This window comes from Trichosurus vulpecula, chromosome 6 (assembly GCF_011100635.1).
Source record: "Trichosurus vulpecula isolate mTriVul1 chromosome 6, mTriVul1.pri, whole genome shotgun sequence".
NCBI lineage: Eukaryota > Metazoa > Chordata > Mammalia > Diprotodontia > Phalangeridae > Trichosurus > Trichosurus vulpecula.
In genome coordinates this window covers 154,796,787-154,940,965 of record NC_050578.1, presented here as the reverse complement: position 1 = coordinate 154,940,965, position 144,179 = coordinate 154,796,787, and the positions used below count along the sequence as shown (strand labels likewise).

The window sequence follows — 144,179 nt, the reverse complement described above, 5'->3', positions numbered from 1 at the left end:
GGGTTAAGAGTGCAACCTGAGGAAGAATGAAGGTTATTCTGGGCATCCTGGTTAAAACCAAGGTTCTAGGAGGAACCAGATAATCAAGAGGGAAAGGCTACAGAGGCAGAAGGTACTTTCAATATGTCAAGTCCAGAGGTGGGGTGAACTCTAGTGTGGAGGGGTTTCTGTGGAATGGTAGAGAAAGTCTGAAGAGTCAGGCATGCAGCCTGGGGAGGAATGAAGGGATGATGGTGAGAGAATGAAATGGTGTCCCTTTTGACCAGGGCCCCTGTTCTCAAGGATCTTTTGAATGATGGGAGGTGGGGGGGGGGGGGGCAGGAGGACAGCTACAGTGCTCTTCCTAGTATTAGGGAAGAAAGAAGATTGGGATAGATATCATCAGCTCTATTTGTATATGAGAAACTGGCAGCAAAAAGTTTGATATATGAGTTTCTGGTTGTAATAGTCTAGGCTCTTATAATCTATGTCTGATGTTAGAACACAAGGAGATTCTTATGACATTCAACAGTTAACAAAAGGAGGTTTTCTTAGCCACAGCATTGAAATGATGCTCAGACAACACTTAATTTGGGTGGATGTGGAACCCCTCACATCTATACAGAAATGGGTCTGGTCAGCGGGGATGACTGTGGTTACTCCAAGCCTTGGGGCATCACCTAAAGGATGGTGGCTCCATTAGGCTGTGTAACCAGGAAGCCAAGTCAACAGGACTTGAGGCCACCAAAGTCAACAGGTCTTAGCCCTCTGGACCAATTAAGGCTTGAAGACAGCTTCCGGCGGAGCCAAGATGATGGCTGGAAAACAGGGACTCACTTAAGCTCTCCCCCAAATCCCTCCAAACACTTGTAAGAAATGTCTCTGAGCAAATTCTAGAGCTAAAGAACCCATGAAATAACAGAGGGAAGCAGGTCTCCAGCCCAGGACTGCCTGGATGGTCTCTGGGAAGGGTCTATCACACCGTACTGGGAGTGGAGTGCAGCCCAGCATGGACCATGACAGGAATGACCAGGCCAGGAATAGATCAGGTGGAGCAGGCCTGAGGGCCATGAATCAATAAGCTGCAACAATTACTAGACTTCTCAACCCACAAACGCCAAAGACAACTTAGCAGGTCAGTGGGAAAACTTCTGGATCTGGGTGAGAAAACTGTGAGGTCAGGCCCCAGCCCAAGGGTGGCAGAGGTGGTGTGGCAGCAATAGCAGGAAGCTCCAGCAGCTCCTTCCAGAGCTCCAGCTGCAGCTGCTTCCAGCCCCAGGTCCACCTGGTGGGAGGATTATTAATTAAGGGGCAGATCAGAGCAGGAGTGCAGCTTTGCTGGTGCAGAGACAGGGTTCTCTTGCTTTGCCCTGCTTGGATCTGGGTCACAGTCCTGGTTGGCAGTTCTTGGGGGAGGAGGAGCACTGGTGTGGCAGAGCTTGCTGGGTAGAAGTAGCTCTTAAAACAGCAGGGCAAGACCCCTGAAGCTTGGGACAAAGCACTCTCCATTCTGAAGGCAGTCATACCCTGACAAAAAGCTCAAGGGTCAAGTAGTTGGCTGGAAACATGAACAAGTAGTGCAAAAGGACTCAGACTATAGAATCTTTTTTGGTAACAAAGAAAATCAAAACATACAGCCAGAAGAAGTCAACAAAGTCAAAGAGTCTACATCAAAAGCCTCCAAGAAAAACATGAATTGGTCTCAGACCATGGAAGAGCTCAAAAAAGGATTTGTAAAAGCAAGTAAGAAAAGTAAAGGAAAAATGGGGAAGAGAAACGAGAGTGATCTGAGAAAACCATGAAAAACAAGTCAATGACTAGCTAAAGGAGACACACACACACACACAAAAAAAAAAAACACTGAAAAAAAAAACACCTTGAAAAATAGACTAATTCAAATGGCAAAAGAGCTCCAAAAAGCCAATGGGGAGAAGAATGCCTTGAAAAGTTGGAGGGAAATATGGTTAGTCTTTTACAACATGATTATTATGGAAGTGTTTTGCATAATGATACATGTGTGGCCTATGCTGAATTGCTTGCCTTCCTAAGGAAGGTGGGTCAAGAGGGAAGAAGGGAGAGAATTTGGAACTCAAAGTTTTAAAAACAAATGCTCAAAAAAAAAGTTGTTTTTACATGCAATTGGGAAATAAGATATACAAGCAATGGAGTATAGAAATCTATCTTGCCCTATAAGAAAGTAAGGGGAAAGAGGATGGTGGGGAGTGGGGTGACAGAAGGGAGGGCAGACTGGGGAAAGGGGCAATCAGAATATATGCCATCTTGGGGTAGGGGGAGGGTAGAAATGGGGAGAGAGTCTGTAACTCAAAATCTTGTGGAAATCATTGTTGAAAACTAAAAATATTAAATAATAAGACAGCTTCCTTGACTTTTAGAATTAGTCTAGCCAATAGAGGAAATCCCAGTAGATGTTGATCCTATCACATTAGTCTTTGACTGGATTCTAGAAGTCTACTGCCTATAACTATGAGACTATGATGCTGATGCTTGAGGCTCAGGTCGTTGACTGATTCCTGTGGGTGTCTAAGGCTCTGGTCTTGGGCTTGGTTGGTCCAATCCAACAACAAAAGTTTTGCCTGATCCCAGCTCTAGGCTGTAGTTTTGTTGTAGTGAGAAGAGACAGAGTATCAATAGTCTCCAAATTGTCCTTGTGTGTAAATCTGGTCATGTCACTCCTCTACTCAAAATCTTCAAGGGCTTACTACTTTCACCAAATTCAAACTCCTTTGCCCTATGGTAAATTCAAGGCCCTCTATAATCTGGTCCTGCCTCTCTTTTATAAGTTTATCTCATCTAGCCTCCATATAATCTCTGATCCAGTCAACCTGTACTATTCTCTATCCTATGCTTTCTGTGATGAGTGCCCTCTCCCTCTTCATCCATCATTCTTATAATATCACTATACATATAGCTAAACATACCTCCTGCAAGAAAACTATAGCAGAACCTAAAACACACTTAGAAAGGGGCGCAGATCTGTTTGTTAGTTTTTTGGGAGTACATAGAGGTTTTGCATAAAATGTATTCCTTAGAAAAATGTATACCTTTAATTTTAACATATTTTTGGAAAACTATTTTCAACTTATACAAGTTTTAACTACAGAGACTTTTCAAGAAATATAATCATTATAAATATGACAATTTTCTCTGTACAGAGAGAACTCTGTCTGGCACTTATAGAAGGATTTTAGTTAACCATAATATTTAGAGGCATAATGTTCAATTCCCCAAGCTAAAAATGTGGTCCAAGATGGACTCAAGACAAAGCCATAAATAGTTATGTGTTAAAGGCATTGGCTTTCAAAGATGTCTGGTGCCCCAAAATGATGACAACTTGTAATATAACATTTTATTCATAGTATACTCTAAAATATTTTTTACTCTAAAATGTCTAAAAATCAATGCTCTTTTTACTTCATAGTTCATTATAAGAATAAATTGTAGCTTTTATAGAATTAAAATACATAAGAAATATAAAGCCAATTTATCTAAGCATATTAAAGTTTAAATAAGGGTAGAAAAATATACTTAAACTCTTGGGGAGAAAAAAATTCCATATCCATATAATGGGACTTGGATATTATTTTAACAAGTGACATAAATTTTCTAAAAATATTTTCATAGACATGTAAGTTGATTTTCATTCAGGTATCTCTTTAAAAAATAAGCAAAATAAACATTAGGCTTTGTATATATCATTGATACATATAGTGTTAGGCTGTATTCGTTTTAGAAAAATAGAAGTATGACCTAATAATATTGTAATCATATTTTTTCAAAAACTTTTTTTTCTTACCTGTCTGAGATCTTCTGTACTTCTTTGATGTGGGCAAATAGATAACAGACTCTTAAGTATTTCAGAATCCTTGGTCTGCAATATGAAGAAAATGTAAGTTATTTGTCTGCACGAACTGTATCTAATTTCTCCTCATGAACACTAGCTTTGCTCTAAAACAGAAACAAATTATAGCCACCAATAAAGTCAATGCTCTGATTACATATTACTACTTTTATTTTGCTTTGCAAACATTTTTTTTGGAAACACCTTAAGATACCTATTTTTCCCTAGATGAAACCTGGTTGTCTTGATAGATACTGGGAATTTACTAGATCATAATGAAATCAATGAATCAACATCTGAATTGGATTAAAGTGATTTGATAGTATTATTCAGGCATTCTCCACATGTGCTAAAGAAGAATTCACTTCTGTTCAATTCAGTTCTGTCATCTACATCAGAGGTATCAAACATACAGCCCAGGAGACTGCGAGTGGTGGAGGGAAGATACAGTGCTCTTTCAAATATTAGGGAAGAAGAAAGATTGGGACTTCTATCAGCAGCTCTATTTGTAGATGAGGAATGCTGCCCATAACACTCTCAAGAGCAAACCAGATAAACATTTATTTGAGAAGTATTTAACAAAATAAGCAAAAATACAATTACATATAGATAACATTAATGTGTGGTCTTCTAAATCAATATGTGGCCCATAAGAATCTTACATATGGTTTAGTTTGAGTTTGATACCACTGATCTACCCTGTGGACTAGTAGAGCCCGAAAACTGGGCCCAGAAACAAATTGTGGTAATGAATAAAAATTAAAAATGAAATTGCACCACATCAAAAACACAGCAATGTGAAGTTTCATCTGATGTCAACACATTCACTAAAAAATACAAAAAAAATGAAAGAACTTTCATCCTATTTAATATTAGGCAGATTCAGTTGTGATTGTTTGAATTATATTTTATTCTGTTACATGCTGATATAATTATGTCAAAATGATCCAAAATATAAGGAACTTATATAAAAATATTTTCAACAAAAATAACTATACTAAACTGTCCTGTGATTTAAAAAATTCCCTCCACCAAAAAAAGTTAAAGACTTTGTTACTCCTAAAATCAGATAAGCATTAATTACAATGCAAGCATGAAAAAATACAAACCAGGTTCATTTTAGCTTCAGTGAAGATGTTTAACAACATTCTATTCCTAATTCTATTTTGCATCTTCAAATGGAAGAACACCCATTGTACTGCTGGGCTGTTTCCAATATATCTGAAGAAGAAAAGTAAAATTAGTGAATATAAATGTAACAATGAATACTAAGATGACACAATTTTTATACCATCTACAAATATTGGTTATGTTTTAAAATTTTTTACTGACATTTTTTGTTGTAATATCATCTAACTCTTTCAATACAACCCTCCCCACATGATGCAAAATTTTTATACAACTGACTTGATAAGGTATTCAAAGAATTTAACTATATCCATTACTGTAAATGAAGACAGAAGACATAAAGAAGTTATAACTAAATGGAAGGTTGGCTCACGGTTTCTCTTAAAGGAATAAAGGGATTGATATCATTATTCAATAAGAATCATTTTTTCCCATGGAAAATTGCTCACCTCACCTTCCAGTACTCATAATAAACACAGACAAGGGACCACTATAAAGAAACAATTTATGTACCAATATCCACTGCAAAAGATGAAGTAAAAAAATTATATGAAGAACTTGACAATATCTGCCGTAAGTTAATATAAAACTCAGTATTTGCTTCAAATCCTGAAATGTTACAAAGTTTTGTAAATGAAAACAATAATGACTCAAAAGCACCCAGACTTATTCACATAGGAAAAACCAAGTGGATAAAGAATGTCTATGATCCAAAGAATAATGTGTAGCTGCATGGATGACTTATAGAGGTTGATGGTCCGTTGGTAAGTAGGTAGTAGATAGATAGAGACAGACAGAAAGGTAGATGATAGGTATATAGAAAGCTAGCTAGCTAGATAAGATAGGCAAATGTAGGTGTATAAACATAGATATCTTGAAAAGATACTTTAGATGGCCAAACCCGGCCCAAATTTAATGGAACAAAGAGTGAGATTGACTGCAAGTGGGAAATTGCATAGTGGATTTAATGATCCCCAAGCTTCTTCCTGAAACAAAACTCTAACTTATTAACACCAACATAATTTCAATGATGCTATATGACTTCGAATAATGGATATCACAAACCCTAAGGAAGAAAAATTTAGGTTTTCCAAGGAGAAATAGAGAGATTCATGGTGAATATGAGTAGGTTGCAGCACATTACCAACATAAAACTATACAAAATAAGTGGTATAAAAGTTATCATCAAAAAGATGACCAGAAAAGGAGATAGGGTCATATAGTGACATCAAGGGATAACAAGTAGACAATCCATGCTACATTGGTACCCAGTTTAATTCAAATAAATAAGCATTCATTGACCCGACTATCTCAGAATTTCTCAATAATATCACCTGCCAGAATTTTCCCTTTATGCCAAGTCTACATAGTATTTTGTAATCTTTCAAAACTCCATATTCAACTCCTGTTTGTATGGTCTTAGCCTTATTCAAACATCACACAGCAGACTGGTTTTATTGTCCTTGAGGAGGTCTATACAGAAGCAATTACCTAAGAAATTCAAATAAAAGGGAAAAAAGGTTTGCCTAAATTTTCCATCCTAGGTGATCATACAAAGTTTCTACTTTCCTTTGACTGAGGCTCCCAAGATAAGTGCACTTCTTGATATTCTTGATATTCTGTATAGGACTAATGACTACAACTGCTGAAATTATAATAATACCAATGACCACAAGATACAGAAAAATACAAAGAAGTTCAGGTGGAGACATAAAAGTAAACAGGATATTGGTTACTCTTGTTAAAGTTAACATACAGGGCAGCTAGGTGGTGCAGTGAGTAGAGCACTGGCCCTGGAGTCAGGAGGACCTGAGTTCATATCCAGCCTCAGACACTTGATACATTAGCTGTGTGACCTTGGGCAAGTCACTTAATCCCAATTGCTCTGCCTTCCCCCTCCAAAAAACAGCAAAAAAAAAGAAAATAAAGTTAACACATACATTTTTAAAAACTGAAAATAATGAGTTTGATGTTTCTTTTATTTTTATTTGAATGTTTTGTGGATTCTAGGTTTAGAATGACAAATAAATGTAATGTTAGTGGTCCTTTTTCAGCTCAGCCATAACAATCAATAAACATTTACTTACAAACCTACTATGTGCAAAGCTACTCATCTCAGATTGATTGGCATAATAATAGAATTAGTAACAATAATAGCTCTTATGTAGAGTCTTCAAATTCATAAAGAGCTTTCCTCACGACAACCCTGTGAGGTAGGTAGAGAGTTATTACCCTCACTTTAATGAACACACCTATAATATGAACCTATTAAAGACTCAACATACTTCATTCTTTTCTTTCAAGTTCTACTACAAGTCTTCACTGCGGTATTGAAATGACCCTGGGTTCTCCAAGGCTATCAAAGCACGGCAAAAACTTGAGAGACAGGTTCTATCAAGCTGGAAAAGTTGCAAGCATTGTGCTGGAGATAATCTAATGCAAGTCTACTGAAAGACATCACCAGAAGGTTGGGTGTACGTGATGAATTCCTTCTCCTTGAAGATGTGTGCATTCTTTTACAAGACCAAGAGAAAAATGTTCCCAAGTATATTTAAGCTTTCTTAAGGCCAAAGAGAGGAAGCTGGGGAGTAATGGATAGGACAGCCTTGGAGTGGAGAACACATGGGTTCAGGTTGGTTGGCTACTTCTTTCCTCTTTCCTTTTCTCTTCCCCCACCTCTGTGATATAGTGAAAAAGTCCTGGACTTGGAGTCAACTGAAGTCTATGTATGAAGTCTTCACCTGGCTCTTACTAGTTGTGTAGAATAAGGCAAGTCACTTAATCCATCTCCTCAATCCCATTTTTCTCATCTATAAGATAGGGTTAATAATACCTGCAGTGCCTACCTGACAGGGTTGGGAAAGATGATAATATATGCGAAGTGCTTTGCAAAACTTAAAGTTCCATAAAAATTTCAGTTTACATTACTATTCTTATTATAAGGGAACTAGGTGGTAGAATGGTCTTTCTGAGTTCAAATCTGTCTTCAGACACTTCTAGCAATGTGACCCTGGGCAAGTCACTTAATTACTCTATAAGTCAATTTTCTCATCTGTAAACTAGAGATAATATTCATAAAGTGTTTTGCAAACAATTAAAGTGGTACATAAACGCTAGCTATTATTGTTCTTTATAAGTCCTGTAAATTTTGCTTGGCAGGAAAAAGGAAAACTAAATTAAGTTAGGAAAGTAGTGCGGGGCCCAGTCTGGAAAAAAGGGGTGGCCTTGGAGATGAAAATCCCTGGTGACAAGACCTGTTTCTAACATTGTACATACTAGTTGTGTGAAGAGGGACAGTTGTTTAATCTCTCAGTGATTTCAGACAACTCTTCATAAATTACAGGTACTCCAGATAGTTTCCTCACTGATAAAATCACAAGTCTAGATGAAATAATAATAATGTTGCTTTTTATTTCTTTTGGCCCTCGCTTGATTTTTCTTTCCCCTGTAGATCAACTGGCCCTGGATTTTTTTCTGTCTTGACCCCTGCTCTGTGACCACCATGGAATAAGAATTTCTTTCCATGGTACTGGATTGTTTGCTGAGGCAATTAGGTAAACCTCTACAAGTTACAACGGACATAGGAAACAGTTGTTAGAATCTTATGTTTTTTGAATTGTGCAGTATTCTTCAGTCTGATTCGAGAGATTTCTAGGCATGCTAAAATAACAATAACAACAAAAAAAGCCAGAACAGTTTTAAGCAGATTGGGAATGAGGGAGGGGGGCGTAAAAAGAGAGGGCTTTTTCTCTGGGTGTGTGATTGCCCAGGCTCCACAGCTGGCGAGAGTGAGAAGGAATCAGTGACCAGTGACAATGATAAATTGGCCAGAGGCATATGCTTTCTGTCCGAGAACAGTTGCTAACGGGGGGGGGGGAGAAGTACCGAAGTACCGAAATCCAACTGGTTAATTGCAAGGCAATCACTGCCTTGTCAACCCTTTGTCCTGTCCAAGGGTCCCTATCGCCTTCCTAGCACGTGGAAGAACAGCCCTGGGGACAGCGAGCCGGCACTGACACTACTACGCTCGTGCCCCTGGGGCTCAGTCCAAAAGAGTTGAGAGGTTTGGAAAGGTGCAGCCTCTCCAGTCCCTGCATGGTTGTGTGGAAGGCGAAGCTCTTCTCGCAGGCCCTAGGGCTGGTAACCAGGAGTGCGAGCTGTTACCTTTTCAAGCTCAGGGTCAGACCGCAGATGTGCGCTAGGATCCTGGCCACCTTACGGAACCGGTCCGCAGCCCCTCGGGCCTGCGCTAGGACCCCAGTGGGGGAGGACGAGTGAATTAGAGCTCTGGGTTTGGGGTCTGAAGAAAGCTGTCTGAGGAGCCAGAGGTCAGATGGCAGGGACCACGCAGGCTCCAGAGCCGAGAAGAGCGAAGAAAAGGACGACATGGTCAAGTTCTCGCCAGCGAGCCAGCAGAGCCCTGGCACCAACTGCCGGTGAGGATGCCAGGAGCCCGCCGAGAGCGCGTTTCTGAGGTAACCACCGCTCCTCGCTCCGGCCGGAGGGGCTCAAGAAGGCAACTGCAGGAAGCCAGCCTTGAACAGCCTACCCTGCGAGACCCCAACGGTAAAGCAGGGGAGCAGTGCCCGGGGCCATCGGCTGGTGCCTGGTGGCTGGTGGCTGGTGGCGGAGCGCGCAGCGAGCTCACTGTCCAGTAGAAAGCTCTAGAGCGGGCTCCGGGCACCTGCTGGAGCTCGGGGGAATCCTGGACCTTGGCTTGGGAAACTTGGGGGCGTGGTTTATGGATTTCCTAATTGTCAACAAATAATATTTGGAAAAATATAAACGCACCCGAAACGCCGGAAAAACTTGAGGATATATCAGGAACTTAAGGTATGGGAGCTCTCAGGAATTGGAGTCCTAAGGATGGAAAGTCCCTGCTTCTCAATCTCTGTTTCCATGGCTTAATCACCTTCCATATCTCGCCACCAAAGTCTTTCTCAGAACTCCATCCCAGACCTTCTTCCCTTACACTCTTTCATTTGGTGACCTCGGCTGTTCCCATAAGTTCAATTACCATCTCTTTGCAAACGACTCGCAGACCTACTGTATTCATCTCCAGCCCTAGTCTTTCTCCTGAGCTCCTGCCACCAATTGCCAACTGGACATTTTGAACTGGCTGACAGCACCATGTCGAAAGCAATTTATCTTCCCTCCCCTCCCCCCACCCCCACCATCCACGCAGCCTCTGAATAAGGACTAACTGTTGAGAGCGCCACCACCCTATCAGCTACCGAGATTCACAACTGTAGAATCATTTTGAACTTCTTGTTCTCCTTCATTACATCTATATGTGTGTCCGGTTTTAAAGTAATTTCTTTACTTCTTCCACATTTGTCCCCTTCTCTCAATTCAGATGGCCGGGACTGAACTTGCAACCGCCTCCTAATTTGTCTCTGCCTCAAATCACTCTTCTCCAAACATCTACCGAAAAGATTTTCATTTGAAGCAAGGGTCTGGCCATTTCACTCCCCTGCTCAATAAACTCCAAGGCCTCCCTCTTACGTCTAGAATCAAATTAAAAACTCCTCTATTTGACATCTAAAGTCTTTCATAACCTCACTCATTTTTTCCAGCCCTATTATACAGCCTTAGTCTCCCTTTTATAGTCAGTGTTCTGTCACTCCATATCCTACACCCCACCCCTGCTCTGGGCCTTCTCACACACTTCCTCCCCACACACTTCCTCCCCACTTTTGCCTTTTTGCAACTCTTAGTTTTCTTTAAGACTTAGTTCAAATGCCACCATCTACAAGGAGCCTTTCCCAACCTCCTCCAGCTGCTTGTGCCCTCTCCCTGAAAATTACCTTCGATCTATTCTTTTTTAAATAAACCTGTGTATATACATCTTGTGAAGGTGGGTGGATGGGGCTTATCCAACCTTACCTGGGTTCATTGTGGAAGCTAAAAAATATTCAGCCTGTCTATCAAACCAAAGAATTCTCTATCCACAGACCAGGCACAAACCATAAATCCAATGGTAAAATCATTCCTATTGGCTAACACATAACAGTGGTAAACCAAGAAATGAAATCATTTTCAGGAACTTCTGCCTGCAATCTCCTCTAAAACCATGCCATTGGGAAAGGGGACAAATCCCCAGAAAACCCACACTTTGAGTTGAAAAGGGGATTGGGGAAGCTATTTTCTTGTTTAAAGGCTAGAACATTTTTACTGACTCTCGCCAAAGCTCCTTCATAAGCAAAGACTTTTTTGCTACCTGACCCCACCATACATCTGCAGAGAAGCAGACTTCTCTGAGGGGAGCAAGTGTCATCTGCTGAAGCTCCCACCTTTGCATCTTCCCAGACACTACTCTTCTCCCTTGGGGAAGTGTTAATTTATCTTTTAGCTTAAGATGGATGGGGTGCTTTAGATCAGTCATCACATCTTCAGCTCTTTGGGTCTTACACACAGCCAGCCTCTCATGCCAAAGATTACCATAAATAGTTATAAAGAAGGACATTGCTGACTTGCTCTCTTCAACTGAAAATGCTAGCCATAACTCCTGCCTGGGTCAGGACCACTCAATGGCATTCACCTCCTCCCTGTCCCAGATTACAGGCTGTCATGGGACACACCACAGCCTACCCCTCCTCGACTCTCATACCCAGTCAGTTCAGATGTTCTGCTGTGTCTTTCTGAGGCGATACACTACCCACTTTTCATTTATCCTTTCTTTTCCCATCATGCTCCCTTCAGCTAATGCCCAGGTCATGAAAATTGCTTTGAAATTTTGATAAGCCTCCAAAAGTCATTATAAACTTTGGAGAGGGAACAAGGACATCGGGAAGTACACATAACTAGCATTTTTGTAGCACCAGGAATTGGGCTAAGCATTATACAAATAGTATTTTATCCTCACAGCAACTCTGGGTAGGTAGGCGCTATTATCATAATCCCCATTTTACAGCTGAGGAATCTGTGGCAAATAGAGGTTAAGTCACTTGCCCAGGATCCCACAGCTAGTAAGTACCTGAGGACAGATTTGAACTCGGATTTTCTTGATTCCAGACCTAGCACTCTAACCACTGAGCCACCTAGCTACCTAATAACTGCTTTTGTAGGTAGTCTCACAGCAAAACTCTTTGTCCATAATATTAAATAATATTAATTTAATTAAATTAATTAAATTAATTAAATAATATTAAAATTAGTTAAATTTATTTCAATCAAATTTTTCATTGGCTTTATAAATCCAATGGTAAAATCATTCCTATTGGCTAACACATAACAGTGGGAAATCAAGAAATGAAATCATTTTCAGGAACTTCTTTTTAAAAAGTAGACGTTTTCTTTCTGTTCTGCTAAAACATTACTATATTATGTAGAACATGTGCAGTACACACACACACAAATATACACATACATACATATATACATACACATATGTACGTAGATATGTTATTTTCTCCAGCTGCTTTACATTTTATTTATTGACATGACAATAAATTACCACCATCACCACCCAAAGTACACAGATGATGCTTTATGAGAATTAGCATGGAAGAAGAGTTAACCCAGACAGGGCACTGAACTTGGAGTCAAGAGCCCTAAGTTCAAATCCTAATGCTGACACTCCCTAGTTGTCTGACAATAGTTAAGTCACTTAAGGACTCTGAAGCTCAGTTTTCTCATCTGTAAAATGGGCATAACGTACCTATATTACCTACTTCACAGGGTCGTTGTGAGGCTCAAATGAGATTTGTAGATAAAATGCTTTGTAAACTTAAGAGGTATATGGATGTCAGTTATGATTATAAACATTTTAAAAACATGATATTTAATAAATGCTTAGAAATTGTACATTCAATTTATGGCATATGTGGTTTTATTAATTCATTTCTAGCATTCTAAACAAATTTAGATGCAGTATTTTGTGGTTTGTTTTTCCTTCGGAACTCAGTGTAAGAAAATCTTTCTCTAGGTTCACAGACTCAGGCCATGTTAGAACTGGACAGGACCTCAGAATCCAACATCCTCATTTTACATCTGATGAAACTCACTCTATTGTCATTTCCCAAAAGCATTCCCAAAGCATTTGCTAAGAAATTATTTCATTTGGTCTAATATTAAATTTTAAGACACTCAAAATGCTTTCAGATGCTTTCAGGCATGATATGAGCTTTCAAAATTGAAACTTCCTTTAGCTCTATGGCTGTTTTAGAAAAAAGTAATGATGAAAGCAGACTTTTCTTCGAGAGACAAAAATGCAAAGTTGTCTCAATACTTAAGTGAAAATATGGCCTTCTTTACAAATGGCAGGTATATTCAACAACGTTTTCTTAATAAATTAAATATTGAAAGAATTCATTCGTATCCAAATATATTACAGTAGAACTTTTTTTGCCATGGCTATAATAATATAACCATTAATATTGTATGTATATATGTATTTATGCATATGCATGTTCTATTTTCCTCCAGTTTGTGGATACTTTCAAAATATTTAATAGTGTTAGTCTCCAGGGAAAAATTATTGGTGACTTTAGGATTAGAAAATGATAGAGAGAACCCAAGTATCTGTTCTGGTAAGAAGGAAAAACAAAGAGGTCATTTAGAGAAGAAACAAAGGTGTGGTGATGGGTTCTATCCTGTGTCTTCTCTCTACTTTCTCTCTAGGTGATCTCATCAACTTTCACGAATTTAATTATCATCCTTAGGCATATGACTTATAGATCAATATAACCTCAGTCCTTTGTCATCAGCCTAGCTGCCTAGTGGACATTTCAGATCGGCTATCTCAGACGTTTCAAACATGTCCAATATGGAATTCATTCCACTCCTCCCACCCCCTTCCAAACTTGCCACTTCTATCAAAGTTGCCACCATGCTTCCTGTATGATAACAAGCCCTACATTAAACTTAGTGAGAAAGAAAATGAACTCCAGAGAGAAAAAACATTGAGGCCCTGATATTCCACAGCTGTGAGGTAGCTTGGGCACATCTATTCCTTGCACATGAGTCTCACTAACAATGCATTTTAAATTCATTCCCAATCCTCCCCCCTCACCACACAGGTACTGTATGTGATTTAGGGGAAAGTGTGCCTCAGATTTAGGGAGAAAATGCTTTATAACTCCTACTCTATGATATTTGATCAAAATGCCTTTGCTAAAGAACTGAGTCTCCTGGCTGATTGCTAAGGGAAACACATAAGTGGGTACTCAAGTGTTTTGAGGACAGCCACCTGAAGAATTACTCTTAGAACCCTGAAATTAGTAGCAGCCACCCCCTTTACCAGTACCAGCATAAGTTTGGAAAGTGATCCCAAAGGGAATATTACATTTATTATATAGGACAGTTCGATGGTGGAATACATGGTATTGGGAAGCAAATGTTTACAAAAACAAGAGGCATCAGTAAAACATTCAAAAATAAAACAATACTTTTATGACTAGAAACTAAAACTTTAGAATTTAAGCTATGTATCTCTGGTGTCACACTGTAATGTGGTAGTGAGATGACATAGATAATTCAAACCATGGTTGTTTACTTTACAGTTAACCATTAGTCACAAAGTCACAGCTTTTTCCTTCATTGAGAATTTTGCTAGAGAGCATCAAAATTTACCAACCACTTCTCTCTACTATAGTCACTTTGATAGAGATACAAAGCAAACAACCACAGCTAGGTGCTGGGCAACTGGAAGATGCAACGGATAGAGTGTCAGGGCCGAAATCAGGAAGACTTAGGTTCAAATGTGACCTAGGCCACTTACTGTGCGACCCTGGGCAAGTCACTTGTCCTCTATTTTCCTCAGGTTTCTCATCTGTAAAATGGGGATAGTAATACCTTCCAGGGTTGTGAGGATCAAATAAGATATTTGTATAACACCTGGCACATAGTAGGCACTATATAAATGTTAGCTATTATTCTTAGCTATAAGAAGAATAAAGAGGACCAGGGAGATAAGGGGGAAAATTAAATTATATAGAAGTACTCTTTTTTTTCATTTACATTTTCTGAATATCCTCCTAAAACACACAGTAGAATGTTGGCTTCTTTGAGAACTTGTCTTACATGTTCACAAAGTTCTGCTATATATGTATGAAGTCATCAGGTCTGGATTTTGAATAAAAACATCTGGATTCAAAATACTCTTTTATGTACTACTTGTGGGAGTTTTTGGCTAATTACTTTACCTCTCTGGGACACAGTCTTTATCTTCAGGATAAGGGGATGGGACTAGATGACTTGTGAGACTCCTTCCAGCTGTCTACCTGCTATGTGATAATCCCATATCCCCCTCCATGCACACACACCTTTTACTGAGTTTATAAAATTGCTGAAGATATCATTTTTGTTTCTTATTATTTTCCATCAAAGTGTTGTGAAAAGAGTACTAGGTGGGCAGACAGAACTGAGTCTGGATCCTCCCTCTGGCTGCATGCCCCTGAGTAAGCACAGTTCCTGGTATTTAGTGAACATTTAATAAAAGCTTAGTGACTTGCCTTAAATCTTTCTGAGCCTCGGTTTCCTGATCTGTGAAATGAAAATAATTTGAATGACCTACTTCACATAGTTGTTGCAAGGAAAAGACTTTGTAAATTGCTACATAAATGTGAGCTATTATCATTACTTCTAATAATAATACTTTCTGTTTCAAACAAAATCATGGAAGACATATTTTTGCTATGTTTATTTAATCTAAGAATTTCTAGTTAAAAAGAATGGTCGAATTATTCATTCAGCACTCCTCCCTAAATCCCTGGAAGTCTGCTGTTGAAAGTTACAAAACATTCCTTCCCTTCCTGCCTTTCTGAATAGGTTAAGTACACTGGATTTGCAATAATTTGGGGAGTGGGGCTACAAAATCTTTACCATGTCCACCTTCCATGGCGATGGTAAGAATTTCCCCTCTATCACAGCATTCATTTTAATCTTATTGACGGCTGTCAGGAATGTGCTGTATTACATGAGAAACTCTTCTAGTCGATCCCAAATAACTGACAGTGCTCCAGAATACAGAATAAGGCATTTATACATGAAGTCAATCTAATGATGCTCCATTAGTTATCAGTTGAACATCAATACTAATGGAATATATTTTTTTTAAAAAAAGAGTGAAGGGAGTCTGTCGTAAACATGTCCTCTTAACACTGATGAATTGCCTTTTCCCAGAATGTGCCCAAGATTTGTAAAACTTAGAATTCTAAATAAGATATATTCTACTACTAAGATGCCACTCACTTAGCACTTACATACTGCTATTTAACTTTTAATTTACTAATATCTCTATCTATATTTGCCTCCTACATCAACCTCTCTATCTCCATCTCTATCCAGCTAATTAGCTATATCTTTATCAATCTATCTATATCTAGATTTACATCTATGTCTTGTCTCTCAACTAGAATGTCAGATCCTTGGGGAGGCAGCAGTGGTGGGGAGCCGTGTGTTATACATTATATGTAGAGAAGCACTGCTGTATAATGCAAACTGTATAGGACTTTGAGTCAAGAGTGGCCTGGGAAGTAAAGCCACCTCTAACTCTTGGTGGTGTAACCTTGGACAAGCCACTTGAACTCTTCTGAGCCTCAGCTTCTCCATCCATAAAGTAGGGATAATAATAATACTATCAGATATTACTCTAAGGGAGATATTGAATTCTCAGTCTCAGGGAGTGATCTGTCTTTTCCTTATAATCCTAAATCACTGGCTATAGCTTAAATTATAGGTGGAAGAAAGCACTTTTAAGTTTTCTCCCCACATAACTATCTCAAGATGTTTTCAAATTCTTTTGTTCTTAGAAACCCTATTAGTAAGCTCAAACCTACCAGATTAAAACTTTGCAAAGAGAAAGAGGGAAAACTTTCAAAGGGCAAAATAATACTCCAGAATGGCATAATTTTATGGGAAAAATAAACTATTTAATAATCAGTAAGCATTTATTAAGTGCCAGCTGTGAGCCAGTCACATAATTGAAAATACAAAGCTCAGAAAAAGTTTCTCATTTTCCGGTGTCCTAAAGTTAGCAAGCCTTTGTGTGACTACCTACAATGTGTATAGCCTTATTAAACTAGTCTTGGATAGGACATGAAAAAGAGGAACTTATAAAAAAAACCAGAAAGCAGAGTGTATGTGCCCACAATATAACTTAATACTCACCAAGGAACAGGCAAATTAATGTGAATGAATACATTTCAAACTGATTCAGGAGTTCTGAGAGTGACCAAAAATCAAGGCATGATTTGAGTTGGCTACAGCTAAAGATAGGCTTGAGTTTAGAGGAAGCTTTCTGGAAAAAGCAATAATTGAACCAAACATAGAAGGTGGTGATAAATGTTATTTTGTGTGGAGAAAATGCTAGGTGCTGGGCACCTAGATAGGAGACTGGCTCTCAGGGAGAGTAGATGGGTTATCGGAAAACAAAAACTATTTGAGTGCAGAAAAAAATGAACTTCCCTCAAAGGCAATTATTATTGTGTTGTTGCTGTTTTTCAGTTGTGTTCAACTTTTTCTAACCCCATTTGGGGTTTTCTTGGCAAAGATACTGGAGTGGTCTACCATTTCCTTCTCCAACTCATTTTACAGTTGAGGAAACTGAGGCAGATAGGGTTAAGTGACTTGCGCAGGGACACACAGCTAGTAAGTGTCTAAGGTTGGATTCAAATTCAAGAAGAGGAGTCTTCCTAGCACTAGTCTAGCACTCTATCCACTGTGCCACCTTGTTGCCCAATTATTGTATAAATAATTATCATTCATTAAAATCTGGATTAATGAGAGACTACTTTCTGATCCAAACATCAAAGGGGGAGATGTGAAAATTAGTTAAGTGTTATAAGATTTATAATATCATCGATTTAGAGATAGAAATTACCTTAGATTAATATGGGATATGAAGAATAGAACAGTTGATTAAGTGGCCAAAAGACCACAGTTTTCATCACTTATGTAGCTTCCCAAGATTTCAGGAATGATACTATTTTTCCCAGATCTAATTCTAATTCCTTAGAGACAGTGTAACATAAAGGTTAGGTGATGGACTTGGAGTCAGGAAGACCTATGTTCAAAACTTCTTTCTGACGATTACTAGCTGTATGACTACAAGTAAGAAGTTTAAATTCTCTGAACCCTAATTTCTTCATCTATAAAATGGGAATCATAGATTTAGCCCTAGAAGGATCTGAGAAGTCATCCATTCCAACATCTTCATTTTACAAATGAAGAAACTGAAGCCCAGAGATGTTAAGTGACTTGCTCAATGTCCCATAAATAGTAAATGGCAAAGATGGAATTTGAGGCTAGGTCCCCTTCCTCTAAATCCTAAATCCTTTTGACAGAACCATGTTGCCTCTAATAATACTTGAGGTACCCACTTGAAAATGGCTCTGAGGCTCAAATGAGATAAAATATGTAAAGTAATACAAACATTAAATTACTAAACAGATGTTAGTTATTGCTGTTTTTCTCTGAGTTCCTATATAGAGCTTTGGCTCAATGAAAGCCAACCTCCTCAGATTGTAAAACTCAATTGGTTTGTTTTGGGTTTTTTTGCAGTATTTCCTTCATCCTAAGAAGTGTGGCATGCTATATGCTCATTTTCTACATTAAATTAACATTAATTTTGTTTGATAATTTACGGTCAGCATTCAGTTAATGGCTATTGAATGAATAAATGAATGTCTAAGTGAATGATTTTCATTACAACACTTGGATAATTAGAAGTTCTGCTATAAACCCACTTTGGGATTAGAGGGGTGCTTTTCCCCAAAACTATATTTTCATCATGACAAAATCCACTTGATTTTTTTAAAAAACTGCTCATCTCTGAAGTGGGACCATCAGCATCAAAAAATGGAAAGTTAGGGCTTCCTCAACTCTTATACAATATACTAGTTAGTTATTAGAATAACAGGAAGATTTTAGACCTGATGAAACTCTGATAAAACTTGTAGTAGGAAGTAGTAGTAGTAGGAATGGGGGAAATGGATGAGGAAGAGTATTGGAGTTTTCTGGCACTTTTATGTGCGGGCAGGATAGGAAGAGGGGGAGCTCAGGAGAACTCCAGTCTACAATTTTGTGATAAGGCCTTTCAAAAAACTAATTAAAGGCACAAGCAGACTTTAGTGATGATCACTAGTGAAAGGTCAAGAAATATGATTTACTTTCAATCAAATATTTTTAAATAAAAAAATCAAATGAATTTTGTTTGAATATACTTAAATATTGTATTATTGCTATGTGCTGTTTAGGAATCTCAAAAGGAAACATAAGAATAATGTTATTATTTTTAAAAATACATTTTATCATCAGTACTTTTTATATCACCATCGTTTCCAAATGTATTTCCTCCCCCATTGAGTGCTTTGTCATAACAAAGAAAAAAATTAAGTGAAACCCCAACCTACACAGCATCTAAGTGGCACAGTGGATAAAGCGTGGGGCCTGAAGTCAGGAGGACCTGAGTTCAAATCTGGCCTCAGACACTTACTATCTGTGTGACCCAGAGCAAGTCACTTCACCCTGTTTGCCTCAGTTTCCTCATCTGTAAAATGAGCTGGAGAAGAAAATGGCACAACACTCCGGTGTCTTTGCCAAGGAAACCCCATCCATATAAGGTCACAAAGAGTCAGACATAACTGAACAACAACAATGACCTGTATATCTGACATTGTATGTAATATTCCACATCCATTAACCCCCAACTCTCCACCAAAAGGTGGAAGCTGAGTTGCATCACCTGTTCTCTGGGATCAAGAACGGTCTTTATAATAACTATGTCCTATTCTGTAACTTATCATCTTAGAGAGGTATGTAGAGCACTAAGAAGTCACTTGGCCAGAATTGAACAATTAATATGTGTCAGATACAGGATCTGAACTGAAATCTTTTTGACTCCGAGACTAGTTCTTTAGCCTCTACAAGATAATAGGACTATGCCATGTTGCTTCTCAAATTTCATTACTTTTTAATATGAAAAAGAAGCCCCTATAGGAAGTTAAATGATATACTCTAGGAAACCAGATATTTAATGAATGCCAAATATATTTTTCAATAGAATTAGAAAGTTAACTGTTCCAACTTTTTTTCTTATTATCGAAAAAAGAAAGATATTATGGAAGAGAAACATCATTTTAGATTTCTCATATTGGATGTAGATTTTAAAAATGTCTACCTTACCCAGATTTTAGTGAGCAAGTTTTTTTTCCTTCAAAAAATCCTTTGAGTATTTATTTATTTATTTATTTTAAATCTGTTCTGTCTCTATAAATCCATTGTCTTTAAAACAACATTAGAATATTCCGGGCAGGAGATGTAATGTTCCCCATATGGCTGAGTCAGAGGAAGAGTTTCTTAATGAGGACTCTGGCACTGGCTACGAACCACTGAAACCTCCTCATCATGACACTCTCTGCAGTATTGGTGATAGCCCAAAGTCTGAGTGAGACAGCAGGCCTCTTAGCAAGTTCTCAGCTGGGACTCTGAGGCTGGCATTGAGGAAAGGGGGCCCACAATGAAGGAATCACACTTCATTTCCTTTTGGCATCTGCATATTCTAACACCTCTGAATCCTGGGACAGAAGCCCAAAAGGTGCAAGCAGAACAGGAATAAGTACACTGACTCCAGATAAAAAAACAACACAAGGAAAGACCCACAAGTAAATTCATTTGGCACTTGGAATGAGTTCAGAAAATAAAAATAACACCACTAAAGTAGAATCACCAAGGAAGTAAGTATAGTTCTAAATGGGAACAGATACTGCCTGGGATAAGTAAATAGGGAGTCCAGCCCTGCTCTTCGAAATAAAGTTAAGAAATATGACATCAGACTGGCACTGTTCAACCTGGCACATAGCAAGAAAAAAGTGCCAAGCTTGGCAGAACCCATTGCTGTATCACCACTATTAACAGGGTGGTTCACTTTAGTAACACATTTCATTACTGGAGGCAGAAATAATAACAGAGATAATTTAATAAGAGCGATAATATATATAATGATAAGAGGGATACCTTGTAAGTACACCTTCCTGTCTGCTTGGCTCAATTCAGAGTGCACCCCCCCCCAAAGGTGGTAAGAGCTGTTTTTCCTTTCCTTTATATTGTTATCATTTATTTTTCAAAAACCTCCCCCAAGGCCAATTTACACACAATGGCTACTCTATCCTTTTCAAATTTTAAACAAGAAAATGAAACAAAAACCTTTTTTAAAGTCTTTGAAATCATAATTTTTTATTTTTAAACAAAAAAATAAACCTGTGAGCTAAGTGGTATACAGAAATGAAAACAAATCTAAAGCCTTACTTTTCTTGTTCATGTTAATATAATGTATAACAGAGCTTCCTCATAATGCTATACTCAGATTTTTGTCCATGATGATGCCCTATAACTAGGCTTTCTAGTATCTAAATAACTAAAAACTCTTGCTGCCCCTTTCCACCTTAATCTTCTTATAATGAACACTGTAAAAAAGGGAAGGGGGGGGGAATGAATAATGTGATCCACAATGTTTAACAAGCCCACCAAATAAGTGTGAATAGGTTTGTTTGAAAGAAAGAAACATCTAGGAGGATATTCCCAGAGACAGCCTGGTACAGTGAGAAGGACATTGGATTTGGAGTCAACAAGATTCTGGGTTTAAATCCTGGATCCATTACTTAAGACCTCTATGGCCTTAAAAAAATCACTTAAGTTCTCTCAGCTTTAGTTTCATTATTTGAAAAATAAAGTTGTTTGTCTATGATTCTATGATTTGATAGCCCTTAAAGTCCTCTTCAGTTCTATATTTTACTTTTTTAAAAAAATATAAATTCTTCTTTGAAAATTTTAATTAGATGTACTATGACTAAATATTTTCATTAACTTATAAAATATCTATATCATATCTTTCTTGATATACTATAACTATTAACGGATGCATTTCTTCAGGAATGCATCATCCTATTATATCCTTTTTTGGATTTTTAATCACAGAATCTCGTGTTTTACTTATAGGATATATTTCTATACAAATGATTAAAGCCCTATTTTAGTATGATTATTGAATTGGTTTATCTTACTTAACTGATTTTGTTTTTCTTTGTTACAAAGGAAAGTTCACTGGGTAGAGAAAGAGGAGCAAGTTATACCTGGAAATTATTATGTAAAAACAAAAACCATCCACAAAATTTTATTTAAAAGCCTAATTCTAAAATATTTGTACCCCCAAATTTTAATGCAGGGCATAAGAAATCTTGGAAAAGGAAACTAGAAATTTTTCTGATTTGGGGGGAAAATATTGCCTTGTAGAATCTCCATCCATGTAAAGGAAGGTATTGATTTTTAAAATCTCTTTCAAACTGAGTCACCAACATAGCAATCATTTTGCTTGATTAGACACGAATTGCTTTCGACACAAGTTAAATGTATTCATTCAATTTTCATCATTTATTGAACTTTTATAATGTATAAGGCACTATGCTTAGTACTGGGGGAGAGAGGAAGAAAAGTTAGACACAAGAAGCTTATAATTGAGTAGGGGAGTTGATAGTTGACATAAATAGTTATAATGCAGAATAGATAGCTAACATAAATAGCCATAATATGGAATAGAATCTGATAAATGCATCACAGGAATATTAACAAAATACTGTGGGAATTTGAAAGAAAGAGAGATTGCTTATATGGAAGGCTTCAAAGAGGAGGTAACATGTGTGCTGGATTCTGAAGCATTTTCAGAGGTTGCCTGAATATATCCTATGTCAAATAAAAAGTTTTGCTTAACTAAATTGGAGTCTATTATATTCTTTAAAATGGCAATATTTTTAGGACATTCTTATTTTAAAGATATTCTTATTTTAAAGTAAACTAACAACAAAATCAATAAATTGAAAAAGATGTTTAGTGGCATTTTCGCATAATTTTTTCCCTAAGAGTAGACCTCCACTCTGACACAAATGTTTTCCTAAGTGAGAAATGCTGGCAGTGGTGAAGAACTGTCCACTCCTGAAGTTAACCTGGAGAATCAAGACTACAGGGTTAAGCTTCTACCCACCAAGACATCCCATTGAGCATAAAACATTGTGCACAAATTCTTTGCTCATCTTCAAACCTGTTTTTCTTTTTTCTTTTTCTTCTTGGTTTCTCAGCCATCCAGTCTTTCAACTGTATTTTCCCATTTGCCTTTAAGTTCTGTTGCCCATGCATTGACAAGCTAATCATCTTGTCCCTTCAGTCTCTATACCCTCCCTGACATCACTACTTCAATTTGCATAAGATTTAATGCTAGATACCCTAGTAATTCATTTTTACACCCTGCACAACCCACTTTTGCTTCTTACCACCTCACAAATTTAGACTTCACCACTACAAAGTTTCCTGCCCTGATCAGGCAGGATATTGACAGAGGGCTCCCAGTTTCAACCTCACCTTGGTCTACTCTCATGTAGAACCAGAAAAAACCAGCAGAAATATTAAGAAACTGAAAATAGATGACAGAGATCAGTGATTTTTGAACTTTCTTGATTGGCAGTAAAAATGAAAAAATGCAATCAAAATGCTAGAACTCTGAGAGGTCATCAGTTCAATTTCTCTGCCTCTAAGTTTGACTATATAATCATGCTGGAGAGGGCCTCTCTGTTCTTTCTTACAAAAAGGCATGCTAGTATTTTATACCACGATATAGAGTGCTGGACCTAGAGTCAGGCTGAAAATCTTTTTCCTTTACTACTTATGTAGTAGGCAAGTCACTTATCCTTTGTCTGCCTAAGTTTTTTCATCTGTAAAGTGACGATAATATTAACACCTACTTCAGAGGATTGTTGTGAGGGTCAAATGAGATGTTTATAAAATGCTCAGTGCCTGGCACATCGTAGACACTTAATAAATGTGTGTTTCCTTTATTTCCTTCTACTTCAAATGGCATGTCTATAGGGACAAAAATGGACCTAGAACAACTGATTGGTGTGTTTGGCTATAACTAAGTCCACTTTATTTGGGTATGCTATAGCTATGAAACAATTATATTGACTAACATTAGCTAATGATGAATATGTGTGCCTACCATGACTTTAGGAATTCAGGGACTCAGAGTTGGAAAGGATTTTAGGGATTAACTCCCCCCCCCAATTTTATAGATGAGGGAACTAAGGCCCAGAGAAGTCAAATAACTTGCTCATAGCAAGACTTTGCGTACTAATTTGTGCACAAAGCAAGTAGCGGAGGAAGGATTTGAACCCAAGTCCTTTAACTCCAAATAAAGGGTTCTTTTTATACTGCCGTATGACTTTTACTAAGAGCTTGTTCTTTTTTTTGGTGGTGGCATAGATAGGAAGACTAAACATTACAGTCGGGAAATACTTTCTGGCATCTAGGCTAACCAGCTCCTTACATCTTAATCTACTAAATCATAGATGGATTGTGAACTGTATTAGAAGAAGGAGTCCCCACACAGATGAAATCAGATACCTGTTATATATTCATTTATTTAAGCTAAATCCTTCTTAATACACTTTAAACACTCAGAATACTCATTCTGTCCTCTGTGGAAATTAGGAATCGTTGTCTGCAACCATCACCTGTACAATATCATTTCACCCACTTAAGAATTGCATTGGATTTTCAAACAGTACCATGAAGACTAATATTGATGTCTCTTTTTAATTTCAGAAGTGATTTTGAACAAGGAATTGGCTGTTCCTCTCCTCTGAGACAATCTATGTGCAAACCTGTGGGGAAAGGAAAGTGTTTGACAGCACTCCAGGAGAGGGAAAGGAAAGAGCAAGCCCTACTTGTGGGGAGCGTTGGGAGCAAGCAATGCTGCTTTTTCTCTTGCCAGTGATAGCAAAGTTCTTAATGGAAGATGATTTCAATCAATACAGCCAGACAGCATCTCTGTGTAATGGAATCAAACTGAAGAAGTGGTCTTCCTCTGAATATTGATATGAAAGGGGAGGGGGAACCTTCAGGACTGGAAAAGCCAAGGAGCTCCACATTTATACCTGCCGATGTTTATCAATATATTTCCCCATCAACAAACCGCAGATGAACAGCCAAGGGAAGCTTGCTGGATGCTAAAGTGTGATGGTAGGGCTACCACTGTTGCGGCTGATGCTGAAGTGAGGGTTCTGAGAAGTTGGAAATTGCTCCGAATCCTGGATCCTGGCTCTGGTTGAAATACCAGGAGAGATTAGGGTCTGTGGGAATTTGAGGAGCAAAAAAGTAGGCGATCCTGACAGACCAGCTGCAGCCCAGAACAAGGGATCCAGAAAGCCAAAGAAAAAAAGACAGAAAAAAAGCTTGAGCCAAGGCATCAATCTTAGTTGCGCTGGAGGAAATGTCATCTCTGGTGAAAGAGGACTTGGAGAAGAAACTGTTCAAACCACTCTCACAGCATCTCTATGAATTTATCGAAATCGAGTTCCCAGCCCAGGATAGGTACTACCTCTGTGTATCAGGTAATTTACTGATTGTGTTCTTCTTTGTGTTAATGAAGCCCTATTCCAGTGAACATTCAATGAGACAGTGTCAGAGGGAAATGTACTTAGTACTTGACAGAGTTACTGTGCTTGGATTTGCTGATGAGCAGAACTAAGCCTCTACTGAATGGCAAAATCCAAAAAACTCAGTGTAATCTTGTGCTGTGAAAAACCTTTTAGCTAATTGTTCAGAATGGATCTAAAAATGTGCTGGGTTACTTAGTATCCAAGGGGCTATCCTGTGCATTTTCTTTGCAGGTCATTGCATTAGCGTAGGAATTTTTTTTTATAAGCAAAGAATTGTCCTTATAGTTTTAAAATAATGGAGGGGCTGGGCTATTTTGTTCAATTACTACCCATTTAGGGAAGTGGATTGCTCCTTTTGCATAAGGAACAAGAAATAGGTCCTTAATTTTCAATTGGGAACTAATTTTTGCACTATTTTTTCGAGAATAGAGACTGAAACTGTGATTTCATTGGTAGAACTGCCAGGTGTGGAAGGAAACTTTTTACCTGAGTAAGACCTTGATTTCTCTACACCTAGAGTGTTAGTAGAGAGGTTCCTGGAGCATTAGAGCTTAAGTGACTTGCCCAGGGTCACAGAGCCAGTAAGTGTCAGAGGCAGAATCCAGATCTGCAGGACCTCAAGAGTGACTCACTTTTATCCACCGACATGTTACCTCTCATTATTTTTTTGAAAAAAACAACACTATTTAAAAAAACAACTCTCTTCTCTTAAAGCTCTCTGTTGTGATACTTCATCGATGGTAAGTAGGTTGTAAAAATGGAAAAGTAGTGACAATTAAACTTTCTCTTCAATATAGGATGGTTTGTAATTGCGTATTAACTGCTTTAGGGATTTTAACAATAAGAAGATAATATGATTATAAAAAAGGCAAATTAATAAAATAGGCAAATAATAAAAAGAAGGCTTCCAGCCAAGAGTCACTTAGTTCATGCTGGGCTTTGTTTCTCTAATATTTCTACCTTATGCATATTCAGTCAGTGAGTATTTATTAAACACCTACTATGTGCCAGGCACTGTGCTAAGCACTGGGGATACAAAGACAAAAGACGGTTCCTGCTCTCAAGGAGCTCACAGTGTAAGGAAAAGCTTACAATCTAATGGCCTGGACAGAAAAGGAACTTGAAAATGCAGAAAATTGTATGTTGGAAGAAGAGAGCCCCTACTTAATAATATTACATCTGTTAATACAATTTATATATACATATATATGTCTATGCATACATACACATATGCAATACACCAGGCACCAAATTCAAAACCCATTGACAAAAAAACTGATACTCAATCAGTATTGTATATAGATGTTATATCCCAAACTGCATATTTATGATATTTGCAAATAGGAGCAGCAATTAAAACTCTAAAGATCTATACCAACTAATCTGGCAACCAGATTTCCACCTACTTAATTATGGCTTGCTTAACCTGCAACATGTCTTTTGAATGTAGATATAAATCTTAGTCGTTACTGAATACAGCAAAAGTTCTCTATTTAACTTTTCAAGGGAGTAGGAGGAAAGAAAATAATGAAGGAAACTGATTTTCCTTTGGCTCGTCATCAACAATCTTCTCAAAGGCCAGCTTATTATAGTTTGTGCCTGACTAGAAGAACATCTACAGGTGTTAAGAGTTTTCAAATACTCTTCTGTCTCTGCTTCTCCTACCCCCAAATATCAGCATAGTGTAGCTGGGAAATGTCTGCGGCATTACCTGAGGCCTCCTGGGCCATGCTTTTATGGGGTCCAGAACCAGGCAAACTGAGTTAGTTAGAGACAAAGGTGGGTCTTGGGAGTAGAAAGAAATTGATTATCAGATTATCCAATACAGGGTACAGGAAAAGGGCCAAAAGCAAGAAGAGGACTGTCTGTGTCCTAAAACGATGCAGTTAGCAATAATGAGTCAAGGGGATCCAACAAGTAGACAGAATCAAAATTCTAGAGTAAGTGAAGACAACAAAATCGAGGTGCAAGTTAGCATAAGGAAAGGAGTCAGAGCAAAGAGTTCCTACAACTTGTCCTGATGAATAAACTGTCCCTCCCAGGAAGGTATTTAAGCTGGGGTATGTGCATTTAGCCCTCCCCCGCCTTCTGGATGAGCCATTGCTCTGGACAGCTGTTCATTGCTACCGGGAAGCAGTTATCCTTGGATAGCAATGATAACCCTACAGAATGACTGAAAAAGAATCATATATTTCCAAGGAAGGTACTAAGGACTCTTTATTAGTTTCACAGTAAACAATAAAAGAGCATTTACTAATGATTTTTGAGATATGAGTGCAAATTGTGGGAACCTAATAAAATAATCAGTTGCATTGAACCTTAGTTCAACCGTCATACCCAAACCACTACCCTGAAATCTTAAGACAGAGAGATACTTAGCACTCCATTATTGAAATCGAGTCATAATAGCAACAGTATCCATTTCTGTAGAGCTTTATAGAAAGTGTTTTAAATGGTTCATCGTATCCATGGCTCTTCGAGGTAGATAGTGTATATTACTCCCCATTTTACGGATAATAAAACTGAAGCCCAGAGGGGTAAACAGAGGGGATTGTACAATGGTAATGGCCCTCCCATTATATAGCACCACACACTAATACACTTTCATAATGTAAGGGAAGAATCATAAGAACTCATACATCCAATTAGCCAAATATGTTTTGTAATGAAATGCTAGCTGATGGAGTTAACATTTCTTCATTTCCTAGAATGGGATTGTCTATTCTTAGGGGTCATGTGACAGGCAGTGTGGCATAATGGATAGAGAATTGGTCTAGAGCCCGAACAAGAGGTAAGTTCAGGCTCTACCTCTGACACTAGCTATGAGACCCAGGGCCCATAATTCTCAGTGTTCTGGACAAATCTCTAAGACTGTGAGTTGAAGAGGAGGTATTGACCTACATTGTTAGAGGGCATTACTCATCTGAGAGATCTCTGTACCAATGAAATTGCAGTCCCAGCCCTGTTCCCTGTGTTGGATAATAGAACATTTAGAGTTAATTCTCAAATTCTTTTTCATCTCATGAGTCCCATGATGGCTCCAGTAACTCAAAAGGACTCCTTTTCCCTCTTTTCTACTCCCAAATCTCACTTAAAATGTAAGGAAAAAATGTATTTTCTGATTTCCAAGTCATCAAGCTGTTCAATTCAGCTCAACATTTAGTTGAATGGATTCAAACTACGGTGAAACTTTGTATTTACAGAGCTTCCATGGTATGTTCACAACTGTGCTAGGCACCATGAGAAGAGGTTAAAAAGGAGCGGGACCTGGTCTCTGCAATCAAGGCATTTAGGAACCAGCTGAAGAAACAAAACTAACACACATGAAATAATTCTATAAAAACCCCAGCCAGAATACAATCCTATGGAAGCTTTTCTGGCTGCTTTGTTGTGCTAGTACCTTTCCTTTGTTGGTTATCTCCTATTTATCTTGTATATAGTTTCTTTATACATAGTTTGTTTGCATGTTGTCTCCCCCCATTAGACTGCGAGGTCAGGTACAATTTTTGCCTCTTTTTATATATCTTCAGTACTTAGCAGAGTGCCTGGTACATAGCATGTACTTAATAGATGCACGTTGATTTGACTTGAGCCTCACCCTAACCCTATGACGTAGGTAATGAGTATATTCTTTTTCCCATTTTACAGAAGAAAGTAGCTTGTTCAAGGGCATGACACTAATTAATCCTACAAAGGCTGCCATGAAGTAATACTGTATTTCACCCCCAAATGAATTGTAGTGAAGGGGAAAAAAGCTACAACTAAATATATGCTGAGTGATGTAGCATAGACTATCATAGGAGAAGAATCAGCATGAGCTGGTGTCGGGCTCCCTTCAGAAATGATTGGGCTCTCACCTTGGTCTATCTAAGATGTGAGGAAGAGGGGGATGGGAGTTGAGGACACAGAGGAACAGACAAGGCAGAGAATCAAATGATAACAGATAGGGATGGGCTAGAGAGACAATGGTAATGGGATTTTCAGTGGGAAAGAGGGAGAGGAAAGCTTTTCTGATTTTAGATACAGAATGGATCCAAGCCCAGTTCCCTAGTCCTGCTGAATTCTCTTCCAACTTTACCACAACTCTCAATTTGAGAACATTTTTTTTCAGAAATGTAAGAAGGTGGGGAGTGGGGAAGCAGTGACCTAGGAATGAGGAGCTCAGTATTTATACAGCAAGCATTTCTATAGTACTTTAAGGTTCACATAACATTTACATATGATATCTCCCTTGAGCTTCACAGCAACCCTGTGCTACTATCATCATCCCCATTTCACAAACCAAGCAGAAAGAGGTTAAATTACTTCCCTAGAGCCAATAGCTAGTATGTTTCTAAGGCAGAATTTGAACTCCGGTCTTACTAACTCTAGGTCCAGTATTGTATCCACCACCAACTGGCTATATCAGCTTGTGAAACTCACTTAACCTCTTTAGGCCTCAGTTTTCCTCATCTAGAAAATGAAACCATTTCTTTCCAGTTTTAATATGCTATAACATAGCATACCTGCAATTAAAGTTCAACAAGACAGTAATTAGAATAAGGGAAATGTGTTGGTAAGATTGAAATAATTACATTTAGTGTGGTTTATATTTTGGACTAGACCTGTGATTTCATTGGCATAGGAAAAAAACTCCCCCTAGCAGTGCAGTCAGGTATCTGATCTGCCTCTTACAGAGAACTGCCTGTTGGCCATGAGAAATTTAGTAAGTTGCCCAAGGTCAAATAGCCAGTAAACGTCCAAGGTAAGACTCGGAGCCAAGCTCTGTATCCATTGTACCGGGCCAGTCCTCATTTAGTGTACTGTACATTAGTGAATTTCCTTTAGTATAAACCTATACAATTTCATAAGTTGTAAAATAAATTCTTTTACACTTTGAAGGGAAGTTAATTTCAAATAGAATGTCATTATATGTCTCCATATGATACTCTCTTGTTCCATAAGGTTCCCAGTCTCTGTACCTCTAAAACTCTTGTGATTTTCAAAATCCGTGAGAACAAATCAGCTCATTTGTTTGTTTCAGTTTCAAGGGCCTCAAAAGGAATGTACACTTTTCCCTTAACAAGCTGCTATCTTTTCCTTCTCTGAAATTTGCTTACTTTTTGTAATTTGTACATTCCTAAAAATAAATAATTTAGGAACAACTCTAGTCAGGTAGATAGATATACATATAAACTTGCTTATCTGTATGATGTTAGTCAGCAATACATCTTGTGTCCCCAGCCAGTAGATCAGAATCTAATTTAGTTATAAATAAGGAAACTTTGGAGGCAGCTAGGTGGTTCAGTGGATATCAATCTGGGCCTGGGGTTAGGAAGACCCGAATTCAAATCCAGCCTCATACACTTACTAGCTGTGTGACCCTGGGCAAATCACTTAACCTCTATTTGCCTTAATCCACTGGAGAAAGAAATGGCAAACCACACCAGTACCTCTGCCAAGAAAACCCCAGACAAGGTCACAAAGAGTTGGATATGACTCAATGCCAATGCCAATGCCAATACCAATGCCAACACCAACACCAACACCAACAACACCACATTGAAATTTTACCAGATAAGTGTCTGAGCCAGATATGCCCTGACACTCCCCATACTTCCTATACTTCTTCCACGTATTTCTTATCCTTTCTTTCTGCAATTTATCGGGATTCCCAGGAGAAAAGAAATACATTAGGAAGCAGCAACCTCTTTCCAACTACATGCAGACTACATACACTCTCAGCTTGTGGTTTCTCCTCAGAATTCACTCTCTGTATCCCTGAGATTACTTTCTACTAAGTACTTTGCTATCACTGACAATGAAAAGTTTCCTCTTTTGTGGAAAGGCCAGGTGCCTCAAATCTCTTGTGTACAGAGCACTATACTGAGGATAATCACTAAAGCAGTGATCTGAAATACCAGTTTAAAAAAATAATCTCTGAAGATATGAAATGGAGTCATTCAATTTAATCCAACATTTGAGATGAAACATGACCCAAAAGCCTTGAAATGAGAGAGGAAACCTGGATTCAAGTGCCACTGATTTTGTGACTCTCAGCAAGTCACTTAACCTGTCAATATTCTAGGCAATTTTCTAATTGCAGAAAAGGTTCCAAGTGCACTGAAAAAGGAAGTTTGCTCATGTAAGGGTTCCTTATGCCAACGAAATCATACGTCTGTTCTCTATATGTACTATATACAAAACATCACAATGGGTGCTGTGCTGGGAATACCAAGACAAAAAAATGAAATAGTTGAGGTTCTCAAGGAGTTTGTATTTTTACTGTTAAAATTTTTAACATACAAAAAATAAATAAAGCTTAATAAAATACAATCCAAAGGGGGATAGGAAATGGAGAGAGTGAGAAGGATTATAGTAGTAATATATAGCATAACACTGTACAACATAGCTTAGATATAGAATAACTCCTTACCTAGGAGGTTCCCTTTACCAATCAAATCACAGATCCAGTCCATATCCTTATAAAACACACACGCATAAAGCTATGCAACTTTTCTTGGACTGGAAGGGAACCTTAGAGACCATGCTGTAGTCCAATTCCCCTTTTTAATTGATGAGGAAACCAAGGTCCAGAAAAGTGAGGAAAACACTTTTTTAATAATATGTTGGAACAATTTTTTAAACCATTTAAATAGATTATTTTATTTTAGAAATACATTAACATTTTAAAAAAACATTTCATATTTCCAAATATTCTAAATTGAAAATTAGTGATACACACTAAGATCCTGAAGACAATACAGGCCAGTTCTGTGCATATTTACTATCTCTCCCTCTCTGTGTCTTGAATACAGAACACAGATATCAAACAAAAATACCATGACTTAGAGTGACAAATGATATTGTCAAATCATTTCTAATACTGTGGTGCCTATGTGTCAAGTAACAAGAATAACAGGAGACCACTAAATACATTTGAAAAGAGTCTAAGTAAATTTAGAAATGTAAATTTAGGTTATTGTTGGCTAAAAAGGAGCAGCCCAAGGTCAGTTTTTTAAATTGGGACTAGTTTTGACAATCCATAGAAGTTCCACCGACAAAAAGATAATACATAAAAACAGAGTTTCTCTTGACAACAGCAATCATGTTCCTCTTAGCCAAATTAAGGCCAAGAGAATAGGAAGATTAAAGATGAAATAGCAATAAAATACCATTAGCCATAGGAGGCAGCTACCTTGAGCTTTAGTACAATACTTTCCACTCAGGAAGAGCTTTCATTTTCATAACAGAAAATTTGAAAAAAATTAAAGATATAAAACACTTTTAATATTTAACTAGATTTTGCACATCACAACCCTATTTCCCTTTCAAAAGGTATCTGCTTGGACTCACACACACATGCACACTTACTAGACCAAATTGCATTTGTGGGATATTGTTAAAAGTCTCTGTGGCAGAGTTTACATGAAATGTTTTGTACTTGCATATCTGAGTCAAGCTAGGGTCTTAGTTTGAAATGGTAGATAGTTTGTATTAGAGTTTCTCCACAGCATAGCAGATAGTTAGTTTCCAAACAAGGAAGACTTGGGTTCAAGCCTTCTGTCTGGATCATACTGGCCTCACCATCCTGGACAAGTTGTTTAATACCTTGATGCTCTAGCTAACTCTCTAATAACACAAGTTTCAGAGAAAGTGACTGGCTGCATCAGTAGAAGGAGTTTCGTTACCTAGATGTTCTCTCCAGTTGTCAAATCACAGATCCAGTCTACAGCCTCATAAAATACACACACATATTTGACACATAAAATTATAGGTATTAACATTGATTTTGGCTAAGGTTCCATTTTAATACACTACTTTCTCCTTAACTCTTATAATTATAGATTTTAGAATTGATAGATTACATTGTGACAATTAACAACAAATTAATTACAAATACGCCAACTTCTCCCAAAGTCCAAAACACTTACTTGGATCTTGAGCATATGGGATGTACTTGAGAAACCACTGGTAATGATGAACTACCAATTCTAAAATCTAAGCCGAGTCAATAAGATCATAGATTTAGGCCTGGAAGAGAGCACAGAGGTCTTCAAATCCTGTCCCTGCCCCTCCCCACCCCCACCACCATTTTATAGATTAAAAAAACCTGAGGCCCAGAAAGTTAAGTGATTTGCCCAAGGTCATATAGATAGTAAGTAGCAAAGCAAATCTGAATCCATGTCCCTTGATTCCAAATCAAACATTTTTTCCACTTTACCATCCCCAATTTTATCCTAATTTTGGTGGATATAAAAAACTAAACTAGAGTGAATTACAATAGCAAATCCAGTAAAAGAGATACGTCATGAACTCATGGGTTCTCAGTTTTGGATCCCTGCATATAAAAAACACACTTTTCAGAAGCCTTATCAGGAGGCTCAAGTTGAATCCCCTAGGGCTACTGTTCCCAACAAAGTCATCCTTCTTCCCTTTCATCCTACGTAGGATCGCTATAAGTCCATCCTGATGATCCAATCTAGCATAGATGCAAGGTGGGCTCTTCCTTCTAGAAAAAAAAATTTTTAAATACTTTGCTTGGCAGAATCCCAGTGATCACATTTTCAATAAACCCCAACCCTTCCATCAATTTCCCCAATGCCTCATACTTAAGTGTCAGATGGTTTGGTTAGTTGGTTGGTAACCAAAGTAACCACAGCAACCGCTACAATATTAGTAGTCCAAATGCTAAATGTAAACTCGTCTGTTCTAGGTCAAGTTCACACAAAAGATTCTTGTTCAATGTCACACTGACCACTAAACATTAAATATCAGACATTCATTTTGATGGGAGCATTTCTATACGGCTTGCCACACACTGAGATACCTTCCTCTCCAAATGATCAACTCCCTTTTGTTCAACTGACCTAACTCCTTTCAATTCAGTATGCTAAAGGATAGGCATTTCTGAAGTAGAAAGTATATTACAATTAAAAATGAAGATAAATGGTGGGCATGAAATGAAGACTACAATGCTAAAAAAAAAAAAGAAGAAGAAAGAAAAGCCAAGCGAAACATTGCATCTCAATTAGCTTGATCCTAATAATTCCCTGGGAGAATATCCTTTTACTCACTGATAGTTATTATGGCATTCTACTTCTGATGCTACTAAAACCAATCCTATGATGTTTTATCTATCTAAACACATTTCTGTTTTAGGATAATGTGATAAATTTCCATTCCACTCTTGCATTAATACACATATTGCAATTTAATTTTGTTGGCAGCAGAATGCATGCATGGAGATTACAGGTTGGGCCTCCTCCAGCCAAAGTGGACTCTTTGGTTCTTGGCTTAGGGATATTCTTGGAGTCTCATAGGCTCCAAAGAGGCTTTTTTTTGCCATATTAAAGCATTTATGTTTCCTTTATGCCACAAAATTTTCCCAAAGTGTTTAACTCTTAACACTGAGTTTCTTCTCAGTTTGACATCAGTGGTACTGTTAAGCACTAAAACATTTATTCAGACACACATAGATGTAGCACAGTATAGTGAATGGAATTAGAAGAGACCCAAGTTCAAATTCTGCCTCCAATACTTACTAAGTTGCTATGTGATTATGAGTATCATTTAATCATCAAATCTCAGTTTCCTCATCTGTAAAATGTAGACAATAACATCTACAGTACCAAGTGGGATAATGTATGTCGAGCATTTGTAAACCTTAAAGCAATAGATAAATGTCAGCTGTAATTTTTGTGCTTAAGAACACTGTGCTAAGTACTAGCAAACTAGTTTTCTGAGCATGCGGTTATCCAAAGAGATTTGAAGAATAAAAATAGAAAGAACTGCCTTAGAAATGTTAGGATTTCAGAAAAGAAGTTTTCTACTTCTTTTAAAAAACTAATCTAAACCTTATTTTGGTTTTGTTCTTTATAGGGTAAAACAAATGAGATAACATACATAAAATAATTTGCAAACCTTAAAGCACTACACTGTTTTGAATAAAAAACTGTTTCTAGATAATTGTTTATAATAACAACATCCTATTCTTTGAGTATACAGTTACCCAAAGTTAATTGCGTATGTGCTTTGAACATGAACATTTTTCAGTGCTTCTGAACAATTTCATCTATACCTTTCTGCTTTATCACCATTGTGACCAATGCGAAAATATTTACAAAATGCCTAACTCTACGCGTGATGCAGTTTTTGTAAATATAATACTAACTGATCCACATTGGGAGTAAATCCAAAATCTTATTATCATAGTAAGTATGCTTAAATTAATTGGCTAACCAAAGTTGTTATATACTTTCATCTCAGAATATCACTGGCTGTGCCTTGTAATCACTTTTGGTTTTTAATCCAAATCAACAGTCATTTGTTAAGTGCCTACATACTGGGCACTGCTAATCTCAGAGGAAGAAATTTGATCTACTTTCTAAAATTAACACTGCTTCTGTACTTTGAACCCAATACCTTCTCATCTGCTCCAAGATGTGGCCCCTTTATTTATCCTCTTGGTCTTTAAGGTCTTTAGTTTTTTTTTTTTCTCTATAAACTCCTTCTCTTCTACCTTTATACATTCACAGCACATCCCATGCAAAAAGAAGAAGAATCCAAAGCCCTATATCTGACCCTTTTGTCTCCATTAACTCTCGCCTTTTGGAGTGCCTTCTACTAAAATCTGTACTACTATCTTCACTTCCTCTCCTCCATTTCTCTTATAATCTAGCTTTTGCCCTCAATACTGTATCAAAATGGCTTTCATGTAAGTGACCAGTGATTTCCTGCTGGGAAAATCCAAAGACTTTTTCTTAGTTTTCATCCCCTTCAAGCACTATAAGTCATTTCATACGGCTGACTTATTGAAACTCTGTGATCTCTTCATTTCCATGGCACGGAGCTTCTCTAGTTCTCCTAACTCATAGGTGATTCTTTTTGTGCTTTTTACTATTACCTCATCCTCTGCCTTGTTCCTAAGTCTTGGTATTGTCCAAGACTCTGTCCTTTGGCCTATGGTCTTCTTTTAGCCAGTAGGAACCTAGGGCTGATGGGCTTTATAAGAGGCCAGAAGGAAAGGCTCAAGGGACTTACCAGTAGTGGATGAGAGTATAACCTTAGTAATCTCAAGCTAGTCACAGCTGTAGTGGACCCCATGACAAAAATATCTGATGACAAAGTGGATCACACCAAAGTGGAAAATGAGTTGAATCACAGTCAGCACAATAGAGAAAATTGGAATCATTGGCCTGGTTGCATAACATAGAGCAAATCAAAATGTAGCTGGACAAAAGCAATTACCATTTGAAGATTCCAAACAAAAGACTTTTTGATAATCTACTATAGTTTTCAATACCCCTCTAATAACCCCCTCACCCTCTGATTCTTAAAGGATGTCTCATGGTATTTGGCTAGGATTTTTGTGGTATAAGAATATTAAAAACTGAACTCATTGCCTTTCTCCCCATATCATCTCTCTTTTTCAATGTGCCCAGGCTAAAAATTTGTGGTCATATCTACTACCTGTCCTTATTCTTCTATATCTAATTGTCATTAAGTCCTTTTCTCTTCCATTAAAAAGTCTTTTCATATTTTTCTCTTAATTTCCATTGCCCTTACGGGCACTTACCATTTCACATATCTAGATCACTCTCAAAAGTCTCCTAACTGGTCATTTTTCCAGTTCACCTCCTTTTTCGCTTACAGTTTGTCCTGCATGCCATTGTCAGACTATTTTCTCTAAAACAAGACTTTCATTCCACTATTCCACTGCTTCAGGACTCTGCAATGTCAACATTTTGTGTACCTGCTCAATTATTATAGAGTTTTTAGGAAGCTTCAATGGTCGAAGAATTTATGGTCTGAGGGCTAACCTGCTGATTAACCTCTAAGAATTTAAGTAATCTGGTCCTTAGACAACAGATACAATCCATTACTTGACCTAGCTTGGTAGAATTTGCCAGAGCTTGAATTTTATTGGTATAGCCTTTGAGAACTCAAGATCACCTAGTCAGAATGAATCATCAGAATAGGACCTTAGAAGAATAGAGAAAATCGGGAATTTCACCATGTCATTCAAGAACCCGAGCTCTCACTGCTTATCTCATGAAGTTTAAAATACTGAGAACGGTTCTCAAGTTCCTCCATAATCTGCCTCCCCAAACACAGAATGCCTACCTTCATCTTTTCTTCTTATACAAAAGATTCAATTCCTCCCTTGTCTTCAAAGATTTTCCCCAGCTACTTCAAACCCCAATGATCTCTCCTTCTTCTGAATTTCATTTAATTCTTCATTTAACAACCTGTAACATTCCATTAACCCCCTTTGTTTAAATACTATCTTGTACTGCTTTCTCTTTATGCTTACCCCGTAACTCTAAACATGTTAGAAGGCATCTAATGAGTGGCTAATAAATACACATTGATTAACCGACTGATAGTGCTAAGATGGTGCTAGGATTCTGGGCTCTGTTCTTTTTGTTGAATTGTTTCAGTTGTGTCTGACTCTTTGTGACCCCATTTGGGGCTTTCTTGGCAAAGATACTGGAGTGCTTTGCCATTTCCTTTTCCAGCTAACTTTACAGATGAACTAAGATAAAAAGGGCTAAGGTTAAGTGACTTGCCCAGGTCAGACAGATTAGTAAGTGTCCAAGCCCAGATTCAAACTCATCAAGATAAGTCTTCCTAATTCCAAGGCCAGTACTCTATCCACTGCACCACCTAGTGCTTGGACTATGTTCTTAGCACTGCTTAACACTGATACGTGATGATAAATGAGTTATTTTAACTTCAGGAAACATTGCCTTGTATTTTATTTCAAGGGCATGCTTAAATAATTCAACTGGAACTAAATAATATCAATTTTGTAACACTTAATGGATTTTTAAAAAGTCTTTAGATATCTGAACCCATCATGCCACAGCCATTTGAAGGGTATATGTGAAACCCAGCTTTGGTGTATTCTCAGATCACCAAAGATGGAGACACTCATGTGGAAAACAGAAGGGACCTACTTCTGGGAGAAGATATTCTGTGTTCCCCTACTGCATGGGTGGCAGCAGTTTCTTTCCAATCTTTGCATAGCCAGAACATGCAGCATATTTAAAACTGCCAAACTGGGACAGTCTTTCTCTCTCTCTGTGTCTCTCTCTGTCTGTCTGTTTGTCTGTCTCTCTCTTTCTCTCTCTCTCTCTCTCTCTCTCTCTCTCTCTCTCTCTCTCTCCCCCTCTCTCTCTCTATTCCTCTCTCATACATACTGGGGATGAGCAGTCTGCCCACCTACAGCACAACACAGGCATCATGAATTAGTGGTGTGCTAGATCCACCTCACAGCAGCTCAAAAAAGAGGATTAATAAGTCTTCAGCATGAGTATTTACATCTAGGGAACTAGCAACTACTAAAAATCAGAACTCAATTATTGTTTTGTTGATTTCTAGACTTCATGAAGTGATAAAGAAAATGTTAATAATGCCAATTAAACTTGAAATGTGTTGTATTTGTATTTTGAGGGAGAGCCAGTTGTGAAACATTTATCAGCATATCCCTGGGCATGGTCAAGGTGCTACCTCCTCTACATGTCAGCTTTTCCCAGAGCCTTTCTTTCCCTTCAGGGACCTGAAGACAGTCTGGAACTTTTTTCATCTCTCAAAGCCAGAAGACCAAGATTGCTCCTCCAAGCTCTCACCAACTCTGCTCCTCAGTCTGGCATGGAGCATTGAATAGTCAATCTCCACCAATAAGGAGAGTCTCATGCAAATGGACTTTAAGACATAAGTTATATGTGTTATTAAAAATGTTTATTTTGTCTAGGTATTTAATAGTTACTCATACTTTTCTGTTTTAATCTTGAGAAATCATACATAAATGGATAGGAGGGGCATGATGCCTGAGATTGTTATTATTTCAAGAGTAATACAACATACACATCAAATGTTTACCTCAATTCAGTTCTTTTGATAGTGTGACCACATTAAAAGTAAGCATTGGTTAATACCTGTGTGGATCATCTCAGAATATAAATGTAGATCCAGGGTGACATTGGCTTAGAAATCGAAGTTTCTCTTATTTTTTAATGTTATATCTTTCCAGATTTAAAAAATAATATAGTGCATTTAAGAAGATTGGTGGAGAAAGAGAGAGAGAGAGAGAGAGAGAGAGAGAGAGATATTGAGAGCTGGCTTCCCAGTTAAGAAGATCCAAATCTGTGTCCCAATTCACATACTAGCTGGTGCAGGCCTGTATAAGTCATTTAACTTTCCAGTGCCATGAGGCAAATCTCTGAGGCTGTAAGCTGCATAAAAAGTGATTATCTATATTGACAGAAAAAGTTTCTTACCAGGAGCTCAATACACCAATGAGAACAGGTTGGACTAAAAAAAAAAGTTACAATTTAGAGGGAGTCAGGTATGCCAAAAAGTTCACTGTATTAAGAGACAGATTCAAAATCTGACTCCAACACCTGCTGCCAATGAACTTGAACAAGTCACTTCTCTTTGGGCCTCAGTTTCCTCATCTGAAAATGAAGGGACTGGACTAGATGATCTCTATGGTCCTTTCCAGCTTGATGATTCTTCAGTTTCCCTACTTATAATAAATGATAATGTTGCTATATGAAGTGCAGCAAAAGCATTAAAGTGCAGAGAAGAAAACACTTTGGGTGCAATCAATGAAAAGTATTATATTGAATTATTTCATTGTCATGTGAAAGCCTATGAAAACTAAGTAGTTTTTTATCTTGCAGTGACTAAAAGAGAAGAAGTAAAAATAATTATCGTGAAACACTACAGAATAGGTCTAGATGAAAAATACGAAGTAACCAAAAAATGGTCTTTGAATGATCTGGAGATGATTGACGGAAAAGAAGCAGATACTGTAAGTGCTGTTTTATACTATAAATATTAAAATATCCTGCTAAACTTCTATATCCACATATATTTCTGATACTCAGTAATTGTTAAGATATTATATTTCATGAGTGATCTTTTGGTGAAAAGAGTGTTGGTATTTTTGTTCCATTTTTTGTGCATCAATATTTAAACCTTTTCTATTGGGCATAATAACTAGTCTAGGTTTCCCCAATCAGTCTCCCTGTCAATCTCGAAGTCTTATCTGGTTGACTTTTAAATTAGTTGAGTTTACTACCTCCTGCTCTAAGCTAATAGTTCTTATTGTTGTCCTCATTCCCACCCCTCACAACCACATGAACTCTCAATACCTCCATTCCCCTTCAGCAGGGATCACAATGAAATTAATAGAATCATAGAATTGGAAGGAACCTTAGAGGTCATGCAATCTAACTTCCCATTCAATACAGGACTCCTATATCTGTTCTATTCTTGGAAGATTATTATATAACCTCTATTTGAACACTTCTAATTACTTCCTTTAAAAAAAATCCTAATTGTCAGAAAGTTCTTCCTCAGTCTGAGTTTAAATATGCTTCCCTATACCTTCCAGCCATCAATGCTTCCCTCTAGAGCTACACAGAATAAATCCAATCTCTTCCAAATGATAACCTTTCACACATTGGTAGATGGCTATCATATTTCCTTTAAGTCATTTCTTTTTCCAGAATATCTACTTCCAGTTTCTTCAATAAGTCTCATAAGACATGGTTTCTAGATTCTTAACTACCTTAGTGACCCTCTCAAACTTTCCCCAGTTTGTCAACATAGAATATAGTGCCAAGAATTGATTACATAATGCTTCTATCAGAGGCTCCTTCCTGACAGAAAGGGCCTGGTTCTAAACTTTGAGGACTTCTCCTTTCCCTGGCTTGGCTGCTCCCATACAAATGGAACCTGGGAATGTTAGTATCTGACACTTTCCAAAAGGTATCCAACAGCTCACTCATTAATTGTACCAGTCTGGCTTATCTGCTTCTACATAGGGATGCCTGGGAACATCAGCCTATGGCACCCTGTAATGACAATGTGGCTAGCAGCTGCTGTGGGAGTGTAAGACCAATAACACCAGGACATAGAAGGACTGCCAGCACAGGTTCTTTGATGTGCTTTTCTAAGAAAAGAAACTTTAAGGGGTTAACAATGTAACTTTAATCAAACACACAGTTATCAACACACAAGGCTTCTAGCTGTCTGGCCAAAGAATTACATAGTTATCAGAGAGCGAGGCACCAACATCTGGATTTTCAAGTGGGGGAGGTGGGGGGGGTGTCCAGCGGGGGAACCTCCAGTGGCTACACACAGTTATCAACACACAAGGCTTCTAGCTGTCTGGCCAAAGAATTACATAGTTATCAGAGAGCGAGGCACCAACATCTGGATTTTCAAGTGGGGGAGGTGGGGGGGGAGTGTCCAGCGGGGGAACCTCCAGTGGCTACTCAGAGTCTCTTCTGGTCAAATCACATGACATACTCTTCCAGTGAGTGACAGCCCCAAACAAAATGCCAACCTCTGAGTTTATATACCCTGTTCAGGGTCAAAGGGCATCACAACCATGGGACTCAAACCTATGTGAACTAAAAGAAACAAAGGCCAGACTCATCAAAGGCACTTGATTACTTCAGTGCTGAAAAAGCGAAAACAATAAAACAAAGTCCCACCCTAATTACCATTACACCCCACCCCACCCCCAAGGGAGTCTGTAAGTTCCCTATCTAAGCTTTTGGATTCATAAGGCATCCGGACACAGAACAAGTTTTATTTACACTATTAAAAATACAAAGTCTACAGAACCAGTCAAAAATTTGTCTCCTCTTTCTAATGGGCCTCCACCTTCTCCTAGGGACCAATGCAGAATTCTCTATTTTGACCCCAAAGATATCATGAAATAAGTGATCATATGCTTTACTGAAAGAAAGATATACTTTACAGCATTCTTTTATTCTACCAGTGTAATAATCCTGTTTTTAAAGAAGGGAGAAATTTGGATAATTTGGCATTAATAGTCCTGTAATGAATCCATCCTGACCCCAAGTAATACTATCTCTCTTTTCTAAACGCTCAATAATACATTTTAGAGTTTGCAAGAGGAGGCTGATGTCAAAGTTACTGTTTCATAGTTTAAGAATGTACCCTTTTCTCCTTTAAAATTTGGGATACATTTCTCCAACTACAGTCTTTATCTCTCTTTCTCCACAATTCCTCAAACATTACTGACAATCATTGTTTAATCACTCCCTCAACTTCTTTCAGTAATCCAAGATGTAAATAGTTTTTGCTTAGATATTTAGAGTCATTTAAAGGAGCAACTTTCCCATCTACTTATCACGGATGTCAAACCTTTTAACAACATTTGCTCTATCTTTACCAGGCTAAAGATCATTTACCCTGTTTAAAAAAAAATAGAAGCAAAAAATTCAAAATTTCTTTTATTTCCATCATCTGTTAACATTATTTGCTCCTAATCTATCAGGTAATTCCTTCCTTTTTCATTTTCTTGCCCAAATGTGGGGTTATTTTAAAAATTCTCTTTGACATTATTGTGATTCACAAATCTCAAGTCATTCTGGATCTTCGACATTCTGACACTATTCTTAGAGGTTTGTGCCATTCTTTACATTCAATCTATGTTGGATACCCATATTTCCATCTCTTATATACGTCTTTTAAAAATATGAGATCATCAGAGAGTTCTCTGTACAGTCACATTATCTTCTTTAGAAAGGTCACTTTTTGGGAAGCACATCTACTCTCTGAACACTCAGAGGAAAAGATACTTGTGGCAGAAGATAGTCTTTCTGAGAACTTACTCTCTGGGGAAACGTATCTAGCATATCTAGCCTTCCAACACTCAGCAGACAAGACATTTGGGGCTGAAGACACTCTCTGAGAAAATTCCACTTACTACAGGCTTGCTTTCTGGGGACACACAAACAAAGAAAAAACATATAAAGGCAAAAAAATGAAGCATGCCTGATGAAAAGATCAGTGCTGAAGAGAAAATGTGACCTTCAAATACAAGACTCAAAAGCAGCTTTAAAAGGAGGGAAAAACAGTTAACACAACTGCATAGTACACAGAGGAAAAGATAATGGTGGCAGGAGACAGTCTTTCTGGGAACATTCTGGTTACTACTACAGGCTTACTCTCTGTGAAAACACAACTAGTCTCTGAACACTCAGAGGAAAAGATACTTGTGGCAGAAGATAGTCTCTCTGAGAATATTCCAGTTACTACAGGCTTACTCTCTGGGGAAGCACATCAGTGGATGAGATACTTACAGGTGGAGACACACTCTCTGAGAACATTCTACTTACTACAGGCTTTCTTTTTGGGGAAGCACATCTAAACTCTGAACACTCAGAGGAAAAGATACTTGTAGCAGAAGATAGTCTCTCTGAAAACATTCCAGTTACTACAGGCTTACTCTCTGGGGAAGCACATCTAGCCTCCAAACACTCAGTGGATGAGAAAGGTCACTTTTCTTCTATTATCAAAATTTCATTTTTAGAAAAAAAAAATTCATTTTTATAGTCTCCCTCTTTTCATAAACTGTATCCCATTTTAGATTCTCCAGTCAAAAGTTTATACCTATATTTTCTCTGAAAATTTTTGGGATATGTTTTTCTGAAGTCTAGGTTATATGAACTGTATCTCCATTCCCATTCTCAGTATTATGATGTGTTTAAAAAGCTCAAGAGATATAATTTCTAGGTAATTAGTCATCATATTAATAATACTAGCATTATTAGTTGGCATTCTTGAGTGCCAAAGACCATTATGGCCACAAGCTCACACTTTAAATGCCCTTAGAAAGATGAGTGTTTCAGAGGGTGGTAATCAACTCTGATTGGTTAACAAGTAATGAGAGAATGAATATTACAATGAGAACCAGGACTATTTTAATGAACCTTGATTATATCATTTACTTCTAAATTACCCCCAGCCTTGGGTAATCTATTCAAAGAATTTATCCCCACCCAAACCTGAAGAGAGTTCAATGGCTTCCCCGCATGGGTGGGGTCTGAACAAGATGGTTAAGAAAGTTAATCTAATCTCCTTCAATAATTCCTCCAATAAACTCCTTCAAAAATTACTCCTTCAGTAATGTCCTTCAAGAGACTGAAATGAGAACTAGAGAAAAAGGGGGAACTCTGGATCTCCCCAAATCATTGGTTATTAACAATCAATTCTCTCAGATCTTTATTTATGACACCTGGTGTTCTAGGAATTTTGTCTTCTCCCAGATCTTGTAATTTAGTTCTCAGAAATCAGCACATTTATTATTGTTTTCAACAAGAATCACGTAGTTCTAAATGGAAGAGTGTAGAACCAGAAAGAGGGTAAAGCTGAAATGCAACAGAATTAAAGCTAGATTTATGAAAAGGCAACCACAATGCCTGGCCCTTAAAAAGTGAATTGTCACAAATATGAAACATCATGGTGTAGTGGAGGACACTGGTCTGAAAATTAGGAGGTCATAGTTCTACTCCTAGATCTGTCACTAACTAGCTGTATCATATTAATCTGTACACTTTGCTCCTGTGGGTATCTGCTGCTTCCTCTGTTTTATGAGATAATTCAATGAAATCATCTCTATGTTCCTTTTTATCTTTAAAATTCTATGAAATTAAAATGTCCAAGATTCAGCAGATGGACTAAAAGATTATGTGGTATATTAATTTTAAGCATCCCAGAAGCATGAGGAATATTTTCCTTTATGGTGATGGGGGATAATGTTTAGTACGTACATATTAGTAGGAAAAATATTGATGGCTTGATGAAAGGAAGCATTTCTTTGTAATGAAATTTACTGTCTTTTAAAATGCAGTTATGCCTACTTAAGAAAGGGATATATTTTAGCTTCCCCCACCCATCTGCTGTTTTAAACATTGTGGTGATGAAAGACAGTACAATATTAGCGGGCTCAGCAACCTTCACTGATTTGTTTCTTACCTACCATGAGGTAGCCTAGATTTTTTTTTCTACATGCAAAAGAAATTACAAATGTACATCTTCAATCATCCTTTGCTCAAATAATTATATTATGCCAAAATTTAAAATTGGATAAATTGTTAAGGTCATATTTATGCTCTTGTATTCCCATGGATCCATGATCTCATTGATATTTCATTCAATGACTCAGATCAAAACTAATCCATTCTTGCCCATTCCATACAACACTTGTCTATGTCCTCCCTTAAAATCAGCACAAAGAATCCACCCAATGTACTAGTAGCCATCCTAATATTCTCTTGACTTTGTGTAAATACCAGCGGAGAATACAATTTGTCCATTGGTTGTCCTTTCCTCATGCTACATGATTGTTCTATATATATTCCTCATCATTTATTTCTCTGATAATATCCTTTGCAACACACTTGAGCTCTTATTTAAGTTTTGTTCCTTCCATTGGTTATCTTTTAGGCCTTTTTTTTGGAGGAGGGAGGTTGTTGTAGGAGCATTATTACACCTTCTCATAGGATTATTATGATATAAGGCAGTATACCATGGGGTCTAGACCAGACCACATGTACATATTTCTTAACCGGATGTGTATATTTCTTAAAATATCTTCAGTGTGTTTCTTAAGGCCTTTATGAAATCCACTAGATTCTGTCAAAGGAGTTTTGTGTTAACTTAGAAAAAAGCATTGTGTAGCAACTACAGATCCAATGTAGAGATGATGCAATTTATTCATTACTAGAAAAAGTTTTCATCCTGATCTGAACAATTAAGAATGAAAACTACAAAATAAAACACGACAGGTAGATGAACTGCTATGCCTGAATAAAGTGCACATAAGTTCATTTCATAACTATTTGGTCATTTAGATATAGCTGAGACATGAAAAAGTAGTGCTGACAAATTGGAAGGGAAATTAGTGTAAAATGTCATGGGAATGCAAATTCATTGAAGAATAAATTATTTTTTTCAACAGGGATAAAAGGGACTTATTTTTCTTCTAAAATAGGCACTTATTCATAAGATTGTCAATACTAAATTAATAATGATTTGATCAGATCCAACAATAATGGCAAATGGCAAATGAATTGGCTTACCTTTCATGCCAGGATTAGTCTTGTATCCTCAGTCAGTAGATTGGTGGCATGTAATACAGAAAGAGTAGAAAGCTTGATGCTCCATTTCTGAGCTTGGGATGGGGAAAGTACTGCACCATTCAGAGGATGAAGAAAAAACCCTCCTTTTGACCCTCCTTGGATTCTTTAGGGAAGTTCATATTATTATATTCCTTCCTATTTTCAAATAAATCCACATACACTGAGAAGGAAGGACAACTGGGTTTGGTAAATCCATAGTCCCAGATAGTGTTTTATTTGTACTATGGGTGAAAAGAACAAACGTGTACCACCAGAATTATTTTACTTTACAGGTCATTGGTAAAGGGTGGGGTGGGGCGGAGGAGAGAGGAAAAGAAGTATCAGATAGGAACATTAATTTTGAAGTGAAGTTGTTTAGAAGGATTATTTCTGGCTTTTAAAAGTATCCTTAATGTTGATATTTTAAATGACTAGTAAACACGACAGACCCTGCAATGGGAATCCATGACAATATGGCATCTATCTAAGTGATTATGACAAAAGTAATGACTTTTCCTCCCTCTCTCTTTTAGGATAACCCATTTTTTGATCTGCATTTCAAGAAAGTCTACCGTTTGGAAGCTTATAGTTGTGCTTCTAAATATGCCTTTGCCCGAACCGTAAACAAGTTAAATCATGCTTATCTTAAAAAGGATCTACAAATTGTAAACTTTGATGCTACCTACATAAATGATGATTCGATTTGGTCTTCCAACAACAAGGACTGTTTAGTCCTTATGAGAATATGCTTCTATGCTTTCAATCTCTTGTGTCTCTCTCTCTGTCCTCTGCCACTTTGATACCATATGTTGCTTTTATTTGCGATTCCTATTTTTAAAAATCCCCACGTTAAATATTGTTATTTAAGACTTGATTCCTCTCCCTTTATTCCTAACTATATTTTTATGAAAAGAAAATGAATTGATTAAATGAAGTAAGATCTCTATTTACTCTTAACCACTTGGCATTTTATGTTTCTCTGTCTGCCTGTTTACTCCTTAGTAACTTTTGAGGGAGTCAATTAACAATGATGAATAAAATTGTTTTCTGAACGAAGAATGAATTATCTAATTACTAAAGTGTACTGAGGGTATCAAGACATGTCTTCGGTTCAATCTGTTGTTTGGTGTGCTGATAAATAGAGGCTGATAAAAGTTTTCAAATGGGTGGATCTTATGTAATTTTAGAAATATTTAAACAAAATTTACATAGTTGTTGAAAATATGTACAACCAAGAGGGGGTGCTGGGAAGGTTTGGCTGTATGAGGGCTTTCATTCTCACTATAGTAATGTAGAAGCGAAGAGTCTTTCCAGACCATGCTTTTCTCTTCCCATTAGATAAAACTGAGGCATAACCTTCTCTTGGACTACCTATCTACCTCAAGTCCCTCACTTCAGAAACTTAGGCTTCCCCAATGTATCTATGTTCCATGCTATCCTTGAATCTGATTCAACAAAGTTTAGCCTAAGGGAATGATGCTGATTCACATGGATCATGTCTCTCTGCTATTTACAAGTTTATTAAAAGCTACTAATAACACCATAACCATAAAATTCTATCACAGTTGGCTCAGCCCAGCTAGAAAAGTCTAGCAATCTAGAGAGATGTCATTTTCTAACCTATTTTTATCCTATAGCAAAAGTCACTGGCATTTTCTACTGTTCTTTCCACTGCCCTCAATTAATACAGATGCATGCATTATAGAGAAGTTGATCATAATTTTATATTAAGGGTAAGGCACTGTCAAAGATAGGAGTTAAATCAGGTTTTAAAACAGACCAAGAAGAGAGAAACTTGGGAGTAAATGTCTGCCATTTCCAGATGGAAGTGGGGAGGGGGGCGGTAATTAAAGCACTTCATTTTAATTAGTCTTTCAGAGAGAAACAATTCAGTCACATTTCTTAACAAGTTTTGACTAAGCAGAAGAGATTTAGATACTTCAATAATGTATTCTTGTGCATCCATTTAAAATGCACGTGTTCTGCCCATGTGACTTTCTTTCTCCTCCTTCGAAATTTGCTTCTGTCCATCTCCTTTTCCCAGCATCAGTCTCATTTAATAGCTGAAGGAAATTTGGCCCACCTTTTACTCCTATCTTGTCCAGAAAGCACTATAGTCTAAGTCTCTCTAGGAGGGAGACGTATAATTCCCAGAGTTCATAGTTAAATTTCAGACCTTTTCTTACAGGAGGTCAGTCCAAATACTCCAAACACTGGTTACATTTATACATATGTATAATGTATGTGTAAACACAAGTGTATATACATATGTATACATACACCTGTATATACATAAATATGGAGGTTCTGGAGATATTTTTTTTGTACCGAGTGAAATCTAGTTCAGATTTAATCATGTTTTATGCTACACCAAACAAAACAAAGAATAGTTAAAACCAAAGTTGAATATCAATTTCCCAAAGAAGCAAAACCCATAAAACCATCAACTACTATAGATGAATAATCTAAAATAACAGCCACTTATTCTGAAATCTAGATTTTTTTCATCAGTTCCAATAATATTTTTAAAGGACATAGGAAATAGTTGAGATAATTCTACCATTAGTGTTTTTTCTTAGAACCTGACACCACAAAACTCTCCTTCCAGTGACGGGTTTGTTCCGTTTGTTTTTATGGTGGAAGGCAGGTAGGGGGGAGGCAGGGAAAGGGAAGGAAGCTGGTAGAACTGAATGTCAAAAACACATGGATCCAAAGTACAACTGGACACAGCTCTTGCCCTCCATAACAGTGTGCTGTAGTGAGAGGGGACATTTACAACCCTACAAAGGGTATATCTTTAGCCAAAACCTGAGAGAAGTATACCCCCCCACACACACGCACTTCCTTAAAACACCAATATACATATACATGTATATACTGAGATCAAAGGTATTAACTGATGTTAGCTGGAACTAGAAAGGAATCGCAGTTGTCAAGGTTGCTAAGGGCACATACGGTTGGGATAGTATCTCCTCTTCTGTTCTCTCCTGGCAAAGAAATAGATGCTATCTAGTCCCCAGACGTAAAGTCAGAGCTTAATGGTAGAACTGCATATAACCTCTTCACAATGCATGCTGCAATTTATATGCATGCATAACTATTTGTTGTTGTTCAGTTGTTTCAAATATCCAACTCTTCCTGACCCCATTTGGGGTTTTCTTGGCAAATTACTGGGGTGGTTTGCCATTTTCTTCTCCAGCTCATTTTACAGATGAGGAAACTGAGGCAAATAGGATTAAATGACTTGCCCACAGTCACACAGCTAGTAAATGCCTGAGGTCAAATTTAAACTTAGGAAAATGAGTCTTCCTGATTTGAGGCCCAGCACTCTATCCACTGTGCCACCTAACTGCCCATGCATATACTATATAATAACTTTATAAAGAGAAAATAGTGTAGAATTCCTCCAATGAGAGTGAAGTAGAAAGGGGAGGAGAGGAAACAAAGTCAGAATTTACATCAAGCAGCAATACTGTAAAGGGAGTTTTACTACAAACTATGCCTATTGTTAAATGTTTTCAAAGAGGGCAACAAGTAAAATATTTCTTCCAAAGAAAATAATAAAAACCTGTACAAGAACTAGAAAAATCACCTATCTCCTGTGCAAGGTCTTGCTCGGCCATCTCTAAGCAACAGAACTTGGTTCTGTGACTGTTTTATCTTTTCTGAATTATGGATTTGCCACTTGGTAAAGAAGTTCAGATTATGAGTGATAAAACTAACCACTTCCTACAGTTACGTGATTGCTTTATAAAGATACTCATTTATGTGATCTATGGTCCCACCAAAAGAAATACAGTCCAGGGAAATGCTGATTCATATTGGTGCTATCTTCTCCTCTGTTTCTCAGTCAGCCTGTAAGCCAACAAATATTTATTAAGTGTTTACTATGTGCCAGGCTTTGATAAGCATCGAAGATACAAAAAAAAAAGACACTAGTACTGAGGGGTGGAGGTGGAGAGAACTAGGAAAAGCCTCCTGAAGAAAGAGAGATTTGAGCTGAGTTTTATAGGAAGCCAGGGAAGCTAGGAAGAAAAGCATTCCAGGCATGGGGATTTTTCCCATGAAAAGACATGGAATTGGGAAATAAAGTGTCGTGTGTGAGGAATAATAGGTAAGCAAGTGTCACTGGTTTGTAGATTATATAGAGGGGAAGCAACTGTAAGAAGACTAAAAAGGTAGAGAGGGACTAGGTAATGAAAGGTTTTAAAGGTTAAACACAGCATTTTCTATTTATTCCTGGAGGTAACAGAAAGCCACTGGAGTTTATGAAATAGAGGGGATGACACCTTCAGGCCTGCTTTAGGAAAAATCACTTTGGTGGATAAGTTGGAGTTGGAAAAGGCATTACGCAGGGAGACCAATGAGAAGGCTATCGTAATAGACCAAGTGAGAGTTGACAATGACATGAACTGGGGTGGTGGTTATGTAAGTGGAGAGAGAGATCTTGAAAAGGCAGAAATGAGAAGGTAGACAACAGATTGGATACTGGGGTGAGTGAGAGTGATGAGTCAAAACTGTGAGCCTCTGTGACTGGAAAGATGGTAGTGGTACATACGCTCAACAGTAAAAGAGAAGTAATGAGTAGCATAGTCGATAGAGTACTGGGCCTGGAATCAGGAGGACCTGGGTGCAAATCTAGACCCTTTTTAGCTGTATGACTCTAAGCAAGTCACTTAACCACTGTCTATCTCATTTTTTTCCACTGTAAAATGGGGATAATAAAAGCTCCTACCTTGTTGTAAGGATCCAATACGATATTTCTAAAGGTCCTAGCAGTGTCAGGCATGTAGTAGTTGCCTAGTAAATGCTTGTTTCCTTCTTCCAGATCAAAAGAAGGTTTGGTAAAAAGGTGATGAGGTCTATTTTGGACACATTAAGTTTGAGGTGCCTGTGAGACATTCATTTCAAGACATCCAAGACAGTAAGTGATGCAAGACTAGAGCTTAGGAGAAAGGTTAGGACTAGATATACAGATCTGGCAATCCTCTACATAGAGAAAATTAAATCTATGGAAGTTAATGAGATCACCAAGTGAAATGGTATAGAGGGAAAAAGAAAAGACTCAAGACAGAGAGAGCCTCAGCAGACACCAGTGCTTAGCGGACATGACCTAGATGGAGATCCAGCAAAGGAGACCGAGAAAGAGTGATAGGACAGGTAGGAAGACAACTAGAAATAATAGTCTCACAAAAAATGTGGAGAGGAAAGAGTAGCTAGGAGGAGAGGTCAAGAAAGATAAGGAGTGAAAGACTTTAGTGATGGCAGTTAAGACGTCACTAGTCACTTTCAATCGAATGATGAGGTCCGAAGGCATATTGTTAAGGGTTTAGAACTGAGTGAATAAAAAGAGAGGAAGTGGAGGCAGTTAGCGTAGATAGCTTTCCGAAAGAGGTTAACTGAGGAGAGCAGATATTTAAGATGGTAACCAGCAAAGTTTGTTGGATTGTGAAGTTTTTTAAGGATGGAAGAGACAAGGATGTGTTTTTAGGCAGCAGGGAAGGAGCCAGTAGATAGGAAGAGGTTGACTATTTATTATTTTTTTTCAGGGGGGAAGGCAGGGCAATTGGGGTTAAGTGACTTGCCCAAGGTCACACAGCTAGTAAGTGTGTCAAGTATCTGAGGTCAGATTTGAACTCAGGTCCTTCTGACTCCATGGCCGGTGCTCTACTCACTGTGCCACTGAGCTGTCCCCCCAGAAGAGGTTAACTATTAAGAGAGACTGGGAGATAATAATGAGCATGATCAGCTAGAGAAAATGGGAAGGCGTGAGATAAGAATACACTTAGAGGAATTTATCTGGCCAAGAAAACCTGCCTCATTATAGAAGACAGGTACAGAAGATAGTAAGGGAAGGCATCTCAGTGATGAGAGATGAGGAGTAGAAGAAAAGAGGAAGCTCACGGTGAATAGCTTCATATTTTTATATGTGAAGTATAAGGAGAAATCCTTAGGTGAGAGTGTGGTGAGAGGGGATCCCATGGGAGATCTGAAGAGGGATGAAAAAGTTTGCAACAGCCACTGTGATGAGTGGGATAGCAAATCAATTAAGGAGGCATAAAAGGATTGTCTTGTGGCAGTGAGGGCCCAGTTGAAATTATATAATATAAATTTGCAGTGAATCCAGTCAGCATGGCTTTATGATTTCCTCCAACTCCATTCAGCAGTATAAGAATGAGAGCAAAGGCAGCAGATGGAAGCAGCAATCCATGGTTGAAGCATGGTATGGGAAGATCATCAACAGAATAAGTGGACAAGGGACTTAAGAGAAGAGGACAATGTAGAGTTGAACTATTTCAGCTAGTGGGTCAAGATGAGGAAGGGAGAAAAGTGTAGCCAGTACTGGGATGACGGCCTGTGGAAGAAACGACGGATAGAAGAATTAGAGGTTGTAGGAGGAAGACCATCCTTTCTCTTCCCTTCCCTCACTACGATCATTGTTTTAGCTCTTTTTCACGTCCAATTCTTAGCTAACCGAAAAACCCTGCTTTTCAACAAACTCTTTACTCCTCTTTCCCATTAGCCACTGAACTGAATTTAAAATTCCTAAAGATCACAGTTAAGCATGACTTGTAGTCATCATTAAGGAAGGAAGAGAGATGGATGTGTGTTTGATGCAGCAAGGAAGGAGCCAGTAGATAGAGAGAAACCTGGTTTCAGTTTTGGTTCCGAGTAGTTACACTCATACATGATTCCTCTCCAGCTTACTATTTCTTCCCCCCCTCCCATCCCATTTATCCTCTAAAGCAAACTAAAAATAAAATCTTATGTCCTTGTTTCTGTGGTCAAGGTACCTGTGGGTAAAACTAATGGGGGTTAATACAATTGGAATCACAGTAACTGAGAGGATTCCTAAAGTCCACTTATGAATGAACCAAAAGAAAATTAAAATTCTAACATGGGACTGGGGTCTGGAATTAAATGCGTTACAAGTTTCAAGGGGCAATTCAAATTATTTTGCCATAATGGAACTTTGCTTTATTGAGAATTTTTGATGTTTCAGTCCTTAACAGAGGATTTTATAAAAGAATCAGATCAGAAATGCATAACGCATAAGGTTAATAAAATGTTTTAAACTAAAAATTGTTTAATGAATAAAAAATACATTTAGTCAAGCAAAATGGTTCCCAATATTGTCCGAGCCTATAAGTCTGTGTCTCATTCTGCATCTTGAGCCCATTATCATGGAGTTGATCAGTATTTTTAAGTAATATGTACATGTATGGTACATTTTAACCTAGTCAAGGGAAAGTCATAGCCCGGAATAAAACACCTAGAGTCAAGAGCATGGGAAATCAGGAGCAACAAGGAATTTATAGCAAAGGATGCTACCTTGTCTGAGTTGCTAGAGGTCACTTGACAAGTCACTTTGAAAGGAAGCATGTTGGGGCAAAGAAGCAACTGAAAATGGTGAGTGTCAGATACTTGCTTCAATAGCTCTTCAGAGAATTTAATTAAAGATGAGAATTTGTTATTAAATAAACTATTAATATTATTATTAACAATAACTCTGCTATCATTTCCATAGCACTCTATTCCAAACTATTTTTCCTCACAACACTCTGGAAAAGTTTGTTGTTGGTGGTCAGTTGTTTCAGTCATGTCCAACTCTTTGTAAAGTTGGGACCAGTTGCCAAGAAGTTAGGTTTTTTTAATGTTAAAAAAAAAAACTCTTTCTTGGCAAAGATACCGAAATGGTTTGCCATGTCCTTCTCCAGCTCATTGTACAGATGAGGAAACGGAGGCAAACAAGGTTAAGTGACTTGCCCAGGGTCATACAGCTAGTAAGTGTCTAAGGCTGGATTTGAACTCAGTTCTTCCTAACTCCTGTGTTCTGTCTTCTGCACCACTGCTGAAAAAGTTATCATTCCCATTTTACAGATGAAGAAATGAAGGCAAAGAAACCTTGAATGAATTGGACAAGATTCAGACTCTAGCTCTGCTGCTTACTGCTTGTGTAACTTTGGACAAATCATAGCCTCTTTGAGAGGCAGTTTCTTTATCTGCAGATGATCTACAAGATCGCTTCCAGATCTAATCTTACAATCAGCATGAATAGCAATTATAGCGTGGTCCTGAAATATGTTCCTCTCTTCATCAACTACTGAGGTGGGTAGGTATTTTTATACAACTCCCCCAGAATACTTTGCTTTTCTAGTTAGTGATTCTCCTGTCTCCTCTCCAGCCAGACAGCCAAACTCGCAAAATTAGTAACATGAACTTTACCCACAGTTCTAAACCAATAAACTCTTAGGGTAATTATTGTTCACCTCTCCTAAATGAAATGTGCTTAGACTTTTTGGCAGCTATTCTCCTCTTACACATAGGCCTTTTTTGATCATTCCCAAGATTATGACTGCATTTTAGATAGATAGGTGAAGCTGCCAGAAGTCTGAATACCAACTTAAATTCAGTGTTAACTACTCTGTCGTTGTTCAGTTGCACAGTCATGTCACCAGGCTCTTCTGTCTTCCACTATCTCCCAAAGTCTGTCCAAGTTCATGTTTGTTGTTCCCATGATGCTATCTATCCATCTCATCCTCTACTGTCCCCTTTTCCTTTTGCCTTTTAATCTTTCCCAACATCAAGGTCTTTTCCAATAAGTCCTGTCTTTTCATTATGTGGCTGAAGTGATTTAAGCTTCAGCTTCAGTATTTGACTATCCAGAGAATAACCTGAATTAATTTCATTAAGTATTGACTGATTTGATCTATTTACTGTCCAAGAGACTCTCAAAAGTCTTCTCCAGTACCACAATTCAAAAGTGTCAATTCTACAGTGCTTTACTTATAGTCCAACTCTCACAATCATGCACCACTACTGGAAAAACTATAGCTTTGACTATATGGACCTTTTTCACCAAGGTGATGTTCTCTGCTTTTCAGTATACTGTCCAGATGTGCCATAGCTTTCCTTCCAAGGAGCAAGAAGCTTTTAATTTCATGGCTGCAGCTGCTGTCTGCAGTGATCTTTGAGTTGAAGAATATAAAATCTGACATTGCTTCCATTTCTTCTCCCTCTATTTGCCAGGAAATGATGGGACCAGTTGCCAAGAAGTTAGGTTTTTTTAATGTTAAGCTTCAAGCCAGCTTTTACACTTTCCTCTTTCACCGTCATCAAGAGGCTTCTTAATTCCTCTTCACTTTCTGCCATCAGAATGGTATCATCTGCATATTTGAGACTGTTGATATTTCTCCCAACAACCTTAATTCTGGCTTTTGATTCACTCAGCCTGGCATTTCACATGATATACTCTGCATATAAATTAAATAAATAAAGTGACTACATACAACCTTGTTATTCTCCTTTTCCAATCTTAAACCAATCAATTGCTCCATGTTTGGTTCTAACTGTTGCTTCTTGGCCTGCATACAAGTTCTTCAAGAGAAAAGTAAGATGATCTGATACTCTCATCTCTTTGAGGACTGGCCACATTTTGTTTGGCTCCACACAGTTAAATGCTGTAGTGTAGTCAATGAAGCAGAAGTAAATGTTTTTTTCCAGAACTCCCTTGCTTTCTCCATAATCCAGCAAATGTCTGCAATTTGGTCTCTAGTTCCTCAGCCTCTTTAAAAATCAGGCTGTTTTGGTAATTCTCAGTGTTAACTGCAATATACTCACTGTAGCTACTCATTTATGAAAAGTACTCTGAAAACTTTAAAGTGCTAAAAATACATCATTTATTATTATTATTAAATCTTTTTAAATTAAATATTATAAATCAATAGGCTTTTGGGCTTACATGTTTACCTTACAAGTTGAAACTTTACTAACCTACAGAGGCATATGAATAGATATTCTTCCCTCTGCTGTAAATCTCAGAGCACACTAATTTCCCTTGGTAGAAGTAGGAGTTTTACATCATAGAATTCTGGAATCACAAAATGTCTCTTACCTGGGAGAGACCTTAGAGATCAACTAGCCTAACCTCTTCTATCACTTAGTACACTAAAGCAACATATGCTTATAATTACCAGAAAGCTATTTTTTTTAACCTACTATCAGTCAATAAACATTCATTGAACATTTACTATGTGCTAGGCTCTGTGTTAAGCCCTGGGAATACAATGAAAAGCAAAAAACTGTCCCTGCTCTTAATGAGCTCACAATCTAGTGGGCGAGCAGCACTTTTTGTGATAGCAAAGAATTGGAAACAAAGCAGATGCCCATAGATAGGAAAATAGCTAAACAAATTGCAGTACATGAACTACATGCAAACACTATGCACATATAAGATAAATATTGTGTATATAAAGAGAACCTATCAATTTACTTTTTAATATATGCAAATGGTAATATTAGAAGCTGTCTAGGTCAAGTAAATGTGTAATTTCTAACTTCAAGGAATATTTTTAAACATAAAGTCTGGGGGAAAGGAGTTCATACCTATGTATTCGTTTGTATTTTCCATATTTTCCTTAAATTTTCAATGTGCATATCTAGGCTTGCCAAAGACAGGGGATAAAAATGTGATTTCTCCCCACCCCACATGCTAATTATTTCCCCAAAACTGAAGAGGAAGAAATGCTTTCAAATCACTCCTGTTGTATTTCTTATTGATTCAATATTATTACGATAAAGGTGTATTAGCAAGGCAATAAACACAATATAAATGATAATTGTCAAAATGCCTATGTGGTTCCATATTGTAAAATATGAGAGACTCTCCCACATAGAAGGTAGAAGTAAACCATTTATTCAGTCACCAGAAGACCAGATCCCAAAACCAATACGCCCAATCCCTTACAGCAGCAAAGAATTCAATATACAATACCACAGCAGAGAACCACTCCAATCCATAAGCATCCACTCCCACGCTGGGGCCTTCCCACAAACAAATTCACTCACAGCCACCACAGGTCCGCTCTTTCCTTCAGTTCTAACTGCTCTCTCTCTCTCCATTTCCTGTGACACACTCTCCTTTTCCTCTCAGCAAGCTCCTCCCACATATGACTTAGGCTTCCTGTGTTGTAAGTAGGTCACATGGCCTATTAATAGGTGGGAAAGATCTTCAAATCTAAATTGTCATTACAACAGGTCAAGCAAAGAGAGAATCATTAGACTCTGAATCCTTCGAGTCAGTTACGTGAAAAATTTTGACATGAAGCTCTCAGATCCTAGAGCAAAGCCAACATTCTGTTCCTATACGTCAATACTCTACAAAAGTACCACAATATCTAAACTCTTATTGTGACTTGCAGGTAACCCTGTGTTCTCCAAAACTATGTCAAAGGGACATAAACCCTGATAGATTCTACTAAATTAAAAAAAAGTTTCAAGTTTGATCTTAATGACAGACTATGCCTGCTGTCTATGGACCAGCTTAGTTGAGGAAGGTACTAATAAGTTCATCACTAGTGGATGATAACTAGATAAAGCATTCTTTGGCTATGACAACTTATGTCAGATGATACCTGAAAAAAGGGTCCCAGGGACATGTCTGATCTATTCAGGATTGTAAATGCAGTGGAAGAAAGCAACTGGAGAATAAAGAAGGTAAGAGGAATAAACAAAGAGTGATCAGATGAGAGAATAATCAGAAGGACATTATGCATCTTCTAGAATCTCCACTGTATTCCCTCCATAGATTTATGCAATTTACCAATGGCAACTTTTAATCATGAATATTATTAATAAGAATGTTAGCTCTATGAAGGCAATGACTGCTTTTCATTTTGGCATTGTGTCCTGGAGCCTGGCCTGTGATGGTTGTTTTTTTTTAAATCAATGCCTGCTTTCAATAAGAAAGTCCCCAAAATATTTATAGCAGTACTTTTTTATACTTTAGATTTTGTATTTAGAAAAGAATTGAAAAGAAAGCAAATACCCATAGATTGTAGAATGGCTAAACAAATTGTAGTACATTGATGTAATGGAATTCTTAAAAATAATATTTTTCCAATTACAATGTAATGAAATATTACTGCAATGTAAGAAATAATATGTGTTTACCTGTCAGATTTATGGCTAAGGGAAGACTTTATGACTAAACAGGAGAGAGCGCTATGAGATGTAAAATGGATGATTTTGATTATATTAAATTAAAAAGGGGTTGTACAAACAAAATCAATGCAGCCAAGATTAGAGGGAAAGCAGAAAGCTAAGGGAAAAAAATTTATAGCAAGTATCTCTGATAAAGGCCTCATTTCTCAAACATATAGAGAACTGAGTCAAATTTATAAGAATGCAAGTCATTCTCCAATTGATAAATGGCCAAAGGATATGAACAGGTAGTTTTCAGATGAAGAAATCAAAGCTATCTACATTCATATGAAAAAAAATGCTTTATTGATCAATATATATTGATATTGAAAATTTGTTAATATTTATATTTTTAAAATCATTATTGATTAGAGAAATGGAAAATAAAACAACTCTGAAGTACCATTTCACATCTATCAGATTGGCTAATATGACAGGAAAGAAAAATGATAAATGTTGTAGGGGATATGAGAAAATTGGGATAAAAATGCACTATTGGTAGAATTGTGAACTGATCTAGCCATTCTGGAGAGCAATGTGGAGCTATGCCCAAAGGGCTATAAATCTATGCATGCCTTTTGATCCAGCAATACCACTACTAGGTCTGTGTCCCAAAGAGATTTTTTTTTTTAAAAAATGGAAAGGACGTATGGCAGTTCTTTTTTGTGATAGCAAAGAATTGGGGAATGGTCAAACAGCTGTGTTATATGATTGTGATGGGATACTATTGTGCTACTGGAAATGATGAGCAGGATGATTTCAGAAAAATAGAGTTACATAAACTGATGAAAAGTGAAATCAATCAGAAACAGAGGGCACCACTGACAGGAGAACATTGTACACAGTAACTGCAATTGTATGATCAACTCAATAATTTAGCTATTCTCAGCAATATGATGATCCAATACAATTCCAAAGTACTCAGGATGAAAAATGCTATCCATTTCCAGAGGAAAAAAACTGATGGAGTAAGATCAAAGCATACTGTTTTTTACTTTTTTTCATGGTTTTTTTTTTGGTCTGTGTTTTCTTTCACAACATGACCAATACAGACATGTGTTTCTCATGATTATACATGTATAACCTATATCAAGTTGCTTGCCATCATGGAGAGAAAAATTTGGAACCCATAATTTTTAAAAAAGTGAATATTGAAAATTGATTTTACATGTAATCGGAAAAAATAAAATATTATTTTAAAATAAATAGTAAATCAACCAAAAACAAAAAGAAATTATGTGTGTGATAAATACAGAGAAGCATGGAAAGATCTATATGAACTAATACAGAGTAAAGTAAGAAAACCAAGAGAACAACATACACAATAACAATGTAAATCAAAAGAACACACAGTAAAAAAATAAAAAGTGAATATAACAAAATTATATAGATCAAGTGGGACTTGAATAAAGAAATATGAGAGGACACCCCTTTGCAGACATGGGAGGTCCACAGGTATTACACATTGCACATGTTTTGAAATTTTTTCAATGTATCTACCAGTTGTGCTGATTTTTTTCCTCTTTAAAAAAATACTATTAGTTATATGGAATAGTGCTCTAGGAGAAGGGAGAAGGGCACTGGGAATAACCATGATGATGTAAGAAACAGAGCACATCAATAAAAGCTTATTGTGTTGTAAATCATTTTGTAATAATAATAATAATATGCTGTAAATAACATATTATAAATAAATTATTGCCAGGAACAAAAGTGTTGACAATGTCATAGTTTAAACATTAATACTAAAGCAACCAGTCAGCAAGCCCCTTTAGGCCTTCATTTTGAGAACCACTATTCTAGAAGGGTCTTGGTTCAGAACCACGGACTGATCTGCTTAGAAATAATAGCTAATTTTAAAAAATCATGTTACCATTATGATGCCACTATCATACATATTCTTTAATATGCCCAGATAGTCTCATAAAGACAGACCATGCCTTACAAGGTTCATGAAATCATAGCATTTTGGAGTGGGTACCTTAGGGATTGTTGTTTTTCAGTTGTGTCTAACTCTTCAGGACCCCATTTGGGGTTTTCTTGGCAAAAATACTGAAGTGATTTGCCATTTCCTTCTCCAGTTCATTCTACAGATGAGGAAACTGAGGCAAATAGGGTTACGTGACTTGCCCAGGGTCACACAGATAGTAAATGTCTGAAGCAGGATTTGAACTCAGGAAGATGTCTTTCTATGGTGCCACCTAGTGCCCACTTTAGGAATAATCCAGTTCAAGTGGTATCTAAGGAGGAATCTCCTCTACAATACCCCACCAATACTGATCCAGCCTCTATTGGAAGACTCCTAGTGATGAGAATGCTATTCTAGCTTCTGGAGTCCTCTTATTTACAGATATGTCTGACTTTTTATGAATGGTTTTTATCTTACTGTTTAAGATATTTTATAGATGTTATCTAAAAAGTGTTCACAAAAATCACGTAGATGTTTGTTATCCCCATTTAATGAATAGAGAAGCTGACCTTCCGTGGAAAAATGCTCTTACATAATAGTTGCGATTCAGTTAAAAAAAAAAAAAGGTTTATGTAATGTTAGACAGAGAGGCAGTCTGGTAAAGTGGATAGAAAGCCAGCCTCAGAGGCAAGAAGTCATAGAGTCCATGACTGACACATGTAGGTTGGCGAGTCATTTAAACTCTTAGTGGCCTTATAGTGGTATAAGACTGTATGGTGAAGAAAAGGTGCTGATTTGTATTGGGAAAGGGTGTTACCTCAGCTTGAGTTCCCAACTTTGTTGTGGTTTTCACCTTTTCTTGTATCCCTAGCACTCACCACAGCCCCTGGAACATAGTAGGTCATTAATAAATGTGTGTTGGCTGTTGACTGAATGAATCAAATCAGAGCTGTGGTTCAGCCCATGTAGTGACCTTCCATTCACATTTGCAATAAAGTCTAAAAAAATTGCCATAAAATACATAAAAGTTTTTGTCCGTCCCCCTTCTCCCATCTCATGACATTCACAAATAAATAATTCTGGAAACACCACTGAGTTTTATTGTTTCAAGGAAGTTATGTGCTGTTGCCAATAACATCAGTGCTCTGACATCTGTGAAAATCTTCCTTCCTTAAACCGATACACAGATAAATGAAGAATATCAGGGTGCTAAGAATTTGAAGCATACAGAAGAAATGTAAAGAACACAATACCCAGGAAATATGATAAACTCATAATTTTTTGTACTCCTTAAGGGACTTCAGCCACCTTTCCCGAACAAGTTCCAAATGGAACTTGAATAAGGGACTCAAAGGGGGCATGAACAGATTTGTAGAGGTGGGCTTCTATTTCTACAGAGAAAGAGATAAAATATATCCCTTTTCTTCATTCCGAAAGGTCATTCCATAAGTACATAGGGCTTGGCATAATGTTAATCCTGAAGCCATCAAACAAGTCAAACAAATCTCCATGATGGCAGCGTGCTGGCAGACAGCAGACCACCAGAAAAATGAAAACATGCTGATGTCCCATAGATCAAACGCCTGACTGTCCTCTGAAGAAATACGACCTGCGTGTTCAAATGTTTGCCAGGACCCTCACGCCTCTGTTCCATTGTGTGAATTTTTGTAGATTGCGGATTGCTTGGAGAGGAACTTGCTCTCAGAAATGGTAGAAAAGGACATTGTTGATTTCAAGAATCTTTACTGTATTTAAACTTCTTGCACATTTTAAAGACAGGCTCTCTATTCTACTGAATATTACTGATAAGAGAAATTATTTAATTAATCCCAGCTACAAAAGTACAATTGAGGGGATTGATTGGAGGCAGATTTCTAACATCCCTTCCAGTTCTAAAATTCTATTTTATCTGTGGTATAATTTACACAGATTTATGTTCTTCATTTGTACAGGGGTGAAGGAGGTCTTTCCACAGTATTCCTGCCTATTCTTGCTTCTTAACTTTCCCTTCCTCCTTCATCATTAACAAGCAAACAAATACTGAGCACCTAACTTGGTATAATAAAGAATACTGAATTTGGAAGATGGAGGCTGGAAAGCAGGGACTTGCTTAAGCTCTCCCCCAGGTCCCTCTGAACACCTGTAAAAAATGGCTCTGAACAAATTCTAGAGCTGCAGAACCCACAAAATAGCAGAGGGAAGCAGGGCTCTAGCCCAGCAAAGCCTGGATGGTCGCTGGGAAGGGTCTATTGCAGGGAGCTGGGAGCCGAGCGGAGCAGAGCCCAGCATGTGTTGCACCAGGACCAACCAGACTGGGAACTGAGAGCTGGACGGAACAGGTGGTAGGGCCCTGAATCAGTGAGCTGTGGCAGTTACCAGACTTCTCAACCCACAAACACCAAAGACAACAGAGAAGGTTAGTGGAAAAACTGCTAGAGTGAAAGGAGTTTGCATGGGCCCTAGCCCCGGGGGCACAGAAGTGGTGCAGCTCTGGGGCTCCTTCCAGAGCTCTAGCTCCAGTTGCTTCCGGCCCCAGGCCCACTCTGGGGAAGGAATTAAGCAGAGAATCACATTTGTGGTCCTGGCTGGCGGTTCTTGGGGGAGGAGGAGCACTGGTGTGACAGCATTTGCTGTGTAGAAAAAGCTCTGAAAACAGCAGTAAGGCCCCTTAAGCTTGGGACAAAGTACGCTCCACTCTACAAGCAGTCATACCTTGACAAAAAGCTCAAGTGTGAAGTAGTTGGCTAGGAACATGGCCAGGCAGTGAAAACAGACTCAGATTCAGACTCTGGAATCTTTTTTTGGTGACAAAAATGATCAAAACATATAGCCAGAAGAAGTCAACAAAGTCAAAGAGCCTACATCAAAAGCCTCCAAGAAAAACATGAATCGGTCTCAGGCCATGTAAGAGCTCAAAAAGGATTTGAAAAAGCAAGTAAGAGAAGTAGAGGAAAAATTGGGAAGAGAAATGAGAGTGATGTAAGAAAACCAAGAAAAACAAGTCAATGACTTGCTAAAGAAGACCCACAACAATACTGAAGAAAATAACACCTTAAAAAATAGACTAACTTGAATGGCAAAAGAGTTCCAAAAAGCCAATGAGGAGAAGAATGCCTTGAAAGGCAGAATTAGCCAAATGGAAAAGGAGGTCCAAAAGACCAGTGAAGAAAATACTACCTTAAAAATTAGATTGGAGCAAGTAGAAGCTAGTGACTTTATGAGAAATCAAACAAAATAAAACAGAACCGGGGGCGGAGCCAAGATGGCGGCTGGCAAGCACGGACTAGAGTGAGCTCCGTACCCGAGTCCCTCCAAAAACCTATAAAAATGGCTCTGAACCAATTCTAGAACAGCAGAACCCACAGAACAGCAGAGGGAAGCAGGGCTCCAGCCCAGGACAGCCTGGATGGTCTCTGGGTGAGGTCTATTCCACACGGAGCTGGGAGCTGGGAACGGAGTGGAGCAGAGCCCAGCCTGAGCGGCGTGGACGATCCAGACCAGAAGCCGGGCGGAGGGGGCCCTAGCGCCCTAAATATGTGAGCTGCGGCAGTTACCAGACCCCTCGACCCACAAACACCAAAGACTGCGGAGAAGGTTAGTGGGAAAAGCTGCGGGAGTAGAAGGAGTTCGCGGTTCGGCTTCCAGCCCCTGGGGCAGCGGAGGTGGGCTACAGCTGTTGTTACTTCCGGCTCCAGGCCCACCTGGTGGGAGGAATTAAGTGGCGGATCAGAGCAGGAGTGCAACAGCCTGCCGAAGATCTGAGCCCAGTCTGGACTGGGGGTCCTTGGGGAAGGAGGAGTGCGGCTCTGACAGAGCTGGCACCTCCCCCCCAAACGTAGAACATAGAACTCGTAAGTCTACAAGCAGTCATACCCCAGTGAAAAACTCAAGGGTCAAGTTAGTTGGTTGGGAATATGGCCAGGCAGCGAAAACGCGCCCAGATTCAGTCTCAGACGTTGGATTCTTTCTTTGGTGACAAAGAAGACCAAAGCATACAGCCTAAAGAAGACAACAAAGTCATAGAGCCTACAACAAAAGCCTCCAAGAAAAACATGAACTGGCCCCAGGCCATAGAAGAACTCAAAAAGGATTTGGAAAAGCAAGTTAGAGAAGTAGAGGAAAAATTGGGAAGAGAAATGAGAAGGATGCAAGAAAACCATGAAAAACAAGTCAATGACTTGCTAAAGGAGACCCAAAAAAAATACTGAAAAATACACTGAAGAAAACAACACCTTAAAAAACAGACTAACTCAAATGGCAAAAGAGCTCCAAAAAGCCAATGAGGAGAAGAACGCCTTGAAAGGCAGAATTAGCCAAATGGAAAAGGAGGTCCAAAAGACCACTGAAGAAAATACTACTTTAAAAATTAGATTGGAGCAAGTGGAAGCTAGTGACTTGATGAGAAATCAGGATATTATAAAACAGAACCAAAGGAATGAAAAAATGGAAGACAATGTCAAATATCTCCTTGGAAAAACCACTGACCTGGAAAATAGATCCAGGAGAGATAATTTAAAAATTATTGGACTACCTGAAAGCCATGATCAAAAAAAGAGCCTAGATACCATCTTTCAAGACATTATCAAGGAGAACTGCCCTGATATTCTAGAGCCACAGGGCAAAATAGAAATTGAAAGAATCCACAGATCGCCACCTCAAATAGATCCCAAAAAGAAATCTCCTAGGAATATTGTCATCAAATTCCAGAGCTCCCAGATCAAGGAGAAAATACTGCAAGCAGCCAGAAAGAAACAATTTGAGTATTGTGGAAACCCAATCAGAATAACCCAAGATCTGGCAGCTTCTACATTAAGAGATCGAAGGGCTTGGAATGCGATATTCCGGAGGTCAATGGAGCTAGGATTAAAACCTAGAATCACCTACCCAGCAAAACTGAGTATCATGTTCCAAGGCAAAAGATGGAGTTTCAATAAAATAGAGGACTTTCAAGCTTTCTCAGTGAAAAGACCAGAACTGAATAGAAAATTTGACTTTCAAACACAAGAATCAAGAGAAGCATGAAAAGGTAATCAAGAAACGGAAATTGCAAGGAACTTACTAAAGTTGAACTGTTTTGTTTACATTCCTACATGGAAAGATGATGAGTATGATTCATGAGACCTCAGTATTAGGGTAGTTGAAGGGAATATGCATATATATATATATATGTGTGTGTGTGTGTGTGTGTGTGTATGTATATATATATGTTTATGTATATATATATAAGTGAATGTGTATGTATGTATATATCTATGTGTATATGTATGTATGTGTATATATATATGTGTTTTTATATATATATATATATATGTATATAAAAACACATATATATATATATATATATATGTAAAAGAGAGAGAGCAGACACAGGGTGAGTTGAAGATGAAGGGAAGATATCTAAAAGAAATAAAATGAAATTAGGGATGAGAGAGTAACATACTGAGAGAGGGAGATAGGGAGAGATAGAATGGGGTGGATTATCTCGCATAAAGGTGGCAAGAGGAAGCAGTTCTATGGGAGGAGGGGAGAGGACAGGTGTGGGGGGAATAAGTGAACCTTGATGTCATCAGATTTGGCCTGAGGGGGAATACCATACATACTCAGTTGGGTATCTTACCCCACAGGAAAGAAGAGGGAGGAAGATAAAAAAAAAAAAATAAAAGGCGGGGGGATGATGGAGGGGAGGGCAGATGGGGGTGGAGGTAATCAAAACAAACACTTTGGAAAGGGGACAGGGTCAAGGGAGAAAATTCAATAAAGCGGGATGGGTTGGGAAGGAGCAAAATGTAGTTAGCCTTTCACAACATGACTATTGTGGAAGGGTTATACATAATAATACATGTGTGGCCTAGGTTGAATTGCTCAACTTCTTAGGGAGGGTGGGTGGGAAGGGAAGAGGAAAGAGAATTTGGAACTCAAAGTTTTAAAATCAGATGTTCAAAAACAAAAAAAGTTTTTATATGCAACTAAAAAATAAGATACACAGGCAATGGGGTGTAGAAATTTATCTTGCCCTACAAGAAAGGAAGGGAAAAGGGGATGAGAGGGGAGGGGGGTGATAGAGGGGAGGGCTGACTGGGGAACAGGGCAACCAGAATATAAGCCATCTTGGAGTGGGGGGGAGGGTAGAAATGGGGAGAAAATTTGTAATTCAAAATGTTGTGAAAATCAATGCTGAAAACCAAATATGTTAAATAAATAAATTGCATTTAAAAAAAAAATAAAAAAAAAATAAAACAGAACCAAAGGAATGAAAAAATGGAAGACAATGTGAAATATCTCACTGGAAAAACCACTGACCTGGAAAATAGATCCAGGAGAGATCATTTAAAAATTATTGGACCACCTGAAATCCATGATTAAAAAAAGAGCCTAGATATCATCTTTCAAGAAATTATCAAGAAAAACTGCCCTGATATTCTAGAGTCAGAGGGTAAAATAGAAGCTGAAAGAATCCACCAATTGCCTCGTGAAAAAGATCCCCAAAAGAAAACTCCTAGGAATGTTGTCACTAAATTCCAGAGTTCCCACATCAAGGAGAAAATACTGCAAGCAGCCAGAAAAAAAACAATTTGAGTATTGTGGAAACACAATCAGGATAATACAAGATCTAGCAGCTTCTACATTAAGGGACTGAAGAGCTTGGAATATGATATTCCAGAGGTCAATGGAGCTAGGATTAAAACCAAGAATCACCTATCCAGCAAAACTGAGTATCATGCTCCAAGGCAAAATATGGATTTTCAATAAAATAGAGGACTTTCAAGGATTCTCAACGAAAAGACCAGAGATAAATAGAAAATTTGACTTTCAAACATAAGAATCAAGAGAAGCATGAAAAGGTAAAGAAGAAAGAGAAATCATAAGAGACTTACTAAAGTGGAACTGTTTTGTTTACATTCCTATATGGAAAGATGATGTGTATAATTCATGAGACCTTTCTCAGTATTAGGGTGGTTGAAAGGAATATACATGTATAGAAACAGAGGGCACAGGGTGAGTTGAATATGAAGGAATGATATCTAAAAAAAATAAAATTAAGGGATAAGAGAGGAATATATTGAGTGAGGGAGAAAGGGAGAGATAGAATGGGGTAAATTATCTCACATAAAAATGGCAAGAAAAAGCAGTGCATTGGAAGGAAGAGGGGACAGGTGAGGGGGAATGAGTGAATCTTGCTCTCATCAGATTTGACTTGAGGAGGGAATAACATACACACTCAATTGGGTATCTTACCACACATGAAAGTAAGGGGAAGGGGATAAGAAAGGGGGGATGATAGAAGGGAGGGTAGATAGGGGGATGAAGTAATCAAAAGCATACACTTTCAAAAAGGGATAGGGTCAAGGGAGAAAACTGAATAAAGGGGGACAGGATAGGAGGGAGGGAAATATAGTTAATCTTTCACAACATGACTATTTATGGGAGCATTTTGCATAATGATACATGTGTGACCTATGTTGAATTGCTTGCCTTCTTAGGAAGAGTGTGTGGGGAGGGAAGAGGGGAGAGAATTTGGAATTCAAAGTTTTAAAAGCAGATGCTTAAAAAAAAAGTTGTTTTTGTATGCAACTACTTGACAAAAAAAAATTGAGTTAGTCTGTTGAAGGGCAGAACTTATGATAAAGAACATAAAGAGAGCATTGCAGTCCAAGGGCTAGACTAAATGTCACTGATCCCTGAAATAAGGGGATTCTTTTAATTCTACCTGCAGAACAACCTCATGGAGAAACAATATTAAAGGCTGCCTAGGAGTTCTTCTGGATGTATGTGAATACAGCACACACAGATGAGAGAGAGAGAGAGAGAGAGAGAGAGAACAAGAATGCCCAGACTGAAATAAGACATACAGGAAATGGGGCACAGAAATCTATCTTGCCCTACAAGAAAGTATGGGGAAAAGGGATGGGGGGAGGGGGAGTTGGGTGACAGAAGAGAGGGCTGACTGGGGAATATATGCCATCTTGCGGTTGGGGGGAGGGTAGAAATTGGGAGAAAATTTGTAACTCAAAATCTTGTGGAAATCAATGCTGAAAACTAAAAAAATATTAAATAATAAAGTATGGAATAAAAAAAAGAAAAAAAGAATACTGAATTTGGAGTAAGACTATCTGGGTTCAAATTGTGACCTAGGTCTCAATCTTCTCATCTATAAAAGGAAATTGTTATCTAACTTATCCCCTTCCAGAGGCTGCTACAAGATAAGTACAGTACTTAATGTTTGCTGCATGAAGGAATACAAAACTGGGCACATTTTAAATCAGTCAGTTAACTAAATCCAATGATTCCATTTTATATAGAGCACTAGGGATATAAAAGAAGTATAAGATATAGAGAAGCAGTCTATACAAATCTATACAAAGTGCTTTGAAATCCCTAAAATCTATATAAATGCCAACCATTACAGTTTCTGCCCTTTAGATTTCTTTCTACTTATAGAAATAAGGTCACATAAAAAATAACAAAAAAAGTAACATTTTAATGTCAAACACCTGTCACCCAGAATTCTACTACTTGACAAAAATAAGTTGAGTTAGTCCGTTGAAGGGCAGAACTTATGATAAAGAACATAAAGAGATCATTGCAGTCCAAGGGCTAGACTAAATGTCGCTGATCCCTGAAATAAGGGGATTCTTTTAATTCTACCCACAGAACAACCTCATGGAGAAACAATATTAAAGGTTGCCTAGGAGTTCTTCTGGATGTATGTGAATACAGCACACATAGATGTGAGAGAGAGAGAGAGAGAGAGAGAGAGAGAGAGAGAGAGAGAGAGAGAGAAAGAACAAGAATGCCCAGACTGAAGCATTGGCAGTGAACCTCCAGGTAGAGCCCTTCCTAATTCAAAGGATCGGTGGTGACATCAAGAGATGGATAAGCAATGAGGTTGGACAGAGGTCCTCTCGAAAAGCCACTGACCATAGATAACAAAGATTTAGGCAACAAGGCAAAAATGAGGAACTAACTCCTTTGATCATCTGATAGGTAAAGCATAGGAGGGAATGACCTGAGGCGAATAGAGGCAGAATAGTCCAGCATGACAGTCAACCAAGGTCAGAGGTAGAATTTGAACCCAGGTCTTCCCGACTCTAAATCCACCATTCTACTCCCTATTTTTTGTGCCCTGAAAAGAACAAATCACTCAACAAAAGAAAAAAGAAACTGGCAAAATAAGTATCTCTGTTTAAATTTCAAACCTCAGGCAAATGACATCTCTAGGCTTCAGTTACTATATTCCTATACTGTAAACACCATGAGGGCAAGGGCGTCTTTTTTTTTTTAATCTTTGTAGACTCAGCGCCTCACCCAGTGCTTTGCACAAGGTACGTACAGTACTTAATGTTTTCTGTACGAAGGAAGGCAAAAGTGGGCACATTTTAAACGAGCCAGTAAATTAACAACATCCTGAATTTCTCATTGAATGAAACACTGTAGACATTTGGAATAATTAAATCTTTCAAGTGGTGCAAGTCTGATCAGAGCAAGCTTCCCCATACAGGGGGTTCATTGAACGTTCATTCAATTCACTCCTCTGGAAGACCTCAGATCAATCCATCAACAAGCATTACTAAATGCCCACTAGGTAGGGTGCCGGGCGATGGATGGGGAATCAAAGACAAAAAGGAAACAGTCCCAACCTTCAGGGAGCTTACATTCTGAGGCAGAGGTTTTTTGTTTTTTTTAATTTTCACCGGCAGATTTAGCCTTCCCTTCAAGTATTTAAAAATACCATTCTGAGGTGACTACGGGTTTCACTACACTGACAAAGGTGCCCGATCAAGGGCGAAGTGAGAAGCACCTACAAACAGGAGAGTTCCAGCCACCCCGGGTTTCCACTCTCTTGTCCGGGAAGGACAAAAATTCCAAGAGATAGAGGGCCTACCCAGACCTCGCCCCCTCCAGGGCCTCCCAGGCTCGTTCCTATTGGTTTTCTCTGACTCTGTGTCTGTCTGTGTTTCCAGGTCTCTCTGCCTCCCTGTCTCTGCCTGTCTCTCTGTCTCTGTCTCTCTCCCGCCCAGTCTCCTATCTCTGGTTCCTTCTTCCGGCTCGACTCCCGATCACGTGACCGGATGTAGGAAATGGGCGGGGCCGGAGCGTTTCCAGAGCTTCCTGGAGAGACCGAGGGAGGCAGATCGCTCCGGTAACTGCCGCGTCCTCGGCCCCACCCCAGTGCCCTCACGGAGGAGCCTGCCGGGAGCGCCTCGGGTAAGGGGGAGGCTGCGGCTGCAGCGTGAGCGCGGTGGCTCCGGGAAGGGCCGCGGGCGCCCCTCGGGGCCGCTCCTCTCTCCTCTGCGGGAGACGCGGCGGTCGCCTCCACGGCGTCGCCCCTGCCCCGTCACCCGCCCAGGCCCGGGGGGGGAGCGTTCAGGCCGCGCCTTCTCTTCTCCCGCCCCCGCCCGAGCAGCCCCTGCCCAGCTCGGGCCTGGGACCAGGGTTTAGCTTCCTCCGACTCCCAGGCCCAGGATGATGACCACTTTTGTTGTTCAGGCTCTTGGTGACCCCATTTGGGGTTTTCTTGGCAGACATACCCAGTGGTTTGCCATTTCCTTCTGCAGCTCATTTGACAGATGAGGAAACTGAGGCAAACAGGGGAAAGGGACTTGCCCAGGGTCACACAGCTGTCAAATGTCGGAGGCCGGATCTGAACTCAGGTCTTCCTGACTCCAGGCCCAGCCCTGCGCTTTATCCACTGCCACTCATGTGCCCCAACAACAGTCATAACAGTAACTTTTATATAGCCCTTGCTGTGTGCCAGGCACTGTGCTGAGCGTTTTACAGTTATTGTCCGATATGATTCGTAACAGCCCTGGAAGGTGGGGGACCTTATCCCCATTTTATGGGTGAGGAAACTGAGGCAGAGGTGAACCCCCACGCACAACTAGTAAGTGTCAAGAGGCCGTGCTTGAACTCGGGTCTTCCTGTCTCCAGCTCTGTCTCCACTGCCTCACGCACCCTTTTCTCGTACCTCCAGAGTCCCCCTTTTCCACTGAGCCAGGGAGGTCTTAACCTGCGGTCAGTGGACACCCTCCCCCTGAGGGATCTGTGGATCAATTTTAGGGGGACCTTGAACTTGGATGGGGGGGGGGATAAAAGCCCTGCGTCTGTATTTTCACTAACCTCCAACTGAAAATTAGCATTTCCTTCGATTATAAATTTTTAAAATAAATTCTGGGAAGGGATACATAGGCTTCAACAGATTGCCAAAGATGTTCACAAAAAAGGGTTCCTGTTCTAGAGCATATCTGGGTTTGCCCTTATGTGAATGCACCCTGCACAGAGGCCCTGTGAGCATCCAGTTCTCCACTCTGCAGGAGTGCCTTCAGCAAATAAGGAATATTGCAAGGTTCCCCCAAACGTCCCTCGGTGTGGTGGCCAGCACACTGGATAAGAGGCAAGAACGATGGGTTCTAACCTGGCGCTGCTGCTATCCCACAGCAAGGGTAACTGATCTTGGATGGGTCACTTGGCCTCTCACAGACCCCAGTTTCCTCATGTTTGAAACGAGGGGTTAGATTATCTATGGCTATAGCTAGAAACTTTTGTTTGCCAGAGTTGAATTATTCCAGGTGCCAACTGGTGTTTTTACCTATGGGGTAATTTGTACTTTTCCCATTTTTCCAGCTGGGTAGAGAAGAGTAGGAAAACACTTTATTTCCTGTTTCAGTTGCATATCTTCTATGAGGTCTGTTATGTTTTCTCATTTGTTTCATTACTAATTAGAATGACTAATTATTAGAAGTAGAAAGCACCTTAGAGTTCATCTAGTATAAACCACCTATTTTATGAAAGAGAAAACTAAAGCTCAGAGAGTTTGTAAGTTGCCTAAGGTCTTAAATTGAAGTAGTGGGCAGTCAGGTCTAGAATAGAGATCTCCTGATAATATTCCTGCTAATGTGCCATGTTGGCTATGGGGAAACCTTTTCGCCTCCTTACCATTATTCATTTTAAACCAACTCAGCAAGTATTTATTGATGGTCTTTTATATGCCCAGCGCTGTACAAGGCTCCATATAGGTACCTTTCTGACTCTGGGCAAGTCACTTCATTTCTCTGGGCCTGTTTCTTCACCTGTAAATGAAAAAGTTGGACTAAACTCTCTCTCAGATCCCTTCTAGCTATAAATCTGTGGTCCTAAATGCTAGACAGTTTCTGCCTTCAAAGAATCTTAGGGTATAATTAAGGAGTTAAGACAAATAAATACATAGAGAAAAATACTTACAGGATCCTTAGTTTCAATAGTGGTGGGCATTAGTTCTTCCAAAACAGACTACAACTTCTCTGTCATAGCAGTGGTGTTTGAGTACTGTAGATAAAAACTGTATGTGGTGGCTAAGCTGGTATTCACGGTCTCCATACTTAGCTAAGCCAGTCTTCAGATGACAGACATACAGAAGAATAAGTATAGCCAGGCTTACATTTGATGCCTTTCTAGGTTAGTAGGCCCTGCCAGAGTTTGCGTTCCACAAGCATAGAGAGCCTAGAGTCACTGACCCTCTGTGCCATGATGAGGTATCAGATTAAGATTTTAGCGTAAAGAACAATATGATTAAGTGTCAGATTGTATAGTACATTAAATGCTAGAGAGCTCAAAGGAAAAAATCTACATGGGCTGGAATAGTACTAACTGAGGTTGGGCAGGCCAGGAAGCACTGTAAAATGAGAGTTGGATTGGGTGACATCTAAGGTCCTTCTAGCTCTAAATCTTTGATTCATGATCCATTTGGACTTGGCTTCGGGGAAGAGCTATGACTCTAGTTGGATTTTGAAGAATGGTTAGAATTTGAATAGATGTTTGGAGTAGGGAATGAATGAATGAAGTACTTAATATGTGAAAAGCACTGTGCTAAAGCACTGGGTATACATATAGAAAAGTAAAACAGCCACTGCTTTCAATTCTATTCAGTTCCAATGGGAGAGAACATATGTAGAAGATTTTAGATGTTTCCATTAATAAAATAATATTTTCTGATGTTGAGCCATTTGACAATGTTGGGGACTTTGGTGGCAAGAACTTTTTTTTCTGCATCTTTAAAAGATGTGGCCTAGCCCACGTACAGGAGCAGTTGTTAATGTGCATCTCCACAAGGGTGGCTTTCCAGAATGATGGTTGTAGTCACTAGGCTGGAAGCATTGCTGTTCCCAAGCTCTTAGTTTCAGGGTCCTAGGTGTCTCCACCAGGATCTAAGAAGAGATGGTAGTCAGTGTAGTGGTGGTGGTTTAACTTGCCTGGCACATGCTTCTTATCTCTCCTTCAGTGCATTACATCATTATGTGGCTTGCCCTCTGAGTGACAGTTAGTGGGGATGACCCCTTCTCTACCAGAGTTGCTTCCCTTGGATGATAACAACTATGATCTGCTGTGAAAGCTGGGCTGGAAGTAGGGCTGGTGGCTTGGGGACTTTTCTGCTTTCAGGGATCCTGTGCTCATCTTTTGGTCAGCAGTTGTTCCTGGTGGTTATGGGGAATGTAGTCCCCTTCTTCATGATGTTTTATAAGAACAAATATGCAAAGGAATGAAAGTGGGAATAAGAATGAAGATACTTAGGACTGGCTAGAGTAGAGTTCCCATCACAAAATAGGTAGAGATAAATTTAAATGCATAGGTCATGTCAGATTGTAGGTGGTTTTAAACATCTAGATAAGAGTTCAGATTTGCTTCTGTAATGAATGGGAAACCATGGAAGGTTAAGCAAAGGAGTGATATGATGAAAGTTCTCAGGGAAGTGTCTTAGGAAAACCTTTATTAGTATTGCAGTGAGAATGGAAAGGGCAGGTCAAGATTGGGATAATCCAGTTTGCCTGGAGTTCACATAGTATGAAATTAGACTGGAAGATTAGTTCAGGGTAAGGTTTTGTTGTTGTTTGTTTTTTGTTTTTTAAAGACTTGGATGCTGCAACACTGCCACCACCAATTTTATTCTGTAGGCAGTAGGGAACCACTTAAGACTTTGAACAAGGGCATGACAGGAACAGACTTGTGTATTAAGATTACTTTGGAAGTTGTATGAAGTACAGATTGGAGACAGGAGGACCAATTGGGAAGATAGTAGGATAGTTTACACAAAAGGCAATGATGGCCTGGATTGTATGGACCATTTAGTCAAAGAGAACTTCAAGATTTTGAGGATAGTGATACCATCCACAGAGATAGGGACTTCTAAGATCTTGAAGATCTCTCCAACTCTTAACCAATTTTAAGGCTTTGAAATCCCCAATTAAGTGACAACTTCTCAGTCTCTGGTAAAGTTTGTGATTGGGATTGCTAGGTGAGATGGGTAATATTACCTCTCTGGAAACTGAAACGTGGATGGGCATAGCATACCAGGTCAATGGGAAAACCAGTGAATTCTGGCTCTTCTTCCCAATGATATCTGGAGGAGAGAAGAAATGGAGCCAGTAGTTTCCAAGGCCAGAGATCCCATTATCTTGTAATTAGGACAGTGAAGTCCAATGGGAATTAATAAAGGTTTGGTAGGGTTCTTGAGACCCTATTTTGAAAAGCAGTGCTCTAACTCTGTGACATTTAAAGATTTTTTAAAACACTTTAGTCATCTGCTTACATAGCTAGAAAAACTTGTTTTTTAAAAAAAATTATACAAAATGGCAACTTTAAAAAAAAATAAGTTTGATTAAGGATAGTATTTTAGAGTAGCTGTTGATAGTATGAAATACTACTATAAAATACTTTCTCTGTTTTGACTTTTAATTGCTGTTTGACATCTTGATGTCTATATAAAAACACTTTCCTAAAATTTTCCATTGGGTATTCATAGTTTTTCTTCTTCAACTAGAAAACTAAATGATAAATCAAAGATTAGTTTAAAATGATTTGTTGGCATGCTGTACAGTATTCATATTGTGAATTTTTCAGTGAGGAAAAAATGACTGCAATCAAGCATGCATTACAAAGAGATATTTTCACACCAAACGATGAACGTTTACTGAGCATTGTGAACGTCTGCAAAGCAGGGAAAAAGAAGAAAAACTGTTTTTTGTGTGCCACAGGTGGGTATTTCAATTTACAGAAAATACTCCTTTGATGTCACTTCTTTTCTGTAAGGGAAATTTATTCTTCATATTAAACCTCATTTTCACTGTAATTTTTAAAGTTGCAGCTGCAACCAATTAATTTTCCATTACTTTGCATAAAAGAAAAATGCTTTTTTCACAGGTTTAACTACAAAGGTATAGAAGTGTTCAGAAGGCAATGGTATAAGTTTAAATTCTTGATTACAAAGTAAAAATTTCAGAAAGTACCATCTTACCCTTCCATTTAAAAATGTGTACCATCTCCTTGACATATCGAGTCTACTTGGGGAATACATGTGTTAGAAAGATAACAGGTCAAAAAATATTTCTAATTAAAGTACTTATGTATTTTACCCAACAGTGACAACTGAACGCCCAGTACAGGTGAATGTGGTGAAAGTGAAGAAATCTGATAAGGGAGACTTCTACAAAAGACAAATTGCATGGGCCCTTCGAGATCTTGCTGTGGTGGATGCCAAAGATGCCATTAAAGTATGTCTTTATTCTTAGCACTTTAACCTGGGCTGCTTATGAAATGCCATCCACTTTATAAGAAAATTTTATATCTTCAAGGCATATCTAAGCTTGTCTTTTCTGTGGCTAGTGGCCCATGGGAACCAAGAATGATTGTTTCAAAAAGCATTCATTCTTCCCTGTCTTTTGCCTCACCACTGCTACCAGCAAATATTAACTGCTGTTTGACTTATGCTATAGTTGGGCTTTTTAAATCTTTTTAAAAACCAATTTGCTTTAATAATTTAATTTTTCCCAAAATTATTTTCTAGTATAATTTTTGTTAGTAAATCTCTTCTATTTGATATTTTTCTTTCCTTCCCCTTGTCCTCCTATCTTTTCATTCTCTCATGTATGCTGTGTTATCCTTTATTCCAAAAGATTTGGCTTTTTCCCGTTTCTTAAGGCTGTTCTGGCTATAATCCTGATATCCAGCAAAATTCATGTAAACTAAAATTCATGTAAACTTCATATTCCCAGCACTTAACAAAGTTCCTGGGAAATAGCACTTAATAAATGTTTGTTGACTAATTTATTCATATATTTTTGTTAATCATGTCGTGTTTATTAGTTTAAGTTGTTACATACATTATGCTAATAACAATATAACATTTCTGGTAATGATGTTGTATTAACATTGTTACTATAAGAGGGAATGTTATGTTGTTAATGTAATGTGTGAATTTTTTTTTCTCATGGGTTTTGGTACAATGTGGAATTACACAACTATGTAGTATATAATATTTGCACTCAGAGTCATGTATAATTCACCTGGATGACTAAATGACAATTAATGAGAAAGTAGTGTGCAGTCTTTATTTGAATTAAGTTCAATTTGACAAGTATTTATTAAATGCCTACTGTGCAACTCACTATCAGGCAATGGGAACGATACATATATTAACTAAAACATGGTTTCTGTCTACTTGTAGTTTACAGTCCTGTCTGCTAGATATGTTGATTTAGTTGAAGTCACTCTTTGATTTTTTTCCCCCTAAAGAGAAGGAAGATAGATTAATCTTTTTATATTATTACTTTTAGTAACATTAAGAAGTGATGGATTTATGACTCTTTTTTGGAAGCCATTGGGGTTGAGTGACTTGCCCATAGTCACAAAACTAGTAAGTGTCTGAGGCTGGATTTGAACTCAGGTCTACGATGCTCTATTTGCACCACCTAGCTACTCTGGATTCAAGTTTTTAAAAAGCAAAACACTGCACAAATAAAAATATCATTGTGGTGGCCTTTGAATTGAATACTTAGATTCAAGACAAAAAGTGCCAGTACTTAGCCATCTATAATACACGCTCCCCATCTCAAACATCTGGTAAAGTGAGAAAGCATGGCATAGAGAGTGGGCCAGTCTACCAGCAGATATCAGGTACCACCTCTGAAACATATTAGCTGTGTGATTGTGGGCCAGCTACTTAACATCTCCCTGAATCCTGTGCAACTCACGGAGACAGAGTTACAGATAGTTTGGCAGTTGCATCACTGGAGGGAGTTTCCACACTAGGAGTTAATTATGGGTCCAGATTTAAAAAAAAATCATGTCCCTCTTAATATAAACTACTTATATTTTTATGGGGTGACATCAAGGTTTAGGTAAACTTACTCCTCGCTACAAATATATATTGAAAAAAAATCACAGAAAAATAAATAATTCATAAAACAGATGAAGTATAATGCAGATAGAGAGGGCCTTCTTTATCCTGGCAAATGCCTCTGAGGAACCGAGCACTTCTGAAAAAAGTTTACGAACTGACAAGGAAGAGAATGAGACATGTGTTTCAGAAGGACATGTTTTGCAGTTACATAATTCTTAACTTGGGAAAATGCCATTCATCTTCATGCTTCCCAGGAAAACACAAAGATCTTTTCAGGAGAGTTTAGGAAGAGAATAGAAACGGGACTTTTTTAAAATTGTAATTTGATATATTTTTTTAAAATCTCAAAAGAATCTGAGGCAAGTAAAGTAGGCTTTAGTTTTTATGGTTTTCTACTTAGGTCCTTCTCAAAAACACACAACCCACCTTTATTAAAAGGTCATATTAATTCCTAAACTATTTTCTCATCAGTGGTTTTGTACTTTGTGACCTCATTTCGCAATTCACTCACATTGCTAAATAACTATTTAAATGCCTCCTTACAGCTGACACCTCACTGCTACTATACTTAAGGTCTTTTTTTTCTTTTTATGTAGACACCCTGTGCATTCTGTGTGTATGTATATAAAATATAAAATGTTTCTATATACTCTAACAGCCATTTGATATGACACATTGATGTGTTGAGTATTGCAGCTGGAACACTCAGCTTTTTTTATGGCATTATGGGAAATATTCCCAGTAAAGCAATCATTTCCCATAAAGTTTTGTTTCAGTTGCCAAATATTCTTGCATTTTGCTAGCCCTAATGCAAGTATCTTTTCGTTGGCAAGTACAGGTTTTTAATTTTTGTGACTAATCTATTAAGCTTTATCCCTTTTTATTAATCTACAAATAGCTGTTAGGTGAACCTTGTATGAAATCAAATCCTATCTCTGATACATCATAGTTGTATATGTTAAAAGCATGATATAATATGTTTGTCTTGAAAAGGCCTATTGAATTCTTTTTTATCCAACATAAGTATTAAATAGGGTTTCTTTTGTATTTGCTACCTTTCTACTTCACAAGAACTTAAATAATGTTTTCAGAAATATTTGAACTTTTGAAAATGTAAAACACTGTATGTGTTCATATGTTCTTGTTTCATATAATTCTCAACAAGCACATTATTGGTGGAAAAAATATTAAAGACAAAGATTACTGACTAGGTATTGTAGTTGCACCTCATGGAGTGTGTCTATGCTTTAGTGGAGTCACCAGAAGACTAAGGTGTCAGTGGACTGACCTCCAAAGTCCTTCCCAACTCCAAATCTGTGATGCTGTGAATGCCTAGATCCAGACAAATATGTACCTTATGTACCTTATCAACTGGAAAACTCCAGAAACAAATATTATTTTCATTAGCCCTCAAAAGAAACTAGCACCTAACAAACAGGTTTTGGTAATCCAAATTAACATTTATATAACCAGAGGAGCAATAATCTTGCACTTTGTGGAAAAGAGATGGCCTGATTATAGGGATTGAAGAAGTGGTTTTTCTTTTCCTGATGTCTGCCCTTTATATTAATTTGTGGGTTTCAGGTGTATAAAAGGTAGCCTGAGTTACTCAGTAGTTAACCCTCAACTTTGAACTTAAAATTGAACTCTTCATTTCCCATATGTTCTAAATGACAATTTTTTTCATTGTAGTTTTAATTCAGTGTCTTTTCTAAGCTATTAACATCAACAAATCACTTCTTTAATTTTAAAATGCAATTAATAAGAGTACTTCCTAAAATATTGTTTTTTTTGTTGTTAGAGCACATTTTCTCCATTATCCATATAGCAATAATGAAAAAGTCAATGATCTTAAATGGTTTTTTTTCCATTTGTATTTATTTGCAGGAGAATCCTGAATTTGATTTACATTTTGAAAAAATATACAAGTGGGTTGCCAGCAGCACTGCAGAAAAGAATGCATTTATTTCCTGTATTTGGAAATTGAATCAGAGATATCTTCGAAAGAAAATTGATTTCGTCAATGTTAGTTCACAGCTTTTAGAAGGTAAAAGTCCAATTAACATTATGCATAAAATCAAATGTATTATAAATATGTATTTTTGCTGTAATTATTTAAATTAAGAAACTGATTTAATTTAGGTAGTAGATTTCCTATGTTCAACATTTGTTTCCACAGTAGTATCTCATGTCAATAAGTTGTTTAATTAGGTAACACAAAAGTCTTAATGTAACCAAAATTTAAAGATATACCAAAGGAAATTTTACTTCTAAAAATCTTTTATATTAAGAAATAGTGGGAGAAAACAGTATAAGCCCTGAGGAGGATATAAGTTTGAATTATGATTTTTATCTTTATTGAAGAAAGTAGTTGAAATAAGTTATCATAGAGATGAACAAAGAGCTAAAGTTTGATAATAGTCTGTTTCTTCTCCTGCCCCCCTACCCCAACTGCAAATTACATTAAAAGTGGAAATTGGAAACTTCATACTGCATTCATATTCACTGGACTTTGTCCCTTTCTTCTGAATTCTACTTTTTCACCATTCCTTCTCTATAAGCTCTATGAATTTTCCTTTACATATAGTAAACCTTCACTTGGCCATTTATTGGCTGCTTGTTGGGTAGAAACTAGCTATGGATTTATGGCACATAATACCTTAGTTTTGAGGGAAAATTTAAGGGGTCCTACATGTGAGAGTGGGAGAAAATGAATTGGAGTCACCTTTTCTAGGGGTCCAATATAGGCCAAAAAGTTAATCTTAAATCTTGAATACCTAAAATGAGCTTTGGTCCAGTCCTCTTTTTACAGGTGAAGAAACAGGCCCAGGAAAGTTATGTAATTTGCCCGAGGCCACACAGTGAATTAGTATCAGATTAAAATTTCTCCATCTTTTCTAATTTCGAGTCCAGAGCTCCTTCCACTGTCCCATATATCTCTTCTTTGTTGTAGAAGCTAGCAGTTCTCTAGGATGTGGTTTACTGGTTATAAAAAAAAAGTGTTTTAACCTGCGGCATGAAATCTTTTGATTTTTTTTCTCACATTGAATGTTAAACAGAGCTCTTTATACTATAGGAATGGAAAATGTGTCATTTAAAGAAACCCAAAATTTACATTTCACTTTTCAGTGTGGACTTAATGTCTTATTACAGTATGCGTTTCTTGTTTGTTCCTTAAACTCAATAGGTAACTAGATGAAAACTTCATAGAACAGAGATTCTCAGATGTTTTCAATTCTTGTAACACCTGCCTTACCTTTCCTACCACAATACAGTCTTAACAGAACCATTGGGAAGAGTGCTGTTGATTTTAATAGGACATTGTACTGTCTCCAATTCTTATTAAAATCATAATCAAATAATGGCAGAAACCAAAGTGAAGACATCATAAATATTAACTACAAGAGACAAAACCTAAAGAATACCTAGAGGACTATAAGGACATATTTTGAGAACCACTCATTCATCAGCCTTAAATAAAAATTTCTATTTTAGTTGAGTTCAGGGTGTAGTTTTCAACTCCCTATGTCTACATACTTGATGTGATTGAGTATAATTCTTGTTATTCTGAAATCATGATGTTTCATCTCCTTTAATTAATACCTGGGTAGCCCATACAGACAGTTTACATAAATTCACATTACACAAATTCAACTTTTTGTAAAGAATTCTGAAAGAAATCCACATTCCAAAAAAAAAGACCCACCTTTGTTAACTTTACTGTACAGTACTGTGCTCTGTCTCCATTGCTGCCTGGAATCTGCCTGGCTTGGTGTTCCACAGCCTTCCACTCTACTCCCTCCACCCCCCTCAAAAAAAAAAACAAAAAACAACACAACCTGTCCAAGTGAAAGCAGAACCAACACACTGAGAGACTGAAGAGATTGCTGCCACTGCATGGCAGGGGCCATTGATTCGAGACCTCAGGGTGCCAAGAGAGGAGACTTCTGCTCTCCACGTGTCATCCATCAGTGCTTGGGTACCTCATGTTTTTCCCTGGCCCCTGCATGTTGCCCATCCTCTCCTGTAGCTATCCATGTCAGGCCCCAGCATATTCCTACCTGCCCTCAACCCTGCATGTTTCTCCTCCTGCTATTGCTTCTTTGTCCTTGGCCCTCATGTGTCCTTGAATCCTGTGCCAGCCCCTTTAATCCACATTACTCTACTTCATCCTTCCTCCCTTCCTCCTTCCCCATGTGGGCAAATTCACATTATGTAAAAATCACTTTACCTAGAGGTCTGCTGAATGGCCCACTTACATAAAGCAAGAATTATGGTTCCTTTTTGGTCATCTTTAAGAAAACTCTCCACTCTTTGCAACAGTGTAGTAACTAGATGATCTTTATAATTGATTTTTAAAAAATATTATTAAGTGTTATTGATGTTTTGTTTTTTTACACTGTGGTAATTTCCCAAACTATACTTCCCCTCACTGAATCCTCTGTTTTAACAAGGAAGAACAGTTTAGCAAAAGGGACTGACAAATTATGTCTGACAGTATATGTTACCCACATAATCTCCTGTCTGTCTACTGAGAAGAAGGTTAAGTGTTTCATCATCTGTCCTTTGGGTCCAAGATTGTTCATTGCAACTAACACGAGTTAGCATTTAAAAATTGTCACTACTTTGTTTCCATAATCATTTTAGAGCTAACCAATCGTTAAGATAGATGAATCTTAATGCACTTAATATATCAACACTAAATGAAATTGTATAAATTGTTTTTCTTTGGAGAAATTATTCAAAAGATTCATGCTGGGGAATTGTGGCTTCCCAGGAATATAAGATTTTGAAATAGGGATTTGTTAAGAGAGGAAGTCATTTAAGTTTTCCTATTGTTTTTTAAACTATGCATTTATTCTTTATTCAGTTAAATAAAAGATTTTTGAATCCTTAAAATCTAGCCTCATCCAATACTGATTGTGCTCATTTAATTGCTTCAACCTTATTCTTTCTAATACTACTAGAATCTTTTGTGACTAACCTATTGTCAAGTAGTTACCATGTAAAGAATTTGTTCTTTGTGTGATAATAGCTGGGTAAGACTCAAATAATATAAATGATCTATTTATTGGATTTTTTCTCCTAAGAACAAGAAATCCCATATTTTTATAAATCTATTAAGAAATAACAGTCAGAGAAGTAAAAGGAAAATAAGTCTATGGTCAATTTCTGAATGTATATTTTTATGCAGGACTTATATTATTTCCGAAAATAATTTGAGTTGGCCAGAACACTAAGAAGAGTTTTTGACTTTTCCATTCCTTTAGTAACCTCCCCTTATGATTGAATATTAAATTGTTTTTGAAACATTATGTTGCCATGAAGTTCAAATGAATTACAGTGTGGTGTTTTTTTAAATACACATTAAACCTGTATACTTTGCCACCCAGCTAATATTCTTTGCTTACTTTCCTCTGCTTCTTTCATACCTTTTTATTCTCCAGAACTGCCTAAAGTTACAGAAGGTGCGTAACACCTTTTCTTATTCTTATGTATAATTTTAACTATTTATCTTTTGATGTTATGTACTGTTGGTTGCATATTTTATGAAATTGTGTGTAGAGACAAGGTCATTGCTACGAAGTCCCTAGTGCAACATAATTAATAACAGTATTTTTATCATTGGCATCTAAAGGATTATTTCTTATGAAAGAAAAGACTGCTATAACAGTTAACCTCATAATCTTAAGAATTTGTTAAAATGTTTGTTTGTATAAAGTACTGTTCTAGAATGATTTAGGCAGTTTTCATCCCTAGGCTGTTATCAGTCATATGTGACAATTTAATTTCTCATTATAAAGTTAAGATGATCTCAGTAAAGTAACTCCTTGTTCAGAATGTATCAAATCACATTTACCTAGTGTTTTCTATAATGATTTATAGCAGAAGCTTTAGCCTTTATGTAGAATTCACTTGATTTGTCCTCATTTTGAGCACTTAAATCTTGTGTTGCTTTATGTCTGTTTCTGTTTTGGTCTTTGTTTTTTGTCTTTTGGTCTGTCTTGGTGGTCAATAATAAGCTTATACCATGTATCAAAGGTCACATTTACCTAGATATACTTCTTATACAAATTAGCAATTTATATTTGAATAATATTAGGGTCACTCAGAGCTTTTTATTAAAATTGAAAGCTACCCATCAGATATACAGAAATGAAATGCTCTGGTTTTTAACCTTTAAAAATCTCCCATCTGGTGTTGCCTTCCTACCATTATCTTAGTATGCTTATAAAATTAACTAGAAATAATGATTTCCAAGTATCTAGGTTCCCTCGAATATTTTAACTGACAACATTATTCAGATAGTATCCCCAAATTTTATATTATAAAACACCAAGAACATTTATTTACATTTTTAAAATTTCTCAGATTCATGTTATTGTTACTCTTCTTGTCTAGATAGTAATTGTGCAAATTTCTAAAGTAGGTCCATAGAAATTTTAAAAGTGTTTGTAAAATGCCATTTAAGTGTGTAAAAAGAAAGTTCATTTACCATGTTCAAAGCCTAAGATCTTCTCTAAGAGAATGGTGCTGTAGTAAATCTCTCAGTTCTTATTTAATATTATTTCAAAAAGTGGGCTAAGATGCTTTTCATATGTTCAGAATTTACAATCGGTGTTTTTAATTAAGGTGTAGTAGCTATCTGAGGTGAGAAAATGAGGTTCAGACTTCAGCTATGGCTTTGAATGTCATGACTAAAACGTGGTAATATTTGTAAATTAGTGACTTTAGTTTTATGTTTTTTTTTTTAAATTTGTGTCTTTTTACATAGTGCTTCATCTCCATAAGACATAAAATGTTTTACAAAAATAATGTTTTTTGGTTTGCTTCTGTGGACTCTTGAATTATTCTTTTTCTTTTTTTTTTCCACTACTAAATATGACCTGTGCTTCCAGCTGATCCTATTTAGCTTCAAGTAAATTACTATTGCTTGTACTTCATATTGTTGGCTTCCATAATTTCAGTTTTTCCTTTACTACTCTTTAAGAATCTGTTCCAAGTGGAGAGAATCAGAGTGTGACAGGAGGAGATGAAGAAGCTGTAGATGAGTACCAGGAGTTAAATGCAAGAGAAGAACAGGATATTGAGATAATGATGGAAGGCTGTGAATATGCTATTTCTAATGCTGAAGCTTTTGCAGAAAAGTTATCAAGAGAGCTGCAGGTGTTAGATGGGGTAAGAATTTCTTGTAAAATATGAACTACTAATATTCAATGGGTTGAGAAGCCTGGTTATACACAGATCATCGCCTTCGAGTATTTAAGGCTTTATAATATAGTTATTACTTCATCTATAATGCATTATCTCTTTTGTGAACTTACCCAGCTATTTCTGAGTAGGCATGCAGAATATTTCCTTGGTGCCATTTGGCTATCATTATTGTTAAAAGGCAAAATCTTTACAGGGAACAAGGCCAACGAGAAGCAGTTGCCCAGGTCTTCATTTTATGAAGAGATACTCTATATGGCATGAGAGGAGAAGGGGGAAGGAGGAAAGGCAGAGAGAAATAGCCCAGAGCTTTTTGATCAGTTGTCAGAATAGGTCTGTGCAAAGGAATATTTTTTAGGTTAGAGAAAATGGGAATAGAACCTCAGCTAAAAGAAATAAGGGACTTGTAGAAAGAAGGGCTTTTGTGAAGAGAGCAGCAGGAGTTGTGGAGAATAGTGAGAAAGGCATAGAATTTAGAGTCAACGATTTGCTACCTACTTTTTCTATGATAAGTCACATAATCTTTCTGGACCTGAGTTTCTGTGTTTATAAAAAGGGGATGATTATAAAACTTAATCAACACAAAGAAAAATCATACATGACTCCATCTCATCTTGAAAGGTATCAGCTGCGGAGGGCTGCTCCAGGGATTTGTGTTTGGCCCCCTGTGTTCTTTTGATCAAAAATCACAAACTTAGAGATGAAGGGACCTTAGAGAAATCCAGCCCCCTCACACATTAGGAAAATGAAGTCTATAGAGGTTAAGTGACTTACCCAAGATCGTATGAGTTACATGTGGCAGAGCTGGGTTTGAACCCAGAACCTCCGATTCCTGATCTCTGACGTTTGCACTAACACTGCGCTGCTCTGGGCTTTACCAGTGCCAAGTAGGTGAAGGCCTGTGACTTACTGAATTTACAGATGAAACAAGGCTAACCCATTGATCAATCAGTAGACAAAACTTAATGAGTATCTGAACCGTTAATGGGCTGCCTTGTTACTGGGTTCCCTTTAACTGGAGATCTTCAGGTAGATGACTAGTTGTTGGCTACATTGTAGAGGAAATTCTTGTTCAAGTTTAGTAACATCCGAGGTCACTTCCAAATCCATAATTCTGTGAGCATAAAGTAAGACGACGTATATAAACACTTCATAGTATTTATTTAGTATTTATATAGAAGCCATATAAATGTAAGGGTCATATTAATGATTTTCCCCATCTTTCAAAGTATGTTTTTGAGCTAAGTCTATTTAAAAAAAAAGATGCCTCTAAATATAAAGTGTAGAAGTATTCATGTAATCATGAAATCTTAGAAGAGACTTTAGAGGAAAAATAGTTCAACACTTACATAAAGATGAATTCTTTCTATTGTATCCATAGGTGCTCGTCCATCTTTTGCTGAAATACCTTTAATTCACTCCTTCACAAAACAGCAGCCCTTGCATTTTTGAATAGCTCAGTTCTTAAAAAGTTTTCCCGAATATTAAGTAAAAATCTGATTCACTCTTAACTTTTTTTGTTAGTACCAGTTCTGCCTTCTGGGGCCAATCCTAGAAAAATCTAATTCTTCTTCCACTTGGCAGCCCTTCAAGTATTGAAGGCAGCAATCATGTCCTGCCTCCTCCATACTGAACATGCCCAGTTCCTTCATGAGATCACCTGGATTATGTTCACCTCCTAACAGAATACTTTGAATTTAATCTGACCAATGCAGAAGAGATCCTTTATAGAGCAAATGGTTAAAGTAAGAGATGAATAGCCATCATCAGAAAATAAACACACAAAAGAAGGAAAAAGGTTACATATGAAACCATAAATATATGCTATATATTTTAGCAAAGGAGGATCTCTTTCAAAAATTTTTATTTTATGTCTCTTCAGATTACACAAGGTTCCTTGATAGGTGGAATCACAGTCAACTTTATTTAACAGTTTTTGTCAGTACCAAATAAAGCAGAAATCAGAGAGAGGTCTCTGTTGTGGAGGTTGGATTGATAGGTTCAGAGTCCAAGTGAGAGAGAGACTTCCTCCAGATTAGGGGTTCTGAACCATTTTTGTGTCATGGACCCCTTTGACAGGATAGTGAAATCTGGACCCCTTCTCAGAACAATTGTTTGTAAATTTTGTATAAAATACATGTGATTATAAAAGAAACCAGTTATATTAGTATCTCTAATATGACTATATTATAGTTATCCAAATATTAAAAAAATAAACAAGTTCATGGACCCCAGGCTAATTAAGAACCCCTGCTATAGATATTGAGGCTCCTGTTTTTAGGAGATAATGTAATGTCACAACAGTGTTGCTAGCAGCTGCTGTGGAGGTGAAAGAACAACAACAAAACTAACAACAAGAGCACACAGGAGGGCTGCTAGCATAGTTTCTTTGATCAGCTTTTCTAAGGAAAGCAACTTTAAGGGGTTAACAATCTCACTTTAATTAAACATACCTATATCATTCACTTAGTTCAGGGGGAAAAGTCAGCACCCTGAACTTCAGAGCAAATAGAAACGGAAAATATAAACAGATCGACAGACAGGCTTTCATCTGATCAAGACATCACATACATATTTACCAGAAAGAGAAGTACCAACATCTGGGTTGTCAAAGCTGTGGGAGCTCCTTAATGGCTTCCCAGAGTCTCCACACCAACACTCTTCCAGTGAGTGGGCCCCAAGGCAAAATGCTAACCTCAGAGTATATATATGTATATACATATATATACATATATATACCCTTTTTCAGGGCCTGAGGGCTTTATAGTGACCTAATTAGCAAGAGTGTGGGCCTTCCTACAAAGGCAAGACTTAACCAAAGGTATTTGATTGCTTTAGTGCTGAGAAGCACTTCAAAAGAAAAAAGTCAAAAGTCCCACTTTGCTTGCCCTTACATGTAATAATTTCATTAAACTTAAGAGTATTATACAGTCTCTTCAGCTTGTTCCATGACCACTTAACAGGGTTTCTCCATGTAGGAAAAAGCAAATGGATGTAAAATGTGTATTACCATGACCAAGAGTGCAGCTAGATGTACAGTTCATTGGGTTAAGTCCTTCAGTGCCTTTCTCTTGGTGGGGGGGAAGGGAGATAAGTCCTATAGACAGACACCTGACTGGCTCTGAATGAAGGCAGCGGCAGCAAGCCACCCGGGTTGCCTTTAAGAAACTGTACACTATGTCTAGTGATTCTAAGCTGCTCCCTGTCACATAGTTCAGCCTATTAAACAGTATTCTTCTGATGATGCTATGGCAAATTGTAAAACTTAATCTATTTCTCACCTGTTTTTTGTAGGAATACTATAAAATATTAATGAATAGTCTTTTAATTTATACTTCTAATCACACTAAGGAAAGATTTTTCTATCCTGTATTTTAGTTTTGTTGGGATTTTTTTTTTTTTAGCACAAGTTAGTGTTGCATTTTTAAGGCCTTTTCTACAACTAATGATAGAATGATAAAGTCTTTATTTTTGCCATAATTGGTATGCTGATCATTTGTTTTAGAATCTTAAATTCATTAACCTAGATATAATATTCTTTGATATTTTTGTTCATCTCTTTGGTAAGGGGCAAGCCTGTCTCAGGCCAATAGCATGTTCAAGTTCAATATTGGAAAGAAATGAGGCATTCATAGGTCATTCAACAGTTAACAAAAGGAGGTTAAGGATACTCCAGCAGTTAGGTTGGGTAGGTAGACATGGCCCCCCTCATTTCTATGTGGAAACATGTCTGGTCAGCAGGGCAGGGTAAGAGGACTTTCAAGGTTTGGGGACATTCGTCAAGTCCAAAGGGTATTGACTACATGTGGGTGGGCCTTTTTAATGCCTTTAGGTGACTAGGAAGCTGTATCAGTGGCAGCCTGAACCTTAGCCTCCTGAGCCAATCAAGTCCCAAGAAAAAAAGCTTTGTCATCTTTAAGGGGAAAAAAAAAAACTAGCTTAACCCATGTGATAAAGGAGAGCTCTTGTGGGTAGTGATCACATCACAGTCATTGTGAGCTCCTCTTTTGCATTCCTAATTTTGGTAATTATGACTTTTTAAAATATTAGACTTGCTAATTGTTGATCAGTTTTCTGGGTTTCAGAATAGCTTTATTTTACTTTTTTTTTTTCCAAAATTTTGGCATATTAATTTCAACTAATATTTTGATTATTTCTTTTAATTTTTTATTATGGTTTATTGCTTTGTTCCTTTTCCGAAGTTTACAAAGTATACACCTAATTCACTAAGTTTCATTTTGCTTTCATGACATAGGCATTCAGCCCCATAAATTTGCCTTTGAACAATGATATAGATACATTCTGTAGAATCTAATATGTAATATCCATAGTATCTTTGTTTAAAAAAAAAGTTTCTTTTTCACCAAGTTTCTATTTAATAAATTATTTTAGTTCTCATGTGGGCCTATCATTTAACTCTATATCTTTATTCACTCTTAACCTTATTTCATTACTTATCCATAATTTTGGTGTATAAAATTTCTGCTTTTCCATATTTACCTATACCTAATTTATGATTCAGCACATTATCAATTTTTGTATTTGTTCCATGGGTATTTAAAGATTTTTTCATTGATACCAGAATTGCCAAATAATGTAAACATTACCTTTTTTAAAATGGGAGGAACTGGGAGTGAGAAAGTGTGATAGAAATATTTTTTTTTAAAGGAGAAAATAAAGAACAGAGCATCTGGGAATTATTTTAAAAAATAAACAAGAGAGCAGAAGGAAGTTCGGAAGGGGACAAATAAACAGGACATTTTTGGAACTGCCACGTTAAATTTGAAATGCATTTTAAAATGACAAGCTGGACATAATGGAGGGAGAAGACAGAAGGAAACCATTTATGGAATATTCAGAATGAAAAACAGTTTAAAATTATAACGAATAGTAGAATTTTAGAACCAGATGGAATCTTGCAAATCATCTAGGCAAAGCCTCATTTTAAAAAGGAAGGAATTACAAGGCCCAGAGATGTCTGTTAGCTACAGAATGGCTCCATTTGAATTATATGTCTGTTGAATCATTATTAACTAAATTTTGCATCAATATCATCCTAGTCAAACATGACATTAGCCTAAGTTCCAGTGGAAGGAGAACTGAAGAGAACCCAGGGTGTACTAATCAGAATAAAAGAAGGAGCTCAATAATAAACATTTCTGCATCTCAGTGATAAACTTTAATTCTGCATTCTAGCCTTGTGCAGAGCACTCGGCTAGGCTCTGTCAGGAAACATAAGATAGGAAAGGACTTTACATTTTATTTGGAGAGACAAAAAAAAAAAGATCTGAAATGACATGAAAACAGTTACTATGCGAAAGTGTTTCAGATTAAAATGTAATTGTTCAATGTTTAACAAAATAAAAATTATAGTAGACATAAATAATGTTAATTTGTGTATTTCTAAGTCATTATGCAGCCTATTTATTTGACACCACTGATTTGATGGGCCCTTCAAATGTGCACCTCTACTTTGTAGGCAAACATCCAGTCAATCATGGCCTCTGAGAAACAGGTGAATATCCTGATGAAGTTGCTGGATGAGGCTCTTAAGGAGGTGGATCAGATTGAACTGAAGCTGAGCAGCTATGAAGAAATGCTGCAAAGTGTAAAAGAACAAATGGATCAGATCTCAGAAAGCAACCACTTAATTCATCTTAGTAACACTAATAATGTAAAGCTCCTCTCAGAGATAGAATTCCTTGTGGTGAGTAAGCTAATACACCCTACAGCTCCAGTAGATGAGAGCCATTTAATAAACATTTGCCCAGTTTCACTATGGGAGAGAATTTTTGATCGGAGTCATGGTTAAATTGAATAATATTCTAAATCTAGTATCAGTATGTTGCCTAAAGTTTTATGTATATAACCTTTATATTTTACGTCCATTCCAGAACCACATGGACTTGGCAAAAGGTCACATAAAGGCTCTTCAGGAAGGAGATCTTGCTTCTTCTAGAGGCATTGAAGCCTGTACCAATGCAGCTGATGCCCTTCTACAGTGTATGAATGTAGCTCTTCGTCCAGGTAGCATACTTCTTAAATCAAGTTTGTACAGATATTATAATTACATCAGTTATTTAAAAAAAAATCTTAACCCACTGACTTGCTAGGAAATGAAATGATACATCGGTTGTGGTCCAGTGGATAACACCCAACAGGTTTCACTATTCTTTTCACACTTGTTTCTGCTGTTTTGAAAGAATTTTTTTTTCAAACCAGTCCCGAATCCACTATACACTGACGTTGTTAGCCAGACTAACATTTATTGATTTATTGACTAGAAGGGGAAGAACATTTAGAGCCTTTTGTTTATTTTTTAAGGTTTTGCAGGACTTTGAAAAAATCTCCTTGTTACCATTGTCTAAACAAGTGAGTAGATAAACTAAACTTTAGGCTTTTTTCAAATTTTGAAATTGTATCACTGCTTTAAATTTTGTCATGATAAATATTAAGTCTCATGGTAAGTGTTTTATACAGCTAAATTTTTTATGGGATTCTTGCTTTCTTTTCAGGACACGACATGCTTTACGCAGTCAAACAACAGCAACAACGTTTTGGAGATTTGCGAGAGCAGTTTGCCCGAAGACTTGCCAGTCATCTTAACAATGTTTTTGTTCAACAGGTGATTTTACTTTTCTAGTTAAGCTAAAGCTTTCCTAAACTTATCGATATTTTACTTTTAAACCTTGAATTTCTGAAAAGATTATCACGTATTTAAATTAGCATTTGCGTACCCCTTTAAAACCACCTTAGCAACACATCCCATAGTGCATTTTACACATTCTTAGGTTTTTGTGCCTTAATTCTGAATTCATTTGCACCATGCATACACATGTATTTATTTCTCTGAGAGACAATTCTCATTCCTACAAAGTTAATTCTCCCATTCTTGGCCTCAGTTTTCTCATTTGTAAAATGAAATAATTGGTTGGACTAAGTAATCTCTAAGGTTTCTTCCAACTATGTAACTTCTTTGGTTCCGTAGAAATCCAACAAAGAAACTTCTTTTTGTTCCAGCAACTCTGAGACTTCTGAGTTGCAGAGAAAGTGCTGATCTTTGGTAGAATTCCTCACCTGGAACTTTCTACAACAATAAATCACAGATCGAGTAAAAAAAAAATATTCCTGAGTTGTTTACACACTGCTTTACCTTTGACAACATTATGAGGTGATATGAATAATCTCACATAGTACTCTGGAAATTTCAGAGAAAACTATCTAGATAGATAGATAGATAGATAATACTTGAAAGAATATCCATGCTCATTGTGGGCATTCCCTTCACTCATGCAAATCAATAATCCTCCAAAACCTTCTCATCTTATTTGACCTTGCTTATGTTTTTCTATTAAACTATACATCAAGGATCTGCCTAACAAACTGAAGGTGATTTTTTTATGTCTTGGAAATAATGCATACCACTAAAAGTGATCATTTGTTTCCTCTCATGACCAGCCCACTTCTGTTACAGTCATATATATCCTTAATAATGTTTACCACTGGAACACACACATACACACACTCACACACACTCACACTCACACTCTCACTCTCTCCTCTCTCCCTCTCCCCCCTCTCCCCCCCAGCTCCTCTCTCTTATACAGCTTTTTTTCTCTATGATTCTAATTGATATTTTTAGGTAAATTAAATCGTCCACTTTTTTAGATGGGAAGAAAACCATAACTGATTGTGTCAAAGCCAAGGTTCTTAAGTTCCTTTGTGTCCTGGGTCCCTTTGTCAGTCTGTTGAATATCTGTGGAGCCTTTCTTTGAATAATGTTTTAAATGTATATAATAAAATGAACAAAATTATAAGGGAGAAACCAATTATATTGAAATTTAATTATCATATTTTTTAAATATTCAAAGGCCCCTCACCTAAGAACCCGTATGCTAAAGGAAGAGGCTGTGAATAAAGCTGTACTTAATTTCTTATAACGTAAAGTTTATTGTGTAATTTTGCAATTTGGAAAAAAATATTCAGGAATATTTTTAACTTTTTAGGGAATTTGTTCTTGTTGCCTTACAGGATATACTATTTCAGTTGTTGGGTTCTTTCTTTTTTTTTCAACTTTTCAGCTTTCTAAAATACTTATGATCGTATATTTTATCTCCACTTAGTTTACTCAGGCCCTTCTTCAGCTCTATAGCAGGTCCAACTTTCTTTCAGTTCCTGTGAGTACATAGAATTTGACTCAAACTTCTTTAATCTGTTTTGACGTTTTTATTTGTCAAGCTTGCTAAATCTAACTGAAAGCTGCAGACTTGGCTTTATAAATTCACAACTTGACAGTACTCATATAAAGCTGCCAAATAACTGCATTTATAGCTGCCATTGTATGCCTTAGCAGATGGTATTCTTTGAGCCTCAAAAGCCTGATAGGAAGAAAGGTGGGTCTGAATGCTTTGAGAAATGCACTAATTTTTTATTTGTTTTGACTTAGTGACTTAAAACTATAAATGAATTTATTCTTATATAACTAAATCAAATAATTGTTTTAGGAAAGCAACACACTTAGGAGTCACAGAAAATACCAATTCACATTCTTAATTTGATTTGATTCTTTAGAGTCTAAAGGGGCATATACTATTGACAGTGCTACTATTTACATAAATGGATACAACTGTGACCAATGTAGTCCTTTCCACACTGTAAGTCTGTATGAAGATTTCTTTTGTTTGTAGCTACAAATGACTTGGATTCTGTCTTAAAAGCTGACATCTTTGCTTAAAATGAGCCTTTTCATTGCTGACAAGTTAATACATATTGCTGCATGTAATAATAGTCTTAGAACCCTAAAAAATGAGTGCTGCAACAAGTGCTTTTAGGAAATATATCAAGTATATAGGTCAAGTAAAATATTTCAATTAGAGAAAAATGGTAGAAACGTAATTACTGTTTACTTTGGTGTTATATTGCAGTAAAAGTTCCAAAATAACTGTTGCTTGTTTGCTTTTAATTTATCCCACTGTTAATTGAGCACTTTCAGGGCCAATGGACAAATGTAGAACTCCTTCTCTCTTTATCTCTCCCCTTTCCTCTCCTACCCCCCACCCCCAGCAGAAATGTTTTGAATTTCAAATGTTTATTTTTTATGGATTAAATAAGTTGGTCTAATCTGATATTTAATGTGTGTAGAATGTCTGTTTTCCTTATAGAGGTCCTTGGTTTTTTGTATGGTGCTTACTGTTTTACTGGCAAAAGAAGATCAACATATACAAAGTAGTAACAAATAATTTGGGGGATAGTGTGAGGTATGGACCAATGATTTCACCTATGTCAGAAACTCCTTGTATGAAAACACCCTTTACCAATACAGTTTTGCAACTGTTCTGCAGCTTACAGTCTTAGAGAACTACCTGAGGCACTGAGAGATTAAGTGACTTATCCGAGGCAAGTCCAGTGGCCTGACCAGAATCCCAGTCTTCCCAGCCATTTCTAAATGATGCTGTCTGTACTCTGGCCATCTTCCTCATTCTCCTCCCATTTGTACCTCGACTCTTCTAATAAATGAGCTTTCACTTTATCTTGCTAAGAACCAGATTTCCACATCAGTTTCTCGCCATTTCCAAACCATGCTGAGTCATACTTACTGCCCCTGGCCTCCAAACACACCTCTAGTTCCCCTTAATGTGTTGCTTTTCCATTAAAATGTGAGCTCCTTGAGGGCAAGAATTGTCTTTCTTGCTTTTGTTGGTATTCCCAGCAATTAGCACAGTGTCTGCACATGGTAAATGCTTAATAAATAATTTTTCATTTGATCGTTCCTTACTCCATAGCTAGCCTTATATCTACCATGTTGCTTCTCAGTGCCCAACAGTGTAGGGCAGTATATTACTAAGAAAACAAATATGTGAGATCAGATGAAGCTACCTTGAGGTAAACTAGATTTAGATGAAAGGAGAAAAGAATATTCCATATGACAGTAATAACATAAAGAAAGGCAGAAAGGTAAGAATAGGAGTGCTGTGTTTGTGGAAAGGAGAAAAGAATATTCCATATGACAGTAATAACATAAAGAAAGGCAGAAAGGTAAGAATAGGAGTGCTGTGTTTGTGGAACAGTGAAAAAACTAAGTAGGGGAAGGTAGGTTGGGACCAGGTAATAGAAGACATTGAAAGCCTGACAGAGGAGTTTAAAATGGTGTGTAGGAAATAGGGAGTCATTGAAGATTTCTGTATGGAGGAATGATACAATGAGAGTCAGATTAATGAAGATCAGTCTGACAATTTCTCTGTTGAATTGGTTGAAAAAATAAGAGATGAAAGTTTATGGAAACAAGTAAAAAAAAAAAGAAGCCTTCATTTTTGAAATATTCAAACGTCACCGCCTCAGAAGAAGAAAAATTTAAAGGGTAGGTCCCATGTCAGACGTAAAAGGTTATTAAGTTAGCTTATAAAATAAGATTCAAACAGTATATTCATAGAAGTTGGCATCCTCTGTGTAAAAAGTCACTGAACTATCCTCCCTAGGAAGTAAACCTGTTTGCTTTATTAGTTCCATTTGAATATTCCCATTCTAATGGATAAAATATTTAAACTGAAGATGTAATACTTATAGAAAATGTTAAATCATACTATGATGTAGGATCCTCCACTGGAGGACTAGAATTTTAAATTGTCCCAGTCAACATGATGGTTAAATTAGTAGAAACAAATAAGGCCTCCCTTTGCCATCACCCTTTGCACTAGGAAAAGCTGGGAATAGACTAATTGGATTCTGTCAAATTTTGTATGGTATATATTTGACCAAACTTTGAAAAATGTTTATCCTTAGTGCTTTAGATTCTTCTGCTTTCTCTCTATGTTCATATAGATCTTTAGAGCATGGGAGAGGCATGTGGGAACCGTTTATGTCACTGATGAATGATTAAATGTTGGTTTAATCCAATATGATGGTTATTAAACATACAATATATAATCCATCATTTTCTTTGAGAAGTTGGCGCCTGTGATAGTTTGTAAGAATCTCTGTTTTTGCCTAATCCTGCCATTATGTCCTCTATTTCGTTAAAATAAAATCAAGAAAGTTTTCTTTAACCTTCATTGAGAGCAAAGATATGTAGTGAGTTTATAGATTGAATAAATAATACACGAAAAAATTAATAGATTTATGTTGAAAAATACTATGGGTGTAAATGGTACATAATTATGTAATTGATTTTTCTCTTATATTCTCCCACCGAAATTGTTGTCTACCATCAATAATTTCTACTTTTATTGGAGTTTTATGTACTTAAGATTTTTAGCTATGAGAATCTGGCTTCTTCAAATAACTACAATTCTCATATTCAAAAACATTCATAATAGAAATAATTTTAAGTGAGAAACCATAAGGAAAAATGCACATACCATTTTTATGTTTCTTTTATAACTGCTTATTTTGCTTTATTTCTGCAGAAAAGTCATAATTCTGATATTGTGCCACTGTTAACATGACAGAAATGATTATGCTGTTAGTGCTACAATCATACTATGAAAATTAAGGGGAAAAGAAACTGGGAAAAACTGAGTTTCCATTTAAAAAACAGGAAAGAAAAGCAGAAAAATGAAATTACATTTTGATACATACTGAAGCATGAAAACCCTTCTTTTGATAATGATTTACATAAATGTCAAAGGGTTATTCCTTATATGGTAAAATGAAATCTGTAAAGACCACCTATTTTCAGTGCCCAACTGTTAGAATGAAGAGTACTTCAGGGGATCAGCGTGATGGTAATCAGACACATCTTTTTATGTATGTTTAACATTTTGATCATAGTTCAGTTACATCACTTCTCACCTGGGCAAATGCCTCCTAATTGGCCTACGTGCTGTTGGTTTTACTCCTTTCCAATCAATCTTCCTGACTGTTGCCAAAAGAATCTTCCTAAAGGAAAGCTTATCTGTATCATTTCCCTGCTCAAAAATCATCAGTGACTCCATATTGCTTCTAAGATAAAATACAAACTCCTCAGCTTAGGATTTAAAGTCATTCGCCAGCCTTCAGCCTGCCTTTCCATTTTATATTACTCCTATTTATATACTCTAAGATCGTAGAAGGCTGGAAGGGACCTTGGAAGTACTCTAAGCCGACTTCATCATTTTAGAGATGGGGTAACAGGAAAAAAGAACAGAGGCAGGATTTGAATTCCAGAGATTCCAAGTTCAGTGCTGTTTTCACTATAATATATCGCTTTGACATTCCAGCCAATCTTTTGGCCTAATTCAGCTTTGCATCTCTTGCCTCATGGCTTTGTGTGTGTGCCCATACCTGGAATGTACTCCGTCTTAGATTCTTTACATATCTTGTACCATCTCATGAATCATGAGCTACCTCCTACAGGAAACCTGCGTACATATCCCTTGTTAGAATGAGATCATCTTGAGTGCAAAGTACTCTTTTTCTTTGTCTCCTCCACATTTAGCAGAGTGCCTTGGCCAGTCCTGTGATTGAAGTGGACATACATAGTTTACGTAATAAGTGGGTTTTTTAAGGCTCTACTCTTTGCCAGGCGTTGGGGATACAAGTTTTATTTAAACTTATTTGATTTTTTTGTTCAGGTTTTTTCTAGATGTCCTTTTTTTTCAATGATGGAACAAAAATAAAGGTATATATCAGAGAACAGAAGCAAAAGAAGCATTAGGTCAAAAATATTGCGACTATTGTACATAAGCATAAGCGTATGATTCCTTTTCAAGCCAGTCAGCCTGCTGCATGCAGTAAATGGAGAATTAGAATTATTTAGCTTTGGGGAAATTTTATCTTTTGCTTGAATTTAATTTGTAAATGATGTAGGAAGGTAGATTATTGTATTTATATTGCTGATTTATCTTTATGCATATCCCTTAAAAAGTATTTTCACTTAGATATTTTAGATGTTTCCATTTTAACCTAAAATGTAGACAGAATGAAACTCACAGGAAATAGAACTTAAATATTCAGTAAGATTCTTTAAGGATGGAGTTATGTTCAGACCTATTTTCAGCAAATTTCTTTGTAAGCTTTTCCTTAATTCAAAAAATTAAATCCTATTTGTACATACTAATAAAAATTTGATCTTTCTGACAACAGATATTTTAAAATGATGGTTAACATTAAATTAGAGATTAAGCTGTCAATGTTAACTGATTTTCAAGGGACTTAGTTTAGCTCTCCATCTCACTTTTGTAACTGTCCAAGTTGATTTAGCATGTTTTTCACCTAAGGATAATCTTATTTGATGAGAACAAATAAGATAGTATACCAGCACAACAGACAGATGGCTCCAAAGGACTTACAAGTTTCTTTGTTTAAATTGACTATTTGAAAGGACTATTTACTTAACCAACTTTTCCCCTAAAGCCAGATTTATGCTATTAAATTTTTCCACGTTGGTGGACAAAGCATCAGAGAGGAGGAGTAAGCCATTTATCTTAGACAAAGCTTTGGCTTTGGCTTCCAAAGAGTGAGAGAAATTGTCAGTGACTAAAAGCTAGATGTTTAAGAAGAAAACCTGGGGGGGCAGCTAGGTGGTGCAGTGAGTAGAGCACTGGCCCTGGAGTCAGGAGGACCTCAGTTCAAATCTGACCTCAGACACTTGACACACTTACTAGCTGTGTGACCTTGGGCAAGTCACTTAACCCCAATTGCCCTGCAACCCCCCAAAAAAAGAAGAAGAAAACCTGGAAGAATATTTTTGCATTACAGAGTTGTTTGTTTTTTTGTTTTTTTTTTTTTTTGTGAAAAAAAGAAACGAGTCAGAAGCTCTTGACTCCTTGTCCATCATTTTTCAAATGAAGGGGCTGGACTAGTTTAATCCTAAAATCCTTTCATGTTCTAAAGTCCCATGAGTCTATGAAACAGATTTTTCTATGTCCCAAGTACACTATGGAGGATGTGGAGAAAGGGATGCCGTAAATGTAGACACATTCTGCTACAAATCAGCTCTCTATTCGATGTTTATTAATGTTCTCTGTATGTATATATAAATGGGTGTATACATATGTATATATCTTTGAGTTGAGCTAAGAAATTATAAAATGTGAGAGATGAGCTTTAATTAAATCAACTAATCATTTAATTTTCTAATGGTTACCTTTTAAAAATAACTTAGTGCATTATCAGAATGCTATTCGTGCCAATAAATTGTTATTTTGTAGGAGTGATCTTAATTGGCTGCATATAGCTTGTTTAAAAAAAAGAAAGTACTGACTTTTCAGTCTTTCATTTTTGCTTTGCAAAATTCTGTCATCACTTCAGTTGTTCATTAGTAGCCATGGTGTTTCTATGTGTATGTGAATAATTTTTTCAATTCTATTTTGTTTAGGGACATGACCAGAGTTCCACTCTTGCACAGCACTCCATTGAATTGACATTGCCTAATCACCATCCCTTCCATAGAGACTTGCTTCGATATGCCAAATTGATGGAGTGGTTAAAGAGTACAGATTATGGAAAATATGAGGGACTAACAAAGGTATGGATTTCACATTCAGTTAAAATACTTCACCAAGTTAAGCGATGTTATCTACCAGAACTAAAAGGATATGTATCCTAAGAATGATATTTTTAAAAACTACTTACTTGGAATTCTTATCTAAAGATGAAAAAGAACTTCCAGCCTCCCACTTCTGAAGTTGATTTTTCACCTATACTATGCAACTTTTTAACAGCTAAATCCAGTGGCTTAGTCCTTGGCCTATCTGCCTTGATCTCTGCAACTTTTTACACTGTTGATCACCCTTTCTTCCTGGATATGTTTCTCTCTTGGCTCCTTTGACACTGTTCTCTTTCTGCTAGTCAGGTTGCTACTTCTCTGTCTACTTTGTTGGAACATCTTCCATCTCTCACCCTCTTAAGTGTATGTCCCTCTAAGCCAGGTCGAGGCCACACATGGCCTTCTTTACACCGGCCTTTTGACTGAGTCTGAGTTTTGTAGAACAAATCCTTTTATTAAGAGGATTTGTTCTGTGAAGTTTAGATTCAGTCAGAGAGCTGTGTTGCAAGGATCTAGAAGGTCATATGTGGCTTCGAGGTCGCAGTTCCCCACCCCTGCTGGCTTTTTATTGGACCTTCTCTGTCTGTTTTCTTTCCCATGGTAAGCTCATCAAATCCTGCACTTCATAGATAATTCCCAGTTTTATATTTCCAAACTTAATATTGTTCCCTTAATTCTCCTGAGATTCTGATAGACCATCCAGCAGGTGTCTAGCAGGCAAATTTTGGGAACAATAATAGGTCTAGACATGTAGAACGTAGACGATATAATTGGGAGTTGTTTACATTAAAGGGAATACTACTTTTTTTTTTCCTTTTGGTGGGGCAGTTGGGGTTAAGTGACTTGCCAAGGTCACACAGCTAGTACATGTGTCAGGTGTCTGAGGCCGGATTTGACTCCAGGGCTTGTGCTCTACTCACTGTGCCACCTAGCTGCCCCTGGGAATAATACTTCTAAAACATTTGGCTTTTCTGGATGAAGGAACAACCTAGTTGTTGTTGTTTACTAGCTCTGTGATTTTATTAGTGTAGGGAACTCCCAGGGATCCAGTACATCATCCATCACCTGCTCTGCATCTTATTGTCTTAGAGAATTGTGTGGATCACTGAATATTTAAGTGATTTGCTGAGTCAGAAGTAGAACTTGAACTGTCTTCCTATCTCTGTGGCTAGCCTCCTGTTCCCTACACCACATAGCCTCTTACTGACTACCTCTTAGATTCTGAAATTCCAGACATTCCACTGACAACCTTTTTAAAGGGTTTCACGTGATAATTTTTTTAAAAATTCATATATACTTCTCCTCTGGGAAGGAGCATGGTGAGGCTGACATGCAGGGTTTCACAGGGTGCTCTGTTGTGTGTGATTACTGCTGGTGGGTAAACAAGACATTGTTGAAGTAAGGCTGCAGAGATTATTATTTGATGGGCAGCTAAATGGCTCAGTGGATAGATCGCTGAATCTAGAGTCTGAAAGACCTGAGTTCAGATTTGGCCTCAGGCACTTAACTAGCTTTGTGACTCTAGGTAGGTCGCTTACCCTTGTTTGCCTCAGTTACGTCATCTGTAAAATGAACTAGAGAAGGAAATAGCAAATCACTGCAGTATCTTTGCCAAGAAAACCCCAAATGGGGTCACAGAGAGTTGGATGTGACTAAAAAACAACTGAACAACAAATTATCGTTTGAAAAACTGCTTATCCTTGCCTTCAGCTATCACTACACACGTCTGGTTGGCAGAAATAAAAGCAATGAGACTCAGTGCTGGTGAGGTTGTTGGAGAAATAGGCGCATTAATTCATTTCTGACAGAATTTCACACCAGTAGGCTTTTTGGGGAAAGTAGTCTAACAGTATGCAATAAAAGTTACAGAAATTATAATACATTTGACCTATTAATTCCTTTGTTGAGAATATACCTTGATAACTTTTTTGGTCTGGTTTTGATTGTGTTACCTGTTCAGAGATTTTCTTAGCCAAATTATTTGTAATTGCAAAAAATGGAAGCATCCTGTTTGTACATTAGGTGACTGGTTAAATAAATTGTGGTGCATTAATCTGGTGGAATACCATAAAGCAACTAAGATCAACAGCTATGAGAAATAAAAAGAAATATTAAAAGATTTTTATGAAATAATGCAAAGTGAACAAAGCAAAACCAAAAGGATAGTATTTGTTAATCATAACCTTAGAAGAAGAAAAGCGAATGGGAATAAATGGAAAAGAAAAAAATCCTGAATGAGGCTTAGAGCAACTGAAGAATTACTATGACATTTTCTAAATGCAAATTATTAGCTTCCGTTGAATTAATGTTGTTCGCAGTTTAAATATGCTTGGGGAAAAATTGTTAATACCATCCCTTTTCAAGCAATGTTTATAGAAAATATTCTTGTAGACTGAGTACATGCTTGAGGAAGTTTGGGAAGAAGCTCATTTAAATTCAGCAGCATTAAGTGGTAGCTGTGTGCAAATATTTCTGCTGGGCACTTGGGAAGATCTGTAGGTGAGAGTGCTTCCTGTATCGGTTTATCTGTCCATTAGCTGCTAGTTATGTCTTAGAGAGTTACCTGAAGGTCAGGAGAGTTAAATGACTGGCCCATGGTCATACAGCTAATAAGTGTCAGAGGCAGGTTTGAACCCAAGTCTTACTGTGTTTTCAGTTCTTTTGTCATATGTAATGTAATATTTATGAATGTAATTTTAAATGAAAAGGCAAGCATTTAGCCAACCTATAGATGCTTTTGGCTCATTTCATGCTCAAACTATGTTTTTGTTGACAGTATTCCTATTCTTTAGAAGAAAATTGACATATTTCCCAGGAATGTAATTTAATCTTGTAGTTTTGGCTCTTGACAAACTAAATATTTTAGAGTATAATCTAATTTTGTCTACTAAATTGTTACCAAGTAATAGGAAAAAATAAAGGGGCTAGTATTCCTTCAGAAGATATGATAATGACTAGTGAACCCCATTTGACTGCTGTCACAGTTGTACATATATCCTCATAGCAGAGCAAGGACCTGGTGTTTAGTGTTTGTAATTAGAACTTGTGGAAATTAAATAATGAGCACTGTTATTTTCTGAATCGATCCATTCATTCCCGGGTCCACAACCCTCATTAAGATTATCTGCCCCTGACTGTATGTCACATTGAAAAGTTCCATTTTTGCCTGGTCGAAAAATGACCATCATCTTCCAAGTTTTTAGCTTGATGATCAGCATAAAATTACATCAGCTCAAAAAGGCTTTCCCCAGCCTTAATTCTTGTATCCAACTTGCTATAGTATTATTTTTTAAGAAGTCAAATAATCAAATTCATTGTTTATATTCTTCTTCAGCATTTGGTGTAGTGGGGAGAGTAGTTGTCCTAGAGTCAATGGATCTAATTTGGAGTCTTGGCTTTGACATTTACTAGCTGTGTGATCTTAGGCAAGTCATTTAATCTTTGTGTGCCTCAGTTTCCTCATCTGTAAAGAGGGGAGTTTGGAGTTAATAATAACTTGTACTGCTTATCTCACAGTGTTATTATGAAGAAAATGCCTTATAAACTTTAAAGTAATATGTAAGTGTGAACTGCCATTATTATTCATTTAATAAGTGGTGACATTGGTTTAATTTAAGTTGCTACCTCAGCCACTTCAGGTAGACTGCAAATGACTGTCTTCGGGACTAGAGCAAAATATACTTTAAAAAATTAATAGAGTTAGCAGCTATGCTAATGGTGCTAGTGAATACTTAAGTTGGTCAAGTGAGTCAGCATTTATTCCTGGTACTAGGCAGTAATAGGTCTGAGTCCCTTAAAAAGACAAAGTAACTCTCGAACATTTGACAAATGCTCATATTTATGGTCTCTTAAAGTCAGGGAGTTGTCTTAAAAACCTGAAGAAATGGTAACCACTATGATTGCAGAAGCAGTTAAGTCCCAATGGGTAAATGAGACCTCCCAGTAAAATGGGGACTAGTGTTATATTTTTCATATAACATGGTATAGGTAGGTATACTTTCAACATATGGAAAGATCATCTCACTCATTTCTTGTAGAGACTGAGAAATTCTATAGAAATTATATAATGATTATTAATATAAAATGTACACTGAGAAAGGTATTATGCTTCTTAAAGTTGCATTAAAATTTTAATCACGTTTTTGAATAATTTTTTTTCCGTAAGAACGCATCACTAAAAATTTGATGAAAGTCAACAAAACTTATGCGAATATTTGCTTTATACTTACCTAATCAAAAATGTATAATTTCATTTAAAATAAGTTGAGGCTAACAAAGAATCACCATAGTAGTAATTTTTAATATCTGACCAGCACACTTCTCCAGGTATAAATTTGTTAAACATAGTCTTTGGCACTTGGTTTAACCCTAAATGGAGGAATTTGTAGCCTCCTCCTCATGGTTAAAGGATTGCCCTAAGGGTATAAAATATTTTTGTGTGGCTTTGAGTAAGTGGAAAAATAAAAGTGTATTATGTGAAAAATGTTAGAGACGTATAACTAAAGCTAGGATAAATCAATTTTATATGAACAAATTAAGTCTCATTTAGTAATGACCATCATTAAGAGACAATTCATTGGTAATACATTTAAAATAACATTTTCTAGCATGTAACAGCTTTTCTCAAACTAATTTGGCTGTGGAGATTTAATAAAACCCACTTAATGCAAATTTTGACAATAAAAGACAATGGTAGGAGCGAACTCTGGGAGGGAACAAGTGTGTCAGTCACAACCAGAGTTACCACTTCAGCTGAGGACCAGTGTTTGGGTAAACCACAGTAAGAATGATGGGGAGTGGGGTGCTTTGCTGTGGGCTCTGCCTTCTCCCCATGGACACTACCTTCTGCAAACCCAGGTGGGGTGGCAGGTAGGGAGGAATCTTGTAAGTCATCAAGTCCCACCCTGAGACAGAACTTCTGCTGTGTTGGGAAAAGAGATAAATCCTCCTAGATAGGTCACTAGCATAAAAATTGTTCTGTGGAACATACTTTGGAAACACTAGTTTGTGGAAATAGATCAGATAAAACTTCAGACAATTGTACTCTTAAATCAAAATTTTAAGTTTATTTTAGCAGCTTTTTTGTTAGTTTTAAAAATTTGTTGAATTTGTTTATATTAAAATATGCACACTCCTTTTTTTAATTTAAGAATTACATGGATTATTTATCAAGGCTATATGAAAGAGAAATAAAAGATTTCTTTGAAGTTGCAAAGATCAAGATGACAGGCACTACTAAAGAAAGCAAGAAGTTTGGTAAGCAAAGCAGCCTCAGTTCAATGGCCTTTTTCAGCTTTATACTTTTAATTGTGACAATAATTACTGAATTTTTTTTAAGGCACCTGAAGTAATAATTAGCAAGGTATAAACAGTAGGTAGACATGAAAGGGTAGATTGATAAATTGTCATATGTACTACAAAAAGTCATTTATTGGTATTGATCGTTCAGAAAGGATATTGTGAATGCTAGAATATGTAGCTATGCACAAATAATGTAATTTGAAATTAGATATCCTGAAAAAGGTACTGAGAAACAAGGAGTCCTAGTATTGATTCATGAATTCCATACTGCTTTTCTTTGCATCACTTCTACCAAGTTTCTTGATGTTTTGCTATCATTTGGGAAATGGAAACTATTCCTACTGTCTATCTATTTTCCTGGCATTCTGAGAATGAATTAAAATTTGTAAAGGGATTTTTTTTTTCAAGAAATTAAAAAGATATGCTAAGATGTGTCTCTTCTAACAGTACAGCTTATCTCTTTCCTTCCTTTGGGGAAGTAAAAATCCCCATATTAGTATTTATGACTTCAAAATATGTTTAAATGGAACTGTGGTTGCAAAATTACTTGAAAAGATAGCTAGTAAAAGTATCAGGTTGTGAAGTAAGTTATCTGCTAAGGCCACATTCTGCTCTTGCATGTATCCATCCCTGGAGCTCTCCTTGGAAAGAGTTATGTGCCTATTCAAGTCAAGATTTAGCCTTAAATGGCTACGAATGTTCTCAGTGTGTCTGCATAGCTCCCCTTTAGATTAATGAGTTTAACATTTGTTTGTTGAAAGGAGCCTGTGCCCTAAGCAGCTTTGATAATTAGAAACCCTTTTTGAAAAATGAAAAAAAACAAAACATGAAAATGACTTCATTTTATAGTACTTCATTTTAAAGTGTCATTTACAATGGGAAAACCTACTTTAGAAAAAAAGGCAGTTGTTTTGCCATTTGCTATTCAAAGAAAAATATGCAGCATGTGAATTGAATATATATTTCTAAGAATTGGATATACTAGTCCAAACATGTGATTTTGTTTGCTATTACATATCCAATTCATTCCAGCACATTTATCATATGAATATATGGTTCTCTAATAAAAATGAAGTATGAATGTGTTGTCTTCAGGACAGCTTGGGGAAAATTGGCTTTGGAAAACACAAATGCTAACTCATCCTAAAGGTTAACTGTTCCAAAATAGCAATGTGTTTATTTCCCAGTTAATGTTTTCACCATTGATTTGTGATGCTTTTTTCTGAGTGAAGAAATTATGATTTGAACAGTTATTTGTCTGATTGTTGTCATCAAGTATATTTGTCACCTCTTGTTAGTGAATAATTTTATTTGGGGGAAAAGAACTTTTCTTTGATGCATAAAAAATTATATAATACAAGTATTTCTATTTTTCAAGCAATCCTTATGGGTTAATCCCAATGGTATAATAATTTGTTTTCTTTTGGGTTGCCAAGTATAAGATTTATGTCAAAGTAAAGGAAATAATAAAAGTGAAACACTATGAGCATCTTGGAATAAAAATGCTATTTAATTCAGGGGTTACAGTAATGTTTTTTAATTATTAAGCTTAAAATAAGATGGCTATAAACTCTTTTTAAAAGACCTCATTTTTACTTTCCTAAACTTTTCTTAAGGAAATTCTTAAATGAGTTTGATAAAAGAAAATTTAACATAGTGTAATTTCCAGCATAGGCTTACATTTAAAAAGAATATTAAATTATATCTTTCTCTGACTTCTTTTACCTAATGTGATGAAGGCATAATAAGTTATTAAAAGAAAAAATTCTCTACATAAAATTTGGATTATAAAAAGCAATGGTCCACCTTAGTTTTATAGCATTTTAAAACTAATTTTCAAATTACATCCAAATGATTTACTAAGTTCTAGCTAAAATTGAACTTGAACATTTGAAGATAAAAGCATATACTATAGCTAGAAGCAAAATAATTATTTGGCAAATAATTGCTGAATTAATTTGGATTTGGTAATAATAAGTATAATTATTGCACTTTATAGATTTTAATTGATCGGTATTTGCCATTTTATTCAAGTTTCAAATGCAATTAAAGTTGCTTAGGGCATTTTTGGGGTGCCACATACTAATGGAAAATAGAATAGCATTTTGTATATCTGTTCCAAAAGAGTTTTATAGTCAGGAATTTCTGCTTTTTGTGTCAAGAAATCTACTTTTAGTCACTCTTGAAGTAAATATCATCTGCTTAGTTTAAAATCAAAATAAATGAAAGATAACTGGCACAAAATACTGTTCTTGCACATGGTATTCATATATACCATTCCCTATTGTTGTCCTTCTTTGAACAGTAACTATTTAGAAATCCTTAGGATTGTTTTTTGGAAGTGATTCTTTGGATTCTTTTATTTGTATTTCACAATTCTAATTTAGGAGCAAAGATCAAGAACCATGAAAGCAGTTACTGTTTTTCTTTTTAAATCTTAATTGGGGGGGGGGGGGCAGCTAGGTATGGCAGTGAGTAGAGCACCAGCCCTAGAGTCAGGAGGACTTGAGTTTAAATACAGCCTCAGACACCTGACACACTTACTAGCCGTGTGACCTTGGGCAAGTCACTTAACCCCAATTGCCCTGCCTTCTCCCCTCCAAAAAAAATCTTAACTGGGGCAAATTTATCATTTTTATTTCATTTAATTATATAAGGAAACAAATTTTAAATATAATCTATAGAACTCCTAATTTGTTATTCCTAAATAATGGGTCATTTTTTTCTTTTTGCCTTACATTTCTTCCTCATACTGAGAGCTCCTAGTGATTTCAAAAAGTAGTTCTACAAAAGGACAAAAGAATCAAAAACATCTCAAATACTAGCCAAAGATTTTTGCAGGGAGAAGGGTAGAGGGGGAAGAGATGAGTTAATTAAATTTTAAACCCATCATTGTGATACACACCGATTTAGCTTATTGGTAAGATCTATAGATAACAAAATTTTTTGTGAGCCCCCAGATTTTTCAGATTTTTGATTGCCAGGTCAACCACTGGTAATTGGGTATAGTGCTTTGACTCCTAGAACAGAGAACCACCTGGAATTTTGTGCTTTGATCTTGAACTACAGAATATAGCACCGTAACACTAGTATACCAGAAAGTACTCAGCAAACAAGCAGTTGACTCCTTACAACAAGGTGCAAAATTTCCTTTCTAGCAGCCTAACATTTACTCTTCCCTCAGATTTTTATAAGGTTACAGATTTATTTAGTTTAGATTCAAATTAGTTATATTTTTATTTTCTTTTTCATTTTGTGGTTCTTTTCCTTGCTCTCTTACTTGGTCTCTCACTTTAAATTATTTTCTCAGGTCAAAATATTTCACAAGATGGTCTCTAATTAAAATGAATGAAATTAAACAAAAAGCAAAAATAAATGCCAAATGATGCAAACAAGCTCAGTTTAATACCTTTACTCACAAATAGTCAATGAGCAAATTCTATTTAGGACTGAGAAATGGTAGGCTAGAAATAATTTTTTCCCTGATAATTTTATAAAGCTTTCATTAAATTTCATGAAGCTGGTACTGAGAGATTCAGTTTGAAGCCTTCTTCTTATGGTTATATTTTTGGCAAAATAAAAAAACCATTTAGCACAGTGGAAACGGGTTTCAGGAGCCATCATTAACAATGAATATTGAATTCTGTCTCATAGAGCACTTGCCTTGTAAGTTGAGCTTTTCTGTTAAACAGAGGACATGTCTCTATCTGTGGGTAATGAACCACTTTATAATAGATTTCCACTGCACTAAATGATGTAATGAGCATTTCTGCATAAATACGTGTCCAAATATCTAAATTTAAGGCTCTACTTTGATTAAATATTTTTGTGTTAAATATATATGTGTATATGGATATGTATCCATATCTATTTCATCATAAAATAGTTTTTAAAAGTGCCAACAAATATTTTGTAACCTCTATTTGAATAAAAATATTTTTAAAAAATGCATCATATTTGTAGAACTTTCTCACATATAATTTCTAGAACAATAGCTGACAACTAAACCTGTGTTTGCAACTGTAGTTATCTGATTCTCATAGTTCTTTGCATGTGTCTTTCAAACTAGAGCTTAACTTCCTCTTGTGCATGTTTTGTGTGAAATGCAGTTTATTAACTTGTCTTTGTCTTTGATGCTTGCAACCTAATCCATCCCAGCTACACTGCCTCGAAAAGAAAGTGCTGTCAAACAAGAAACAGAGAGTGAGTATGATTAGTGCATCAGCAGGTATTCTCAATGCATGTTTGTTTATGTGTAGAAATTAGTTATATGTCACAAAAAAGTTAACACCAGAACTATTGCTTATTCACAGTTGAAAGAGGTATGTGTTAAAGAAATCTGAAATTAGAACAGTGATGAGGCTAAGAAATATACAAGGTAGTTAAGCTGATTTGTCAAGTGATAGACCATTATGTCAGATATATGCAAAAAGACTAACTGACATTTCTGTTTTCAGGTTTGACTTAGTAGGACTTACTTTAAGTTTCATGGTTGGGGCCAAATATTTCATAGTAGAGATAAGATTTTTATTTAAATTCTTCCTGTATCTCACCATTTTTCCTCCTGACCCAAACCAGTTAAATGAAAAGTATCCAAGAAGGATAGAAAAATGGTTTATCCATGGCCTATTTTTTCCCCCACAAAGGAAAACACTACTTTCTTCTTTCATAGTCTTGTTTAATCCAATTTTTGTCACTAGAAGATGGATTTATCTTCTGGCTGCCTTATTGCCATTCTCACCTTTGATATTTACAGCATATCTTTGTATAGGCATACTTAACATCTAAAACCTGGGATCTTCCACATTATAATTAATGATATTTATTAGTATTGTAGTATAAAAGTAAATGTTTTAAGTATATTTTCAGCCTTTGAAGAATTTCATTTAAGCATTGACTTTTATATTAAAAGTAGCATTTTACTGTTAGGATGAGGCATATGAATATAATGTAGAAGGGAATGATAATAAGATTTGCTTGTGTTCTCCAAAAGTAAATAAAGATTGTGTCAGCTGATACTGCATTAAGGAAACCAATAAGCTCTGTTCACTTATAGTTTTGTATTTTTAAAGCTTCGAGATACCTTGTCCAGAGCCAGCCTGGTGTACCACCACACAGTGTGCCACCACCAGGTTCTCCTATTTGAAGTAGTACCTCCTCATTTTCTGAAATGATTGTGAATGAGGATTGAAAGCGAGGGTTTTGAAATACAACAAAAAGAAAACAAATTTTACCCTGGCCCTTGCTCATAAAAAGGAAAGAGACGATGCATTGCTAGGCATGGCATGTAGCTTTCGTAAAACCAGAATCTCAGAGTAGTAACCTTGGTTTGTGCTGCACATTTTTTTCCATGCAGGCCATTCTCTTTCATAGTTTCATTATTTCATAGGTCTTCATGGAAGTTCTGGGAAATTGACTGGATCTACATCTAGCCTAAACAAACTCACTGTTCAGAGTTCTGGGAGTCGTAGATCTCAGTCATCATCTTTGTTGGATATGGGAAACATGTCTGCTTCTGATCTTGATGTAGCCGACAGAACCAAGTTTGATAAGGTAAAATAAATATTGATTTTTTAAAAAATTTCACATGAAATTTTGCCCCTTGGTATAAGTTTACCTTGAGATATTGTTTTCATGGGTATATTATATTAAAAAGTAAATGTAAGCACATTGTGGGAGTGTGTGTATGTGTATTGAGAAAGAGAGAAAAAGGAAGAGAGAAGAGATAGAGGAGGGGAAGGGAGAAGCAGCCTGGCATAGCAGATTGGGAGGACCTGGGATCCAGTTTGATCTTTAGGATCCAGTCCCTAACTTTGTGATCCTCAGCAAGTAACTTAGTTTCTGCAGGTAGTTCTCTGTAACAGACTCTCATTTGCAGAATCATTGATATGAACTGGTAGAGGGGATTTCCTCACTAGAAATTCCCCTCACCAAGGAACTTACAGGTCCAGACCAAAATATCTATTACATACATGTAGTGCATGTACACATACACAGAATATTTTTATGTTATAATCTAAAAAATTACTTTCTGCTTTGATTTTTTTTTGTTTTAATACATTCAAAAATATACAGTCTTACTGACTTACTAATTAAAAGTTTGTTTCTTTTTTACATTCTTAAAAGATAAGTATTTCTTTTAAAGATACCCAAAATATGGGTTACCATTTAAGTGACACATTGAAAGCTGCCTATTCAGTCAGTTTTACCAGCATTTAGTTCAGGATCAATCTGGCATCTCATATCTCAGTTCTGGTAAGAAACCATAAAGTATAGCAGCATATCCAGTTTAGAAAACTAATTAAATCCTGTCAAGATTGTCATAAGTAAAGGAGTGGATGGCAATGAAGAGAAAGTGAGTAACCCCATGAATAGAATTCTGGATTTTGAGTCTGGTTCAAGTCCCACCTTTAATACAATAAGTGTGGGCCATGAATAAGTCATTTCATGTCTGAGCCTCAGAACTCTTTTTAGAGACAAACGGTGATTTATATTGGTGGAAGGAGTTCCTACACCAGTGCAATCACACGTCCTTAACTTATAAAGATATAATAATAGTATTAACAACAACAATAATAGCTCGCCTTTTTGAGGTGCTTTCAGGTTTGCAAAAGTGTATCTCATTGATCGTCACAACAGTCCCGGGAGGTAGGCTCTGTTATTATCCCTATTTTACAGGTGAGGAAACTGAGAGTAAGAGAGGTTAAGTGACTTACCTAGGGTCACACGTCTAATATGTGTCTGAGGCTAGATTTGAACTCAGGTCAGGCTCCAAGTTCAGTGTACTATCCACTTTACCAATTAGTTGCCTGATATGAAAAGGAGTGGCTGACATAATAAACACCATAATATATGTTATACTAATGGGTGGGCCTTCAGCTATAATCTGTGGTCCTGTTACAAGTTTTGAAAATTCCCAGGTTTTTTGTTGTTACTCACTCTAAGAAGATCTTTGTCTTGGGATTTATTTGAAAAGATGGAGAAAGTATTTTCCCCCTTTAGAAAGAAGCAAACTAAAAGCAAAAACATTTTATCATGTTGGTACAGTGATTTAAATGGTTATTTTGATTCTCTTTAGATCTTTGAACAGGTTCTAAGTGAGTTAGAACCCCTATGTCTAGCAGAGCAGGACTTCATAAGTAAGTTTTTCAAACTGCAGCAACATCAAAACATTCCTGGAACAATGGTATGGCTCATATTTAGTTTGGTTATATTATGCAGTGTTGTTAAATATTTTATCAGAATTTGTGTGTAATTGCCTAAGAAAAGCAGAACCAGATTTCAAACGATATGCATGATTTTGTCTAGTATGTGTGGTTTTATAAGATGTTAAAAAATGAAATAAATAGGAATTGGAGGATCTGAATCAATTTTTCTGAACTGTGTCACACCCGATTTTTCATATTGGTAAGAAAAATCCTTTCAATTTACTTTAAGAATAGTATTATAAAATATCAGTTTAAATTCATCAGCACTTGAAATAAAAATTATGACCTTCAAGATGTATTAATGGATGGTACAGGGTTCATTGCTGGTACAGAATGAAAAATCAGGAGACCTAAATCCTAATTCTGGCTGTGTTGCTAACAAGCTCTGATACTAGCTAACTCATTTAACAACCTCAACTTTCTCACTTGTAAAATGTGGATGATAGTAACAACCCTACTCACCTAGCATAATGATTGTTGTGAGGACTGAACAGGAGGAAATAAAGAGACCCAGAGAAATCATGGTGAAACACAGTGAAACAAGCCCTCAGCTTCTAATCTTTGAGTTACCAGAAATATAAAATCCCTAGTACCTTTGGTACCCTACAGCTTAGGATCTCTCATAGATGTGTGTGTCTTTCAGCAAAAGTCTTCATGCTACTGCTACTTCAATGAAAAAAATCAATAAGAGTTTACATTATAGCTCTTAAAGGGTTACAAAGTAATCTTCATGCTTTACTCATTTGATCATCACAATAATTGATGAAATAGACAGTATAAATATTTTAACCCCATTTTACAGATGAGAAAGTTGAAACAGGTCAGTGACTTGTCTAAAATCACACAGCTGGTGAGTAGCCTTGGATCCAGTTCTCCTGGTACCAGGCCTACTACTCTTTTTCCTTATATGTTTATGTGATAATCCAAGCTTTATTTAAGTAAATCTGTTTAGTAGTAATTCTCTTTTGGAGTTTTAAATGGCATTAAATTCTGATGTTAATGCTATGGTAGGATAGTAAAACAAAACAAAAAAACTGACCCAAAAAACTAAAGTTATTATTAGATATTGTCCAGGTTTCTGGCTATTGTAAATTATGGTGGTTTTTTGTTTCTTAAAGGATTCTTAGTTAAAATCTTAAGTATAGAGTCTTATATAAAATCTTAAGTACTAGGCAGCATATTAAAACATAAAATATAAATTATAAATGTGCAGCTTATTAATAATTATTACTTTTTAAAGATTTACTGTTTTTATAATGTATTCTCTTCTAGGCACTAATGTTTTAAAGACACATTTTAAAGATGATTAGGTTACTTGACATATTTGGTACATAAATGAGCAGGCTATTTGATATATGAATTAGATTTAAATGGAAGTCACTTTCATTGTCTAATGGTAGTATAATAAATAACTAAATTTTTTAGGCTGAAACAGAAGATTTGGATGGAGGAATGTTATCACGGCAGTATAACTCTGGTGTACTACAGTCTATATCATCTGAGTATGTGTGATTTTTTTATTTTAGAGAACAAAATTGTAGTTTTCCACCAAGTGAAAGATTTTGTTTCTTTCCTATAGTGAAAAGAAATCAAAATTAACATTGTGCTCATAGTCATCAGGTATCATTGTTTACATTCGGGTTTATAGTTAGGGTGGTGGTCTCAGATACTTTATTTTGATTATTTCTTGTTGAATTGAAAGTTTCCAAGCATGGCATAGCATCAGTTTCTAGATCCCTTTAATTCTTAACTTGGAATGGGAGATAGGGACTGAACCTGTGAATTCATTGGTGTGCAGCGGTCAGCAAATCATGGCTAGAGACCAAATCCAGCTCTAGCCTCTTTTTGTATGCTGATGAGCTACGAATGGTTTTTTACATTTTTAAATACAATGAAACTTGATTTAAATTGTGAAATTTGTATTTTATTTAAATTTTAAATATTCATGGAATTTGGACGAACTAACAAAAGGTGTCATTGACTATGACATGATTTGCCACACCATTAGTGAAATAATAGCCTTTGAAAGACATTCCATTTCTTGGCAGTCATATTTGTGTAGCAACTTTCAGAGCCTGGGTGTATAAATGGCATAAAATTCTTTCTTAATAAAATATTTGTAAACTGGAAAATAAGATACCTGTTATTCAAATTTTAGAATTAAGTTATCGTTTGAAATAATTTTCACTGTTTTATGTGGTAACAATTTAGTAGAGTTAGGGAGGAATGAATATGAAATTTGTGCTAAATTTTCTGTGCTTTGTATGTTCTTTGAACAGGAAAGATATGATCCGCCAAATGATGATTAAAATATTTCGCTGCATCGAGCCAGAATTGAACAATCTGATCGCATTAGGAGATAAAATTGATAGCTTTAACTCCCTCTACATGCTAGTCAAAATGAGTCATCATGTGTGGACTGCACAAAATGTGGATCCTGCTTCCTTTCTCAGTACCACATTGGGAAATGTTTTAGTGACTGTAAAAAGGAACTTTGACAAATGCATTGTGAGTTTTTTATTACTTAAATTTAGGTAATAATAAATCACCAAATGAATTCAGATACTGCCAACCTTTTTGAGAAGAGGAACTACTTTTCATTTCTCCATAGCTTTGAAATTGTTGATAGGGATATACAGTGAAACTGTATGACCAACTTCCTTTTACTATCCTCAAATTTAAATTCCAAAAAAATAGGTTAAGAAGGCTTCATAGTTGTGGCAGTTATCAAATTTAAGAATTAACATATAAGTTGGAATTATAATTTTAGTAATTTCACACATCAGTATGTTAAGCTAGTTGTAATGGATATTTCTTAAAAAAATACATGGGGAATCAACTTCGTAGTGGTGGGTTTCTCTGAACTTGGCTAGGATGGTACTCAAATAATAATCCTTCACTTGTCCTGTACTCAAAACTTTTCAAATTAATATGATCTACCAAAGCTTATACTGTTGACCTTATACTGTTGACTTGAAGAACTCCATATATCTCTATAAGGGTGCTATTTATTGCTTTAAAATCCTTAAGTGAAAACACAAAAGGTCAATGTTAAGGTTGTTGTGGAAATTGCATTTTTTCCCTAGTCTTTAGATATATTTCCCCCCCAAAACAAGTTTTTTCATGTAATCAGTATTGGTATGTGTTAGGATATCAGTATTATGAATTTTTCTAAAAATGAATAAGTGAAATTACTTAAATATTTAGCATCTTGATTAACCTTAGTAATAGAAGCCTAGACAAACATGAAATTGATTGAAATTCATGCCTATTTTTCGTAAACTTCATTTAAACTAACAACTTCAGTTTTAGCCTGTATACCATCAAATGATTTTATTAGATGCTACCAAGAAGTAGCAAAGTTAATTCTTTAAAAACTCATCTTTTATTTTGCCTGTCCAGAAACAGTAACAATGTATGGAAAGCCAGAAGGTAAATGGGCACTGAGAGAAGCAAAAGTAAAAAAATTTAGATAATCATTTCATACATAAGGAGTTGGTTTATAAAATGTTAGTGCTTAACGAGCTTCCAAGATGTGACAGCTTGTTAACTGTGTTTACCAACAAGACTTAACTTTAGATTGCACACCTTTCTTCCAAGACCCTCATTAAAATTCATTCCCTTCACTTATTTCTTTTATATTACTCTAATGGATCCATGTTGTCAATTCAGGACTTCCCTCTAACCTGTAGGGAAGGGAAGGAAATAGAAATTTATATAGTACCTACTCAGTCCCAGGTACTCTGCTACATGCTTTAAAAATGTTATCTCATTAGAGGCTAACAACCACCCTTGGAGGTAGGTGCTGTTAGTAGTTCCATTTTACAGATGAGGAAACTGAGACAAACAGGCTAATTGACTTGCCCAGAGTCACACAGCTAGAAAGTATCCGAGGCTGGATTTGCACTCAAGTCTTCTAAGACCAGACCTTGTGCTCTATTTACTACATCACCTAGCCGCCTTACGTTACCCAGGGGATGAGGGGGAAATGAATTACATTAACACTAAATATATTTTTATGGTATCATAGGATCTATAGCTAGAAGGTCCCTCATTTTCTAGGCGAGGAAACTGAGATTCCTGGAGGTCGAGGGACTTGCCCAAGGTAATGCTAGTAGTCATTGAGCAATAAAGCCAAGATGTGAACCTAGACTGTCTCTAAAACTAGTGCTTTTTCCAGTGCAGCATATACCTCTCCTCTTTGAGTATCTGAATTCACCAGATCTGCACTTGAGAAATATCCTCCTGCCCTACCTGCCCCCCTAGGAAAAGGATAATTGTCTCCATTGCTTATACTGTCTGACTCTTGCTCTTTCTTGCATCCTTTTAAAACATGGAATAAGATTCCAAGAAGTAACAGATTTACTTCTTTCATGTGCTCCCTAACTCTGAAGTTCCCTTACTTTTTTCTTCCCATCCCCTCTGCTGCCCTAAAAAACAAAAAGAAATTGCTGTTGTCTGTCAGCTTCTGAGGAATAGTGAAAGTGGCATTTCATTTTGTTTAGAAAGGCATATTAACATTGCAGAATGGAAGATTAGAAGATTCCTGTGTGCCAAACCACTTGTGAATAACTTATCTTTTTTTAAATTACTGATAACAGAAATGAAAGTAATTCAAAGAGGATGTAGTAATAAATAACCTCCCCCGTCATATTTGTGTTCTAAGTGTACCTCTGTTTGCCTAGGATGAGTGATTTTAAATTCATTGTAAAAACGTTGAGTCCCTTCAGTGTAAACTACTGTGCTCAGAATACCAAGATGAAAGAAAAGCACTCTTTGCTCCAGGGAGTTCACTGTGCTGCTGCTTTGTAACTGTAAATTCATATTTAACTTAGAGACATACAACACTGCTATGGCTAAGAAGAAATGAGATTCCAGGAATAGAGGTTTAAATCAACTAACCAAAAAAAAGAAGATGAAGAAAAAGGAGCAGGGACAGAATTAAGTCTACTACAAGAAACTTAATAGAACTGGACCCAAGTTTTGAGGCCTTGGGAATAAGGTTCGTGAGGCTACAGTTGTAGAATCTGGAGGTAGACAAGGAATAGAATTATCAGAGAGAACAGTTAGGAGCTGAATTCAGGAATTACACTTAGAGCCTAGCCAAAAAATTCCTAATATCCCTAGGGATCAAGGTTAGTGACTGTAGCTTAGCCAGTTTGTAAGGTGAAACAAAAATGAAAAGTTAGATTTGTGGATCAAGTTATGCCAGCCTGGATTCTGTGTCCAGTAGTGTGAGGAATCTATAAATACATTGATATTTTTACTACCTGCTTCACAGATTGTGTGGGAAGCATTTTATAAATCATAAAATGTGATAAAAACATATCAGCTAGTATGAACTACCAAGATTACCCTGCACACACACATAGTGTTAAGTAAATTTTACTGTTGAAATGGCTGAAAATTGTGATTTGGATGAATTGGCATGGAGGAGAGATGTAGAGTTGGGTTTTTTTTTTCCCAGTGTTGAAATTGAAAGAGGAGATAGCCTTTAATCCTTAAAGTCATCAGTCAGGAGCAGAAATATGAGAAGTTTTTGTTTGTAGAGGTGCTAAGAGATTTTGTTACAAATGCATTTGTTATCACAGATGGCTTTATTTTTAATTAAACACTTATCTTTTCCTTAGCCAGAGGAAAAATAACTAATTTAGACCTCTGTTAGTTGTATAAAATTCTATTAATGTTAGACTATTTTCAGACCATAACCTGCAATCTTTGTATCTAAAATCTCCAGAGAATCTACCTAATTGGTCTCAAGAAATTTTGATTTCAGATAATCTGTCAAATCTTGATTATGTGTACATATAAGAAGGGAACATTATACAAAAGATAATATGAAACACTGAACAGTTCTCACAGTGCCTTTTTCCCTCAAACTCCACTACCCAAGTCCCCAGATAATTTTTTATTATGATCTATAATGCAAATAGTACATGTATAGTTTTTGTATAGTATATGATATATAAAAATTACTTCTGTGCATAAAAATTTTACTTTAAAAATTAGCTGTATTCCAGCAATGTTTTTCCATGATTACCACATGTGAATCTAGGTATTTGAGAAGTAGACACATAAATACCATCATGTGAATAATGTTTTCTGGTTATTTTGAACAAACTCATCTGTAAAATTAGAAGTGGAATAACTTGTGGAATTATAGGATGTGAGGACTAGAAAGGAATATTAAAAGTCATCTTAAAGTCCCAGTTTCCTTTTCCTTATTTTACAGATGAGGAAACTGAGGCTGAGAGAGGTTATGACTTTCCCATGGTCACACAGCCAGCAAATGGCAGACCTAGGATGTGTGAGCACAGGCCTTCTGCTTCCCATTCAGAAATGTGTATTACTAATTCACCATGCTGCTAAAAGAATTATCTCTAAAGTTCTTGCCAACCAGCCCTGAAAATCTGCGATGCCAGTCTGTACTGCTGGGAATGTTTCTGTTTTATCTATATAAAATAAAGCATTGCATTCCTTTGGCATCTTTTCACCAGAATGTCTAAGTGTTTTGATTTGAATACTAATTTAGAAATGAGTAATGGGTACAAAACAGATAAAAATCATTCTTCAAATTTGTTATGAAGATTCTCTCTCTTCCCCACTCTTCTCTCACCAGAAACTGGTAGGCCAGAAATGGCCTAGAGTCATACAATACCAGAGCCACACTGGGAGAGCTTTGCTTCTCAGAAATTACTATAGACTTGTCAATCCAAAATACTTGAAGAAAAGCTAAGAACATGCCATTTATCAGTCCTGAGTGCAAGGGATCAAGTATCTTCTATCCACAACTTTGCACCAAATAATTGTTTATAAATAATACAAAAGTTTCATTGATGATCTGTTTGTATGTTTTTTTTTACTAAGATGAAGTTTGTTAATTCACTTTTAAAAGAAGTTTATTTTAGAGGGCATTATGAATGAACTCTTTCATTGTTTTTTTTTGTGATTGTTTCTATCCACTTAATAAGAATCAAAGATGTATTACCATCTCTGCTTATACTCAATATAGTTGATTGTCAGTCATTGTGTTTTATATTATTAGTGCATTACATCGCCTTACTTTCTGCCTGTCTTTAGAGTAACCAAATAAGACAGATGGAAGAAGTAAAGATCTCAAAGAAGAGCAAAGTGGGGATTCTTCCATTTGTTGCTGAATTTGAAGAATTTGCAGGGCTTGCTGAATCAATCTTCAAAAATGCAGAGCGTCGTGGAGATCTAGATAAAGCTTACATAAAACTTATAAGAGGAGTCTTTGTAAATGGTAAGTTTTAGTAGGAATTTTTCAGTCTATTTTTTAACCATCTTTTTGTCTAATTTTGTCATAATTTGAAGATAACTTTTGATTTGTATTTTGAATCCTTTTTTTCGGGGATACTGAATTGAAAATGTTCCCAAATTCTGAAAGCAGTAATGTGTGTATGTGTTTGTATACATGTGTATATTCTATGCAGTTATCCAGAAGCATTTTTAAGAACTATATTCATTTATTCAGGATTCAACAAATATTTATTGAGTAGCCACTTTTAGTGGCAAAATGGGTTAGTCACAGGGGTAGAGAACCTGGGACCTTGAGGGCACATGGCCTTCTAGGTCCTTGGGTGTGGCCTTTTGACTGAGTCCAAATTTTACAGAACAAATCCTTTTATCAAGGGGATTTGTTCTCTGAAGTTTGGATTCAGTGAAAGGGCCGAACTTGAGGAACTAGAGGGCCACATGTGGCCTTGAGGCCAGAGGTTCCCCACCCCTGGGTTAGTGTAATCCATAGACAGAAGAGGGTCTTGCTGTACTGGAGATTTCCCTGGGTTGTTCTTGCTGCTCTGAAGGCTTCTGGAAACAGCTGAACTGAGCTGTGGTTGATTAAGGGAGCTCAGGTAATGGAATGGGGGCTTACTTGTCAGAGTTTTCCATCAAAGTTTTCAAACACAAGGCTCATTACAACTAGCTGCACTCCCAAGTGGGGCTGAACTAAATTAAAATGTAACTGGGAAATGTTAAAATAAATAAAAATATGATAGAACACAGACAGTGTTAATGTGTGCTTTTCTGAGTATGTAGTCTGCATCAATCCTTATGTACAGTTTAATGGAGTTTGATACAACTATCTTGGGTCAGTTCCTAATTTTTCACTAATGCTCTGTAGCTGGAGGCTTAAGTTAAATTTTCATACGGTGGGTTACTAGGATAGGGCGAATTTAGAGAGCTCTAAGAGTACTTGTATTCCTTCAGCAGATAGAAACAACTGAGCTTAGCCCCAAGTTAGCAAGAATAATCAATCAAAATAGGAAATTACCAGTATTTCTTTCCCTACCTCTATACAACCTCTTTAAAATAGCCAGCCCAAGCCTTGCTCTCAGCCCACCATAGCATCTTCCTCATGTGATAATAGTATTGCACTGGGTAGTGTCCCTGAATTTCTACCCCAAGAGGAACTTGTGTCCTGAGATGTTCTTCCCAGGGTCTTCCTAGCCAAATGAATTTGTCTTAAAAAGTTAATTGGAAGAAACCGTTAGTCACATTCTCTGGTTCTTGCCTCCAGGCAACAGAATTCACTAGTTACACCTCTTTTTTTTCCCCAAGTTCTTATTCTATCTTGAATAAAAAATGTTTATTTCTTCTTTTTCCTATCTCTGCGTTCAGCATCTTTAAAAAAAAAAAAAACCTTAAATTTTGGGACTTTGCAAATTCCCTGATATACAAATGCGATTTGAAGGACTATTCCTTTATAGAAAACACCACTACCTTAGAGAAAGATGCTGTCAGAGCTGCTATTTATTCTAGGTTAATTGGTATCATAAAGGAGTGAGTATTGATTTAAATAGAGATTGTACATGGAAAGAATCAAGGCAGTTTCAGAAAAGGAAAAGAGCAAAACTGAAGGTAATGAGGCCACTGAAAAATATGTCACTAATATTGGCCAGGCCTCACCTTTATTCCCTAGTGCTTTGAGTATATAGTAGCTTATACAAATTTTAAAAATTAAGATGCAGTCAAGAGCTGAGGCAGTTTTGGTACTGTATATATTAAGATTTCTTTAGAATGAAGACCTGTAGGGAAAGAGTGTGGTGATTTTTGTAAGAATGACTTAAGGAAGAAGTTGTTATTACTTTAACATTTGGGACAATGCCTTTTTCAAGTTAGGCTAAGAGGTGAGTAATTTAAAATTTAGGTGCTGTGAAAGAAGCTATGTCACTTTCATTCTTCCTCTAAAATGTTATGTACAAATAGTGGTGGTGATTTTTGTTTGCCCTTCAAATAATAGGATTTTAATATAAAAAAGCTTACTAATTTAATATGAATAATTTTTTAATCAGTATTCAAAATTAAGGTTTTTGCAGACCCTGGGAAGTGACTTTAGGAGAATTTCAGGTAATTCATCAAAATAGTAGACATGAGATAGGGAATTCTGCTAACATTATTAGTGTTCTGGCCTATATTATTTGTTTTAGAGTCCATAGATTCTATAATTTAAGGTATAACCAACTGCAGCTGGAAGGAGGAAGCCATCCCACATTTGTTCTAGTGAAGATGACATTTTCTTCATTTCTCCCCAAAAGAAATTAGTAAGACCTCTAAGCCTTAAGAAGAAAGATTTTACTACATTAATTGTTCATGGTTGCATTATAAAACATACCATGAAAAGGAGCAGTGTCATGGAGGGACTTTGAGAAAAAAAAGGGAAGTTAAGAGTTAAAATAGATTACCCCAATATACATCAATCTTTTCATTGCCAAATCCAAGGACCTTAGTCCTCATTTTCTCATACTCTCTTCTTAGAAAGTCTCTCCTCTCTGAATTTTCATTACATTGCTCCCTTTGATTCTCTTCCTAGCTGTCGTACCATTTCTCAGGCTCCTTTGCTGGATCATCATCCGTATCAAGTTTTCTAACTGAGTCTGCCCCACAGCTCTGTCCTGGGCCCCCTTCTCTCTATATTCTCTTATATGCCACACTGACTTCATAACCCCCTGTAGTTTTAATTAGTATATCTATGCAGAGGACTCCCAGATCTATATATCTACTTCTAGTGTCTCTCCTGAGCTCCAACTCAGGGGTAGTAAATGTTTAATAACCAGATTTCCAGGGGCGGGGAAGGGTGTGTACAACAGACTTTTAAGTTAATCTACATCATTAAGGTTTTCTATATGACTTTCTTGAGTATAAGCGCTCAAGGAAACAACAAACCAACAAACCTGATTTTTAGCGTTTGCCAGTTTCAGAGATGTAAGTGCTCACACTTAAAAGTTTATAATTGGCACTCATGAGCCGGTATATGAACCAGGTCTAGCACACTCTGGCGCCGGCCCCACAGGACTAGTTCCTATTGGGCATTTCTGTATCTTAAATTCAGTACAGCCAAAGCAGAATATGTTTTCTTTCCTCTAAAACTTTCCCTTCTTCCCAGTTTACTTATTTGTGTTTATAGTACCATCATCCTTAGTCACCCAGTCTCCCAACCTTCAAAGTCATCCCTGACTCTTGCCTTTCCTTCTCCCCACGTATCTAATCAGTGACCAAATGATGTCAGCACGGCCTCTATGCTCAAATCCATCCCCTTCTGTCCACTCATGCAGCCATCACTAATTTGAGCCCTCATTACCTCTTACCTGTACTGTCACAACAGGCTCTTCCTTTTCAGCTCACAGTTGATCTTCCTAATCACAAGTCTGACTATATTATTTCCCTGCTCAGGAAGTTCCAGTGGCTTCTACTTGTCTCTAGAATAAAACAGACATTTCTCTGTTTAAGATTTAAAGCCCTTCACTTCCAAGGTATCTTTCCAAACTGCTGTCCCCACACACAACATTCCATTTCCCACTCCTGTGCATTTGTACGAGGTTATCACCAGTGTGTGGAATATACTTCCCTTTTCCTAAACCCTATAGAATTTTTAGCTTCCTTCAAGGCATAACTCAGATGCTACCTCCTACATGAGGCTTCTCAATCAATTAGCAGGCATTTATTAAAGAAACTGTTAGATGCTGGCACCTTGCTAAATAAGTGCTAGCTATACAAAAAGTGAAAACAGTGCCAGCCTTCAATGATCTTATAGTCTAGCTGGGCAGGAGTGGGAATAACATGCACATCTGTATCTACAAAATCAGTAAAGGTTACTGAGGGTGTGTGAGAAGGAGGCACTAGCTGCTAGGAAGCATTAGGAAAAACCTTGTGTAGAAAGGGTGGTGTTTGAGCTAAGCCCTGTAGAAAACTAGAGACTGAAATACAGAGGGAGTTTATCCCATGGCATAGGGGACAGTCAGTGCAAGGAATGGAATTTTGTGTGTGAAGAAAAAGGCAGCCAGCTTGGTTTGATTGTGCTGTGCACAGAGGGAGGTGGCATGTAACTAAGCCTGGAATGGTAAATTAAGGCCAGCATTTGAAGAGATTTCTGCCAAATGGGGCATTTGCCAAACAGAGGAGTTTATATTTGATCTTGAAGTTATTAGGGAGCCGTTATACTTTGTTGAGTAGAGGAATGACATCCGCACCCTTGGGCATTAGGAAAATCCAAGTGACAGCTATATGAAGGATGATTGGAGACAGTACCATTTAGGGGGCAAGGTAGTGAGGGTCTAAATTATGGTGGTGGCTGTGTGAGGGGAGTGCATAGGATTGACGAGAAAGATATTATGGAAGAAGAAATGTCAAGATTTGGAAACTGATGATGGAGAGTGAGTCAAGAATTACAACTTAAGACTACAAGCCTGGGTGACTGGAAAGAAGGTGGTATCCTCATTAGAAATAGGGAAATTCAGAAGAATGGGTTTGAGGTAAGGCTAATGAGCTTGGTTTTATGCAAGTTGAGTTTGTGATGCCTGTGAGACATCCAGTTCAAAACTGTCCATTGGGTATTTGAGATATTTCAGTGGCCCTCAAGGGAGACCTATCAGTACCTAGCACACAGTAGGTACTTAATAAATGATATTTCAGAAATTAATCAGTGAGTATATGGTTTGACCACTGTTCACTCAGCATTTTTAAGCAACTACTATATGCCAAGCACTGGATACAAAGACAATACAAAAAACTGTCAGGGAGTACATCCCACAGTCGGCTTAACATTTGGAGACAGATACATATGGTGTAATTTGAGAAGGGAACGAGAATACTAAGAGCTGGAAGGATTTCCATAGGAGATCATAACTGAGTTTAACTTTGAAGAAAGCTAAGTTTTCTCCAAGATAGAAGTGAGAAGAAGAATAGGTTCCAGGAGCGGCCTGAGCAAAGGCACACAGGCACAATATGAAATGCTGAGCTGAGAAACCCAAGGTTGCTGGTTCTGTGGAGAGGATATAAATGGGATTAATGTGAAACAAATCATTGGGTACCGATTTAAAAATAGAAAAGTAGATCAGTGAAAAAGACTAGATAGAGAAATATCAGGAATAATGTAGATCTATAACCCAGTGTTTGATAAACCTGAAAATAAGAAATCCCTATTTTATGAGAATTTCTGGGAAAACTGCAAAGTAGTCTTCCACAGACAATTAGACTATCATCTTATACCACAATAAATTTAAAAATATAATATTAAGATATGTAATTTGAATGGCAAAGAATGGTATTTAATATGAAATTTATGTATAAATTATATTGTAAAAAAATCGTGTGCATATATTAGACAAGAACCAGATCAGGAACCTTTGAGAGTTATGGCCTAGGAATTGAATTTTGATTACATGGAATTGAAAAGCCTTTGTGTGAACACAGTTAATACCACTAGGATAAAAGGGGGAGTAGTTGACTGGAGAAAAAAAAAAAACTTCATAACAAATATCTCTGATAAGGGTCTGGTATCTAGAAAGAAAGATAGAAGACCATTTCGGGTGGGAAAGGTGAAAAGGGAAGAAAAATGCTCATTAATTTTTTAAAAATAAAAGTTACTTTTTTGCCTTTGGGTTTGCAATTTTTAGTTTTTATTCTGCAGTTAAATATTAAAAGGAGGGGGAATTTCCATATACAGAGCAGAATAGAAAAAAATTATATAAAACTGCAAGTCTCTATTACATACAGCTTCCTTTTTTTTTAAAGGTTATATAATTCACCATGTTATTTTAAAGCTATCTTGCTAATCTGCTTACTTCTGAACTTCTTTCCATTCTCATTCTTTTGAAAAAAAAAATTTTAAGTTTTATTTAATCTGCCCTTCCCACTCCCTCTCCCCCGCCCCCCATACCAAATCTTAACAAATTTTAAAAAGGAAGTTCTCAATTCTTACATGCATAATCCAGCAAAACAAATTCCCACTCAGGACATGTCCAAAGATGTATGTCTCTTTCTGCATTTTAAGCTTATCACCTCTTGTACAGGAAGTGAGTGGCATTTTTCATCTTTATTTTTTTGGACTCCTAATTTGTCATTATATTGACCGTAGTTCCAAAGTCCTTCAAAAATTTTTCTATGATGTTAAAATTGTATAAACTATTCTCCTAGTTCTGCTCATCCCACTCTACGTTAGTTCACAGAGGTCTTTAGTTTCCTCTGAAACAGTCTATTTTGTCATTGTTTATGGAATAATAGTATTCAGTTATATTCACAATACCATAATGTATTTAGCTTTTCTTCGATATGAAGATACTCCTTTAGTTTCTAATTTTAGGAGATACACACACACACACACACACACACACAATACATAAACACACAGATGAATAGGTACTTTAATTTCTGAAAGTTATTTTTTAAAAGAAATATATATGTGTGTATGTGCGTGTATACACACACACACACACACAGAACCAAAAGCCGTTCCCCATAGCAAACAATTCTTGAAATAGAATTAAACTTTTAGAAACCATATAAAAGAATACTCCAGATCACTAAGAAAAATATAAATGAAAACTGAATTTTCTCCTCCCCCCAAATTGGCAAAAATGATAAAAGATGGGAATAATCAATGTTGGAGGGGTTGAAAAAAGGTACGTACACTTAAGCACTGTTGATGGAGCTGTGAACTGATCTAACCATTATCGAAAGCATTTTGGAATTTCACAAAGTGACTAAAATATCACTTGACCCAAAAGATACAAGAAGGCATTCCACTTGCTGCTTTGCTGAAATGGGGGCTATGGTGTCAGTGCATGTAGGCTCAGACTTTTTTAATATTTGATTTAGTTCTACTAAACTGGTTGGTGTTTTTTCCCCTACTTTTTCTTTTCTATTCTCTATGAGGGGGAGAGACCCAATGGGAAATATAGATGATAGAAAATACGTTAGTGCCCAGATGAATAAAAAAAATCTTTGAAATGAATTTTAAAAATCTGTAACTCTGAAATATATTTTCAGACCAAATTTTACCATTGTGGATCTTTTCTCTGTGTGAACAAAATCTTTGAACATTCCAAATAAAAAGTATTTATATACCATATTCATGGTATAGAAGTTAAATAATCCAAATGTAATAGTACTTGTGCCTAAACAGAGACAGTTTTAAATTTTAATTCAATTTTAAAAATGTGAAATAAATCTCTTCCTAAGCATGATTCAGCTTAAAATAGCCCTTTTTAGCATTGCGCATGCTTACGACTGGGAAAAAAAATCCTTAGATCTCACTTGACTTAGTCTTTAGCTTTAGCTTTAGCTTTAGCTTTAGATTTTCCCTACATCTTTTACTGAAGGTAGTAAGCTACCGAAATGACCAATTTGAGTTTCATCTCTTTTACAAGTGCCAATAGGCAGCAGAAAAAGAGAAGGTCTCCATTTCTAAGTAATCAAGAGTTGGCATTGCTAATAGATTCTATGGATAGAAGAGTTCCATTTTCAGGTATTTTGGGGTTTTTGTTTGGTTTTTTTTTTTTTGATGCCTTTTTAGCATCCAAAAGTTCTTTGCGAATTCTGGTCCTTTGATTTTTGTTTTTAACTCTTTTTATTCTTATTTTAGTGGAGAAAGTAGCAAATGAAAGCCAGAAGACTCCCAGGGATGTGGTGATGATGGAGAACTTCCACCATATTTTTGCAACTCTTTCTCGTTTGAAAATCTCATGTCTAGAAGCTGAAAAAAAAGAAGCCAAGCAGAAGTACACAGATCATCTTCAGTCTTATGTTATCTATTCTTTAGGACAACCTCTTGAAAAACTAAATGTAAGTATCTTTTTAGTGTTTTTCTGGTCCAGAACATAAGTATTATATATGTGTGTAATACCTAAACAAGTTTTTTAATCTTGTTCGTATTTTGAAGGAAATGGCTTTACCTTTCCTTTGTACTGATATTTAACTAAAAGTTCAAAGGCTGTGCCTGTGTGTGAGGAAGAACTATACAATCCATTCTGTTTTCCTTTCCTTTACTTGAATGAATATAGTCAGTAGCTTACATAATCAAGATCAAGGTCTAAAGATATCCTGTCTTTATCCACAGCCCAGTTTAATAAATTATTGAGTTTTTAAATCAAAAGTGCTTAGAAGGTCACAATATTTTTTTTTCATCTTGAAAAGCTTTTTGCAGCATTACAAATCATTATGATTTTTATCTGTTGTGGAAATTCCATACAAAGATGAAAAACAGGTCATGTCAGTTCTAATTGTTAATTTTCTGATTGAATTTCATTATAGCATTTCTTTGAGGGTGTTGAAGCTCGAGTAGCACAAGGTATAAGAGAAGAAGAAGTAAGTTACCAACTTGCGTTTAATAAACAAGAACTTCGTAAAGTTATCAAAGAATATCCTGGGAAGGAAGTGAAGAAAGGACTAGATAATCTCTACAAGAAAGTTGATAAGCACCTTTGTGAAGAAGAGAATTTGCTTCAGGTATGGATTTTTATTCCTTTGACTAAATAAGTCCAAACTCTCACAAAAATATTTTCCTCCCTCAAAACCTCCCCATAGTCAGACCACTTACAGAAGGAAAAGATCAGGAATGTTACTTAATGCTCCTAGATTTGCAGACCAGGTTAGTGGAGGGGTGAATTAAAGTCAGACATTTCTGAATCAGTGTTTCTGCAGTAATCTTAAGAAGATAATATGCCTAAAAGTTTCACATTGTTGTCTCTGTTTAGGTACAAGCATTATTACATTTGGATTATTTAACTTCTATACCATGAATATGGTATATAGATACTTTTTATTTGGAATGTTTAAAGATTTTGTTCACACAGAGAAAAGATCCATGATAGTAAAATTTGGTCTGAAAATATGTTTCTTGAGTTATAGATTTTTTTTATTCATCTAGGCTTTTCCAAATTTTTAATCATTTAAGTCATGATACAACGGGAATGTATTGCTTTTACACCATGACAATAACAATTGCTCTATAACTTATTTGATATAAAACTGTTATGAAGCTACTTTGTTGATTTTGTTTTTGGAAATATAATATACACATATAAAAAAGAAGATACCAAAGGTATGAAAAGTATCATAACTTCTTATTACAAAAACAGGGCAACCGAGAGGCCATCAGTAACTACCAACCTGTATATCTCCTTTAGTATCTATCTAAAATTTTTATGAAACAAATCTATATATACATCAAAGACATCCTCAGTGAGACTATTAGAAGGGAACAGGCAGACGAACCATATTCCACAGAAGAACACATCTTTACCTTCGATGGAGTTGACTGGAAGACGTAGAGGATTTGCACTGTGATTACCTTTTGTTAACCATACAAAAGTGTTTGAATTGATAAAGTAAAATATCACTCTGAAGACTCTCCTGGAGAGTATATGAGAATGCCTATTTGTCCAGACTATGATAGGTAGTTGGAGGGACAGTCCAGAGAGTGGGATGGGTTTGTTTGTGTGTGTAAGAGAAAAAAAAGATGTATATGTTTATGTATAGACATATTTCTGTATACCTGCATACATGTGTGCATATACTCACAGTTTATTACTAAAACAAAGCAACTATGAAAAGCATCAATAACTACCAACTGAGTGATGCATCAGTGTGTGCATGTCTGTATTGTGTGTATAGATACATAGACAAAAAATAATAATTAACAGGACCGCAGTATAAACTCTCTATGACTTTCAGTCAGCTTTGTGATAGTTAAAAATTTGTTGTTCTATGAAATATTGCTTGCCTTTCTATTCTCTGATAGCCTCAGGAGGATTCCCTTGATGCCTAGGCAGATTAGTTTCATAAAAATTTCATGTAGATAGAAAGGAGTAAACGTGTGAATTCTGGACAGCAGTCTGGCAGAAATTAGATTTAGACCAGCACCCTCACGAAACACCCAAGATAAACTCCAAGTGGATTCATGACCTAGATATGTAACCAAATTAGAGAATCAAAGAAGAAATTTCCTTTCAGATCTGTAAAGACTTCATAACAAAAAAAGTGATAGAGAAGATTGTATAAGATAAAATGAACATTTTTTGATTAAATAAAATCTGAAAGTCTTTTGCACAAGCCAGTCTAATGTAGAAAAAATTATAAGACAGGTAACCGGAAAAAATTTTTGCAACAAATTTCTCTGATAAAGGATACAAGGAACTGATTCAGTATATATATGATGAAAACACATTCCCCAGTAGATTAAATGGTCAGAGTATATGAACAGGCAGTTTTCAAAAGAAGAAATCTAAGCTAACAACAAATATATGAAAAAATGCTATGAATGACTAATAATTAAAGAAATGCAAATTAAAACAGTTTTTAGGTTTCATCTACCTCATGCCCATTAGATTGGCAAAGATGACAAAAGAAGGATAACAGCTACACTGGTTGGTGTATGTTGGTGGAGTTGTGGATTGGTCCAGGAATTCTGGAAAACTCTTTGGAACTATGCCCTGAAAGTTACCAAACTGTACATACCCCTTGCCCCAGCTATACAGCTCCTAGGCCAATACCTTAAAGAAATCAAAGAAAGAGGAAAAGGATATATGTGTACTACAGTGAAGACAGATTAATAGAACTGGAATGAATCTTGCCCATACATAATCATACTTGGCCATGCAATGTTTTCATTTAGTTATTAACACAATTTGCTGTTTTCTTTTCAACTTTTACAATAGGTGGTGTGGCACTCCATGCAAGATGAATTTATACGCCAGTACAAGCACTTTGAGGGTTTGATAGCACGATGCTATCCTGGATCTGGTGTTACAATGGAATTCACTATTCAAGACATCCTGGACTATTGTTCTAGCATTGCACAGTCACATTAGACTCAACAAAAGAAAAGCTAACAGTGTGTTCTAAAAATGCCAAGCAGTATCCAGAGATATCAAACTGTATGCTTCAGAAACCTGAATTTGTTACTCTATGTATTATTAATTATTGCTAAATGTCAGGTAAATGTATAGTAACTACAGATGTTAAATGCAACGTTACAGACCCTAAGTAGCAGCAGTATTGTTCACTTACTAGGCTATGTACTAATTTAACATAATACTTTTCGGTTAATTTAAATTGCACTTATTTTTCTATCATTGTGCAGGAGATTTACATTTGTGGGTCCCTTTCTTGCTAATGAGCATTGTAATCTGGAGTATGTGAAGTGCATTGGAAATACAGTGGACACTCCAACTTTAACTCATTCTCTTTCTTGAGAATTACGTAACCTTTAAAATACTGTACAGAACTGTTTTATTTTGCAGGTGTGTGTGTGTATGTGTGTGCGTGTGTGTGTGTGTAGAGAGATAAAGGAGTTCATTTGAATACTTGTAAGCTTATGTTTTGAGGATTATGTAACTATGTCATGTTAAGAATGCACTGACAGTGAAGTAAAGAGATTTTTTTTTTTAAAGTTAACTTGGTACTTATTTTGATGGTGTTTATTTTTTTTTTAGTTCAATTCAAAATTATTAAGCACCTGCAGAAAAACCAGATGAACCCTGCCATCAGGAGCTTTTGTTCTACTGAGAAGCTCAGGAAAGGTTTCATGTAGGAGGTGGCACCTAAGCTGATGAAAAGAAATAAGGATTTTATGTGACCAAGCTGCCTTTCAGATATGGGAAGCCACAGACTATGCAACAGGCTTCATTAAGATATAAATCCAGGGAATTTTATTTTATTTTTATTGAAGACCCAAAAGTGACATTTTTTTTTTGTTCACCATTGTAAAGAAACTAACATTTCATCACTTTTTAAAAATTTAGCAACTAAACTTTTTAAAAATACATGCCTTGAAGTGAAAAGGGTATACACTTCAAGCACAGGAGACAACCTTAGGCAGAGACCGAATGGGGAAGGGAGAGAGACGAGGTCATGTTCAGAGAAGAAGAGCAAGTAGGCTTGTCTAGTTAGGCTGGAACATAGAGTCTGTGAAGGAGAGTAACAATTGTGCCATCAGCCTAGAAACGTAAGCTACAGCCGGATCTTGAAGGGCTTTAAATCCCAAAGAAGTGTGTGTCTTATCCATGAGGGATTTGGGAGCATTTTGAGTGAGGGAACGAATTGACGTGATCAGACCTGGCTTTAGGGATATCAGTCTGGCTAAGTGGAGCAGGGATTGGAACAGGGGAGACTGGAGGCTGGCATAACAGTAAGGAGACCGTTGCAAAGGTTCAGACAAGAAGCAGCAAGGGGTAGAACAAAGCTATGTGAGTAAGAGAGAAGGGAATGGGTTTTTTTGGATAAGCCTCTGAACATAATGCTTTTAATAATGGCATGATTCACTTGTTCGAAGTAGTTTAGGGGAACTTGGAAGTTTTGGGATTTCGTGGAAGTCCAAGAAGCGTGGGATAGGAAAGGTCATCAAGAGAGCTCAAGGGAGAGGAGATGTGAATCAGTCTGACCTGTTCCCTATCTTGGTGTGTATGAACACAGGCATCTATCCTCCCATTCTACTGAACTAGGAACACGTTTACACAACAAATAAACACAAGTCACAGGAACCATCATGGATAGACTTCCTCCAGTAGCCATGTGCATGCTCAGAAACATTGGCCTGCTACTTGGTGAGACCCCCAGTAGAACCAACAAAATTTCACAACTTACTGGATGGGGAGGTAGGGAGAAAAGGGAACCCAATGATTCAACACTGCAAGCTTAGGTGATTGATTGGAAGGACAGTAGTGTTCTCGACAGAAATAAGGAAGTTAGAGCAGTTGGAGAGGTAAAGAACTTGAGTTCTGTTTTGGCTGAGTTAAGTTTAAAATGCCTGTGGGTCATCTGATTAGAAATGTCTGCTAGGCAGCTTGATAGTGTAGCAAAAAGGCCACAAAACATAGCTTTGTTAGAAATGTAATTTGTTAAATGTCCTTCCCAGCTGCAAGCAGCAAAGCCATTCCTCCCTCGCTGCCCCCAGTGAAGCCCCAGTAAATGTTTAACAGCTAGCTTTCCAAAAACCAAAAGAAAGACACTTTTAAGTCTAAACCGTAACATTATCAATTTATCTGTCACTTTCTTAAACCTAGACAATAAGTAAAACAATAAATCAAGCCCTGATGCTTGCTGATTTCCTTGTTATAAATGCTTCTGCTGAAAATTTAACAATTGACCCTTGCAAGCCAGTTGGAGCTGGTTCTATCGCAGCTCTGCACACACACACCCCCCTCCATATCCACCTATAGTTGAAGAAAGAATTGCCAGTATTGCTACTGCGCGTATTTGTTGAGCACTGGTGAATAGTGCCAGTCTCTTACGTACCCTCTCCTCTCTCTTCAAAAGAAAACACAGGGATGGTAGATTAGAACTGTATGTTAAGATATATTTGTGGAAGTCCACACTTGGCTAAGGATAAATGAGAAAAGAAACAGAAGTGATATCATCTGATTATAGCTGGGGAATAGTTTGTTTCCTTGATACAGTTCATAATACCAACACAGAGACAAGATACAATAACGACAGATGACTTACACTAATTGACTGCCAGTTGCTGGAAGTCATTCTAGTCAAAGCAGAGCTTCTCATTTAGAGACCTGCCCTCTGCCTGCCACATCATTTTGCCCTTTAAAGATTGTGAAATAAAGCCAGGGAACCAACCCTAAAACTTTCTCCAACATCATCATCGTGGAAAGAGAAAATTTAAAAATGTTACGTTTTTTAAAAGCAGCAAACCAGAGACCAAGGAGAGTCCAGTTCTTAGAGCACGTAGCACAGAAAGTATCGGTTATTTTGTTGCTAGTAGATAGCTATTAATTAACAAGCATTTATTTTGCACTTTCTCTGTGCCATTTGCTGTGTACCAGTAGTCACTGAGAGTATCCAATGGCTAGGCATAAGAGAATGAAATAATCCCTGTTTGCAGGGAGCTTACCTTCTCATGCATAATAAAAGCAGAAGTATGGACCCAGCCATACTCTGTCCTGGCTATACTATATCTGAGTATCGTGTTCAATTCCAAGCATTGTATTTGAGGAAGGACATTGACAAATTAGAGTTCATCTATACAATGGGCTATAACTCACATGAGACTAGGAACTATAACCTAAATAAGTGATTAGAGTATGACTCTTGCCCTGTTGACTGCTCCATCTCTGCAAAACTAGAAGTGACAGAGACCACCCTGGCCAGCAAGAAATAAGTAGAAACAACGGGAACCTTGGCAGAAAGTGACCGTGTCAACTTAAAATGTGGAAGAACAGAAGACTTGTGGGGCCATGATCCCTTTTTCATGATGTTTGATGGATTGTCATTGGGAGAGGGATTAGAATTGTTCTCCATAACTCCAAAGGGGAGAAGAAAAAAAAGCAGTTGACAAATGTTATTTGGCAGTAGATTTCAGCTCAACATAAGGGAGTTTGTTTCTAAAAATAAACTTAAAGTGAAGATATTTCTAGCAACTTTCATCATGGCATTTGACAATATCTATCTTGATATCCTTGTGAACAAGATGAAGAAACAAGATGGTAGTATAATATGGTATAATCAGAACTAGTTAAATAATCTTACCCAAAGAATGGTAATTAATAAATCCATGTTAACCTAAAGAAAGGTTTTCTAGTGGAGTGTCTTCAAAGCTATGCACTTAGCCTTGTTCTTTGAAACATTTTTATTAATGGATCAAGATATAAATAACATGCTTATGAAATTTGCAGACAGCATAAAATTAGGAGGAAGAGCTAAAATACTGATTGGATGACAGAGTTAGGATTCCTCATCCCCCTCCAAAAAAAAAAACAAAAAAAAAAACCCTTGACAAACAAAACCGAAAAAATGGGCCAAATCTAATAATACAAAATTCCATACAGATCAAAAGATCAAATATGCAGACACAGGATGAGAGAAATGTCACTAGGCATTAGATAAGAGCCAGGAGAGAGGCAGAATGGCCTAGTAAATAGAGAGCTGGCCTCAGAATCGGGGCCTACCTTGGGTCCAAGTGCCATTTCTGATGCATATATGACTTGTATGATCTTGTGAAAGTCAATCAACTTCTTAGAAACCCAGACAACACTTTTAAAAATAAAAGCTGCAAAGCACTGGAGCTTCTTTGCTTAGGAATCAATGAAATGACAGGCCTGTGACCAAACCACAAAAAAAAAAAAAGAAATGGGGTGGGGGTGTCCTAGAGGCTTTAATATGTGTACTGAGGCTCAAAATGAGCAAACAGTGCAACACTGCAATGAAAAAAAACCCAACATTAATAGAAGCACTGTATCCAGAATGATAGTGAGCCTCACTTTTAGTCACATCATATCTAGTGTCATAAAGTTTCCTCTTCTCCAGACTAATTATCCCTCAGTTCCTTCAACTGATCTTACAGAGATGGGCATCATCCTTCACAATTGGGGTCAGGATACACAGGCTCACAATCTGAGAACAGCAACAAATCAGACGGTTGTCTGGAATCAGAGGCTTCAAGCCAAACTAGGCAATCAAAAGAATGGATTTACGGTATATTTCCTAGTCTTATGTCAATTAGGGCCACTGTCCTCTAGATGAACTCTAATTTGTCAGTGTCCTTCCTAGAATTGAACACAATCCTCAGATATAGTATAACCAGGATAGAGTATGGCTTCTGTTTTTTATTATACATGAGAATATAAGCTTCCTGCAAATAGGGATTGTTTCGTTCCCTTATACCTAGCCACTGAATTCTCTGAGACTACTGGTGTACAGCAAATGGTACATAGTAAGTGCATAATAAATGCTTGATAATAGGTATCTACTAGCAACAAAATAACTGATGCTTTCTATACCACATGCTCTAAGAGCTGGACTCTCCTTGGTCTCTGTATAAAGTTTGTCATTTACACTTTTTTTGTTCTCTCTTTACATGAGGATGTTTCTACACGCTTATGTTTGGGAAGGTTTTAGGATTGGTTCCCTGGCTTTATAATCCTACTTCACAATCTTTTAAGATGGGGCATAATGATGTGGCAGACAGAGGGCAGGTCTTGAAATCAGAAGACCTGTACTCAAACCTTACCTCAGATACCTTATCTGTGTGACCCTGGGCAAGTGACTTAACCTCTTAAGTCCACAGATTTCTTCTCTTTGAGATGAAAAAATTAAACATGATCCTGTCTTTATTCTAGCTCTAAGTCTATGATCCTTCAAGTCCCAGTACTAGGACACTCCTACTCTTCTTAGATTCTTCCACGAGAACTAACATCATTCAACAGTGTTGATATCCAGGGGCTGGACATTCCCTTTGAGATCCCAGAATCATTTTGTGATGCCTTGTTGAGGCATCAGACTAGAACTTCAGTGGCTACATTAATGAATACAGGTGCAGAAATGCTAAGCAAATACAGTAATACATTAAAAATCATTCATCACCACCAAGGCGGGCCTCTCCTAGAAATAATAATATAATTGCAGGTGATGGAGGGAGGGCTGGCCAAGGAGGGACCAATTCTCAGAGCATGCACAGTATGTTCTGCCTGGTATCGACACACTTGGAGGCTTAGTAAGCCTGCTTCCAGAAATACTTGATGTAGAGGTCCTGGTCTTTTCCCTCCCTGATTTAGAATATGTGAAGGTGTTCTGAATGTTTCCTCTCAGCTTACTGTGGAATAACAAAAAGCCTTTTGGCTGGCAGCCAGTAGACATACAAAAGGCCTGAAGTACAGAAAAACTCTTTCTTCCCTGAAGGCTTTTAAGTGAAGAGGAAGAAGTGTCCTAGACATCAAGATGATGGAAGGGTCTTGGTCCCTCTCTCTCACTCAGCTACATGAAGCCAGAATGCATGATACTGGTCTTCTGCTTTGGCTGAGTTTATTCTTTCTTGATCTTAGATGGATGAGTATTAGAAAGAGATGGAATGAGTAATTATCTTTGTGAGTTTTGAAAAGTTGAAAGAACCACCAGTGGTCCAACAAGTGGAGTCCATAGCAGAGTGTGCTGGTAGCAGCAGCAGTAGAAGTCTGGTGAAGAGCTAGCATCGAAGAGTAACCTTGATCAAGCCCAGCAGTGAATCCACTGGGCACTGGTATAGAAAAACAAAAATAAGCAGTCCCTACCCTCAAGGACCTTACATTCTACTGAATACTAATAAATATCAAATAAGAAGCATAGCAAGTTAATTTCTCTGAAATGCTTTAATATCAGAAGTTGATTTGATTCTTTTCTTCTTTTTTAAAGCATGAAAGCCTACAAACTTTCTTAGGAATGTGTGCTGCTTTGTATTAAATGTTATATAACCTCATTGCTTACAAATCTTCTGAGAACTGTCTCCTAAGTGCTACAATATTGACTACTCGCTGTTGACCTCCAGTAGAAGCACTATAATCAATGTTTGCTGGTTATAAATTGGCAAATTAATGGACATCAAGGAGAGGAGGAGGCTTGAGGGAGAGGAGGACCAGGGAAAGAACATTAAGCTAATCAGAATATCAGATCCAAAAAATTACTCAAGGACTGAAGAGCTTTTTTTTTTAGTGTAACAAATATTATACACATTATGTTGTTACAAAACACTTAAAGTTTCTTCAAGTGCATACAGGGATACAATACTGTTTTTAAATTTTAAATATATTTATTATTAATAAAGCCTTGAAAATGCACAGAATTTCCCTTCCAAAGAGCTATGGAGCCTTTGTGTTTGTTGTATACATCTAATATATTGTATTATGATTTTGGGGACACTAGCAAGAGACAATGATTTACTTTCTCCATTTTGCAGTTGGGAAGATGAGAAACAATGAACTTAGGGTAAACTTGTTTTACAAATACAAACCTTGCCCAAAGTCACAAAACTGGAACTAGAACAAGGACCAGGAAGGATCTCAAGCTCTCCAGGGTTTGACAGATAATATACATTACCTTGCATTGTCAAGATAACTTTAAATCCTTTCTGGCTCATCTTTCCTTCCCACGCCTTCTGATCTCTATACAGCCCAAAAGTACCAGTGGGATGCAGTTTTCTAGCTAATTGTTTAGTTCATTTAATTCAAAACCAATAGGTACTCTATACTTCCTTTGAGAAGTAAAATCATGTTTACCAGACATATTGATAAAAACAAGGTACAGTAAATAAACCCTTAGCTTTCTGGAGCCCTGTGTCCTTCTTGGTGACAGTTTTCTAAACAGGTGAGGGTATACCCTTCAAAAACCTAAGCTTTAAAAATCTAACCTCTTTGGATGAAAATCTTTCTAAAATATATTACATATTTTTCTGTTTCTTCCTCCCATTTGACATCTATATTTTATTTATCTATAAAAAGTCACAAAATTTGCAATAATAATGAGTTTTTAATGAAGCTTTAATCCTTTGGTGGAAAGTTTCTATTGTTGGACTAATATGTGTGCTTTCCAATTTTGAAAATCCCAGTACTGTCTGGATTTCCAACAGCACATGTTTCACTCCATTGTTCACAGTTCACACTCTTTCCTACCTTTTCTTTTTACAACACCTCCATTTACAAATATATTCCTCTCCCTCCCCTATCCAGTGAATGTTCTTTGTAACAAAGATTTGTAAGAGAAATTTAAAAAAAGGAAAGAGGAAAAAAGCAGTTTAACAAAACAATGCATTGGACAATATAAGAACTATTCCATACCCATAATCATTGCCACTTCTACAATGAATTGATTTTTTTCATGATGACTCAAAGTCACTATTATGAACATCAGTTTTTTAAAAATTATTTATACTCTTCACTTCCCAATAACCACTCTCCCAAAGAAACCTTTATCATGAGAGAAATACGGTAAGGCAAAACAGACAAACTGACCAGGTCTAAAATTGTATATGCTTCGTTCAGCACCCATATTCCCCCACCTTTCTACCAAAAGAGAAACATGTTTTGTCATTAGTTCTATGGCATCAAGATTGTTCATTGCATTGACCTGAATTTTGATGTTTTGTGGAATTTTTCTTTACATTCTTGTATATACGTGTATAGTGTTCTCCTGGTCTAGCTCACTTCATCTGCATCAGTTCATACAAGTCTCATGTTTCTCTTAATTTGTCATATTTGTTATTGCTTATGTTACAATAATATTCCATCAATTGAATATACTACAATTTTATCTATGACCAATTATTGCTGGTCATATATAATTAGATCATATATAACATATTGCTCCTATATATCACATATAATATATCCCTCCAATATATATCATATATAATATATCCTTCCAATTATTTGGACAGACCAAGCTACAACTTCATCGATGCAGACAACTCCCTGTGAAGAAACTCCTTTCCATCATAGGGCATACACGCCCCTGTTCTGTGTAACTTCGTGTCAGTTGCCTGGATCGCTGGGAGGTTGAGGGACTGGCCCAGGATCACAGGCCATTTGTATCAGAGGCAAGACTTGAACCAAGTCTTCTTGACTTTAAAGTGACACTCTATCCACCCTACCACACTACCTCTCTTTCATTATTTTACTGTGCTAAAATATAACGATGGCTTTGGGGCCTGTTGAGGTAGGTAAGATTTTACACCGAGTGACCTGAAACTTTCACATTTTTTGGTCTATGCTTACACTTTACAAATTTTTCTGCTCTAATCTCATTTCTTCTGAAGGCTTCTTTCCCTTTCCAGAAGAATAAGAAGAAGGAGGAGACAAAGGAAGAAGAAGAAGGAGGAGAAGGAAGAGGAGGAGGAGGAGGAGACAAAAAACATTTTATGAAGGAATTCTGCTTATAATCTTCTGTCACCTTCCTCTACACTGATTTAGAAATAAATATGGGGGGGGGAACCAAGATGGCGGCTGGAAGGCAAGGACATGCCTAATAAAGCTCTCCCCCAGGACCCTCCAAACACCTATAAAAATGGCTCTGAACAAATTCTAGAGCTGCAGAACCCACAAAATAGCAGAGGGAGGCAGGGCTCCAGCCCAGGAAAGCCTAGATGGTCACTGGGAAGGGTCTATTGCAGGGAGCTGGGAGCGGAGTGGAGCACAGCCCAGCATGGGCCGTGCCCAGACCAACCAGACCCAGGAGTCAGGCAGAACAAGACATAGCACCCTGAATCAGTGAGCTGTGGCAGTTACCAGACTTCTCAACCCACAAACACCAAAGACAACAGAGAAGGTTAGTGGGAAAAAAACTGCGGGGACAGAGTGAAAGGAGTTCGTGGTTCAGCCACCACCCTGGGGGCAGCGGAGGTGGTGCAGCTCTGAGGACAGAACTATAGCTGCAGTTGCTTCTGGACCCAGGCCTACCTGATGGGAGGAATTAAGTGGCGTATCCCAGCCAGAGTGCAGGGCCTGCTCAGATCTGAGTTGTGGTCCAGGTTGGCGGTTCCTGGGGGAGAAGGAACACTGGTGTGGCAGAGCTTGCTGTGTAGAAAAACCTCTGAAAACAACAGGGTAGCCCCTCAAGCTTGGGACAAAGTACTCTTTACTCTACAGGCAGTCATACCCCAACAAAAAACTCAAGGGTCAAGTAGTTGACTGGGAACATGGCCAGGTAGTGAAAATGGACTCAGATTCAGACTTGGACTGTGGAATCTTTCTTTGGTGACAAAGATGACCAAAACATACAGCCAGAAGAAGTCAACAAAGTCAAAGAGCCTACATTAAAAGCCTCCAAGAAAAACATGAACCGGTCTCAGGCCACGGAAGAGCTCAAAAAGGATTTGGAAAAGCAAGTTAGAGAAGTAGAGGAAAAATTGGGAAGAGAAATGAGAGTGATACGAGAAAACCCATGAAAAACAAGTCAATGACTTGCTAAAGGAGACCCAAAAAATACTGAAGAAAATAACACCTTAAAAAATAGACTAACTCCAATGGCAGAAGAGCTCAAAAAAGCCAATGAGGAGAAGAATGCCTTGAAAGGAAGAATTAGTCAAATGGAAAAGGAGGTCCAAAAGGAGGACCACTGAAGAAAATACTACCTTAAAAATTAGATTGCAGCAAGTGGAAGCTAGTGACTTGATGAGAAATCAAGATATTATAAAACAGAACCAAAGGAATGAAAAAATGGAAGACAATGTGAAATATCTCACTGGAAAAACAACTGACCTGGAAAATAGATCCAGGAAAGATAATTTAAAAATTATTGGACCACCTGAAAGCCATGATCAAAAAAAGAGCCTAGATATCATCTTTCAAGAAATTATCTAGGAGAACTGCCCTGATTTTACCCCAGAGGGTAAAATAGAATTGAAAGAATCCCAGATCCCAAAAAGAAGACTCCTAGGAACATTGTTGCCAAATTCCAGAGCTCCCAGATCTAGGAGAAAATACTGCAAGCAGCCAGAAAGAAACAATTTGAGTATTGTGGAAACACAATCGGGATAACACAATATCTAGTAGCTTCTACATTAAGGGATGGAAGGGCTTGGAATACGATATTCTGGAGGTCAATGGAGCTAGGATTAAAACCAAGAATCACCTACCCAGAAAAACTGAGTATCATGCTCCAAGACAAAATATGGACTTTCAATAAAATAGAGGACTTTCAAGCCTTCTTAGTGAAAAGATCAGAGCAGAATAGAAAATTTGACTTTCAAACATAAGAATCAAGAGAAGCATGAAAAGGTAAACAAGGAAGAGAAATCATAAGGTACTTACTAAAGTTAAACTGTTTTGTTTACATTCCTACATGGAAAGATGATGTGTATAATTCATGAGACCTCAGTATTAGGGTAGCTGAAGGGAAAATATATTTGTATATACATATATATATACACATATATATGTATATGTATAAGTATATGTATATATATATATATGTATAGACAGAGGGCACAGGGTGAGTTGAATATGAAGGGATGATATCTAAAAGAAATAAAATCAAATTAAGGGATGAGAGAGGAATATATCGAGAGAGGGAGAAAGGGAGAGATAGAATGGGGTAAATTATCTCACATAAAAGTGGCAAGAAAAAGCAGTTCTGTAGGAAGGCAAGAGAGGGCAGGTGAGAGGCAATGAGTGAATCTTGCTCTCATCAGATTTGACCTGAGGAGAGAATACAATACACAGTCAATTGGGTATCTTACCCCACAGGAAAGAAGGAGGAAGGAGATAAAAAAAGGGGGATGATAGAAGGGAGGGTAGATACGGGGAGGAGGTAATCAAAAGCAAACACTTTTGAAAAGGTATAGGGTTAAGGGAGAAAATTGGATAAAGGGGGATAGGTTAGGAAGGAGCAAAATATAGTTAGTCTTTCACAACATGAGTACTGTGGAAGGGTTTTACATAATGATACACATGTGGCCTATGTTGAATTGCTTGACTTCTTAGGGAGGGTGGGTGGGGAGGGAAGAGGGGAGAGAATTTGGAACCCAAAGTTTTAAAAGCAGATGTTCAAAAAAAAAGTTTTTGCATGCAACTAGGAAATAAGATATACAGGCAACAGGGCATAGAAATCTATCTTGCCCTATAAGAAAGTAATTGAAAAGGGGATTGGGGGGGAGTGGGGTGACAGAAGGGAGGGCTGACTGGGGAATAGGGCAATCAGAATATATGCCATCTTGGAGTGGGGGGGAGGGTAGAAATGTGGAGAAAATTTGTAATTCAAACTTGTGAAAATCAATGCTGAAAACTAAAAATATTAAATAAATAAATTAATTATAAAATAAAATATAAAAAGAAATGAATATGTGCCGTAAGTCTGTGTTGGCCTTGGCTGCCATGTCTCCATGCCTGGACTGTCTGATGGCTGAGGCAACTTCTCAGTTCTTTTATGCTCTCTAGTGACCTTTACTTTGTTTGAGCTTCCATCAGAAAGGATGACAATTAGAATCAAAGTCTTTACTTTGAGTCATTTTCCATTTTTCAGGGTCAATAGCTTGTTATAGTAGTTGAAGCTGCTGTAACTACAAAAAGTATCTTCTAATCTTTATCTTTAAATGAATGTTGATTTTTGAACTGTGCTCTGGCCAAATGCTGGTCTGACTTTTCACAAATGGCTAATTCTGAACAGTTGATTCTTAAATGATTTCCTCCTTGGTAACTAGTCTAATAAGACAGAAGCAGTTTCATTTTTTGGTGAAAGGCTCAATACTCACCATTTTCTGCTCTCTTCTGAAATACTCTAATTTCACTCTAATCCATCTATAAATGTTCTTGGAATGATCTGACTGATTGAGAAAATATGGCAAGTCACCTACCCTCCCTCATGTCCTTGTGTGTAAAACAAAGAGGTTGGATTAGATGGCCTCTGAAATACCTTTCAATTCTAGAACCCAGGGGTAGCCTATCATCTGATTATTACTCTTTCCTCTACACAACAGGCACTGTAAAAATAAGCAAATAAGTGCAAAGTGAGGGGCAAAGCGACAAATTCTAGGGGATTTAGAGAAAGGAGAGAGATAGTGGAGTAGACACAGAAAACGTCACACAGACAGCGTGTGGGACATGAGATAGTCCTTTAAGAATGGGTAATAATAGTTATAATAGCAATAATAATAGCTAATATTTATATAGCTCTTTGAAATTTGTAAAGTAACATATACATACGTAGATATCTATGTATTGTCTCATTTTATCCTCACAACAACCAAGGGAAATAGGTATTTTTATTCCCATTTTTTGATGTGAACACTAAGGATATCAAAGAGTCTAGGAGAATTCCCCAGAGACACACAGCTAGGAAGTGACTGAGACAGGATTTATTCAGATCGAATAACTGAATTAACATTTATTATGCACCGATTATGTGCCAAATCTTACTCATTCTAAGTCTAGCACTCTACCCACTATATTAGGTATTCCTCAGATTCATGATGCTCCATTTCTTACATAATATTTGCTCACTCCCTATAGTGGCAACGGCCCTGGGGATTTCAAAAAGTTATGTGTTCTTTTTCTTAACAAAGGCAAAAATTCCAAATCGCCAAAATGAAACCAGAATCCCTGGAACAACAAAATCTTGAGACTAAGGCAGTGATGGGATAGAACTTCCTTGCTTGTTGCCTCTCCACGTTTCCACTTTCAGGCCGTACCCAGTTCTTCTCTGTGTGGAGACAATAATCAATCCAGCGATCAACAAACATTCATTGGACACCTATTACAAACCTGGCGCTGCTAGGTTTGGTGGGTACGAAAACAAAAATGAAACAGACCTTGCCCTCAAGGAGCTTACATTGTATCCAGGGAGACAAGCACATATATAAGTAAATAAAAAATATCTAAAAGGTCATTTTTGTGGGTGTGAAGGGAGAAGGCTAGTAACACTAAGGTGGGTAGAAGAATCAGGATGGGCTTTGTGTTGAAGCTAATCTCTAAAGCCTTTAATAGATGCTCAATATTATTTCATAAAGCCTTCTACCATCCTCATGTCATAAACAATAGATAAACAGAATCAGTGATGAGTTAAATAAGTTAATCACAATTACTTCAGAAGGCAAGATTAAGAAATTCATTGTTTAATCAATGTCAACTACAAGTCACACTGCCTCATATTTTTAAGCCTCAAGCAAGCATAAATGAATAATGCACTTTAGACAGCCTGTATCCAAAGGGCTAGAATGATGGATCTCTGAATACAGCCCTGTTCTACTACCATCACCACTCCCCACTCACCCACTCACCCACACCAAAGGAACCCTAACTAATCCCTCACACCCAACCACATCATTATGTCCTTATCTAGCTTATTCTTGGGGAAGGTGTTCAAAAGATGCCTGGGGTGTCAGTGCATTTAAAGAAAGTTCTAGCTCTGTTTCCCTTCCTGAGAATGCATTAGGACTATTCAGTGCCACTATTACTGCTCAGGTCTAGCCTACAACTCCGGGCTAGGATTACCTAGAACCTTATAGGGCATGTGCTGATTTGCCTCTCAGGCACCAGATAAAAAGCTGAGAACTGAAGTGGGGGCTGGGAGGCTGGCAGAGCAGATCAGCCCAGATAGCCTTGCATCTTTTCTATATGTCCCATTAATGACTTGCATGTTAACAAAAATCTCTGTATTTACTTTTAAGTAATGTGGACTTATATTTCTATTCCTTGAGATTTAGAAGTGGTCTATTTGGTTTAACAAAACCATTCTAATAATCCTTGGTATTATTGGGGTCATTCTCAAGCAGGATTTAATCTAGCCTCACAAGGTCATTTTCAAGTTCACGCTTTCAGTGACAGAGCTAGGAGTTGAACCCAACATTCTTTTTGAGGCAATTGGGGTTAAGTGACTTCCCCAGGGTCACGTAGCTAGTGAGTGTCTGAGGCCAGATTTGAACTCAGTTCTTCTCTATCTACTGTGTCACCTAGCTGGCCTGCCCCCAACATTCTTTATGTAGGAAGTAGTGGCCTTCTCTTCTGTGAGGGCTGAAAAAAAGGCAAGGAGACAGAAATCTCATACATCACATGCTTTTTACTGAGTGACACACATGTCTCCTTGCAATACATGCCTTTGTTCCTGTGTGCATACACGGCGTGTGCTACCTACCTACTGGGGC

General features: G+C 36.9%; 2 protein-coding genes across 9 annotated transcripts; both read left to right on the top strand.

Moving 5' to 3' along the window:
- The first annotated feature begins 25,223 nt into the window (after positions 1-25,223).
- EXOC1L (exocyst complex component 1 like) lies at positions 25,224-47,125 on the top strand. The gene is made up of 3 exons (XM_036765494.1): positions 25,224-25,344; positions 40,062-40,192; positions 46,859-47,125. Exons 1-3 carry the CDS (start codon positions 25,224-25,226, stop codon positions 47,123-47,125), a joined length of 519 nt encoding a protein of 172 aa, XP_036621389.1.
- A 23,159-nt stretch (positions 47,126-70,284) lies between these two features.
- On the top strand, positions 70,285-130,243 carry EXOC1 (exocyst complex component 1). 8 transcript variants are annotated; one of them, XM_036763708.1, is made up of 21 exons: positions 70,343-70,422; positions 75,088-75,221; positions 75,607-75,737; positions 79,253-79,412; positions 82,813-82,833; positions 84,357-84,544; positions 90,057-90,284; positions 90,472-90,604; positions 91,093-91,202; positions 92,701-92,754; positions 98,871-99,020; positions 104,192-104,297; positions 108,501-108,545; positions 109,732-109,895; positions 111,421-111,528; positions 112,976-113,052; positions 113,830-114,058; positions 118,631-118,814; positions 126,432-126,631; positions 127,100-127,294; positions 129,505-130,243. In XM_036763708.1, exons 2-21 carry the CDS (start codon positions 75,098-75,100, stop codon positions 129,655-129,657), a joined length of 2,760 nt encoding a protein of 919 aa, XP_036619603.1. In that variant the 5' UTR covers positions 70,343-70,422; positions 75,088-75,097; the 3' UTR covers positions 129,658-130,243. The 8 variants fall into 8 exon arrangements, with proteins under 8 accessions (XP_036619607.1, XP_036619609.1, XP_036619610.1 ...); XM_036763712.1 differs by lacking the exon at positions 92,701-92,754 and having other exon boundaries at positions 70,285-70,422; XM_036763711.1 differs by lacking the exon at positions 108,501-108,545 and having other exon boundaries at positions 70,325-70,422.
- The last annotated feature ends 13,936 nt before the right edge of the window (positions 130,244-144,179 follow it).

What these genes read in the sequence shown, in the direction of transcription:
- EXOC1 (XM_036763708.1), top strand. Translation starts at nt 75,098, where the DNA reads ATGACTGCAATCAAGCATGCATTACAAAGAGATATTTTCACACCAAAC. An exon ending in ACTGCCTAAAGTTACAGAAG is followed by an intron (nt 82,834 to 84,356) that starts GTGCGTAACACC and finishes CTACTCTTTAAG; the next exon opens with AATCTGTTCCAAGTGGAGAG. An exon ending in ACAATGTTTTTGTTCAACAG is followed by an intron (nt 91,203 to 92,700) that starts GTGATTTTACTT and finishes ATCTCCACTTAG; the next exon opens with TTTACTCAGGCCCTTCTTCA.
- EXOC1L (XM_036765494.1), top strand. Translation starts at nt 25,224, where the DNA reads ATGTCATCTCTGGTGAAAGAGGACTTGGAGAAGAAACTGTTCAAACCA. An exon ending in GTACTACCTCTGTGTATCAG is followed by an intron (nt 25,345 to 40,061) that starts GTAATTTACTGA and finishes TTTATCTTGCAG; the next exon opens with TGACTAAAAGAGAAGAAGTA. An exon ending in ACGGAAAAGAAGCAGATACT is followed by an intron (nt 40,193 to 46,858) that starts GTAAGTGCTGTT and finishes TCTCTCTTTTAG; the next exon opens with GATAACCCATTTTTTGATCT.